The sequence below is a fragment of the Thalassophryne amazonica genome, chromosome 5, assembly GCF_902500255.1.
Source record: "Thalassophryne amazonica chromosome 5, fThaAma1.1, whole genome shotgun sequence".
Classification (NCBI taxonomy): domain Eukaryota; kingdom Metazoa; phylum Chordata; class Actinopteri; order Batrachoidiformes; family Batrachoididae; genus Thalassophryne; species Thalassophryne amazonica.
Window position 1 is genome coordinate 96,687,043 of NC_047107.1, and position 107,798 is coordinate 96,794,840.

General features: G+C 40.3%; 3 protein-coding genes across 3 annotated transcripts; 1 reads left to right on the forward strand and 2 right to left on the reverse strand.

The window, feature by feature from the left end:
* Positions 1-6,087: 6,087 nt before the first annotated feature.
* On the reverse strand, positions 6,088-11,961 carry LOC117509983 (gamma-crystallin M2-like). The gene is given in 3 exon segments (XM_034169591.1): positions 6,088-6,387; positions 6,479-6,762; positions 11,817-11,961. Coding segments are annotated over 3 exon segments (708 nt in total). The 3' UTR covers positions 6,088-6,108.
* Positions 11,962-24,562: 12,601 nt separating this feature from the next.
* Positions 24,563-50,624, forward strand: inpp5e (inositol polyphosphate-5-phosphatase E). Its single transcript, XM_034170920.1, is given in 16 exon segments — positions 24,563-24,862; positions 34,597-35,446; positions 38,600-38,613; positions 38,616-38,720; positions 38,825-38,924; positions 39,126-39,250; positions 42,826-42,899; positions 42,901-42,946; positions 48,026-48,107; positions 48,109-48,131; positions 48,764-48,814; positions 48,817-48,931; positions 49,040-49,103; positions 49,105-49,153; positions 49,301-49,433; positions 50,220-50,624. Coding segments are annotated over 15 exon segments (1,899 nt in total). The 5' UTR covers positions 24,563-24,862; positions 34,597-34,661; the 3' UTR covers positions 50,353-50,624.
* A 4,676-nt stretch (positions 50,625-55,300) lies between these two features.
* pmpca (peptidase, mitochondrial processing subunit alpha) lies at positions 55,301-88,086 on the reverse strand. The gene is given in 19 exon segments (XM_034170921.1): positions 55,301-55,517; positions 55,634-55,670; positions 55,672-55,779; positions 55,857-55,916; positions 55,987-56,077; positions 56,169-56,194; positions 56,196-56,288; positions 56,374-56,473; positions 56,681-56,685; positions 60,765-60,952; positions 60,955-61,027; positions 64,653-64,732; positions 64,735-64,752; positions 64,847-64,891; positions 64,894-64,940; positions 65,068-65,150; positions 69,041-69,120; positions 69,213-69,415; positions 88,003-88,086. Coding segments are annotated over 19 exon segments (1,581 nt in total). The 5' UTR covers positions 88,050-88,086; the 3' UTR covers positions 55,301-55,320.
* Between the last annotated feature and the right edge of the window lie 19,712 nt (positions 88,087-107,798).

Sequence of the window (107,798 nt, forward strand, 5' to 3'; positions counted from 1 at the left end):
AAAATACACTCAACAAAAATATAAACGCAACACTTTTGGTTTTGCTCCCATTTTGTATGAGATGAACTCAAAGATCTAAAACTTTTTCCACATACACAATATCACCATTTCCCTCAAATATTGTTCACAAACCAGTCTAAATCTGTGATAGTGAGCACTTCTCCTTTGCTGAGATAATCCATCCCACCTCACAGGTGTGCCATATCAAGATGCTGATTAGACACCATGATTAGTGCACAGGTGTGCCTTAGACTGCCCACAATAAAAGGCCACTCTGAAAGGTGCAGTTTTGTTTTATTGGGGGGGATACCAGTCAGTATCTGGTGTGACCACCATTTGCCTCATGCAGTGCAACACATCTCCTTCGCATAGAGTTGATCAGGTTGTCAATTGTGACCTGTGGAATGTTGGTCCACTCCTCTTCAATGGCTGTGCGAAGTTGCTGGATATTGGCAGGAACTGGTACACGCTGTCGTATACGCCGGTCCAGAGCATCCCAAACATGCTCAATGGGTGACATGTCCGGTGAGTATGCCGGCCATGCAAGAACTGGAACATTTTCAGCTTCCAAGAATTGTGTACAGATCCTTGCAACATGGGGCCGTGCATTATCCTGCTGCAACATGAGGTGATGTTCTTGGATGTATGGCACAACAATGGGCCTCAGGATCTCGTCACGGTATCTCTGTGCATTCAAAACGGCATCAATAAAATGCACCTGTGTTCTTTGTCCATAACAGACGCCTGCCCATACCATAACCCCACCGCCACGTGGTCTGCGGTTGTGAGGCTGGTTGGATGTACTGCCAAATTCTCTGAAACGCCTTTGGAGACGGCTTATGGTAGAGAAATGAACATTCAATACACGAGCAACAGCTCTGGTTGACATTCCTGCTGTCAGCATGCCAATTGCACTGCACGCTCCCTCAAATCTTGCGACATCTGTGGCATTGTGCTGTGTGATAAAACTGCACCTTTCAGAGTGGCCTTTTATTGTGGACAGTCTAAGGCACACCTGTGCACTAATCATGGTGTCTAATCAGCATCTTGATATGGCACACCTGTGAGGTGGGATGGATTATCTCAGCAAAGGAGAAGTGCTCACTATCACAGATTTCGACTGGTTTGTGAACAATATTTGAGGGAAATGGTGATATTGTGTATGTGGAAAAAGTTTTAGATCTTTGAGTTCATCTCATACAAAATGGGAGCAAAACCAAAAGTGTTGCGTTTATATTTTTGTTGAGTGGTACTTCTCATTTGAGTGACAAGAAGTAACCACTCACTTGACAGAAAGTCATTGCAATCATACCCAGGAACATTAGGTCACTCATAGTTAGCATTCAAGTCTCCCAACCATAGAATAAAACAAGCACCACCAGAACCCAATAGATTTGTAGCTTCATTCTCCTGCAAAGATATGAGCATCTCCAAACACTTCTGCCCAGTGGCCAAAGTTCAAAACTTTGCCAGTGTTTTCCGCTCAGTAAATCCTGATTTTCACTTTCTGTGTTGGTAATACTTCTCGAACTTCTGTGATAATTCTGTACTAACCTAAACCACAGACTCAGACGTGCACAGCATTAAACCTTAATCCATCTGTCCCACTTCAGAGCAACTTTCTAAAAGTCATAATGACTGATAGAGCCACTGGCTGAGAAGTGTGTCCTTTAACAGTATCAGTCACATCACTTTCTAAACACAATGCCCTTCATATGTCTGTGTCGGACAGCAAGTCCCAGTCCACCTCTTACTCATTACGCATATGTCTCATTTTCCATTTCAGACAGGAGATAGCATAGAACTGCACACAAAAGCACTATTTCCAGCCTCTTCTGCTCATCTCGTCTAAAAGTCTAATGAGAGCAGATCAAATATAACTGACACTGAGGGGAGACAAAGAGAGGTATAGCTCTGGGTGAGGGATGAAGTGAGGTAGAACAATACAATGGGCTTGAATGTGCGGTCACATGCGGCGTACGGAGCAACAGTGAATGCAGATGACTGTAATGAGGGATTAAGTGGTGGATTATAGGTCTTTATTAAGATGTTTCTGATCCTCATTAGGATGATTCTTACATCGATTTCTCCTCGTTCACCGGATTGGATGTTCTCTGGAGGAAGACGAGAGAGGAAAAAAGCACGAAAGAATCCAAAACAAAGATGGAATGATGAGCCTTTACAATCTTCCACTGAGGCACGTTTCAATATTTCTTTTACTTGTTATAATTTAGATATGCTAGAACTGTGGTTTGTAGGGGTTAGCTTATTGACTTTTTTATCAAGCTAATGATAGGTTACCAGGTGTTCTAAAACAGATGTTAAAATATGTAAATTGTCATAGATGATGCAAAAGGCAGTTTCAGGTGTAACTAGCCAATTTCTTTACCTGTGGCTTTAAATGCAAAGAAGCTGGTGCTCCCTTTGGAAAGAGGGTGTCAGTGGTGGTGGGTGAGAGACCTAATGGTCTGTGAGTCTCTTGGGAAAATATCACATTTTAAATGAATAGCATATTCTGAATTCAAAGTGTTTCTTATACTGTTTAAAAATTACTCCAAAGTCTAGTAGAACATCTGACCTTCAGAGACAGCAGAGGCTGAACAAACCATTCTGAAATGAGACAGTCCAACCTACAGAGTGTTTTGCCATTGCGTCATTAGGTTTTCCCACCTCTTCCCCAGTCACTTGGCCATCTTGTCCGCTGCACATGACAAACTAGTGTAGTGGATGCATCTTATACTTTAGTAATAATTTTCCTAAATTATACTTTGCTTTTACTTATTTATACTTTACTTATTTTTACAATTGTACATGCCAAAAGTGTCCTTTTTAAAAACTGTATCAACCATTTTGCCTTGGTCCAAGTTTCTGATGTCACACATGAGTCAAAACAGGTTGAATTCCATATACACTCAACAAAAATATAAACGCAACACTTTTGGTTTTGCTCCCATTTTGTATGAGATGAACTCAAAGATCTAAAACTTTTTCCACATACACAATATCACCATTTCCCTCAAATATTGTTCACAAACCAGTCTAAATCTGTGATAGTGAGCACTTCTCCTTTGCTGAGATAATCCATCCCACCTCACAGGTGTGCCATACCAAGATGCTGATTAGACACCATGATTAGTGCACAGGTGTGCCTTAGACTGCCCACAATAAAAGGCCACTCTGAAAGGTGCAGTTTTGTTTTATTGGGGGGGATACCAGTCAGTATCTGGTGTGACCACCATTTGCCTCATGCAGTGCAACACATCTCCTTCACATAGAGTTGATCAGGTTGTCAATTGTGCCCTGTGGAATGTTGGTCCACTCCTCTTCAATGGCTGTGCGAAGTTGCTGGATATTGGCAGGAACTGGTACACGCTGTCGTATACGCCGGTCCAGAGCATCCCAAACATGCTCAATGGGTGACATGTCCGGTGAGTATGCCGGCCATGCAAGAACTGGGACATTTTCAGCTTCCAAGAATTGTGTACAGATCCTTGCAACATGGGGCCGTGCATTATCCTGCTGCAACATGAGGTGACGTTCTTGGATGTATGGCAAACAATGGGCCTCAGGATCTCGTCACGGTATCTCTGTGCATTCAAAATGCCATCAATAAAATGCACCTGTGTTCTTCATCCATAACAGACGCCTGCCCATACCATAACCCCACCGCCACCATGGGCCACTCGATCCACAACATTGACATCAGAAAACCGCTCATCCACATGACACCCCTGAACAGTGTGAACCGGGATTCATCCATGAAGAGAACACCTCTCCAACGTGCCAGCGAATGTGAGCATTTGCCCACTCAAGTCGGTTACGACGACGAACTGGAGTCAGGTCGAGACCCCAATGAGGACGATGAGCATGCAGATGAGCTTCCCTGAGACGGTTTCTGACAGGTTTCTGTCTCAGACGATCTTGGAGGTGAACATGCTGGATGTGGAGGTCCTGGGCTGGTGTGGTTACACGTGGTCTGCGGCTGTGACGCTGGTTGGATGTACTGCCAAATTCTCTGAAACCCCTTTGGAGATGGCTTATGGTAGAGAAATGAACATTCAATACACGAGCAACAGCTCTGGTTGACATTCCTGCTGTCAGCATGCCAACTGCACGCTCCCTCAAATCTTGCAACATCTGTGGCATTGTGCTGTGTGATAAAACTGCACCTTTCAGAGTGGCCTTTTATTGTGGGCAGTCTAAGGCACACCTGTGCACTAATCATGGTGTCTAATCAGCATCTTGATATGGCACACCTGTGAGGTGGGATGGATTATCTCAGCAAAGGAGAAGTGCTCACTATCACAGATTTAGACTGGTTTGTGAACAATATTTGAGGGAAATGGTGATATTGTGTATGTGGAAAAAGTTTTAGATCTTTGATTTCATCTCATACAAAATGGGAGCAAAACCAAAAGTGTTGTGTTTATATTTTTGTTGAGTGTAGAATGAGTTCAAACCAGAGGAGGGGCTCTCTTTGAACTGAGACCAGCAGTGACTCCTGGGACCTTCCATTGTTCTGGTTATTTTTATTGTGGTTTATGCTTGTTGTCATTTTGTGACCTTGTTGAGACCTCTGTGGACCTCAAACAATGTGGATTTAGATTTAACAAAAATTGCCACGGTTACTGTACACAGTGTAAATAATTTAATAACATTTGTCTTGTGTTGTTGTTTGCTGTTTGTTTACATCAGGGGTGGCCAAGTTCAGTCCTCGAGAGCCACATTCCTGACACTCTTAGTTGTCTCCCTGCTCCAACACACCTGAATCCAATGAAAGACTCGTTAGAAGACTTTTAATGAGCCTTTCATTGGATTCAGGAACAGGGAGACAACTAGGAGTGTCAGGAATGTGGCTCTCGAGGACCGAACTTGGCCACCCCTGGTTTACATGATGCTGGTGTATAGGTCACAGGAGCTATTATTAACACTGTAGACTTTGTATTGTCAATATTGTAGCTAAAACTGCTACCTTGGTGTCAGAAGTGGGATTTGCGGACTCTTGAAAAATGGACAGAGGAACTGAGGAGGTGGAGATAATCTTTATTTGAGCAGCTAATGGGAGAAAGAGACCCACATACTGGACTGTCCTGTAGTTTTGCTAGAAAAAAAAAAAAAAATTCTCACGAGAAGTCAATATTGTCTATCTGAAATGTCCCTAAAAGTCACTAAATTATGTGATGATGTAATCACATCTAAACTGCATATGGCAGGAAGCTGAACAGCTGAGAGTATGTTGGAACTGCATTCTTTTCTCTTGAAAAGGTTGGATTGTTTTGTTTGCTTGTTGGTTGCAGTTTTTGTTTTGTTGTTTTTTCATAGGGTGGGGGTAAAGAAGATGGGTGGGGACTATATAGCAATAAGTTTGTTGTTCATTTACTTGTTTGCTGTTTTTTTGATATATTAGATTCAACTATGTATTTACCAAGTGACCAGGTTGTGTGAAATAAAAGTTGTCAGATTTGTCGCTCATTACTAGATGGTAATTTTTAGTCACTAGACAATGTTAACTGGCAATGCTGATGGTTTAAGTGTACTATGGATCCAGCGCCCCCCTTGAGGCTGGAAGAAAGGCTGCAGCTATAATGATGATCAGCTGGAAGCAAACCAGCTCAGACATAGCCCTAACCATAACCTATGACCTTAAGCATAACCTAAACAGACAAGCCCAGTCTGGGAGCACGTACAAGTGTTGTGTGTCACTGCATCCGTGGCAGCATGGAACCAGACTGGGTCCTGGATAACAACCATGTACATAAGTGGAAGTAACTGCGAATTCCGAGTTTTCTTAAAACTCAAAACTCCTTGTATACCTTGGCACCACCCTGTATTCTGCAGTGGTCCAATTATGATAAAATGATCTGTATTTCTACGTAGATGTCATGAGATAAAAAGGCAAAAATGATATCCTGTAGCACTTATACCTTTTTCCTTCTCCTCTTGTTCATTAGAAAGAAAGACACAATTTGCCTTACTTGCCTTAGTTGCCAACTGTATAAATATAAGATGTACTACTTTTTGGAACACTGCAGTTTAAGACAGGAAAGAAATAACAAAAAACATGACAGTATCTCAGTTGGGGACAAATTTATTTAGTGCAAATTGGGTCTAATACCAGGAATCCGAGATGCGCCTCATGCTCATGAACCTCATGCCGCTCCAGCCCATGTTCATGAAGCTCCTGTACTCGCCCGGCCTGAAGTACATCATCCTTCCTCTGTAGTGGGGCTGCTCGTACATCAGCCAGTGGCCGTCCATCACATGGCAGGACATGCAATTTGACATACGGTAACGGTCCATGATGTTGTCACAGTCATCCATCAGTTCATACATCTGACCTCCAAAGTTCTCCCTCTCATAGATCCTCATCCTGTAGGATCCCCTGTACTGTGGTGCAGAAAGGACAGCGTTTAACCCAAACATGCTGTGAGTCTCACCATCTGTTCCACAATTGATTTTGTAAAGCGTTCCATCTTACCATGGGGATCATACGGCAGGATCTGATGCAGTCATTCATGCCCATCATGCTCATGTAGTCGGAATACTCGCCCCGCCTCAGAAAATACTGGTTTCCCATGTAGTTGGTGCGGTCATAGACCATGAAGCAACCTCTCTCCACCCTGCAGGAGTGGCACCTGCTCAGGTAGGAGGACATGTCAGCACAGTCACCCATACACTCATAGGAACGACCCTGGAAGTTCCTGTCCTCGTAGAAGATGATCTAAAAGACAGGCAAAGCTTGGTTGGACGCCTGTGTATAAGCTACATAAGAAGCACTGCTAACAGGTGTCCAAATTCAATACTGCTTCTGGTGACAAAAATCTGATTTTACACTTTACTCTTCTTGTCCACAGATGGAAGGACCAAATGGTGGAGATTCAAACTTTTTCCTGGATACAGGATGAAGCCCAAATTACACACTTAAGTTTCAAATTTGCACCAAGCTGACAAACATCAGTAAAAGAAACTTTTGCAGGTTTTGTGATAGACACGTTCCCTAGGCTTTGAAAAAGCCAGGCATGAACCTGTTAAAACTGCAGTGAGCGAATGAACTGTCAACACAACAATGATGAAGTCGAGTGCAACTCCCCCGAGGCCATAACGAGTCCAAGTCATGGGTCTCTGAGGCCAAGGCCGAGTCACAACAACTCCAGGCCGAGGCCAAGTATTACACAAAGTCTATCACAGTTGCCACAGCCCGTTCCCATGCATAATTTCAAACCACAGACAAGTGAGTCGGATACCGCTGTACATAATCTTTAGCGTACTTTTGTGACACTGTGTTGGGATGACAGAAATTAATATGTTACCTGGGTGAAGGAATATAATAAGGCTGTTCTGGAAGACTTTTACACATTAGTAGTTGTAGATGTAGCATAACGTGTCTATCTGTGTGTGCAGTACTGTGGTGATGAGAACACAATGCATTCAAGCATTGTGGACATAGACCATCATATGCGCAAAGTTACCGTGACGGGCGCTTTTCTTTTATTTCTAAAACCGAGGTCTGGTGGGCTACAACAGCTGCTTTTATTCACACAGTTCATACAAGCACAAATACAGAACTGTGTGACTTCAGGGTATGATTAACACAAAGCTCCAACCAAATGCAACTGCAAAACTGCCATAAAAAATGATCGTTTCAGGTGTTCTATTTTTAAAGCCATGGTCATGCATGAATCACAATCCTCGGACCTTCTGCACTGGAAGCCCTGGAGATTTTGGTGGCATCACCGGACTAGTAATAGCAGAATGGAAGCCACTGCGGAGCTTACCCGACTCATGTTCATCCCGGTGGAAGTCATTTTGCTGCTGCTGCTGCTGGAGCTGCTGCTGTTCCTGCTCTTGCGCCAAACTGTGCCCTACCTGTTTTAACCCCTTCCTTTTATACCTACCCCACAGTGAAACCCTTTTGTCTAAAACCCCTGAGCCAGCAGCGACTCCATAGAAATGCAGAGAATATGGCTAGCGACACCAAACTTCCAGGGGCCGGTGGGCTCAGAAATCTTTTCACTGACTATTTGTCATACAACATGGGGTCACACAAAAGTAATGCTGAAAGGGTTAACATTTAGCTGTTAGCCTTTACATTGACAGTGTTTTTTTCAGAGTGGCATCCACTTTTGTCAGCAACAATGTTTTCCATTTGTTTATTTTTGGTTTCTTTTGTCACTTGTTGAATTGTGGAGTACTTTGTGAAATGTTTGTATCTCTGTAAGTTTCAGGAAAATGCTGCATTACACGCCTACAGTACATGTACAGTCCTGGTAACAATTATTGGTACAGGATTTAAAATATAACACAATACTAAAATACCCTCACAAGTATGAGCATTGTCTTCTTTATAATTTGCAGTTGTTTAATTGGCATCCCACTGTGAATCACTGTGTGATTCCAGAATGTTTTTAGAAGCTTAGACATTACACCTCAACAGTTTTTAGAAGAAGAACTCAACCCTTTTATTTACTCTTAATTACGTAATTTTTTTAATGTTAGCTTACTGTCTTAAAGGATTTATAAACTGTTTAGGTTATTGTTGTCATATACACACACTACTATTATCATTAATATTATCATTATTACTGTTATTATTCTATTTTTACTTCTATTTTGTCATTTGATTTTGAAATGGACCACAGTGGAAATAAGTGTTTTAATTTTCTTGCATTTTCCATGTATTTTTAACATATTTACAATTATGTTATGTACTTACCCTGAACTTACTAAATAAAATCACACACTTGCGCTTTTAATATATTGATGATTTACTACCCCCTGCTGGACTGGCGTGTGAGTCCAGAATGTAAATATCAGTGTCCATTTGTTCAGTGTTGTTAGCTAATATATGTAGCTTCTATAAAAATATTAGTCTTATCAACGTTCTGTTTTGGCGCTGTTCATCCTTGACCCAAATGGCAAATATCAGCTCTCCCCAGTTTGTGCGTGGTTAAAATTGCACACACGCATGCACAGCTGTTTGTTTTACTGCAATACGCAGATACTTTTAATCTGACAAAAAGAGATGGTGGTGGAAGACATTAAAAGCAGTACATATTTCATTCATGTGCCAACATAACACTTAACATCACTCGTATTGACAGCAACATATCAATCAATCAATCAAACAACTTTATTAATCCCACAAGGGGAAAATTTCATTTGAGCAGTCTGTAAAAAAAAAAAAAGCAACAAAAAAAACACAATAACATAACAACATATAACAACAGCAAAACTAATAAAAACAAATAAAAGCTGACTTGAGTTAAAATGGATAGCAAGAATAAATAAATAAATAAATAAATAAATAAAACATGGCAGGCCTATGGAGCATTTAAAAGTCGAATCACCGAAGGGATAAACGACTTTAAAAAATGGTTGGTTTTACACACCGGGGAAGCATAACGGCGTCCTGAAGGAAGCAGAGAAAACTCCCCTAAAAGAACATGACCTGACAATGATAAGATGCTGTCAGCCTTCTGGAGGATCTGTTGATTACAGAAAGAGTGTAAGTCTCTTTGTTTCACTCTTATAACACTTATCTAAACTGACTAAACCAACTGAACTACAAAAGCACAATAAATCAATGACACTAACAACACTATTAAATTAACATCAACCACAACAGCAACATTTAAAACCACCAAACCCCAAACTAGCTACTATTGCTCATTTCTCCCAAAATACTTGTCTTATCAACTTTCCGTTTTCACAGCATTCATTCTTGGCACAAAACACATAAGCATGCCAAATGGCAAATGTCAGCCTGATTGAAAAGGCTACGTGTGTCTGTCTGTCTGTCCGGGATAAACTCCCAAAGTATAATATGTAGCCCTAAAAACTATATATATTCTGAATCATGACATAGGGAACAAACTGGTACCATTTTTTTAAAAGTTGAACTGAAAATTACCCCCAAAATAGCCATTTATGTAAGACCATACAGTGTTGTACCATGTGCTTTTCATGCTGTCACTTCTGTCTGTCTTTCTGTCTGTCCGGGATAAACTCCGAAACTATAATATGTAGCCCTAAAAACTATATATATTCTGAATCCTCATGACATGGGGAACAAACTGGTACCATTTTTAAAAAGTTGAACTGAAAATTACCCCCAAAATAGCCGGTTGAGGGTATGACCAGGCAGATTCAAATTTCCAGCCCTGTATATGTGTTGGCCATCTCTATTTATTTAATCCCTTTCTACAGCACACTCAGCACACTCAGCAAAACAACAACATGCTTAGGCCGAGGCTGTGGGTATGACCAGGCAGATTCAAATTTCCAGCCAAACAACAACATGCTTAGGCTGAGGCTGTGGGTATGACCACATATTTCCAGCCCAGTATATGTGTTGGCCATCTCTGTTTATTTAATCCCTTTCTTCAGGTACTTTATGTTCTCAACTGTTAAGCACCTGACTGTCCTGTACAACCCAGTTTGCCTTCCTGTCTGAATACATTAATTTTATATTTGTAAAATTGCAATGTAAAAACAGTGAAATACACCACTACCTCAATTTTGATTCATTGATATTTACATTTACTGTTACCTACCTTTTGTGTGTAATTTTGTTATAAATTTGACTGCAAAACAAAGTCTGCATGAAGGACTTCAAATGTGTCTGTCTTTTAACCAAGTATTTCCACTTAGTTTGGGGAGTCCACTTCTTATAGTTCTGCTGGACAAACTTTAGCCCATTAACTATTATATTTATAATACATCATCAATACCCCAGCTAGTTTATATATATATATATATATATATATATATATATATATATATATATATATATATATATATATATATATATATATATATATATATTATACATTTATTGTTATTTACATTAGTTAAGATCCTTTTGTCTTACCTATAATTTGTACAATAAAACCCCTCTATCAGTCAATCAATCAATCCATCATAAACAATATTTACATTTTATGAGTTTTTGACAAAAGCGGCAGTTAGCTTTAAGCTAGCGGAAGTTAGTGTGCACGCTGACACCTGCAAAATGTCATTTAATTCATTCTAGAGGTGTTATCAGGTTACCAAAACACTGTTTTCAGTTTTAAAAGTATTTATTTCTCACTAGCATTTACATAATATATGACAAAGAGGTTATATTTACAAACAATATTGAGTTTGCAGCTACCTACCAGCCTATGATGTCATCACGCAAATGTCCGCTAAATGTCTTGTAAATGACTTCAGAGGCGTTATTAGGTTCCAAAAACAGCGTTTTCAGTTTTATAAGTGTTTATTTCTCACTAGCTTTTACAGAATATGTGAGAAACATGCCCTATAAACACATAAATTAAGTGTTTATACAGAGACCAGCTACTGACATCACGGTGCCACTCTACTCTAATGGGCTGTCACCTCTGCCACTCAAAAAACAAAAACAAACAAACAAAAAAAAGAACAGATTGAAACAGAATGTGACTTTTTACCTTACCTCTTATAGTGGAACAGATATGTGGATGAATAGTGACTTTGACAATAAAAGCATTAAATTTGGCACAGTATTTGAGCATACCTTAAAGATTATTTTTTTGGCTATAGGGGGCATCATAGAGGCAGCCATTTTCCAAGATGGCCGCCCAGTCGCGGTTTTTGATGCGGGTGAAGCGGGCAGCTTCCCGGGGCGCATTTTTTTCATGACACACAGTGGGCAGCACAGACACTTAAGAAAAAATAAATAATCATCACCTGCATTGCAAAGCGGTGATCATATGACTGTGTGGAGAATTAGCAAATTGGTGCCGCCTCCCTGCAGCTGTAGGTGCTCCCGTTTGCTGAGCTACACAGAACAGAACCAGTGTAAAAGGTTTGGTGGTTGTTTCCTGCATTGTCCTCCCCTGTGCTCTGCTCCCCTTTGACTCCGGACAGATCATCCTGCAGTGCTCCCGTTTCTCCGCTGTTCCACTCAGCAGGATCCTGCTGTCTGGTGGCAAAGTCCATGTAAGACGCAGCACAGAAACAGAACTCTGCGCCCAGAACAGGCGTTTGAAAGCGAACAGATAAGAATGCAATAACGGGTTCGAATTTCATCAGAGAGGACAAACTGCCCACTCATGGAAAAAAAGTTTGCAGAAGGAGAGCCTGCTTATTGATGGTTTAGAAATTGAGCTGAGTTCACATTCAGAGCTGAAGTCACTTGAATCTGACCTTGTTTTTTGTGTGCCTAATGTGATGCAGTGTACACTTTAACAAATTACAACATATATGTACTTAATCTAATTTTTTGTTAACCCTCATCACATAACCTGGTTGTTTAACAAAATATATAGCTAATTTAACAACATATACAATTAATTGTATTGCATTTTACAGTATATTCTGTTTAATATTTAAATAACTGAGGTATGTTGGACCGGTTTACAGAACTAAATTAAGTTAATATAGCAGTGTGAATATGCCAAATCAAATTATTTGATGTGAGATTTGAGTTCCTTACTATTGTATGAGCCGTCTGAACATCTCAAGTTTAATTTATGTGTTTTTCCTGTTACTTTCTTTTGTGTTGGTGCTCAGAGATCAGATTCAGTTCTGATTTCATTCTGCTTTCTATGTCATCACTGGTGATGTGACGGCTGTGAAATCAGATAACAGTCAGTTACGAACAGGAAAAAACAAAGCAAAAAAGATTCAGGAACAAATATTACAAGGACTCAGAAATGGACAGACTGTCATCATAAACTGTAACGATGAAACCAGGGTCAGAAGGAAAGTCAGTACTGCAGAATCACTGGCATCTACAACAGGCGTCTGTCTGCATATGTCAGAAATGTCCAACAGAGGATGTAAATCTAAGATTGATCCACACGGTCAAATAAGATGATCCTTCTGCTGCTACATTATAGTCGATATGATTGACGGTGGACAAAAGATATAAATAAGTAAGAAAATGGCGAGACCACTTTAAACCTTTAAAAATGCAGAAATGTTTTTGGTGGTTTTACAAACATCAAGCTAAATATTTAGCTAAATGTTGAGACAAATATGCACCTTAATAAAAGAGCTAATCATTCCTCCCTAAAAGACAGATTAATATAGCGTCTAATGACAGACATTTAGCATATGAGGGCATATTTATTCAAATTTGCAATTCATGGATGTTTTGTATAAGAGTTATATTGCAGGCTGCAATATTTTGATGTCAATTTTGATTACAAGTTCAGGGGCAGTTCTAAAATATTAAAATAATAATAAAATAAAAAAAAATGGCTGTTTGTGCAAAATTTAATCCGATTTGTTTTTTTTGGGGGGGGGGGGGGGGGTTGGGGGGGGAGGACGCTTGGAGGGGGTCTTGCCCCAGGAGTAATTCAGTGTAGAACCGCCACTGTGGCCGCCATGCATTGTTTTATTAGCAGCTCAGGCTCTAGACCACCAAGGGTCTTGATCCTACATTTTTAAGGATGAGGAATGCAGTGGTACTATTTATATCCTCAAACAATGAGTCAGGGAGGGATATTATGGGTTTTTGAGGACTGCCACTGCAAAGATTTCACATTAGCGTGTTAACTCCAAGAGCTTTCATCCGATTCTTTTCAAATTATCTGGAAAGCAAACTGCTTGGCCACCATGTTGCCAAATGAACCAATTCTGGTATAGTCAGGATATTAAATAAAATGTCCAAAGTAAAGAACAACAACAATAAAAACAGGAATAAAATGTACACATGGCAGCCTTTGACGAAATGACAGTAACTCACAGCCAACTTTCATGAGACACATCAGTGGACGATTACATGAACATTTCTTTAAGAAACACAAACAGTATGATTCTGTGTACTAAATCTGAATGGACTCAGTACTTCTCAAAAACTGAGTGACTGTGCAAGAAGACGACTCATGAGGGAAGCCACCAAGACACCCACAACAACACTGAAGGAGTTATTGTCTTCTGTGGCTTTGACTGGAGAAAAACTGCATAATGCAACTTATATCTGTTGCATATTGTTTGTCTGATATTCCTCAAACCACTGTGTCAAGATGTGAACAGACATAATTAACACAAGTGCAATATATATATATAAAATTAAAAATAGTACAAATTGAACCTTTTTTGATGATTAATATTTATTAAATATACTGTTAATGGTACAATATTGGTACATAAATTGACATTAGTTAATAAAGTCATAATCATGCGCTGACAGTTAATTAACGTGTTAATTATGTATTTAGGAATCATTTATTAGTCAAGATTAGGGAACAGAGGAATAAATGTTAGCTTACAGTGAATAAAGAGTTAACCATGAAACTTTAAAATGACCAGTATTCGTGTGTAAACAACTGTGAAAAACTAAGACCAAATGTTAATGCAAATATTGTTACTGTATTAATTTATTTGTGGAACAATTGCAAGCGGGTGCTTGCATCATTACATTTTATTTTTCATAAGAAATGTGTTCTACACAGTGTAAAATGTGTGGCCACTGCCACATTATAGATGTGTGTATTTTTGAGCAAGTATCAAGTTAATGTAGAAGTTCATTATACAGGCGTCCACAAGAGAGCAGCACGTCGATGCAGTTGTCTGGTCATGCATTCATTCCAGCTGTGCCCTCTAGGGGGAGGGAAAACCTAAAAAAGTATTTTTCTCTTTGAATCCACTGCTCAAATGCTCTCATCAAATCAGCATCGACATACATGAAGGAAAGACCTGAGCAAATGAGGGAAAAATCCCTCTCAGACAAAGATAAAGTGGAACCCACTTTATGATGTCATGTTGTGTCTGAGTTGACACTGTGAGGTGCAGTCTTTGTGACATCACATGAAATCCATTTGATTCAACTGTATCCCTGAAACAGATGAAGGGAGGGAAGCTGCTTTATGAGTCACAAAGCTCACAGTGTCTGTTTAAACATCATAGCAACCTTCTTTAACATCACAAAGTTCAAACAACAAACACCTTCATTGGAAGCGTGAGCACAGTTCATACATCTGTTTTACACGGCAGTGAGCAGAAAACCTTTAACTTTATTCTGACAACAAAAAGGTGCGTTTTCCTCATATGTTTCTCTTGTATGTTTATATTGATGTTTCCAAATGCTTATTGATTATTCAAGTCATGCTCATTTATCCAAAATAACAGAAACTTCAACTGCAGTTTAAGATGATGTGAGCTACTTTACGGGTGTAAATCAGTTTGGAGACACATAATTAAAAATGTTTGAGAAACAGTGACACATGCTGCATTGTTTTTCAAATGTTGATGCAGCATTAATTATTGGCTGATGACAACAACAACAACAACAACAACAACAACAACTTTCCCTTGAACATCAAACAATATATAATGTATTGAACATAATATAAAACTAAGTGATCAACGAATTGGATATATTTTAAAACAAAAACGCATTCTCATTTAAAGCATTAAGACATTCAGCTCAGTGACATCATAAAATGGGGTTCTTTGATGTTTTCAAACACATAAAGGGAAGGAAGCTGCTTTATGAGTCACAAAGCTCACAGTGTCTGCTTAAACATCATAGCAGCCCTCTTTGACATCACAAAGCTCAAACAACAAACGCTTTCATTTGAAGCATGAGCACAGTTCATACAGCAGTTTTTTTACACAGCAGTGAGCAGAAAACTTTTAACTTAATTCTGACATAGTGAACAATTCCTGCTGTAATTTAAAAATGACTCAGAAAAACAAAACGGCAAGTTTTTCTCAGATGATTCTCTTTTACAGTCTCTTTCACAGTCCAAAACAACCACAAACAAAACTTACAACAAAAAAGAAAATGGATTACAAAGGTGGGGGGGGGAACAAAAAAAAAAAAAAACAACTATTCTCACTCCCATTTTGAACAACTTCCATCTCTTCAATTTAAAGGACACAATCTGAATGATACCAAACAAATTTAAATTTACAATTTTGCAACACACAAAACTCATCCTTCTTCAGCAGACACATCTTGAAAACATCATGTCTTTATATTGCTTTTTAAACTGATTGATATTTGGACATCGTTTGAGTTCATCCGTCAGGTTATTCCATATTCTAGGGCCACACATGGAGACACAGAAACCTTTCCTGGTCGTCCGAGCACCAGCAATTTTAAAATAATACAAGCCCCGTAAATTATATTTTCCCTCTCTCTCAGCAAAAATATTCATGAATTCTAAAGGGCACTTGTTTATTTTTCACTTTGTACATTAATTGAACAGCCTTGAACAAAATCATATCATGAAGTTTTAATGTTTTCGATTTAATGAACAATGGGTTGGTGTGGTCATGATAACCTGCATTATGAATTGTCCTTAATGCTCTTTTTTGAAGAATGATTCTTTTATGTTTAAATTGGCCTGTATTGTCTGTCAAGAACAGTCATATGCTTGAAAAAGCACCCTCCCACCCCCCCCCCCCACCCCACCCCCCACTGCACTTGGTTTAAAAATCCACAATGGCCATAAGAGGCAAAGGCAGGAAGGTGCTTTATGAGTCATAAAGTTCACTGTTCAAAGTTAAGTTTGAATTTTTTTAGTTTTTCACAATGTATATTTATTATTTGGTAAAGTGATTCCATCAGATTTAAACTGGAAACCACAATTTTCCATTAGACCAATGTAAATAAGTACTTTGAATGAAGTGTACTGACATTTCACTTTTTTTCAGTGTGTGTTTGAAAAAGATACGTTTTCCTCATATGATTCTCTTGTATGTTTATATTGATCTGTGTCATCTGTCAAGTTTCCAAATGCTTATTGATTATTCAGGTAATGCTCATTTATCCGAAATAACAGAAACATCAACTGCAGTTTAAGATGATGAGGTACTTTACAGGTGTAAATCACTTTGGAGACACATAATTAAAAAATGTTTGACAAACAGTGGCACATGCTGATTTGTTTTACAAATGCTGATGTAGCATTAATTATTGGCTAATTGGATATGTTTTTAAAACAAAAACATATTCTGATTGAAAGCATTAAGACATTCAGCTCAATGACATCATCAAATGGGGTTCTTTGATGTTTTCAAACACATAAAGGGAGGGAAGCTGCTTTATGAGTCGCAAATCATAGCAGCTGTCTTTGACATCACAAAGCTCAAACAACAAACACTTTCATTCGAAGCGTGAGCACAGTTCATACAGCAGTTTTTTTTACACAGCAGTGAGCAGAAAACTTTTAGCTTTATTCTGACATAGTGAACAATTTCTGCTGTAATTTAAAAATGACTCAGAAAAACAAAACGGCAAGTTTTTCTCAGATGATTCTCTTTTACAGTCTCTTTCACAGTCCAAAACAACCACAAACAAAACTTACAACAAAAAAGAAAATGGATTACAAAGGGGGGGGGGGTCAATTTTTTCTAAAATGATTCTCTTTTATGTTTAAACTGGCCTGTATTATCTGTCAAGTAAAGGTTTTTCATGCTCGACTCGCGAGATGTTGATGTTTGTGTGTTAAATAGTTGTGTTCATGGATTTCAAAAAATAGCATTTTTTTATTATTATTATTTCTCATATTGAGATTTTAATGCGGCCAATAACTAAAATTGTTGTCAACATTATGAAAAAAACAAAACAAAACATTTTTCTTTCAGATGTATGAGTTCAAAGCACTTGACCAGACAGCTCCTCCATCTCTGTTTGGTTCCACATCTTCCTTGTCAGCATCAGACTGGACCAGTGATGGATATGACATCCGTAAGTATCTGCATCCTGCAAACACACACAGCTGTGCCAGTGTTTGTTACTCGCTACTAAATTCAGCATAAATCTCATGTTTCTCCTCTTGTGGTTCAGATGTGAGTTCTGGGTTAAAAACAAAGCTGGACAGAGTGATGAAGCCCACCCCGAACACAGAGAGTGCTGCCACCAGTGTGAGCCACAGCACAAATCTGCTCTCACCCGCAATTCAGGTGGGCTCCAAACGCATATTTGGAAGAAACATCATTTGACAACATCTCTTTAAATGTTTTTTAAATTTATCTTGTCACTTTTTCTGCAGGCTGAGCTGGCCCGTATTTTAAAGCAGCATTGTTTCTCAGATCTCAGTGCCCAGTTCTTGGGTCAGAACCAGCATCATTCTGGTGATGGCTCCAACCGTGTGGACCACCTTGAACAATCCCCTTCCCATTCCCCCGTGACCTTTGAGCAGGAGGAGACGGCACAGGTCATGGCTCTGCAGGGTCAGCTGGAGCAGGAGAGAGTGACCTGCAGGAAGCTCAGGCTTGAACTTCAGACTGAACAGTCTCATAGGAAGCTTCTTGAGAAACACCTCGCTGACACCCAGAGGGAGTTGGAAGATGAACGTCAGCGTTCAGGCCAACAAAAAGCTCGGAGCTTCCAAGAGAGGAGTCGACTCGAGCACCTCCTGAATGAGGCTGAATCTCACATTGCAGACCTTTACTCCAAGCGTATTGATGCTCACAGGAAAGTGCAAGAACAGAAGAAATGTTTCTCCAGGCAGCTGGATGAGCTGAGGAGCAGCTATGAAGCTGATGCTATCAGGGGCAGCGAGTCCATCTCTGACACCGAGGTCCAGTCAGACCAGGAGCGAAGACACCGGGAGGAGCTGGCATCTGCGGTGGACAAAGTGAAGGCTGGTCTGTTGCAGAAACAAAGGAGATGGGAAGAGGAGAGTAGAATGAGGACAGAAGAGTTGTGCAGGGAGCAGGAGGCCGTCATCCGACTTCGTGCTGCAATGGATAAGTTGATGGAGCAGAAAGAGGAAGCCAGCCGTGCTTTAGAGATGGAGAGAGAGCTTTCCAAAAACAGAGACAGGGAACTATTGCAGCTCAAGGAGGCACTCTGTCGGCTGAAGGATAAAGTCATGGAGAGGGAGGAGCAATACGAGAGATCCAAGAGCAAGCTGGTAAGCAGTCGAGCTTTAAGCATGATTAATACTTTTCCAACTTTACTCTTCTTACACTGGAAAAGAGGTCCGTGCAGGGAATATTAGAAATATTCACGTGTGTCTTTCTGTTTGTGAAAAGCTGGATGTCAGCTAAGACGACCCATTTTCATTTAATAACCATATTTTCCTGAGTTAAATTTGTATCTTTTTCTGTAATATCAGCTGATTAATATGGGATTTTTGTGCATTGATGGAGTGGACTTTTTAATATTGCTGTTAGTTCTTTAATTATTGGAGTTTCTTTGTGCAGATTACTTGAAAAAAAATAGGCATTATAATAATTATTATTCTTAATAATGAACAAGTAATTTTTTGTATATAAGCTGCAAAACGAGACTCATACTCTGGAAAATAAGGTAACATTGCAAGGATGAGACTGACCTCATTTGATGGATGCTGAGACATTGATTTACGGTTTTGTGTCCTCCATAATTAAAATACCTATTTATTAGGTATCCAGGGGATCAGGGGATCCAAATCACAGTGTAGGGGCCCCTTACGCTCAACTGCACTGGCAAGAACCCTGCATGTGATTTCTTAATTGTTTTTTTTTTAATAAATTTGCAAAAAAAATGTTATTATTATGGGGTTCTGTGAGTAGAGTTGTGTGGCTTTTGGAAAAAGGCTGTAACATAACCAAATGTGGAAGAAGTGAAGCGCTGTGAATACTTTCTGGATGTACGGTATCTGGTGGTACAGACATTCAATATCCTTATCAATATCTATTTCTGCTCATGGATCTGTTGACCTGTTGTGTGTCCAAAGGGTTTAAAGAAAAACAGCAGGTCATTGAGCATTTTCAGTTTGTGTGGAATCCAAAATTTTGTTTGCTGGCTCTTTAAAACTACAGTTTATCATGTTTATTGATCAGAGGAACAAAACAATGACAAGTTTTGTTTTTGCTTTGCAGATGCGGCGTTTGTATGAGCGCTACCTGCGGGCAGAGAGCCGCAGGAAAGCTCTGGTTTTCCAGAAGCGCTATCTGCTCAGTCTGCTTCAAGATGAGAGGGGATCACTATCATCACCCCGCTGGACCTCCGGGCTCAGTCCCCTCGGACAGTTTCGGGCTGCTGCGGGAGTTGTCATTGCAATGTCACGGTAAGTAACACAGGCACATTAAAGAACGAGTTCAACCTTGTTGATGAAGAAAACTGAAGATAAATTTGATTGCTTTTTTCCCCCTAGAATGAAACTCCTGAAGCGCAAATGTCAAACAGCACTCAACAGATATTCTTGTCCTGAGAACTGAACAAGCTCCAGGTCAGTTCATGCAACATTTTTTCACACTGGAACAACTTGGGGATGAAGGACTTTGCTCAGACTGACTGATTTTTTTATTCACTCAGGATTCAAACGCAGGTTTACATATTGGCAGGTCAGCTCCTTACCCACTCAGCTACCTGCTGCATGTGTAGCTCTGTGGGTCAGGGGTCATAACATTTAATGAACGGTGCATGTAAAATGTTTTGCAATGTTTAAAAAAAACAAAACAACAAAAAGCTTCATAAGACTTCACTTTCTGTGATTCCTAACATTTTGTTTCACTCTGTTTTTTTTTTTACCCCATCAGGTTCACCTGACCCAAAGACATCCAGCCTCTGGTCAAACACCAAATATTTTGTTTTTGTGCAGCCAAAATAATGCACATGATTGTATGATTGTCTTTAATGTTTAGTAGAAATAAAATGAATGAATCCTGAGTCTGAACAATCAACCGTCATACATTGACAGTGTGTATTCAGTGTGATGTCCACATTTGTCAGCAACAATCTGTTTTCTACATGGGGTGTGCAGCCAGTACACTCTGAGTGGTGGTTCAAAACCTGGATAAATGACGAGGGAAATGGACTGCATTTACATAACGCTTTTCCATCTGCTTCAAAAGCTCAAAGTGCTTTACATTGATGTCTCACATTCACCCATTCACACAGAGACACTCACACATTGATGTCAGGGTGCTGCCATGCAAGGCGCTCACTACACACCCGGAGCATCCAGGGGATTAAGGACCTTGCCCAAGGGCTCTTACTGATTTTCCGCTCTGGCTGGGTTTTGAACCAAGGATCCTCTAGTCTGAAGCCCAACCCTTAACCACTAGACCATCACCTCCCCAAACCCAGCCCTGAGGTGGCATCCGGAAGGGCATCTGGCTTAAAACAAGCTAACATAACCATGCAGAGTACAAATCGAATTTCCAACAGGGTGCTGGTGAAAATTGGGTTCCTGCTGAGTGAAGAAGAAGAAGAAGAATATAGTAATATACTGAATGGCTACCTTGGTTCTTCTAGGCAACATACAGATGGACTTAATGTCCAGACTTGCTTAGAATACACCAGTCTGAAGAAGAAGAAGAAGAAGAAGACATGTCCAGAGTCATTGGGAGAAGAGAAAAACTATGTAGAAGGGTGGAAGTGAGAGTTGGAACATTGAATGTTGGCAGTATGACTGGTAAAGGGAGAGAGCTGGCTGACATGATGGAGAGGAGAAAAGTACATATTTACAGCCAGCTTTCATGAGACATGTCAGTGGATGGCTACGTGAACATTTCTTTAAGAAACACAAACAGTATGATTTTGTGTACTAAATCTGAATGGACTCGGTGCTTCTCAAAAATTGAGTGACTGTGCAAGAAGACGACTCGTGAGGGAAGCCACCAAGACAGCCACAACAATGCTGAAGGAGTTATCGTCTTCTGTGACTTTGACGGGAGAAAAACTGCATAATGCAACTTATATCTGTTGCACATTGTTTGTCTGATTTTCTTCAATCCATGGTGTCAAGATGTGAACAGACAATTAATTAACACAAATTGCAAAAAAATACTACAAATTGAGACATTTTTTAAGATTATTAATATTTCTTAAATATACTGTTAACTGTACAATATTGGTATGTAAACTGACATTAGTGAATACAGTAATAAGCATGCGCTGACACTTCGTTAACGTGTTAATATATTTATCAATCATTTATTCGTCAAAGTTAGGGAATGGAGGAATAAATATTAGCTTATATTGAATGAAGCGTTAACTGTGAAACTTTAAAATAATATTTATTTATTAATGCATTCAATGTCTTCTTACATTTTTATACAATATATACCTTAGTTTACATGAACACCCTGAATACATTACTGACAGACTCTCTGAAGATCTCCTATAACATTGATAGAGAGGTAGTTATTTTTCAAAACGGCCACCACATTGTTTTGAACTAAATGACTGTCATGAACAAGCAGTTATGAATCCAAGCCCTCTGGTTTTGAATTAACAACTCCTCTTTGTAAGTCTAACATCTAGACAATGACTAATCCCATATAACTGTAATACTGAATGGCTACATTGGTTCTTCTAGGCAACATTCAGGAGGACTTAATATCCAGACTTGCTTAGAATACACCAGTCTGTCTGAACATCTGCCAAATTTGGTGCTCTGAAAAAACAGAAGATTTGGTCTGATATTTTTAACGACGAGTTGACTTTTGAAAAGTGTAGTTCATGAAGAGATTTTTTCCACTTCCACCTGAATTACTACAGTTTTTCTTCATTGTTTACACAAATTTTCTGAAAACATGCCTCATACACTCAGAAGTCCACACACACACACACACACACACACACACACACACACACACACACACACACACACACACACACACACACACACACACACACACACACACACACACACACACACACACACACACACACACACACACACAAAATGGGCAAAACTCCTCAATTCTTCTGCAAAATGACACTTTACATTCAAAACAATGTTATTTCTTCTCAAAATTGCATTTTCTTTTCAAATGACACACAAACCATCATATAAACAGACATTTACGTATAAGAACCAGTTGAACACTGATGAGCTCAAAGTGTATCTGCTTTTAAACTCAGATAAAACTGAAGTTATTGTACTTGGCCCCACAAATCTTAGAAACATGGTGTCTAACCAGACACCACCCCAATAGAGCGCTTCGCTCTCAGACTGCAGGCTTACTTGTAGTTCCTAGGGTTTTTAAGAGTAGAATGGGAGGCAGAGCCTTCACCTTTCAGGCTCCTCTCGTGTGGAACCAGCTCCCAATTCAGATCAGGGAGACAGACACCCTCTCTACTTTTAAGATTAGGCTTAAAACTTTCCTTTTTGCTAAAGCCTATAGTTAGGGCTGGATCAGGTGACCCTGAACCATCCCTTAGTTATGCTGCTATAGACTTAAACTGCTGGGGGGTTCCCATGATGCACTGAGTGTTTCTTTCTCTTTTTGCTCTGTATGCACCACTCTGCATTTAATCATTAGTGATTGATCTCTGCTCCCCTCCACAGCATGTCTTTTTCCTGGTTCTCTCCCTCAGCCCCAACCAGTCCCAGCAGAAGACTGCCCCTCCCTGAGCCTGGTTCTGCTGGAGGTTTCTTCCTGTTAAAAGGGAGTTTTTCCTTCCCACTGTAGCCAAGTGCTTGCTCACAGGGGGTCGTTTTGACCGTTGGGGTTTTACATAATTATTGTATGGCCTTGCCTTACAATATAAAGCGCCTTGGGGCAACTGTTTGTTGTGATTTGGCGTTATATAAATAAAATTGATTGATTGATTGATTGATAAAACACTATGATGAAGAGAAAACACTTCTTCATTCATCATAAAGCCTTTCTGTTCAGTGTTACACTTACTACAGACAGTACAGTGTGTTGTTAAATATTTTAGAATATTGTTTTTATACTCCAAACACAGATTTACACGGTTACAAATATATTTTATTTTTCCCACAAAAACAATGTATGCAGTGTACATCCCAACCAACACTTCAACGATGGCACGCTGGTCGATGATATTCTCTCCCCTCCTTTGTCTTTGTGTGTAGCAGAATGATATAAATTAATTAAAAATATAACAGCCAAGATGAAGGGTTGCACAAGTAATCAGTCCCTTTGGTATAACACCTGTAAATAATCAATCTAATTGCCAGTTTTCTTCAGACAAGACGGGGGATAGATACATGAACATTTCCAAGTCACTGAATATGTCTTGAACTTTATTTACATCAGTTATGAAGAAATAAAAATAGTATGGCACTGTGGTAAATCTGTGTGGAGAAGACAGTTCTCAAAAACTGAGTGACTGTGCAAGAAGGAGAAGAGTGAGGAAAGACACCAAGACATCCAGAAGAAGATACAGGCTTCTGTAGCTGTAGCTGTGATTGGAGAAATTGTGCATAGCGCATGTTTTGCATTTTGCATCCCCAGTTACACAGCTTCATGATGAAGTGGTACAGAGAAGGGTTTCTTTGACCAAAACATTAAATCTAGGCTTGCATCTCAGATGTACCTTCTGGCAAAATGTCACTGAACTTTCAGGTCTTCTTTTTTAATAAAATCCTGCTGTATTACAGGGTTTTATTAAAAAGGTATATAAACAGGCGTATCGACAGAGCCGTCCGTCCAGCTTTGTGGTCCAGCCATCCCCTCCACAAATGTTTATTGTGAGTCCATGGTTACGACTGTCTTCGTAACAAAATCCATTTTGTCAAACGTTGCTATGTCGACGGTCTTAAAAAAAGAAAGAAAATGAGGCAGCGATAAGAAAACGAAGCCTTCTGAAGCATAGGTATCGATCCATGTTTCAAAAACCGATTCGGTCTTTGAAGTTTCATAACACAAAGTTCGATAAATTAAGAAGCGCAGGATGAACACTGGTTCAGTGGTTCAGTTCAGAACTCGGAAATCGTTTCTGTAATCATATGAACGCTTCATCAAGAAGACATTTTTGCGAAAAGTTTCGCAGCCTGCTGTAAATATTATTGTGCTTTGTGGTGAATGGAGCGTCAAACGTAGACGCGGACGGAAGAACGACTGGAGCTGCAAGACTTTTTTTTTGGATCATATGCATCAGCGCTTCAGTGTCAGGGGTAACGTTAATCATTTGTTGAGCTAGCCATCATTTGCTAATAACTGTAGCCTCGAGCTGTTGGATTAGCGCGCAGTAAGTATGTGACGTACTGGCCGCTAGTTTACAGGTTATCATAAATATTATTGTTTCATGAACCAGGCAGCTAGCGGCTGTTAGCTCGCAGTGTTTTGTTATGGTTTTCTATCGTGGTTTGCTATAAAAAAATGAAGCATACTATTTTTAACTGGCTACATTCAAGTGTTCTTTTTACACGTTGACTCGAGAAAATAATTAACCGTTACTTCAGCTAAGTGTTAACTCGGTTAACAATGATAAGTAGTAAATTATTAACTAAATTAAAAATAAATAAATAAAAATCCTTGCTAAATTATTTATCTGCTGTAAATCGCTTAGTGATAACTTCACGTGGACGGTCACCTTCAGGGTTTAACCTCAGTGGCAGCAGTGAATGAATAAGATAAACTAGTTAATGAAGTTGTATTTTGCTCTGATTGACAAAAACGAACGAGTTTTTTTTCTAAAATTCAGATAGTTATAATAGTAGTAATGGTAATAATAATAATAATAATAATAGGAATAAGAATCATATTTACACAGCAAATGTGGGACCACATTGGAAATAAGGTTATTTTATTCGCTTTCAAGTGTTATCTTGTTTTTTTTATTTTAATGTTGTCTCATATATATATATATATATACGAGGGCTGTCAATAAAGTAACGGTCCTTTTTATCTTTTTCAAAAACTATATGGATTTCATTCATATGTTTTTACGTCAGACATGCTTGAACCCTCCTGCGCATGCGTGAGTTTTTCCACGCCTGTCGGTGACGTCATTTGCCTGTGAGCACTCCTTGTGGGAGGAGTCGTCCAGCCCCTCATCGGAATTCCTTTGTCTGAGAAGTTGCTGAGAGACTGGCGCGTTGTTTGATCAAAATTTTTTCTAAACCTGTGAGACACATCGAAGTGGACACAGTTCGAAAAATTAAGCTGGTTTTCAGTGAAAATTTTAACGGCTGATGAGAGATTTTGAGGTGATTCTGTCGCTTTAAGGACTTCCCACGGTGCGAGACGTTGCTCAGCGCTCTCAGCCGCCGTCGTCAGCCTGTTCAAGCTGAAAACCTCCACATTTCAGGCTCTATTGATCCAGGACGTCGTGAGAGAACAGAGAAGTTTCAGAAGAAGTCGGTTTCAGCATTTTATCCGGATATTCCACTGTTAAAGGAGATTTTTTTAATGAAAGACGTGCGGACGGGTCCGCACGTCAGGACGCAGGCAACGCGGTGCGGCGGCACAGGAAAAACACCTCCGTGTTGATAACCATTTGTAAAATCCAGGCGGCTTTTGATGGCTTTCAGTGGAGTGAGTATATGAGAAATTGTTTAACAGCAGGACATGTTCCAACTTGTCCTTAAGGCTTCCAACAGAGGTGTTTTTCCTGTGGCGGAGCGTCGCGGCGGCTGTGTCGCGGCGGCTGCGTCCTGACGCGCGGACCCGTCCGCACGTCTTTCATTAAAAAAATCTTTAACAGTGGAATATCCGGATAAAATGCTGAAACCGACTTCTTCTGAAACTTCTCTGTTCTCTCACGACGTCCTGGATCAATAGAACCTGAAATGTGGAGGTTTTCAGCTTGAACAGGCTGACGACGGCGGCTGAGAGCGCTGAGCGACGTCTCGCACCGTGGGAAGTCCTTAAAGCGACAGAATCACCTCAAAATCTCTCATCAGCCATTAAAATTTTCACTGAAAACCAGCTTAATTTTTCGAACCGTGTCCACTTCGATGTGTCTCACAGGTTTAGAAAAAATTTTGATCAAACAAAGTGCCAGTCTCTCAGCAACTTCTCAGACAAAGGAATTCCGACGAGGGGCTGGACGACTCCTCCCACAAGGAGTGCTCACAGGCGAATGACGTCACCGACAGGCGTGGAAAAACTCAGGCATGTGCATGAGGGTTCAAGCATGTCTGACGTAAAAACATATGAATGAAATCCATATAGTTTTTGAAAAAATAAAAAGGACCGTTACTTTATTGACAGCCCTCGTATATATATATGTATATATGTATGTATGTATATATGTATATATGTATGTATGTATATATGTATATATGTATGTATGTATGTATATATGTATGTATATATGTATATATATGTATGTATATATGTATATATATGTATGTATATATATATGTATGTATATATATATGTATGTATATATATGTATGTATATATATGTATGTATATATGTATGTATATGTATGTATATATGTATGTATATGTATGTATATATATATGTATGTATTGGGTGTCCCAGAAAATATACAACATTTAAAACACTCGGTTTGTCCCTTAAATGTATATTAAATGTAATAGTGGAAATACCCTGGATCTGGTTCTCGCACGTGGTATTGCTGTCACGAATATTGACATCATGCATCTTACATCAGTGGTGTCTGATCACTCACTTATTAAGTTTACAGTTTCGCTGCCGTGTTTAGTGGAACAACAACCTTATATACGAGGTCTATTAGGTAATACACCGACCCTTTTATTTATTTTTTTTAACTATATGGATTTGAATGACGTGCGATTAGATTAGGCAGGCCTTGAATGAGATGTGGTCCAGCCCTCTCGGCTGAATTTCTTTGTTTCACACGCTGCTCGAGACGGCGCGAGTTGCTTTATCAAAATTTTTTCTGGACCTGTGAGGAATATCCGAGTGGACACTATTCGAGAAATTAAGCTGGTTTTCGGTGAAAAGTTTAACGGCTGATGAGAGATTATGGGGTGTTTCTGTCGGTGTAAGGACTTCCCACGGAGCAAGACGTCCTGCAGCGCTTCCAGGCGCCGTCGTCGGCCTGTTTCGACCTGAAAACATCCTAATTTAAGGCTTAATTCACCCAGGACGTCGTGAGAGAACAGAGAAGATTCAGAAGAGGCTGGCATGAGGACTTTATGCGGACATTCCACTGTTTAAGGACATTTTTTAATGAAAGACGTGCGCGCAAATTCGCCGAGTCGTTTCCGTGACGACTCCGCGAATCTGTGTGCGCCGCGACAGGAAAAACACCTCCGTGTTGAAAACCATTTGTAAAATTCAGGCGGCTTTTGATGGCTTTCAACAAATGAGTAACTGAGAAATTGTTTAACAGCTTGGGCATGTTCCAACTTGCCTGTTAAGGTTTCCAACGGAGGTGTTTTTCCTGTCGCGACCCCCCGCGGTCGAGTCCGGCCCGACATGCGACTCTGCCCGCACGTTCTTTCATTACAAAATGTCCGTTAACAATGGAATGTCCGAATAAACTCCTCATGCCGACTTCTTCTGAAAGTTCTCTGTTCTCTGACGACTTCCTGGGTCAACAGAGCCTGAAATGTGGAAGTTTTCAACTTGAAACGGCGAGACGCTGCCGCCTCGAAGCGCAGATCGCCGTCAGGCGTCGTGGGCCGTCCTTACAGCGACACTACAGACCAAAATCTCTCATCAGCCGTTAAAATTTTTACCGAAAACCAGCTGAATTTATCGAATGGTGTCCACTCAGTTGTGCCTTACAGTTTTGAAAAAATTTTGATCAAATAAAGCAGCAGTCTCTGAGCCATTCCTAAACAATGAAAAAATCGACGAGATGGTGGACGACTCCTCACTCAAAGACTGCCCACAGGCGAATGACGTAACCGACAGGCGTGAAAAAACTCTCGCATGCCCACGAGGGTTCAAGCATGTCTGATGTAATCACACGTGATTCAAATCCATATGGTTTTTGGAAAAAATAATAAGGTCAGATACTTTTCTGATAGACCTCGTATCTTTACGGCGATGCATCAACTCCTCAACTAAGACTGAACTCGAAGCGAGACTGCCTGATGTCTTAGCTTCACATTTGACAAATACCCAGTCAGTAGACAGACTTGTGGATAGTTTAAACTCAGTGCTCAAAACTACACTCGACATGATTGGACCACCTGTGTTAAAACCGCGCTCTCCCAAATCACAGTCACCTTGGTTCAGTGATTATCTGCGTGACCTCAAGCATAAAGCAAGAGGTCTAGAACGGAAATGGCGTCGTTCAAAATTAGAAGTATTTCACCTTGCGTGGCGTGATGCTATCTTAGACTATAAGCATGCATTATTGGCTACAAAGCGGACTTACTGCTCTGATTTGATCAACAAAAACAAGCATAACTCAAAGTTCTTGTTCGACACGGTGGCAACACTTTTGCATGGACAACCACCTGTAGTTCGCTCTCCTTTTACAGCACAAGATTTCCTGGATTACTTTGGTAAGAAAATAGAAGACATCAGGTTAAACATATCCCGGCATGCCTTAATCCAGCCACTTCACCCTGCTGTTGATGTGGGCGCCACTACTGAGGTATTACCTAGATTTACAGAATTTGACAGTATCTCACTAGGCATGCTGACAAAACTCGTAGTGTCAACAAAAAGCACAACCTGTTTATTTGATCCTATACCAACAAAACTGTTTAAGGACCTGTGGCCCACTCTTGGGCCGACTGTGCTGGAAATTACGAGGTCTGTGAGAAAAGTATCGGACCTTTTTATTTTTTTCAAAAAACATATGGATTTGAATCATGTGTGATTGCATCAGCCAAGCTTGAACCTTCGTGTGCATGCGTGAGGTTTTGCGTTGCTTTGCGCCATGCGGCTCCACCGCGACGCGCGGTGGATCCGCTCCTCTTTTCATGACAAAAACTCCTGTAACAGTGGAATGTGCCGTTCATTTCTAAACTGGACGCTGTCTTGATCCGGTATGTCGTCTGACTAGCACAGGAATTGTGAAAAGACGTGGACATAAGAACTTTTTTGGCACATTAAGACAGATGTGCGGAGGAGTTCCACGCGACGCGGTGGAGCCGCATGGTGCAAAGCAGCGCCGTGATGAAGCCTTCCAGGACATGTTGGGGCATGTCCAGCTCATGCACAATCACAGTCGGATAATGACACGACTGAAAAGCAACCGGAATCCATCTGAAATCCACCTGAAAACCGTCCTGTGAGACCAACACCGAGGTGGTTTTGTCCCACGTAATGAACGGCTCTGTGGCGCGTCCCTCCGCTTTTCTTTACATGAAAAAAACTCCTGTAACACTGGAATGTGCCGAAAAAGTGCTGATGTCCACGTCTCCTGCCTTTTTGTGAAAGTCAGACGAGGTCCCGGATCAACAAAGCCTTCACGTTGGAAATGATCTGGTTGTTTCAGCGGGGTCTGAGCATGTCAATTGGCGCTGGGAGCGTGCCAGTTGTGGGCCGTCCTTAAAGTGGCAGTAACACTCCTTAATCTGTATAATCCCCATAAAATCGTCCCTGAAAGCCATATTAATTTTCCGAACGGTGTCCACCTGGAGGTCTCTCACAGTTTCTGGAAAAAAATTGATGCAGCAAAGCTCCAAATCGCTCAGACATTTATTCGCAATAAAAATCCGACGAGAGGGGTGGACCAGTGCTCACACAAAGCCTGCTCACAGGCGAATGACGCAACCGACAGGCGTGAAAAAACTCACGCATGCGCATGAAGGTTCAAGCTTGGCTGATGCAATCACACGTGATTCAAATCCATATGGTTTTTGAAAAAAAAAAAAAGGTCCGATACTTTTCTCACAGATCTCGTATTAATCTTTCTTTAACTTTTGGATCTGTTCCTAAATGTTTCAAATCTGCAGTGATTAAACCATTACTTAAGAAACCTAATCTTGACCCTAGTGTATTGACAGACTATCGGCCGATATCAAATCTATCATTTTTCTCTAAAATTTTGGAAAAAGTGGTGTCACGGCAGCTCGTAGACTATCTTACTGAGAATAATCTCTTTGAGCCACTGCAGTCTGCTTTTAGAAAATATCATTCCACAGAGATGGCTCTCACTAAAGTGGTGAATGATCTTCTGCTTACAATGGATTCAGACACCACTACGGTTCTGTTGCTGTGTTTTGTACAGTAACACTACCTCTAACCTTAGTGACATGAAATTTGGGGTTCCACAGGGGTCTGTCTTAGGCCCCCTGCTTTTCTCCCTTTATATAGCACCCCTTGGGCACATATTGCAGCGTTTTGGGATTACCTTTCACTGCTATGCAGATGATACTCAGTTATACATGCTGATAACTGCTGGTAATCTCATTCACATAAAATCCTTAGAAGATTGCCTTGCAGCAGTGCGAAGTTGGATGTCTAGAAACTTCCTACTTTTAAACTCTGATAAGACTGAAATGATGATTGTTGGTCCAGTGAGACATCGGCATCAATTTGACCAGTTAACGCTCAGCCTCAGCTCGTGTGTCATACATCACACTGACAAAGTGAGGAACCTTGGGGTAATTTTTGATCCTTCGTTGTCCTTTGGCCTCCACATTAGAAATATTACTAGGACTGCTTTCTTCCACCTGCGAAATATAGCGAAGATTCGTCCCATCCTGTCTATGGCTGATGCTGAGACCCTGATCCATGCATTTATCTCTTAGATTGGACTACTGCAATGTTCTATTTTCTGGTTTACCGCAGTTTAGCATTAGGGGTCTCCAATTGGTTCGAAATGCTGCAGCCAGACTTTTGACATGAAGCAGAAAGTTCGACCACATTACACCCATTTTGGCATCCCTTCACTGGCTTCCTGTCCCAGTGAGATCAGATTTTAAGGTTCTGCTACTAACCTATAAAATTATTCATGGACTGGCACCCTCCTACCTAGCTGACCTAATTAAACCTTACGTACCGGCCCGGGCTTTACATTCTCAGGGTGCAGGACTACTTTGTGTCCCTAAGGTGAATAAGGAGTCTCCGGGTCACAGAGCTTTCTCTTATCGTGCCCCTGTTCTGTGGAATGATCTCCCTGCGTCAATAAAACAGTCAGATTCTGTGGAGACTTTCAAGTCCAGACTTAAGACGCACTTATTTTCCCTTTCATATGGCTAGCATACTGGTACAGTTTTGTTTTATGCTTTTTACTCTTTTAATTCATTTTATTAGTAATTGGAGCGGGCTGCGGCCTCAACTTTACCTAAATTCTGGGTTTTTTAGTGAAGTTTAGGGCTAGTGGCCGGCACTCACCTTAGTAATTCTCTGTTTTTTCTTGTTGTTTAATGCTGACAAATTGTACAGTATTTCTTGTCTTTCTGATGCCTGATTCTGTTTTTTATCTCTGTTTAAGGTGCAGCTCCATCCAGAGATGGGAGTTGTGTTCGTGTTGGCGATCCTCCTGTCCTGTGCGCCAATAGCATTTCTTGTATATTCGTCCGTGAATTGTTCTGTGAATTGTTCTGTAATTTATGTTTTGTAGCATGGCCCAAGCAGAGGGTCACCCCTTTGAGTCTGGTCTGATTGAGGTTTTTCCTCAGAGGGAGTTTTTCCTTACCACTGTTGCTCTGGGGGTTGGTAAGGTTAGACCTTACCTGTGTGAAGCGCTTGAAAATTGAATTGAAATTGAAAAATGCTACAAACTTAATCACTTATGTTTCTTTTTTACTTGCAGAGACCCTGAAGTTTATGTTGATGCCAAGCATCGATGCATTGAAGGAAAACACCTGCAGAGAAATCTGAAACATTCCTTGGGGCACTTTCTCCAAAGCGTTTGCAGGCCGTAATTGGCCAACGCGGGGCCTAAATTGAACATGTTGTCTAAGAGACTGACAAAATGCAGGGCCAATATTGACAATGGTATGAAAAACTTCAACCTTTCCGCTTTCTATCCAGCCATAAATTTATTTCCTAGACATTTGCTTTGACCATTTTCTTTGCTGATAAAATTTTGCATATTTTTTTTGGGACACCCGATATACGAGGTCTGTTAGAAAACTATCCGACCTTTTTATTTTTTGCAAAAACCATATGGATTTGAATCACGAGTGATTGCATCAGCCAAGCTTGAACCTTTGTGCGCATGCGTGAGTTTTTTCACGCCTGTCGATTGCGTCATTCGCCTGTGAGCAGGCTTTGAGTGAGCACTGGTCCAGCCCCCTCGTTGGATTTTTATTGCGAGTAAAATGTCTGAACGATTTGGAGCTTTGCTGCATCAAATTTTTCCAGAAACTGAGAAACAGCCAGGTGGACACCATTCGGAAAATTCAGATGGCTTTCAGTGACAATTTTATGGGGATCACACAGATTAAGGAGTGTTACAGCCGGTTTAAAGACCGCCCACAGCGGCTGAGAGCGCGCTGCACTCCGAGCGCGATTGATAGGCTGAAACGACCAGAGCATTTCCAAAGTGAAGGCTGTGTTGATCCGGGACATCGTGTGACTACCACAGAAATGGCAGAAGACGTGGACATCAGCACTTTTTCGACACATTCCACTGTTACAGGAGTTTTTGTCATGGAAAAAGGAGCGGAGGAATGCGCCACAGAGCCGCGAATGGCGCGGGACAAAAGCACCTCCGTGTTGGTCTCACAGCACGGCTTTCAGATGGCTTTCAGACAGCTCTCGGTGGCTTTTCGGTCGTGTGACTATCCGAGAAATTGTGGATGAGCTGGCAAATGTATAATAAAACCAATTTAAAACAGATGCAAATTAAGGTTAAATCAAAGCTATGATCATGATACTTTTTATATGGTGATATATTGTAGGGCAAAAAACGTTTTTAAAAAAATTCAAAGAACCCTTTGATGAACAACTGGATGCCTTCCTAGGCCTCTGGAGGATCCTTGGATACTGCTGGAATGACTGTGTCAAACACAGTCATTTATTGGTTACATTTGATGGAACATTAGTTCTTCAGAAATACCTGAAAACAGTTTTTTTGTGTGGCAGCATGGTGCCCTAGTGGTTGGTGCTGTTGCCTCACAGCAAGAAGGTCATGGGTTCGATTCCCACCTGTGGCCTTTCTGTGTTAGTTTGCATGTTCTCCCCGTGTTTGTGTGGGTTCTCTCCAGGTGCTCTGGCTTCCTCCCACATCCAAAGTCACGCAGGTTAGGTGGATTGCAAACTTTAAATTGTCCATAGGTGTGCATGTGCGTGTGGGTGCGAATGTGTCTGTTTGTCTATATGTGGCCCTTCAGTATTTTTCCCCCACTAATAAAACCCTTGATTATGTCTATGTTTTCATAATGGGTTCCGTGAATAATCAGTGTGATTTCTTCCCATTTTAGCTCTATGTTGCAAAACAAAAATTTGGTTGGATTTCCTTCATGTCAATGTATAACACATACTGTCGGAGTCTAATACCCTCGTCACACTCGAGGCCGAATGAGGCCAAATGCCAGCCGAATGAAAATTCGACCCACATTCAGGAGGTGTTGAGGTGCATTCGCGGCCGTCGGACAGCGTTCTCAGCGCAGACCAAACAGTCGGGCACAATTGTGCAGCTGCCCTGAATGTTTTTCTCATGTTCAAAACGAGGCACAGTCGAAAAAATTGAATGCCGGTCGATGGCATTCGTGATGCTCATGGGCGGGGGGGTTTGGCATGTTTCCGCCACTGCTGTTGGAATATATTCTGCTGAACCCCAATCATACGGTTTGCAAGTGTATTCTTATTGTTCTTACTGCATTCTGGCAGCTGTTCGGGTACTCTTACAGTGTTCCACCTACATTTGTACTGAGTTTGGAGGCTCATGCACATGGCATGTGCACGTATCAGTTGTGGTGGGTTAGATTGCAGCCTGGGTATCGGGACAGCTGTCCTCTGCAATTCTTATTCTCTCCCAGATGTGGCACGAATTTTGTTTTTTTTTGTTTTTTACATTCTGCCTGATTCAGCTTAGCTCGTGCTCATTCGTACTAAGTGTGATGGGGCCCTTAGAAAAACTGGCTAAGACTAACACTTCAACTAGGTGTTCTACCCTTTGTCTCCAGGTTCATGTCTGAGATGAGAAAAGTTAGTACACCTGACCGGAGCTGGTTTTAGACTTGGTGTGAGGATGACTGATTATGGAGTGCTCAGCAGTGTCAGTCAGTCCCATGAAGTTGTGGGTGAAGGAGATTCAGTTGCAAACAAAAAGAAGACCCAAAAGTCCCATTTACTTGATGAAGCCGAGGTCTGCGAAGGACAATATGATGCTGTCATTGTTCCCCAGGCTGTTAGAGCCACAGCGCATCAGCTTAGTATGTACCAATGTAGCTCACCCACAGAACCAAGACAGACTGAGAGAACAAGGAGGCTGAGAAACAGTCAAGAGAGTCTGAGTGACCTAGCTGAGACTAGTTCCTCCTCAGACTCCCTTAAAGATGACCAAACTCTAAAAGCTACAAGTGATTTTGTTCTCAGGGGTGCTGCCACCTTTAGGAATGGCTATGACTCTACTGTGGGACTGCTGCCTGCTGCTATGACAGGGTCCTCTAACTTCCGGCAAAGTGGGAACAGTCTTTCTGAGTATGAAAGGAGGCCACGCAGCCAGCAGACTGACCACACAGACCATGGGATGAGGTCCTCCAAGGTGCGACTTTCTCCGATGCATCCTGCAGGGTCAAGGCCTGGACTGGAGAAGAACTTTGCATCAGGCATTTTACAGACAGCTAATCAGATTGACAGCGATTGTTTGGATTATGATGTGCCGGCCAGGGAGAGGTTTGGGGAGAGCATGCACAAGAACCTGAGTGACAGCCGGCTTCTGGAGAACATGCGGTCAGACAGTGCCTCTGTGGAATCCATCAAGTCCACCTACAGCCTTCTTAGTCCACTCCGACCCCAGGATGTGAGGAACAGGTACAGTAGACAGAGCAGAGATTGGTTAAAAGACGGCATACCCGGAGTCATAGTCTGTGTCAATTTTAAAATGGACACTTTTAAATGTATTATTTGTAGTACTTGTATAGTAGTTGTACATATGGTTTAAAATATTCAGTATTTTGTCAGACCAATGATTATCATCTAAAATATGCAATAAATAAAAATACAATGGAGACACTGCATATAAATGAGTTACAATGTCTTATACCACAGATTAGTAGTACCATATCACCCCAATAGAGCGCTTCGCTCTCAGACTGCAGGCTTACTTGTAGTTCCTAGGGTTTGTAAGAGTAGAATGGGAGGCAGAGCCTTCAGCTTTCAGGCTCCTCTCCTGTGGAACCAGCTCCCAATTCAGATCGGGGAGACAGACACCCTCTCTACTTTTAAGATTAGGCTTAAAACTTTCCTTTTTGCTAAAGCTTATAGTTAGGGCTGGATCAGGTGACCCTGAACCATCCCTTAGTTATGCTGCTATAGACGTAGACTGCTGGGGGTTCCCATGATGCACTGTTTCTTTCTCTTTTTGCTCTGTATGCACCACTCTGCATTTAATCATTAGTGATCGATCTCTGCTCCCCTCCACAGCATGTCTTTTTCCTGGTTCTCTCCCTCAGCCCCAACCAGTCCCAGCAGAAGACTGCCCCTCCCTGAGCCTGGTTCTGCTGGAGGTTTCTTCCTGTTAAAAGGGAGTTTTTCCTTCCCACTGTAGCCAAGTGCTTGCTCACAGGGGGTCGTTTTGACCGTTGGGGTTTTACATAATTATTGTATGGCCTTGCCTTACAATATAAAGCGCCTTGGGGCAACTGTTTGTGATTTGGCGCTATATAAAAAAATTGATTGATTGATTGATTGATTAGACAAATTAGAACACTGATATTTTAACCTTCTACTTGTAAAACATGGAGTGAGATTAACAAAAGATCAGAGAATTTTTTTTGATAGTTTTTAATAGGAAGAAAGTTGAGGTTGTAGCACCTCTGCTCATTCTTCATGTACACCTGGAGACTTGAGTTGCACCAGGAAGAGCATCCAGCGTAAATCTACATGTATCCAAATCAACATGTGGGTCCATACCAGATTTGCTATGGAGACCCTGAGAAAAAAGCGAAGGAAGCCAAAAGAAATTAGTGCAACATCTTTTATTTCCTTTATTGTGAAATTAGGAGAGATGTGGACCCTCCTTCAACACATCACACATATCTCCATAACTACTAGAGATGAATGTTTGCAAAAACTATAAAACATTTTCTTCAAAGTTTGAGAAAGGGTGGGGCATGTGCCAAGGAAGAAACTATTAACTGTTGGAGTGATTAAGGGGGTTGAAGGCACATTTTTTCCCCCACTTTATGTAACATTGCAAGATGGGACATTTTTGTGAATTTCTCCTGCAATAATGTAGATATTAGCACTCTACATATGCCTGATTGATTTTTTTCATAAGATCTGTGTATTATCTCCAATCCAAATAAGGGGACAGAGCCAGGATCCCCCCCCCCCCCCCCCCCACACACACACGCATTCTTTAACATTGCAAAATAGGACCAACACTTTGCTGAATTTCTTTTGAGAAATTTCTTCCTCTGCCCTTTTCACCAAGTTTCAAGAAAATCAGTATCATTGTTTTTGTATAATCCTGCTACACAGGAACAGCAATGAAAACATTACCTCCTTGGCAGAGGTCAAAATACCCTAATTTTGACTTCTTGCTGCTCTAATGTGAAGATTTCTGCCTTAACAGTTATGAGACTAATGTTTTGGTTTATTTTTAAACTATTGTATATCATGGTCACACAGGGTTAAACTGTTTTAAAAATGCTATAAAATATGTTTGAAACATGTCTTAGGGCCCTGTCCCACTGGCGTTTAGGAGGATTTGCGTATGGATTGCGCACAGAATTGGCCCATATTCACCAAACATCCGCAATATCCATGTAACATGCCTGTATGAGTCGGCCGTCATCCGAACACGCCCGTGATCAACAGCAGAGGCACGCATGTCCGCAGCCAGGATTTTTGAGTAGCTCAAAAATCTGGATGCGGATAACATCCGCCTTACATACTCCATACATACTCAATTCATACACAATACATACTCACTCTTTGCGCTGTATATCTGCCGTTAACCGCTGATATCCGCAACTGACGGGGATTTGCGGCTTGGCAGCGGACTGGGACAGTGTGAAAAACAGATATATTGCGTGTCCATCATGTCCACATCACAAACTAAAACAAGTTGTAGCAAATGCATACAGATTGGCCACGAATAAAGCGTTTTTATTACATCTGCTTTGCAGCTGATTTGAGGACATTCTGAATGCATAACAAACACGTCACGTAAACCCAAAGTATTATATGTGGCAGAAAGCAACATACCTGACAGTCAGTGCCGGTCCGGCTGTGTAAATCCACAAAGACGTAATAGCTGCTGCAATCCAGGACTTTTATTTGACACCAACAAAAGGAAGAGTTGCGGTTTAGCCACAACTCACGCTGCGGCTTCCCCCCTCCCGCTCCTCAAACTCATGAACAGTTAACCCTCGCATGACAACACTCTGTGATCGACTTGTCCAAGTCCAGCAAATGCTCCAAAGCTTGTATTGTTGGTGTGAATAGTGATGCCGAAAGGAGCGAGTGTGCTTCTTTATGACCGCAATGCAGATGCCGTGCACGCGCAACACGTGCGTGATGCATTCATAATAAACCTGTAATACTGCCGTGATAATCACAATGCGTCGGATCCGTTTCCTCACTACATGCGTTATATAACCATGATTGTTCATCATATATTCGCTATATATTATTAATATATCCGTAATTAATACTGGGACATTTGTCATTTTTGGCCATTTTTGTTGCGGACGACAACGAATGCCCGCAATTTGTATACTCAATTCATGCGCAATTAATCCTCTCCCCAGTGCGACAGCGCCCTTAGATTGAAATACTGTTGGATTGTGATAACAAAATTTGTGTACTATTTCTGGATATTTTTATAGAGTAAAAAAAAAACTGATTATTTGATAGTAAAATAATCAGTAGTTACAAGTTATCTGAGAGCAGCTACAGGCCCAGATAGCAGACTAAAGGAGCAGATAACTTGTGTTTTTCACTCACTGTATTTTGCAGGAGCTTTCTGGAAGGCGTGTGCTTGGCAGCCGCGCTTTGCTGGGTGTTGAGGAACTGGAACGTTACTTCCCCAACAGGAGAGTGGGAATATATGTAGCCACTTGGAACATGCATGGGAGAAGGTATCAGGAAAAAAAAAAAGACCTTGAAACATGTTGCAGTCTTTTTAAGTCACCTCATGCATCATACCAGGCACTGAGAAACAACCCTGGTTGTATCTCTCGTAGGGAGTTCCACTCAATTTAGATGATCTCCTGCTTCCAACAGACTCTGAATTTGCACAAGATTTTTATATTATCGGGGTCCAGGAAGGTTGTCCTGACAGGTATGCAGTGCTTTGTTTATTCTGTTTAATTTAACAATAATTCAACGCTTACAACATGGAAGTAGAGTGTATTAATACTCTGTGTGGTGTGTGTGTGTGTGGTGTGTGTGTGTGTGTGTGTGTGTGTGTGTGTGTGTGTGTGTGTGTGTGTGTGTGTGTGTGTGTGTGTGTGTGTGTGTGTGTGTGTGTGTACGCGCACAGAAGGGAGTGGGAGATCCGTCTTCAGGAGACTCTGGGCCCATATTATGTCATGCTGTATGCTGCAGCACATGGTGTTTTGTATCTCACTGTATTTGTCAGAAGAGACCTCATCTGGTTTTGTTCAGGTGAGTCAGATAATACAAGAAACATACGTATTGCAAATATCCACTTAATAGCAGTGATTTCAGTGATTAATTTATTCCTTCTGCTCAAAGCGATGTTAATCAGTGAAATCACCTGGTGGAGTGTGTGGTTGCAAAGAAAACCTGCACCCTCTCGGCCCTTTGTGGAACGAGTGTTATGTGTCGGACGCAGCTCGGAGAACCGACCAGCGTTTGAAGGACCCAGTATGAAATAAGCAGAGCACGGTACAAAGGATAACAGAGTTTAATACATAACAGTGATACAAAACAACAAAAGAGTGTGCGGTCTGGCATGGTGGTGATACGGTGCGCTCCCAGCAGCGCTAACGGTCCGGAGCCAGAAGCTGTTCGGACCCAAGGACCCCGCCGACACCCCCCAGGTGGCCGCAACAAACCGAGTCTGTGAAAGAAGGAACCATTATGTGAGTCCACACTCTACACACAGAGAGAACACTCAAAGGTGTACAAACAGCAAACACTTCCTGGCTTAATTACTAATCAGCTTCCCAACCTGCAGGCATGGAACATCCAGTTCACAAAACTCCACTGCAGTGGAAGCCGATTACACGACTAACGTACAGCTCAATATAATAAGGTGTGAGGGACACCACATTTACTGACTGTATAAATGTTAGTCACAAAATCTAACGTACCTCAGGAAGTGTGCTGACGAGCGTGAGACCTCACCCCCTCCTCTTTCACAGACCGTGCATTAAACCCTGGACGTTCTCTGCATCCACTGATGATGAGATGGCTCCCGAGACGACGATCTCACCCGTCTGGTCACAAGGTCGAGTCTCTGGCAAATACACACTGTATACTCCAGTCTTAAATGCCACCATGTTCCAATCCATATAGATGCACCACAGCTGTGAGTCCTGACGAGCCGCAGGTGATCAGGGTGAGGTCCTGATAACCTCAGCAACACAGCCACTCAGTCCCAAATGCAAGCCACCTGGAAGGAAACCCAAAAGACAGAAACAAAAAGGCAGCCAGGCCCCCCAGCCATACAACAACGAGTTGAAGAGCCCTGACTTAGTGTATCATAAAAAAGCAATGCATACATAAAAATCCTATAGCAACAAACTTTTTATTTGTACCAAACCATGTTCATTTGCCTTGTCAGCCCCTGGCAATACAGCCTCCACTTTGGAAACCACTGGATTAATTAATTCACTCTCCTTATAGTGGTAATAATTGTTTGAATTACCTGGTGACAGCTGCATTTACAGTGAAAACCCCTTATTGGGCCTACATGGAATGTGTTTGAGACCAGTGGCTTTAAGGCTATAAATAAATAATCTGGCTCTTCCATGATAAGGTGACTAGATACCTGTTTTTTGGAGACAATAGCAGTTTTTGATAGCTTGTTGCTGGCTGGAGGTGTCCCTGGAAATGTCCGAATTTTTAACCGTGAATTAAAAACAGAGGAGAAAGAAAAACCAGGCACTACCACATGCTTTCATAGTTTGAGAGAAAACTGTGGTGATGAGGTGGCTTTAGCTAATACTTTCCAGTTTCTGGGCACGTTTTACACAGCAAACTGATTTTTCAAACCAGGAAGTAGCCAAAGATTAACATCGGGGTGGGATTACTATCCATCCACCTTCTATACCCATCTATTCCAATGAAGGGTCACAAGTGGCTGGAGCCCATCCCAGCAGTCAGGGCATGAGGTAGGGTGCACCCAGGACAGGATGCCAGTTTATCACAGGGGCCACATATAGACAGACAGACTTACTGACACCTGCACGCACACCTACGGTCAGTTTAAAGTTACCAGTTCACCTAACCTACATGTCTTTGAGCATGCGTCATTTGGGACCACAGCAGCACATCTGAGACTGACTCTCTTCACCTAAAGCGATCAAAGGGAATAATGTGATTATTAACCATCAGATGACAAGGTAAAACCTCTTAAGTCATTCTAAACTCAATTTTAAGCAGAAACCAGGCTGTTTTAACCAGAAACGAGGCGATAATCACCTCATTTCAATACTGACACACCGAAATGACGTAGGCTCAGCTGCACATCAGATGTCTGCTGTGCTCTGATCACTTCTGCCATTGTTTATTACAAAATAATGCTGAATTTATGTGGAAATGATTGTTGTACAAAAGCTTCAGATATCTGTTGCTGAGATAGATGATGACTGGAGCGCAGTTTTAAGCAGAGACAGGGTGATAATCGGCTGACGCTTAGAAGTGACGATGCTGACTCTCTAAAATTATGCCTGAGCAGTGAAGGTTGGGGCGGACCAATTTTTAGGGGGGACCGTTTAGTTGGCGACACCGGAACTGTCTTTTTATTTCATAAAGGCAGATAATTCAATATGTTGAGTGCTAAACTGTAATTGTCCCTGGTTTTCATTTCAGGAATCTGGTCATCTTGTCCAGTGATAAACTGTGTAATTAAAAAGATAGAACGGTCTTTCTTGTCATTGTGGATACTTACTGTACATACAACACAATTTGTCTTCTGCATTTCACATGTCCAAATTGTAGTTAGGACAATCCAACCACAAGGAACAGTTGAACACTGTCACCCAGAGACCAACTTCAGGTCTGGAGATGCTGCCTTAGACAAGGGCAGAAAAAGGAACGGACCCTCTTGAGAAGAAAGATGTGAGCATACAGCAACTTTGTTAACATTAACCAGTGCCAGCATTATTAAGCAGTACCACACCCATCCACTGTATCCAGGGCACTGGGGTGATGATGTGAGATGATGATGTGACCATGTACTCGAAGCCAATTTACATAATGATCTTATATTGTTTTTTGGGGTTAATGGTACCACGATTAAGAATTACAGCAGCCGATTACTGCGGCACCAAATTTGATCAGAACAGAGTGAAAGCGGAAAGCTTTTTTAAAGCAAAATTAAAATAGTTGTCCAACCATCAGTGTAGTTTGATGTCAGCAGGACTGTGCAGGCTGCTCACCCTTCATTCAACTGGATGGACATCTGGTCATACCATCCCAGGTTTTTGAAAGGCACATTGAAATTTGCTTTATCTTCTAAGGATTTTACAAATGTAATGGACAAAATGTCACAGCTGTTTCATCAACGACACTGCAGTATGATGGTATTCAGACTGTTAGACAAGACATTGCTGTGAATACAGTCGGTTTTATGATGAAATTGACATGAACATTTGACGCTTACTCCTTAAAGCTTCCAGAATGGGCCACACAACACGACACCTGAAGCAGCACGTGCTGTTTAAGACATAACCGTGAGACCTTGCTAAAGTCAGTTTGTTTTTAATTTAAAAAAACTACCGTAAATGAATGATATCCTAAACATCATCCATGCTCAGTGCTGTCAATCCTGTTTTATGTAACCAGTCCACCACATATACACACACACACACACATGATCTGGAATATCTAAAGCTCAGATTTAAACTGTGTCCTGTTAGGGACCCCCCCCCGAAACTTAGTTCTGATGACGCGCCCTGGGTCACAGTTGCAGTACGACTCAGCTATCGCCACCCTCGGAGAAATAGCACGTCATTACTCCACCTAACCTTTTGTTCCGTTATCCTACACAGAGGTGGAGCATGCCACAGTCACAACTAGGATCATCTCTCAGATCAAGACTAAAGGTGCTGTGGGAATCAGTTTCATCTTTTTTTGGCACTTCCTTCCTCTTCATCACATCCCATTTTACCTGTAAGTAGTCGTCATGGAGACAGCGGTTTATCAAAATACAATGTTTTGCATGATTGATTTGTTGGTTAAGTGATTTGGAGAAGTGTCAGCATTTTATACTGCGTTATTGGAGTAATGTTTCTACTCCGTCACAGAACCAAGTTAGACATAGTAGACATTCATCAGTGATGACAGTCACCGTTACACTTCTGATCAGAATATTGTCTTCCTGAAGTGGAATGTTTTAATTGCTGTATTCAAGCTGCATCAGCCTGCTTGAGGCATGGTCTCAAGATGGTCTCAAGATGGCGCAGAGACAAGGCGCCTCTGCGGGAGCTCTGCTGTGTGCACTGTGTCTTGTGTTGTTTGTGTGCATTTTTGAAACATTTGCCACATTTAAATATGATCGTGAAGCACTCCTGGGGATTCGGGACGACTTTCGTGTACTCTCAGGCGTTTGTTGTGAACTGAGGTGTGTGGATTTCAACATCTGCCCCACACGAAGCCAGGAATCGTGCGGCCATGAATGGAGCTATGGCCGAAAACCAAGGCGAAAGATCCGGGAGGAGACACCGCGGCGCTCCGCCTACACCTGGACTACACATCGGGGAGATTTTGGTACGACGGAGGCGTAGACATCGGGGGAAGCGAGGAGGGCTGCTTGTTAAGCTCCGTCGCCATTCTTCAAGAATCCCTCTGCTATCACTGTATTTGGCTAACATGCAGTCTCTGTCAAACAAGGCCGACGACTTGCTAAGCCGCATCCACACCCAGCGCGAGGCCAGCGATTGCGCTGTGTTTTGTTTGACGGAGACTTGGCTCCACAGCAACATACCAGATTCCGCCTTCCAACCACCGGGATTCTCTGTTCACTGCTTAGACCGAGTAAGGGAACAAACGGGGAAGTCCAAAGGAGGAGGTGTGTGTTTTCTCATTAATAAGCGGTGGTGTACGGATAATACTGTTGTTAACAGAACTTGTAACGCTAACTTGGAGTGTGCTGTGGTGAAGTGCCGTCCTTTCTATCTCCCCCGGGAGTTTACGGTGATGGTTCTTTGCGCCGTTTACATCCATCCGAGGGCGGACTCTATGGCGGCCCTTGGAGACTTATGTAATATTTTGTACACGTGTGAGAACTCTCATTCTGATGCTGTGATAATAGTAGCAGGAGACTTTTTAACAGATGTAACTTGAAGTGTGTGCGTCCCAACTACTACCAGCATGTAAAGCAACCGACAGAGGCGCACGTATTTTAGACCACTGCTATAGTAATGTGAAATCCGCTTCAGGTCTAGTTTAAGACCGGCTTTTGGTAAATCCGATCACTCCTCTATTTTTCTTCTTCCTACATACATGCAGAGGAGCAAACAAATTAAGCCACAAACACATATCGTGCAGTGCTGGAATGAGGACAGTGAAATGAAACTCCAGGCTGTTTTGATGCCACGGATTGAACTGTTTTAAGTCAGAGAATCTAGATCAATCAATCAATCAATTTTTTTTATATAGCGCCAAATCACAACAAACAGTTGCCACAAGGCGCTTTATATTGTAAGGCAAGGCCATACAATAATTATGTAAAACCCCAACGGTCAAAACGACCCCCTGTGAGCAAGCACTTGGCTACAGTGGGAAGGAAAAACTCCCTTTTAACAGGAAGAAACCTCCAGCAGAACCAGGCTCAGGGAGGGGCAGTCTTCTGCTGGGACTGGTTGGGGCTGAGGGAGAGAACCAGGAAAAAGACATGCTGTGGAGGGGAGCAGAGATCGATCACTAATGATTAAATGCAGAGTGGTGCATACAGAGCAAAAAGAGAAAGAAACAGTGCATCATGGGAACCCCCAGCAGTCTACGTCTATAGCAGCATAACTAAGGGATGGTTCAGGGTCACCTGATCCAGCCCTAACCTAAGCTTTAGCAAAAAGGAAAGTTTTAAGCCTAATCTTAAAAGTAGAGAGGGTGTCTGTCTCCCTGATCTGAATTGGGAGCTGGTTCCACAGGAAGAGGAGCCTGAAAGCTGAAGCTCTGCCTCCCATTCTACTCTTACAAACCCTAGGCAACTACAAGTAAGCCTGCAGTCTGAGAGCGAAGCGCTCTATTGGGGTGATATGGTACTACGAGGTCCCTAAGATAAGATGGGACCTGATTATTCAAAACCTTATAAGTAAGAAGAAGAATTTTAAATTCTATTCTAGAATTAACAGGAAGCCAATGAAGAGAGGCCAATATGGGTGAGATATGCTCTCTCCTTCTAGTCCCCGTCAGTACTCTAGCTGCAGCATTTGAATTAACTGAAGGCTGTTAGGGAACTTTTAGGACAACCTGATAATAATGAATTACAATAGTCCAGCCTAGAGGAAATAAATGCATGAATTAGTTTTTCAGCATCACTCTGAGACAAGACCTTTCTGATTTTAGAGATATTGCGTAAATGCAAAAAAGCAGTCCTACATATTTGTTTAATATGCGCTTTGAATGACATATCCTGATCAAAAATGACTCCAAGATTTCTCACAGTATTACTAGAGGTCAGGGTAATGCCATCCAGAGTAAGGATCTGGTTAGACACCATGTTTCTAAGATTGTGTGGGGCCAAGTACAATAACTTCAGTTTTATCTGAGTTTAAAAGCAGGAAATTAGAGGTCATCCATGTCTTTATGTCTGTAAGACAATCCTGCAGTTTAGCTAATTGGTGTGTGTCCTCTGGCTTCATGGATAGATAAAGCTGGGTATCATCTTCTTAACATGAAAAGTTAAGCAATACCGTCTAATAATACTGCCTAAGGGAAGCATGTTATAAAGTGAATAAAATGGGTCCTAGCACAGAACCCTTGTGGAAACTCCATAATTAACTTTAGTCTGTGAAGAAGATTCCCCATTTACATGAACAAATTGTAATCTATTAGACAAATATGATTCAAACCACTGCAGCGCAGTGTCTTTAATACCTATGGCATGCTCTAATCTCTGTAATAAAATTTTATGGTCAAACAGTATCAAAAGCAGCACTGAGGTCTAACAGAACAAGCACAGAGATGAGTCCACTGTCCGAGGCCATAAGAAGATCATTTGTAACCTTCACTAATGATCACCTTCACTAACTAGATGAATATTGTGTTACTCTAACTGGATACATTCAATTTTGCATTGACTGCTGTGTGCCAAAGAAAGTAGTTAAGCATCACCCTAGTCAAAATCCATGGTTTTAATTTGGATGTTAAAAATGAAATTGAAAGAGTGCTCAGCAGGTGTTTAATTCAGGTGATGCTGCTGCATATAAGCGGGCCGATATGCAGTGGAGCGCTCTATAAAGGTAGCTAAACGCTCTTATGGACCATATAATTGAAATTTATTTTAAAGAGAAACGACCCAAATGTATGTGGGAGGGTCTAAACAAGGTCACCTCATCTAAACCCAGGAGAGAGACCATTACTGATTTTGAACTCTCTCTATCTAATGTGTTGACGAGTTTTATTGCCACTTTGAAACTGGGAACGGAGACATTTTCGTTTCAAGAATTCAGATGAGAACTATCTTTTCTTCATCAGGAGGGCGTTCCAAAGGTCCTTCAAAAGGACAAATGCGAGGAAGGCCAGTGGGCCGGATGGAATCCCCCCTCGCATCCTTAAACTCTGCTCAGAACAACTTGCCCCAGCTCTAACGGATTTATTCACTTGTCACTGAGGCGCCTGCTCTGTTCCACTTGCCTTCAAAAGGTCAACCATTATCCCAGTGCCAAAGAAAGTCACCAGTGTCTTGTCTTAATGACTACCGAGCAGTGGCCCTAACTTCAGTTTTAATGAAGTGTTTTGAGCGCTTGGTGTTGAACTATATTAAAGACCAGATTCCGGTGGCCGTTGACCCACTTCAGTTTGCTTATAGACAAAACAGGAGTGTGGAGGGACGCCATTGCCTTTGCCCTGAACTCTGTATACAAGCATTTGGGCAAAAGGCAGTCCCATGCAAGAATGCTCTTTCTGGACTATAGCTCAGAGTTCAATTCCTTGGTTCCAGCAAGACTCATTGTAAAACTGAAAATCTTGGCCTTTGTGATGCCATGTGCAATGGATTTTGAACTTTTTGGCTGGCAGGCCTCAAAGGGTTAAGGTTAATGACTGTCCTCTCTGATGAACTTATTGTAAACACTGGCTCTCACAAGGATGTATACTAAGCCCATTGCTGTATACCTTGTACACCTATGATTGTGTTGCTTCTCATCCCAACAATCTGATTATTAAGTATGCAGATGACACAACTATAATCGGTCTCATTCATGCCAGTGATGACCGCTGTAGATCAGAGGTGGAAAAAATAGTTCTGTGGAGCAAACAACTTGAATTGAATACCTCAAAAACGTGTGAGCTTGTCATTGATTTTGGTCACAGCTCTCATAAGCCTGTCCGTATCAATAATGTTGAGGTGCAAAGGGTAGAAAACTGCAAATTTTTAGGTGTGACTCTTTCAAATAATTAAGCTGGACTCAAACACTACCGCTATTGTTAAAAAAATCCCATCAGCATTTGTTTCTTTTTACGCAAGTTGAAGGCTTTCACCACAAACAAATTCTGACAAACTTTAGCGCTGTGCTATTGAGAGTGTCCTCACAGGAGCCATCACAGTGTGGTTTGGTAACGCCACAAACAAAGAAAATGAGCACTGCACAAGTTGTCCGCTTGGCCAGCAGGATTGCAGGTGTGGAGCTGCCCGATCTGGAGGACATTTATATAAAAAAGACTTCTTTCTCTGGCATTATTGATCATTAATGACCCATCTCATCATCCGGCCAGTGACTTTTTTGACCTGCTTCCCTCTGGCAGAAGGTATTGTGCCATTAAAAGCACAACATCCCGCCATAGCAGGATTTTTTTTCCCACAGGCTGTGAAAATTTTAAACAATGCAGCTATAGTAAAGCACTTTAGATCTGCATGGGCACTTAAGTGTTTGATATTTTAACTACTCTTTATTGACTTTGAATACTTCTTTTGATGAATGGTTTGTGTTGATGTGCACTGAGATCTGCTCGCAATTTTAATTCCAATGTGGTTTTTCTACTGCAAATGGCAATAAACTGAAACTGAAACTGCTTGTTTTGTTCCAGCTGGAGACAACAAAGTCTATGAGAGAATTCTGGATTACAACAAGACTATTGAAGCTCTTGTTCTGCCTAAAGACCTTCCAGACCAAACCTTACCGCTCCACACCATTGTAGACTTTCTACACTCTGTAATTCTACACTGTGGGTATTTAGGTGCAAGCTGAGTAAACAAATTAAAGCTGGAAGTCCACACTTTAGCTATTAATTTTCAACTCACTGTTGGACGGTTAAAAAAACTGTATGTCTTATAAAAACATTACGTCTGAACCTGTCAAGTTCTGTCTCCTGGATAGGAAACATCTGTATGGTTACTGGCAAAGCAAGTGGACTTCTTTAACCTAAAACCAAACCGACATAAGCCAAACAAACTGGGATGAGTGGCATCATGTCTTGCAGACTAAAGTTAGTTGCTTTGGAGAACCCATGGTAATATTCTTCCTAAATAAATCACTCAGCCTCTGTGTAAAATTGCTGATAGTTGTTTTTCACTATTGTGTTCCAATTCTAAACATTTCTGCCATTTGCATTGACATGACTCATTTCTCCATGATTTATGACTTAACTTGTTTAAAATGGAATAGTTTTTTGGAAAAGATTTTATCACTTAACAAAGTCGGTCACTCGAGTTAGTGCCAGATTAAGCAGCTTTTTAACATTTGTCATGTGTTTGAAACCATTTCCACCTTTGGAGTGGACACTTCTTGCAGACTTCTTTTAGGACAGTTTTATTTCCATTTAAAGCTGATGTCACAACAAGATTCGACCAGGTGTTCTGGCTTGGAGACTTTAATTTCGTCTGAGTAAGGACAGGACTGACGTGGAGACCCTCCTGAAATGCACAGTAGGAGACAACATGGCCCCTCTGTTGGAGCACGACCAGCTCGCCAATGAAATGAAGGATGGTATGTTTGGACTCAGAAACCTATAACTCAGTCTAAAATTGAGGCAGAGTCTTACAGAAATAAGTTTAGTTTTAGCTTTTATGTTTGTTTTGTTTTTTTTGTACCAGGTTCAATCGTTCAAAGGCTTCCAGGAGGCACAAATTCACTTCCTCCCTACGTACAAGTTTGACATCGGCTGTGGATGTCTATGACACCACCTCTAAACAGAGAACGCCTTCATACACAGTAAGACAACCAGAATGAGGCCCAAAATTGAATCGAGATCTCCATATAAGACTTTTTGCTATTACACATTATCCCAATTGCTACTTTAAAACGGACGGGAACTTCACTGTGCTCATTGGTTCTCAACAAAACATTTGTGTTCACAGGACAGGGATCCTGTTCAGGAGCAGGCAAGTTAATGACATCAAGGCGATCAAATACACAAGCTGTTCCACCATCAAGACCTCAGACCATCGCCCAATCATTGGCATCTTCCACGTCAAATTGATGCCAGGCAGAGACAGGTGAGTCCATTAGCCTTTAAGAGCGCTACTGTCATTATCCTGGATGCATCAACATCATTCAGGATGCTGTAGACTTGCACATATGCTTATAGTAAGCAAAAATGTTTCTTGTGCTCCATAAATAATTTTCCAGAGTAAAAGTTGCTTTCTTTTAACTAGTTTGGGAGGTCCTGTAACTTATACTCCAGTGCAAGTTGTCTACAGAAAAATCATGCATTAGTTAATAAAAATAACTATTTACTATTTATTTATGACTATAACTGGCTTTCCCAGAATCAGAGCATAAAACAAAATAAACTCCAACAATAAAAGAATAAACAACAATAAAAAGTACACAACAACAATGTACAAAAGTCACAAATTAAAGGGCTGAGATATACTGATGCTGAATATATATACTTTATAAAATACGGGTATGTCAACAAAATACAAATTAGTACCGGAATTGGGTTCTCTGTAATATGTGAAAGCATGTGATGACTGTTGATAAAATGTAACTGCTGTGATGATATGTATGAGTGATATCAAATCAAATACGAAAGTGCTTAATTTGTTGTTGTGGCTAAATATTTTTGTGCTTGTTATTATGGAGTCATCCCCCAACTGAACTATTTTTTGTTGCATTACATGAGGTGAACCGCTAAACTAATTAAGCCAAGCTTTGAACTAACTTTTCTAATTGTAGAACAGAAGTGAGCTATTTTATGACCCTTATCGGTGGATTTTTACAATGTGAACTCAAATGTCAAGCATATTATTCATCGTGGTTCTACATTTTTCTTCCAGTATTCCACTGGGTGCTGGACAGTTTGATCGGAGCCTGTACTTGGAGGGTATCAGGAGGAGGATCACGCGAGAGCTGAAGAGGAGGGAGGCCATGAAGAACCAAAGCACCAGCACCATCTGCTCCATATCTTAAACCCAGGAGGAACTGCTGTACGTCCAACTGTCAAAAAATGGAACTAATGATCATTAAACCAGCGAACATCCCCAAGCCGATCATGGTAACTGAGCAGTGTGTAAACTCTAATGGGCATTTCCTGGAACTGTCCATCCTGGTGAAAGTCTGGCTGGCTGTACTTGAGGGCAGGGACCTGGAGTTCAGGTGAACAGAGGTTCGTCCACGTCTGTTTTTATTTATTTACACTCAAATGGGACAGACTGAGACTGTATTCAGTCTTAGAGTAATTTTTTTAAAAGCAATTTAAAACTAATCAGTTGGCTACAGCGTTACATTTTTCACACACATTACATTTTCACATCACATTACATTTCTCATCATGACAACAAACTGACTGCAGTCACGTTCTGGTACACATCGGAATGTTTGGATTTGATTGAATTACTACAAGTATGACTGAAGATTAGCCATCGTGTCCATCTTGTATTTCTTTCAAGAAATTACATCTGTAGACTGAGCATTTGGCAAATTCTAGTCACCTGATGTACAAAGCGTGCATACACAAAAACGTGGCATACATCCGTCTCCACTCCACCAGATGTATCAAAAGTGAAATGACCGTGGAAATGTGCAGTGCGTCACGCAAAAATCCTGGCTGACGTACGCACATTCTACAGCTCTTGTTCCACTGTGGACATGTAAAGGTGATGCTGGGAACCGTTAATAGTGTGAAAACAAAAGGTCAGAGTGATGTTCACATCAGAGACACACTGATGAGCAGTTAACACACTGACGTGTTTGCAGTGAAATGGGGTGGAATGTAAAAGCATGTGCAAAGTAATGCATAAATTGACACTAGCAGTGGCTACATTAGCGTCAGAGGACCTTGCAAATGGTTGCAATCTGATCTGAGTCTGTAATCAGGGAATGCAAGGATTTACTTGCAAATGATGATAATTGGCTCATAAACGATTCGATTACCAAGGCCACAGTTACTGGAGTTGCGTCCTGCTGGCACAGAGCGTAGTACAAGGAGGAGCCAGGGGTTGTCTGGGCCTACACAGGTGCCTGCCCTGCTGGGCTCCTGGCAACGGGCATTCCAGCGGGAGCTGGCTGATCGGTGAGGAGTGTGCCTGTCAACCTTGCACCGAGCCATGCCAGCTGTGTGGGACAGAGTCGTCTGAATGTCATCCAGGTACATTCCACCATGATGGGGCATTTAGCAGTGAGAGCCGGTTTCCCTAATGTAATCTGAGCTGTTAACTGCACACGTATTCCTATGACGACACCACCACATGATGAAATTATTAATAGGAAACATTTTCATTCCATCATTGTTCAATCAAATGTGATGCACAAATGTGCATCAGGCTGGAGGCTGCACGGTGCACGATGGATGGCTGCTTGAAAGTCAAATAATTTGTGTAAATTGTTCCTAACAATAATCAGCATGGGCACATTTAGGCATGTGCGCATTCAAATAATGTTTTTTGTTATTATTAATGTGATTTTTTTCTTGATGGTGGAACTAGAGATTTTCTTAACAAGCCCCCAACGGTGTCAGTATGTGTCAGTGAACGTGTGTGCAATGTTAATGTCACACACTGTCAGCCGCCATGTACCTAATATTGCTTTACTTCAGTGTGCGTGCACTGCTCTGGCCTCAGCATTTACACACACACTCATTTCATTTTCAATTTACATTATGGCGAGCTGCATGAGAGAAGGCCGGCCGAGCCAAAGCTTTCGATGTTTTTGCACACTTCCTTAAAAAGTTCTTTAATTTATACACACAACACACAGACAGTGGCGGACGTCATCAAACACACAACACTCCATACTTATGGTGCCGTCAACATGACACAACCAAGCTATTTGAATAAATTTGCATATTCAGATAGAGGCATATATAGCCAGGGAGGAGTTTGGTGCGTGTGCTCAATTCCACGTTCAATGGGATGTACAAACCGCATGTGCATGGATCATGCCTATGCACACTTTGACACATCTGAATTTTTTTCGTGCTTATGCTAGTTTCTGGGTTTTAACGTACGTCATGTTTCAGTAGGAAATCCATGCTTTGTACATGAGGTCCCAGGATGTTAATTAATGTAATGGTTACAGTGCATCCAGAAAGTGTACACAGTGCTTTTTCCATTTTTCTCACGTTACAGCCTTATTCCAAAATGGAATTTTTTTTTCTTCAAAACCCCTACACACAATACCCCATAATGCCGATGTGAAAATTTTTATAGATCTATATATAAACTAAACTAAAACTAAGAAATCACATATACATAAGTATTCACGGCCTTTGCCATGAAGCTCAAAATTGAGCTCAGCTGCATTGGGCCTGTATTGTAGAGTGGCCAGATGGAAGCCACTCCTTAGTAAAAGGCACATGGCAGCCCACCTGAGTTGCCAAATGGCACCTGAAGAACTCTCAGACCATGAGAAACAAAATTCTCTTTCTGATGAGATAAAAACTGAACCCTTTGGTGTGAATACCAGCAACATTTGGAGGAAACCAGGCACCAGCCGTACAGTGAAGCATGGTGGTGACAGCATCATGCTGTGGGGATGTTTTTGAAGGAAGAATGAATGCAGCAGTGTACAGAGACATCCTGGATGAAGACCTGCTCCAGAGCGCCCTGGACCTCAGACTGGGGTGACGTTTCATCTTTTCACCAGGACCATTGACCCTAAGCACACAACCAAGATATCAAAGGAGTGGCTTCAGGACAACTCTGTGAATGTCCTCGTCAGAACACAAACTAAGCATGAAGTCAAAGTAATTGTCTCGTGGCACAAATGAAGAGTACAATAACATTTTTGCCTAAAGGCGCTTCACACAAAACAAAAAAAAAATAAGATAAAATGAATTAAAAGATAAAAAAAAAAAAAAAGTATTTCTGCTGCTTGGAAGGTCCCAATGAGCACAGTGGCCTTCATCATCTGTAAATGGAAGAAGTTGGATCTACCAGGACTCTCCCAAGAGCTGGCCGCTCACCTAAACTGAGCGATCAGGGAGAAATGTCCTTAAGTGGCCCCAGTCAGCGCTCAGACCTGAATCAGATTGAACATCGCTGAGAGATCTGAAAATGTCTGTCTGATGGAGCTTGAGAGGTACTGCAAAAAAAGGAATGGACAAAACTACCCAAAGATAGGTGCACCAAGCTTGAGGCTATAATTGCTGCCCAAAGGTGCATCAACAAGTATTGAGCAATGGGTGTATACTTATGTACTTAATACTTATGTACATGGCTTCTTAGGTGTTTTTTTTTTTTTTTTTTTGATTAAATTTACAAAAATAAAAAAAGTCTCATTATGGGGTGTTGAGTATAATTTTTTCAAAGGAAACATAAAGATGTTATGTCACAAAATGTGGAAAAAGTGAAGCCCTGTGCATACTTTTGGATGTACCCTATATACCACTGTGAGAACTCAGAGGTGGACTGCTCGTTGGTGAATGTGTCCTTCCCATAGAAACAGACTGTACATACTGATGGTCATTGTACTGTTAATGCTCATTTTAATGGGTCAGTTGGGCATTTAATGCCTTTGACACTCGTTTACTGATTTCTAATCTCGCCTGTACACGAACGGTACTTGAGGTCACATTCCCAGCTTTAACTGCAGTGGATCTGGTTCATTTATGAACCTTTGAGCTGTCATTTCTTCTGCTACTACACAAAGTGCCTACAGTCAGCTCATGTTTCTCGGGACCGCGTTCCTTTTTTAATATGCTAATGTAAATGATTGAACATGCTGTAATAAAATCTTTTTTTTCCTTTTCATTTTTTAAAAAAACATTTCCAAGAATGAGGCCCCCTGCATGTTGTACACAATGTATAAACTACAGAGAAAGTTTAAATATTTTTGATATTATTTTTCATATTTGATATGAGCAAGATACTGAATATCCACAGCAAGACAAAACTGCTATAACATTTTAAAGTTTATTACGGAAGAAACTGCATTTATTTCCCAACAGCCACTGTCGTCATGCGCCACTGTGATAGCAGCAAAATAGAGCTGCCACATTTCAGTGCCGTCCAAGGAAATGTCAGATAGGAGACTCGGATCAGACCTCAGCACAACCATACAAACATGATTACACTGTCACGTCCCGCTGAGACAATTTACATTATACTAGAGGACAAATCGGTAACAGTCAGTGGTTAGTTATGATGCAAAATACTGCAGCTGTTTTGGGGGTTAAGTGTTCTTTGGACATTCATAATTTTAAACAAAGTTTAGATCCACCTGTAGTGTTTTGTCACATTCATAAACTTCAACAAAACTGTGAAATCTTAAACAGGAAATTTCTAAAAATTTAGGTTTAAAATGGGGGGGGGGCAACAGCAAGACCAGAAAATGGTGACGTATGATTTTGTTGCACATGCAAACTAAATACAGACCTTCCTATATTATAAATACAAGCCAGATAATACTGAGCCACAAACTAGTTCCAGAAAGGTCTAAGAACAAGTGAGCAGGTGAATCACCAACAATTCCTTATGGCTGTTCAAAGTGCTGTTAATCACCTGCTGCATTCTGAGTGCAATAAAAACCTGCACCCACTCAACTTTTTTTTCAGCAATCTCTTTTTTGCTTATATATATATATTAATATTTTTTTTTTTTTTTTTTGAGCTGTGGTCATGCTGCTTTCATTCAGTTTAAATTTTAAGTTTTTCTTGTCCTGACCTTTCAAAAATGTGGCGTGGTTACGGCAGGTTTATATTTGCACTGAAAAGGCTGCACCTTACCATTCTCATTGTACTGGTTACAATGATGATAAAGAATCTGTGTATCTTTCTGGAGCCAGTTTGAGGTCACTGTTGTTGCATGAACAAACTATCTTAAAATTCCCAATCCTCAGGAGTCCATTCAGATCCTGCGGCGAATCCAGCTCCATTTCCAGAGTAAACTGAGGAAATGCTGTGGTGGACTGAACACCGGTACAAGCCTAAAGTCCAGTTTATTAACAAAGTTCCAATGCAGAGTGACAGTTATCGGAAGAGGCGATAGACACGGGCAGACGCCCATCTTTGCTGGACAGGGCGACCTGGATGTGCTCATATGAGGGGAGCTCCGTCAGGTCTCCCAGAGCTGCTACTGCAGGCCTGCTGCGAAGCATCTTGGTGCTCACCCTGCTGATGTCACTGGCTGTCACGTTACCTGGACACATTTTGTTGTAAAAGAAAAAAAAAAAAAAAAAAAAAATTCAGAGAAATGAAATAACTGCCCGTTTATAATCACATACTTTGTGATTCGGATGGGGTTTTCCCACTCACTTATTAGTGCACACAGTTCATGTGGCAGCTTTCTCTTTGCGGGTAGCGAGAACCTGACGGCCTACGTCTTCAAAAACAACAGGGCGTGACTCCAGGTTCATCATCAACATGGACTTGAGCTGAGTCTTGGCTCTCTCCAGTTCCCTCTACATACAAAATAAAGCCACGTCAGCAAAAACAGAGTTAAGTGCTGTGAAGCGAAACGTCTTGTCCGATTCTTTACCTCGCTGCATTGCCAGACATCTGAATGAACTCTCTGGTTATATCTCCACCATTCCCGCACCTGAAGATGAAGCAATGCATCATTAACACCTTGCAGGTGATTCACAAAGTGGCTCTGCAGATCGACTCGCCTGTCGGGGGTCTGCACTGACATGGATACACAGCAGACCGGTGTCCTCATAGCTGTGATGGTAGGAGGTGGCGTTGTACATCCAGTGATGCCTACCACAGGCAAGGACAACATTGTGAACATCAAATGTGTCGTTTTGCCATTAGGTTAGTGACATATTCATGCTGAACAGAGGTTTGTCACCTGTTGAGGACATTTAGGTAGAGGCGGTGTGAACATGCCTTTCCCAGGTCCTCCTGCAGAAAAAGAGCCGCCTCCACCCATCATCATGTTGAGCACCGCAAATGGGATGAAGTCGTCGTCCTGTTACGAGAAAATAAAGCTTTGGTTTGGAAGATTTTGACTTGAGTCGGTCAAAGTGACAGTGCTAAAGACAGGCAGTAGCTACCAAACACCCACCAGGAAGGAGGCAGCTCTCCAAGCCGATCATAATATGGGTGAGCTCGGGGATGGGGGTGGGGCCAAGGCTCACATCTGACATTGTCCTTCTCCATCTAATGTCAAAAAGAACAATTATTAACCTTTTCAAAACCCAGAATGGAAGCGATTTTTACATGAAAACAGCTGAGTTCAAATGAAACATTACACCAATAACGTCTGACACTTTGGTGACAATGGAAGCGACAAACAAAAGGACGTCAGCACTATACTATATTTTACATGATGAAGCTTAATCTTATGAATGCATCCACAACCTGAGCTTTACACTATGAGTGTGTGTGTTGTGTGTGTATGTATACAACCCCTGGCAAAAATTATGGAATCACCAGCCTCGGAGGATGTTCATTCAGTTGTTTAATTTTGTAGAAAAAAGCAGATCACAGACATGACACAAAACTAGTCATTTCAAATGGCAACTTTCTGGCTTTAAGAAACACTATAAGAATCAGGAAAAATAATTGTGGCAGTTAGTAACGGTTACTTTTTTAGACCAAGCAGAGGGAAAAAAATATGGACTCACTTCTGAGGAAAAAATTATGGAATCATGAAAAACAAAAGAACGCTCCAACACATCACTAGTATTTTGTTGCACCACCTCTGGCTTTTATAACAGCTTGCAGTCTCTGAGGCATGAACTTAATGAAACAGTACTCTTCATCAATCTGGCTCCAACTTTCTCTGATTGCTGATGCCAGATCAGCTTTGCAGGTTGGAGCCTTGTCATGGACCATTTTCTTCAACTTCCAAAGATTTTCAATTGGATTAAGATCCGGACTATTTGCAGGCCATGACATTGACCCTATGTGTCTTTTTGCAAGGAATGTTTCATAGTTTTTGCTCAATGGCAAGATGCATTATCATCTTGAAAAATGATTTCATCATCCCCAAACATCCTTTCAATTGATTGGATAAGAAAAGTGTCCAAAATATCAACATAAACTTGTGCATTTATTGTTGATGTAATGACAGCCATCTCCCCAGTGCCTTTACCTGACATGCAGCCCCATATCTTCAATGACTGTGGAAATTTACATGTTCTCTTCAGGTAGTTATCTTTATAAATCTCATTGGAACGGCACCAAACAAAAGTTCCAGCATCATCACCTTGCCCAATGCAGATTCGAGATTCATCACTGAACATGACTTTCATCCAGTCATCCACAGTCCATGATTACTTTTCCTTAGCCCATTGTAACCTTGTTTTTTCTGTTTAGGTGTTAATGATGGCTTTCGTTTAGCTTTTCTGTATGTAAATCCCATTTCCTTTAGGCGGTTTCTTACAGTTTGGTCACAGATGTTGACTCCAGTTTCCTCCCATTCGTTCCTCATTTGTTTTGTTGTGCATTTTCGATTTTGAGACATATTGCTTTAAGTTTTCTGTCTTGACGCTTTGATGTCTTCCTTGGTCTACCAGTATGTTTGCCTTTAACAACCTTCCCATGTTTGTATTTGGTCCAGAGTTTAGACACAGCTGACTGTGAACAACCAACATCTTTTGCAACATTGCGTGATGATTTACCCTGTTAAGAGTTTGATAATCCTCTTCTTTGTTTCAATTGACATCTCTCGTGTTGGAGCCATGATTCATGTCAGTCCACTTGGTGCAACAGCTCTCCAAGGTGTGATCACTCCTTTTTAGATGCAGACTAACGAGCAGATCTGATTTGATGCAGGTGTTAGTTTTGGGGATGAAAATTTACAGGGTGATTCCATAATTTATTCCTCAGAATTGGGTGAGTCCATATTTTTTTCCCTCTGCTTGGTCTAAAAAAGTAACCATTAGTGACTGCCACAATTTTTTTCCTGATTTCTTAGTGTTTCTTAAAGCCAGAAAGTTGCCATTTGAAATGACTTTAGTTTTGTGTCATGTCTGTGATCTGCTTTTTTTCAACAAAATTAAACAACTGAATGAACATCCTCCGAGGCCGGTGATTCCATAATTTTTGCCAGGGGTTGTAATATATATATTCCTCGTTAACCATGCAAGTTATGTGAGGTTGACCAAAAAAAAAAACCCCAAACAAACCTTAAACTCACATTACTTTGCCATATACAATAGTTTTTAACCATTTGAAGCGTGATTCCTTCCAGGATGGTTGATGATTTCTTCATCTGGAGTGGCTTCGGAATCTTTTTCTTCCTCCTCCGGCTGCTGAAAGTCAGCAATGAGGGCTTTGTCAGTGCAGATGATTCTGGAAGATTTTAAGTTTTTGGGTGTGACTCTTTAGATCCTTACTGGTGGTTCAGACTGGGTCAGGATTTACACACGCGTGTGGCAGGCGCGTGAAACAGAATCATCCACCCTCATCGCTGACCTGCAGCAGCCAGAGGAGGAAGAAGAAATCATCGTCCAGAATTATCTGCACTGGACGACCCCTCTCAAAAATTATCAAATCAAAAATGAAATTGAGCGTGAGTAAAGCAGAAACGCGACTTACGCCAAGAGATAGAGGTTTACAACACACTGTGCAGCATTGTAGTAAATACAGATGTCAGTTATAGTTGTGTACAAAATACCAGTGTGTCTGAAAAGTGAGTAAAGCAGTGGGAACACTTCACATTCTATTCCAAATGAAACAAAGAAAAACGTTTCAAATTTGTTGTTACTTCACACAAAGAAAAAGGAATATTAGGCTACTTAAAAATTGCATCTGCATTTTTCTTTACAAACACAAAGGTTTACTATATAAACTGAAGAATTCTTTCTGCCAACTGCTTCACATCGGTATTGCACTGAGTCGATCAGTTTCTGGCGCCTGTGAACAGGTATTTCAGCCCAGGATGTTCGGACTACGTTCCACAATTTCCACTTTACTCAGATTTTCAGTGAGAACTGCACAAGAACCATCATATACATTTGCTGCCTTTGTCCTCAAATAAGAGCCACCTGTAAGAGTTTAAAAAGTGTCATAGAAAGAAAGAAAATGCAGACGTCGCTATTTTTTTGCACAGGCTAATACTCCTTTTTCTTCACTTTCTGTTAAAGTAATAATTTTGATAAATTGTTCTGCATATCAGGGCAGAATGGTGGATCAGTGGTTAGAACTGTTGCCTCACAGCAAGGAGGTCATGGGATCAATTCCCAACTGTGGCCTTTCTGTGTGGAGTTTGCATGTTCTCCCCGTGTTTGTATGGGTTTCCTCGGGTGCTCCGGCTTCTTCCCACATCCAAAGACACGCAGGATGGGTGGATTGAAAACTTTCAATCGTCCGTAGGTGCAGGTGTGAACGTGTCTGTAAGTTATATGCGGCCCTGCGACAGACTGGCGTCCTGTCCAGGGTTGTACCCCACCACACGCCCTATGACTGCTGGGATAGGCTCCAGCCCCCGTGACTTTACTTGGAATAAGCGGTTTAAAGATGAGTGTGATGGGTGAGTGTTCTTCTTATTTTCATTTGCATATGTGGAAATAAAAGCTATTTTAAGGATTTTGAGTTTTACTCACTTTTTAAACACATGCTATTATTTAGAACATAACTGTATATTGACTGAATGACACTGATGAAGACTGGTGGCTGTTTCAGATGTTAAAAATACATTCATCCTTATTAATCAGGTTTTCTGTCAAGTTTCTGCTGAGTAGAAGAATCGATCTAAAACTCATCTGTGGTATGGAGCAATGCCCTCAAGTTTACATTATTTTGCAGTACTAAAACTGCAGCGAACAAATGCAAATTTTCAATCTTGTATCCATTTTACAACTGGATAATTTTACATTCACTCACCAGTTTGAGAACTAAAAAGAGTGGTACCTTGATTACAGGCACAACATTGATTATTACTAGACTGTTAGATTAATCAACAGCTAATTTAACAACCGTTTAATGAAAACTGAATGAATGAAAACTGTTTATTTCGAACATTGATACAACAATTACAAGATAGATCAGTAAAGACAACAACAAAAAGTTCCTACTGTGTACCCAACATGTCCGATGTAATCATTCTGAGTCATTAAAAAAAAAAACACCCAAATTCTCTAAATTCCAACTTCCTAAGCTGAATAATTTTTTGGGTTATTTTAGTAGCCTTTTTACTCATCTTTGACACTAAGTGGAGTATCTTTGGGCTGTGGACACAACAAGACACGTGAAGGCATCATCTTGAGCTCTGGAAAACAGTGACCAAAATTTTTCACCATTTTCTGACACCTTATGGGCCTAACAACTAGTCGCCTAACCGATTACAAAAATAACTTATTTGCAGCCCTAGTTTATACATATAGTCACTCAAATGTGTGTGCAGAACATAAAGATCGATATTGATCTGCTACGGTGACTCCAAATGAAAACGGGAGAAGCAGAAAGAGCTAGTAACAAAGACAAACATGCCAGTCACCTTTATAATTCCACCCGTGTACTGGGCGACAGAGAGGTCCACCTTGGCTGATGTGCTCGTTCCCCACACAGGCTGCACACCCCAGCAGGTACTTCTTCGCACACTCGACAGCTGCTCGTGATCAATGCCCACTCCTGCCAGCACCATGCGCTCAGGACGGTAGTAGTTGCGAAGGTAGCTGTGAAGTGTTGCTTGTCAATCTTGTCCACATTTTCTGCTGGACAAAAACGAGGCAATCCCACAGTGTTGCCTCGATACGCAGCCTGGAAACAAAAACATAGTAATAAAAAAAAGTACAGGAATCCAGTGGATCCAATTTGCACTGTGATTGTGGGGGTTTAAATCCAGTGTTGCCCATGAAACAGCAACAATTTAGACATAGTGAAGACTTTTTTAACTGATACAGTTTAAACTAATACTTTTATCATTGGCTTTGCTATTCTGAATCAAAATTGGACAAAGAAAAAAAAAACTGCATTTCATCACATTTTGTACAGGACACTTTGAATCTGTATATACGAGGTGAAACTAGGTCAGATAAATGAATAATAAGTAATTTAAATTCACTGGCTTTATGATATGACTAATACATTTTTTTTAAATAATCAAACTTTAATTTTAAACTTTATTACAAATTTGAAAATCTGCAGTGACCAAGCAGTTAGCAAATGGACTGCATTTATATAGTGCTTTTCTGTCTGATGCAGACGGAAAAAGCGCTTTACAATAATGCTTCACATTCATCCTGATGTGAGGGTGCTGCCCTACAAGGTACTCACTACACACCGGGAACAACTAGGGGATTAAGGACCTTGCCCAAGGGCCCTTAGTGATTTTCCAGTCAGGCTGGGATTTGAACCAAGGATACTCTGATCTCAAGCCCAACGCTTAACCACTAGACCATCACCTCCCGTAGTGTGCTTGTTTCCAGAGCAGGAGGTTCCCTGTTCAAGACCAGCTGTGTCGACTCTCCATGGAATTTGGAGGTGCATCAGGAAGGGGAAAAAACTTGTGTCAAATCAACATGCAGATCCATGTCGGGTTCACTGCAGTGACCCCAAGTGGAAGAGGGAGAAGCCAAAAAACTTTTACAAATTTTAAATGATCAAAGACAGCCCATCTGCAGTACCTTGTGGCCCACCAGAGTGCTGTAGACCACACCATGCAAATCATCAAGTGTATTTTAAATAGCGAGGCAAACAGAAATCCCATCTCATCAGTGCAAAAATAAAAAAATTATAGAAATTGCCTACGACCAAAATAATGGCATCATCTTTGTGTGTCTGGGAATTTTTCCGTAAAACAGCAGAAATGTGATGTGACGTTTGAACCATGTAATAAGTAGTATTGTAATCTGTGTGTGTGTGTGTAAGAGAGAGAGAAAAAGGCAACTAAAAACAAAAACTAGCTGGAGGGATTTTCACCAAACTTGGTGGGAATATACTTAAGTAGGTACTGTATCTGAAGATGATTAACTGACAAAGGTCAGGGTTAACAAAACACATTTTCTGCTACATCTCCACAACCAACATGGCTATATCCCAGTATGCAGAGCACACAGGGATTGCATGACTTTTCATATTTTTTTGAAAACCTAAAGTATTATTGCAAAAATAAATTGTAACACTGATCTACATCAACCCTGGTCCATAACATTTGAAGGCTGCATAACAAACTTCTGTCAGTCCTTCACTGAAAGGAATTTGTAACCATGCAGTAAAAAAAAAGAATGGACTGCACATACAATAGTGTTCAGAATAATAGTGCTATGTGACTAAAAGATTAATCAAGGTTTTGAGTATATTTCTTATTGTTACATGGGAAACAAGGTATCAGTAGATTCTCACAAATCCAACAAGACCAAGCACTCATGATATGCACACCAGGGCTGTGAAATGAAGATTGTGAAATCCGAGGAAAATTTGCAGCATTTATTTTCCTCGAAACTGCGGATCCGAGGAAACTGATTTGTATCTATAACACACAGATCAGTGTCCGTGGACCTATAAAACTTGCATGATGTCATAAAAAAAAAGAGAACACTTTGCGATAAGCATTTTAAAACTCAGTAACGATCACGATTAAAGAGTCCAACACTAACACCCCTGCCCCCTCCCCATGATGAAATCCGCGGAATCCCACAGATCCGCTGAATTTTCACAGCCCTGGCACACTCTTAAGGCTATGAAATTTGGGCTATTAGTAAAAAAAAAAAAGTAGAAAAGGGGGTGTTCACAATAACAGTAGTGTGGCATTCAGTCAGTGAGTTTGTCAATTCTGTGGAACAAACAGGTGTGAATCAGGTGTCCCTTATTTAAGGATGAAGCCAGCACCTGTTGAACATGCTTTTCTATTTGAAAGCCTGAGGAAAATGGGACGTTCAAGACATTGTTCAGAAGAATAGCGTAGTTTGATTAAAAAGTTGATTGCAGAGGGGAAAACTAATATGCAGGTGCAAAAATTATAGGCTGTTCATCTACAATGATCTGCAATGCTTTTAAAATGAACAAAAAACCAGAGACGCGTGGAAGAAAACGGAAAACAACCATCAAATGGATAGAAGAATAACCAGAATGGCAAAGGCTCACCCATTGATCAGCTCCAGGATGATCAAAGACAGTCTGGAGGTACCTGTAAGTGCTGTGACAGAAGACGCTTGTGTGAAGCTAATTTATTTGCAAGAATCCCCCGCAAAGTCCCTCTGTTAAATAAACGACGTGCAGAAGAGGTTACAATTGCCAAAAAACACCTCAACTGGCCTAAAGAGAAATGGAGGAATATTTTGTGGACTGATGAGAGTAAATTGTTCTTTTTGGGTCCAAGGGCCACAGACAGTTTGTGAGACAACCCCCAAACTCTGAATTCAAGCCACAGTGAAGACAGTGAAGCATGGTGGTGCAAGCATCATGATATGGGCATGTTTCTCCTACTATGGTGTTGGGCCTATATATCGCATACCAGGTATCATGGATCAGTTGGATATGTCAAATACTTGAAGAGGTCATGTTGCCTTATGCTGAAGAGGACATGCCCTTGAAATGGGTGTTTCAACAAGACAATGACCCCAAGCACACTAGTAAACAAGCAAAATCTTTTTTGTCTCCGACAAAATTAATGCCTCGCAGATGTGAAGAAATCATGACAAACTGTGGTTATACAACTATATACTAGTTTAGTGATTCACAGGATTGCATAATAGAACATAATAGTTTTGAGTTTGTAGCGTCAACAGCAGATGCTACTATTATTGTGAACACCCCCTTTTCTACTTTTTTATTTTTTTACTAATAGCCCAATTTCATAGCCTTAAGCATGTGCATATCATGAATGCTGGTCTTGTTGGATTTGTGAGAATCTACTGAATCTACTGGTACCTTGTTTCCATGTAACAATAAGAAATATACTCAAAACCTGGATTAATCTTTTTAGTCACATAGCACTACTCTTATTCTGAACACTACTGTATATTGCACTTCTATGGTCAAAGTGTTTTAAAGTGATGCATCACAATCACACACTGATGTCAGTGTGCTGCCATGCAAAGCGCTCACTGCACAATGGGAGCAGCGTGGGGATGAAGGTCCTTGCCTGTGGCCACCAAGTGATTTTCCAGTCTAACAGGGATTTGAACAGCGGATCCTTTCATTTGGGTTGCTGCAACACCTACAACAGTGGTTCTCAAACCTGGTCCTTCAAGCATCACCTAACCTAATCAGGCGTCTCGGCACTTGACTGGCTGCACCCCTGACTGAGCTATTCAGCTTGTGGCAGAGCAGGGAGAGATGGAAAATGTGTAGGTTAGGTGGTACTTTAGGACCAGGTTGAGAACCACTGACCCAAATTAATAATATCACAGATGATGTGATGTTATACTTTGGTGTGACTCACAGAGTGGATCATCTCTGTCAGTAAGGGTTCAGGGTCCGGCCTCATATTTAGGTCCTCTAACTCAAAGCGTACTGCCATTTTGTCATCTCAATCTCTTCATCTACAGGTAAACAAACATGCAACATCTCAGAGAGCTACTGAACACTTATTGTGAAATACGGTCAATTTATCACGACAAATAAAAGTGGACTTACCCAGCAGACGAGGCTGCAGAACAGCATCAGAGAGCAACTCCACACCGTCTCCAGACCCTTTACTTCAGCAGACACTGCATACATGGTAGTATCTCTGCACAATATGTATGATACACAACCCCCCCAAAACAAAACCAGTTAGACTGTCTCACAGAAGAAAGGTTGATTTGTAAGAAGAGGAGCACACAAAGTTTAAATTACAGAGCTGAATGATTGTGTACCTTGATGTTTGGCAGTCGCATATTCCACCGTGTTTTTCCAAAGTGAGAAGAATTTCATCTTTACTGCCGTACTGAGCTGTGGACTGAAAATAAACATTTATCAGTTTGTTTACAATGCATGACAACTGTCAACCAACAGTTAATGAGAAACAGTTTTTATCCAAATAATAATAAATCTCTAAATGTTTCACTGTCACAGCTGTGTTAATTGACACATTTCTGCTTCCCTTGGGTTGGTTGTCACCAACTGCCTACAACTCATTCATCGAACCAACCAACCGGTAGTCAAGTAGAAACCTAATGACCTCATCTGTGGAAATGTACAGTCTGTTACACTGCGTAGAAGCAGTTCGAGGTGGTGCTACTGTGTAATTCTGTTTTTGTTTACATATATGGTGCATCCAGAAAGTACTCACGGCACTTCACTTCTTTCACATTATGTTAGTCTTATTCCAAAATAATTTTTTCCCCCTCAAAATTCTACACACAATACCCCGTAATGACTTTTTTTTTTTTTTTAGATTTTTGCAAATTTATAAAAAAAAAAAAAAAAAGAAATCACATGTACATAAGAATTCACAGCCTTTGCCATGAAGCTCAAAATTGAGCTCAGGTGCATCTTGTTTCCACTAATCATGAATTCAGTAAATTCAGTTGATTGGATGTGATTTGGAAAGGCACACACCTGTCTACATATAAGGTCCCACAGTTGACAGTGCATGTCAGAGCACAAACCAAGCATGAAGTCAAAGGAATGGTCTGTTGACCTCAGAGGACAGGATTGTCTCGAGGCACCAAGCTGGGGAAGGGTACAGAAATATTTCTGCTGCTTTGAAAGTCCCAATGAGCACAGTGGGCTCCATCATCTGTAAATGGAAGAAGTTCAGATCCACCATTACTCTTCCTAGAGCTGACCACCCATCTGAACTGCGTAATCACAGGAAATGGCTTTAGTCAGGGAGGTGACCAAAAACCTGATGGTCACTCTGTCAGAGCTCCAGCATTCCTCTGTGGAAAGAGGAGAACTTTCCTGAAGGACAACAATCTCTGCAGCAATCCACTGATCAGGCCTGTATGGTAGTGGACAGAAGCCACTCCTTAGTAAAAGGCACTTGGCAGCCCACCTGGAGTTTGCCAAAAGGCACCTGAAGGACTCTAAAATCATGAGAAACAACATTCTCTGGTCTGATGAGACTAAGATCGAACTCTTTGGTGTGAATGCCAGACGTCATGTTTGGAAGAAACCAGGCACCATCCCTCCAGTGAAGCATGGTGGTGGCAGCATCATGCTGTGGGGATGTTTCTCAGCAGCAGGAACTGGGAGACTAGTCAGGCATGAGGGAAAGATGAATGCAGCAATATACAGAGACATCCTGAATGGAAACCTGTTCCAGAGCGCTCTTGACCTCAAACTGGGGCAACGGTTCATCTTTCAGCAGGACAATGACCCTAAACCACATAGCCAAGATATCAAAGGGGAGGCTTCAGGACAACTCTGTGAATGTCCCTGAGTGGTCCAGCCAGAACCCAGACCTGAATCTGATCGAACATCTCTGGAGAGATCTGAAAATGTCTGTGCACCGACGCTCCCCATCCAACCTGATGATGCTTGAGAGGTGCTGCAAAGAGGAATGGGCAAAACTGCCCAAAGATAGGTGCACCGAGCTTGTGGCATCATATTCAAGACTTGAGGTTGTAATTGCTGCCAAAGGTGCATCAACAAGCGCAAAGGGTGTGAATACTTATGTACATTTGATTTCTTAGCTTTTTATTTTTAATAAATTAGTAAAAATTTCAAAAGTTTTTTTTCATGTTGTCATCATGGGGTGTTGTGAGTAGAATTTTGGGGAAAAATATGAATTTCACCCATTATGGAATAAGGCTGTAACATAAAATGTAGAAAAACTGAAGCGCTGTGAATACTTTCGGGCTGCACAGTATCAGTTATGCATGGTTGGGGGTTTGGGTTAAACATCTTCGTGGTCCAACAGCTTTATGTCTATGGCTACAAACCCCTCCAAACTGAGTGAATCTGGATGCACACTCCATTTGGAGGGGTAGGAGGAGCTTACTGCTGTCTCCAAAGAAACAAACATGCCGCCCAGAACCGCACAAATGTAAGCGGCCTTCATTACAAATTATGCTGTTTAGAAAGTTATAACTTGCCAAAAACCTTTACAGGCAGTTTTCTATGACAGCAACATGTATGCTGCTGGATGTATGTTGTGTACATTGTCGTTCTCAAGAATATCATAACTTCACTCATCCCCTGAGGCGTTATAATGCATATACACACACGAACTCTACGACAACTTTTATAAAGGATAAGCATGTTAATTTGTATGTTCATAAATCTTTGGATAATAGCGATCCCTGCTGTTGGATTTCAAGGTTTGTAACGTGTAATTTGTAAACAAACAGGGAGCCCTGAGCACACTCGTCTCCTAATTAGCTTTCAGGCAGAAAATGAGAAGTTTCACCAATGGGAGTAAGTTGGAAAATATATACACACGTATGTATATGTGTAACACACAACCTGATGTCCTAATAGACTGCTATTATTTGTCAAGGAAATTTCTAAAGGAAATAGGGCTGGATACAAAAAAATGGGAGAATTTGAAAAAGAAATATAAGGTTAACAGAACTGGATGCAGCCCATAACATACATACAGGTGCTGGTCATATAATTAGAATATCATGAAAAGTTGATTTATTTCAGTAATTCCATTCAAAAGCAAACATATAATGTATACATTCCACACAGACTGATATATTTCAAGTTTATTTTAATTACTAATTAATTCATGAATTACTAATCAGTCAATGATTAATCAATTAACAATATTAATTACTATTATGAATGCCTAATTATCATCAGTATTATTAACACTGATTAATTACTAATTAATTAATTATTAATACTATTAATTACTATTATAAATTACGAATTAATTAATACCACAAAATTCTCCGACATGATTGCGATGTGTCAAAGAAATCTGCGACTTCTTCTATTTCTTTTCATTTATGCAGAAAGGCGAGAAAATAAAAAGAGCAAACAGGCTACTGCAACAAGTTTTGCTTCGGTTGCCATGTTGACAAACAGTGAAGACGGCAGTTTGAGAGGGGCAGTTCCCCCCGCCCCTCCTAAGGTGGAGGAGTGTGTCTCAATTCATAGGACTATAGGCATACCCCTTCGCCTTACCCCTTGTTTTAAAGGAGTAGGCGTAGGGCCAAGGGGAAGGGGTACAAAAGAGAAGTGAAATTGGGCCTAAGTGTACATTCAAACTAAACACTGAAATAAATAATGACAAATCAATAGCTGTGTAAAATTATGCTCGTGCTTCTTGTTAAAGAGACAATCATGGATAAAAATGTAAAACTGCGTCACCCTACTCATCAATTATAAAGCAAGGCTAGAAATATGAAATGTGTAACATCAGCCAACCATTAAACCAGTCAGATCTGTAAAAGTAGTTGACATATTTGATTTTGTCTCTGTACACCACCACCACAATGGAATCCAAATAAAACAGGATGTTCTTCTCAGTGCATACATTTAGCTTAAATTCAAGGGTTTAAAAAAAAAAATATGGCAACTGTATAAAATAGTCCCTAATTTTTTCAGAGCCACAAAGTAAATGGACAAGCAAAACATAATGGAACACATAAGGATTTTCTTAAAAAGATGCAAAATTTCAGCACAACTTTGTCAGAAGGCACATGGGAGAACAGAAGACAGACTTGATCTGTTTATTTTTGAAAATACTTCTCTGTTTCATTCCACCATGAAGCTGTGACACGTGACGCAACGGACACAAAGGTTGCACCATACGGCTTCTCCAGTGAGAGCCAGGGAAGTCTGTAGTTCCTGCAGAGCCATCAGTGATATCTTGCTGACTTTCCTCACTAATCTCCATCTTGCATATTCACTTCATTTTGCTTCCTTAAATCTTCAAATTAAAATACTTACAGAAAAGGCAAGTTTCTCTAAGAAGTGTGCTATTCCACTTGGGTACTTTGCTTCATGTCTGGATCCAGAGTTTAATAAAACTTAAAAAAAGAAAGAAAGAAGAAAAAACACCATCAACCATCTGCTTCATTGGAGATAAAAGATTTTTGTGTGCATCACTGCTGCAACTTACTGCCAACTGTGCAAAATTGACCAAATTTGTTTTGAGAAGCAATTCTGAGCCCATTTTCTAGTGTTGTTATCCTAGTCTCATATTTCTCCTGGCCATCCACAGACGCAAACACTGGCTTGGGGATGTTCGGTAGTGGTGTAGAGAGGGAGATATTTGGGTATCCACTGCCACTGCTGTACCTTCTGTAGGCTGCAATCCCAAACCTGTAGGAACAGCAAACAGTTAAAGGACATGTCGCACTGAAATCACAACAACTTAGATTTAGGATGTTAGTGGCCATCCGATGATCCACCGGGATTACTTTGTGCACTTCCATGACCGGTTTCAAAGTATACGGCATTCACATTAAACAGCTACGGAGACTTCCGACAACAAAGTACCCGTGAGTACTCGAGTGTTTCCGACAGGTGAAGAAGCGTCCCAGCGTGCACTTCAATGAGCTGAGGCACAGATTAATTCCAAAGTTTATACAAGTGTGATGTTGTCTTATGGCAACTTGTTTTTAAGTGATAACTGTTCATTTTGATGCAGTCATGGTAAAAGCTACAGCTGTGAGAAGGTTTTATGCACCTGCAGCAATCCAGCCATAAACGGCAGCCTGCTAAAAGCCTAATATGTGTTGTATATAACTATGAGAAATCTAATATATATAATATATATATATATATATAATATATATATATATAAATAAATCATGGAACATTCCACATTGCATTAAGTGGCAAAAAACAGCTGCCATGCAGGTTAAAACAGCTGTTAGCTGTTTTAACCACATGTCAGCTGTTTTTTTTATTAAGGATTATTCAACATTAATTCTCTTTTAAAAAGTTCCTTGTAGAGACTGACAGTTTTATGACATTTGAGAGAGTCTACAAGCTTAATACTGATTATATATGTTCAAATTCAGCCAAGGGTCTGTCTGAATTGGGGGTTAAAACATCTGCTGACTGCACACATGCACACACACATTTTCAAAGTAAAAATACCTTCATTGAACGCTTCACTGAAGATGGAAAAAAAAAAACAAAAAACATTCCCCTCACCCCAGTGTAAAGATTTCCAAATTAGTCCCACAACAAAAACAAGCCACTATGCACGTCATGTGCACCGCGATTGCAATTGGGATCACCAGCCACGGGAATGGTCCACTCGTCCTCACAGATCCACAGCCAGAGATCATTTTCAAGTTCCACATGGCCAGAGAATAATGTCCAGGTCCACTCGCTCTCAGGTTCTGATTACACGTGTGGGCGCACACATAATGTTCGATCGCAGTTCTGCCTTCAACTCAACTTCTGTCAGGATCGTGGCACATTTGAGAGTCCATTAGCTCCTGAAAATAGCGGCTTCTGAATTTTTCCAATACGAGACATACATCTGCATGTCCAGGCAGTAAACCAGCAGCTGTGAAACAAACAGCAACGTCACGACACTTTAAGCTCTAAAATCCAACAGACTCTGGAAAAGTTAAGAGTTTCGGGGTGAACTGTGTCGTCTCCTCTGTAAATCCGAGCCACTGCTTTCAAAGAAAAGTTTGAAGCTTCGTTATCGGACATAATCTCATTCATTTTGCTCTGTCTGTCTCTGTCTGGGATGTTTCTATTTTGCTTTTAATTACATCACACACAGAGAAATGCAGATAATTGCCCGAATGAGACGTTTTTCCGGAAACGCACCTGTCACTTCGGGAGAGGAATAAAAACATCAGAAACAACTAATTATGAGTGCATGCTGTGTTGCTAACTGGGACGTTAAAACACATGCGACATATCCTTTAAACTATTGAACAAAAAATATGAAGCAATAGTGTGAAACTATTAAAATCTTTAATGGGAGATAAGCTCCGATAACATGAAGAGTGATTCGAGTGAGGTTAGGAAGGATGCACTGGTGCTGTACATCACCACATCTACCACAGTATGGAACAGTCCTGGCTGGAAACCATCCAGGCAGAGAGCTAGTCCATACACACCTCACGAAAGTCACCACTTCTAACATGACTTCAACCTTAAAAAATCTTTTCCAAGGTAAACATTTATGGAATTGGAAACTAGTGTTGGCAGAGGTTTACACCCTAGTTCTCCATGTAATGTGGATATGCTTCAGGAAGGGTATCCAGCATAAAATTGTGCCAATTCAATATGCAAATCCACCTTGGATTTGCTGTGGTGACTGTGTGAAAAACAAAGAAGATGAAGGGAATTACTCATTTACGATGTAGGTTTACCAAAGGATTAGTCACATACTCAGAAAATAATCAGTCAACTCATCAAAAAAGTAATTGTAATTTTAACAATTTCAAGAGCTGAATTGATTACAAAAATTATTGTGAGTTGCAACCCTAAAACAGAGCACCACACCATGCATCAACAGACAGAAGGTGAGCCAGATGTTGATCATGTGTGCCTTTTGGACATGCTGAGGGTCACAGGTAGTTACCCAGTCTGCAGTTACAGATCTGTAGCGGTGCGATGTGTGTCCAATGTAAATATGTAACTGCTGTATGATTGTAACGTAGCATGTTGGAAAAGATGTTGTCTTTTGTGCAAGTCTGAATTTGCTAGTGGATTTTTTTTTTTTTTTTTTTAAACAGGTGCTTTTAAAATGTAGAGTTGAAAAGAAGCACATTTCACAAGCAGTGTTGAGTAATTATTTTTGTAGATTGCTCCTAGTTTTGCTGGATTAGTCCATGGGTTTGAAAGTAAACGTTAAAAAATAACCACAAATATGGTATTCAGATGTCCATATGTTTTGTCCATGAAACATCAACAGGTCTGAGTGTTAATAATCATATTGGTGTTTGTGGGGGAAGCAGATGTTAATAAACATTCATTCACGCTCACCACTTACTCCTGCGGTAATACGGTGTTATACCGACCAACGCGCGAGGATGACAGACAAGCACGAGTGAGTTCATAGTCCATCCAGCTCAGTTTTCTTGACCACAAACCGGAAGTACACTTTCTTCACCGCAATAGGAAGCCTAAAACAGGAAGTACACAAGAAGCATGATGGGAGGATACCGAGGTGCATGATGGGAGAACTTTTTTCCCTGCAAACGCGGAGGAACAGCGTTATGTAGGAATACTAGGTAGGGATGGGTATTGATAAGATTTTTTTATCGATATCGATGCCATTATCGATTCTGCTTATCGATCCAATTCCTTATCGATTCCCTTATCGATACCTCTTGTGAATTTTGTACTAAAAGTAGGCTTTACAGGTTTTCTATGTATTTTATTGAGTCTTAAAGTAAATAAATATGAAATTGGTCACTGTATCCTTGATCTCTGGACATAAATAAAAATAAACAAAACAGTGTTTCGGTTTGAAGTTATAATTCCAACTGGACTCTATCGTTCTAACTTGACTCGGCAGAGAGCCGCGCAGTGTTTGGAGTTGTGTGAACAGATCGGAGGACGATTATCGTTTCTTTCTCACAACAGACAGGAGTCCCAGCTGCTAACTTTAATCCGCACAAAAGTGACTCACGATTTCACATTTTCTGGGATGAAAAGTGGTGAAAAACAAAAAAAGCTGAAACCCAAAATTACCCCCAAACACCATGTGCACAAAAATGTTTGAATTCTAGAAGCTCTGAAATGCAATCTGGGACTATTCCAGACAATAAACTGCAGTGAGTGCAGGATCCATTTAATGAGGGAGAAAAAAAACAAAAACAAAAAGAAACTTTCCTTATTCAAATTCATTCCAGTAGTATTCTGCTTTACTAGGATGCAGCAGTTTTCTAGTTTGGCAGATAGTTCTGGAGGAAATCACTGAAGAAATTAACACGTTGAAAATATGGTTTGACTGAAACAAACTGTCATTAAACTTAAATAAGACAGGGATGAAATGGATGTGTAAGAGTCACTAGGTGTTCACAGGAAACATTTATTTCTGTATGTATGTATGTATGTATTTATTTATTTATGTATGTTCATTGTTAGTTGGTTTTATCTTCTGTTGTGTTTTTATTCAGGTTCTTTTTGTCTCTCTAAAATTGTATATACTCATTAGATTAGTTATACTATTATTGTTGTGCTTGCTATTATTAATATATAAACAAAAATAAATTAAAAAATGTTACAATTTGTAATACATTTGACTCTTTTACAACAAATGCTTGACAGCTACAACTGCTTAATGCTAACTTAACATTGAAAATGCCAGACATGCTAATGTGTTAGCATCGGTCCCGTTTTTTAAGTTATTAAATACATCTATCAACTGTTTCAGAAGACCATAACAGGTCGGTTTAACATAAAAAAGGTAAATAATACTCACAGCCATATGCTCTTTAGGGTTTTAGTGGGGGAAAGCTAAAGAAAAAAATTAATCACGATGTAATGATCGAAGCACTGCTTTGATCTGCGAATCACTGCGTCGATTGGTTCAAGGTTCAAAGCAAAGCCCGCGCTGCAGAAAAGTTGATTACAGACCCGCTGCAGGGTCTGTAATCAATGTAAAGAAATCATAATTTTCCTGACAAACACCCCCAAAACAACGGCCACTCTGAAGGACCGATAAGGGAATCATTAAGTAAAAAGGTTATTGATGTCGGTGGATCGAACCATTTCTTAACGATACCCGAAAGGAACCGGTTCTCGATACCCATCCCTAATACTAGGGCTGCAGCTATCGATTATTTTAGTAATTGAGTATTCTATTGATTAATCGAGTAATCGGATAAAAGTACTTTTGTGTTTTAAAACATAACAGTCCAGGGCCCTCCCTAAGTAATGGCACAATGTCACTGTGTCATCACAGAGATTGTCAAATTTAGTGTATCCCTTTCTGTGTTCCTGGGTAATTATTTTTTCACATCTTTGTTGTTTTCACATCAAGTTTTTGATCTTTCCTGGTGTCAGGAGCTCAACCAAAGTCGGGCCCAAAGTCTTGACATTTTGCTGAAATGGCGATGGGTTGTGGCTTTGTTTTTTGTTTTTCCCCAACTTGTAAAATTTAACCATTTTTATTTATTTATTAAGGTGGTGGACTGGGTCCCTGTATGAATTTCTTTTTTAACTCTCTCTGCGATTCAGCCAATGCATTTTCATTTCAGCTGGAGGTTGAACATGCAGCCTCGCAGTCACTGGTTTTTTGTTATTATTTTATTTGAGTTCCCGTGTTTGTGAAGCATTGTGTGTTGCCCAAAAAAGCGAAAATTAAAAAGCGAAACACTCATTGAGACTAAGCAAAACACAGAAGAAAGAGTGGACTTCTTCCAGAGACTGTGCCGGGACAGAGCTGTGTGAGGTCAGAGCTGAGCCGCCCACACCGGGCAGAGAGAGGCAGCGGCCGGCCGTCGTGCGTACAGTGGCCAAGCGGACGAAACTGTTTTTTTTTAAAAAAAAAAACACACTGCTTTGGTTTAAATGCACAGTAAGCTATTTCAGATGATCAGCGTGGACCATCTTTTTCCTAAAAGGCTTTATTTCGCTCTGTTTGTCGCACTGGAAAGCTGTAGCTTTTGTGCTTAATTTGATTAGTGCTTGCTTGAGTCTTCTTCTGTTTGTTTTCTGGGGACATTACAGCGCCCACACACGGCCTGGGATATGTACTACAATGTTAAACGAAGCTTCGAGGCACAGAATTTGCCTCGAGCATTTTTTGTAATTGAATTATTCCAAATTACTTGACTAATCGTTTCAGCCCTAAGGAATAAGTAACGTAATTACGCGTTCCTACATAATGCGTATTCCTACATTACATATTCCGCTCAGTGTACGCCATAACTGTATAGCTTCGATCAAGTATTTCGGAAAAGAATCTGTGCCGAAATCGGACTTTCTTCTTCTTCTTCACATTTAATGGTGGTGACAACCAACTTATACAAAGCGTTACTGCCACCAGCGGACTGGAGCATAAGTCAGGAGGCTAATATCCACAAATAAAATGAGAAAATAGAAGCACTCGGCGAGGCAATCCTCCACCAAGGCCATAGGGTCACTGTCACATGGAATACCTTTGGCAAAGAGACTTATTCCACGTCGTTTCACGCATCTACCATCATTTTTCAGATTCAGTGGTTAACCCTCTGGGGTCCGAGGGCATTTTTGGACAGTTCACTCGCCTGGCATAAATGTTTTATTATTGCTGTTAACAGCTCTCCCTGCATCCCACAATCAAGTTTTACACCACAAAAATATAAACGCAACACTTTTGGTTTTGCTCCCCTTTTGTATGAGATAAACTCAAAGATCTAAAACTTTTTCCACATACACAATATCACCATTTCCCTCAAATATTGTCACCAAACAGTCTAAATCTGTGATAGTGAGCACTTCTCCTTTGCTGAGATAATCCATCCCACCTCACAGGTGTGCCATATCAAGATGCTGATTACACACCATGAATAGTGCACAGGTGTGCCTTAGACTGCCCACAATAAAAGGCCACTCTGAAAGGTGCAGTTTTATCACACAGCACAATGCCACAGATGTCGCAAGATTTGAGGGAGCATGCAACTGGCATGCTGACAGCAGGAATGTTAACCAGAGCTGTTGCTCGTGTATCGAATGTTCATTTCTCCACCATAAGCCGTCTCCAAAGGCGTTTCAGAGAATTTGGCAGTACATCCAACCAGCCTCACAACCGCAGACCACGTGTAACCACACCAGTCCAGGACCTCCACATCCAGCATGTTCACCTCCAAGATCGTCTGAGACCAGCCACTCGGACAGCTGCTGAAACAATCGGTTTGCATAACCAAAGAATTTCTGCACAAACTGTCAGAAACCGTCTCAGGGAAGCTCATCTGCATGCTCGTCGTCCTCATCGGGGTCACGACCTGACTCCAGTTCGTCCAGTTCGTAACCGACTTGAGTGGGCAAATGCTCACATTCGCTGGCGTTTTGGCATGTTGGAGAGGTGTTCTCTTCACGGATGAATCCCGGTTCACACTGTTCAGGGCAGATGGCAGACAGCGTGTGTGGCGTCGTTGTGGGTGAGCGGTTTTCTGATGTCAATGTTGTGGATCGAGTGGCCCATGGTGGCGGTGGGGTTATGGTATGGGCAGGCGTCTGTTATCGACGAAGAACACAGGTGCATTTTATTGATGGCATTTTGAATGCATAGAGATACCGTGACGAGATCCTGAGGCCCATTGTTGTGCCATACATCCAAGAACATCACCTCATGTTACAGCAGGATAATGCACGGCCCCATGTTGCAAGGATCTGTACACATTCTTGGAAGCTGAAATGTCCCAGTTCTTGCATGGCCGGCATACTCACCGGACATGTCACCCATTGAGCATGTTTGGAATGCTCTGGACCGGCGTATACGACAGCGTGTACCAGTTCCTGCCAATATCCAGCAACTTCGCACAGCCATTGAAGAGGAGTGGACCAACATTCCACAGGCCACAATTGACAACCTGATCAACTCTAATCAAATCAAATCAATTTTATTTATATAGCGCCAAATCACAACAAACAGTTGCCCCAAGGCGCTTTATATTGTAAGGCAAAAGCCATACAATAATTATGGAAAAACCCCAACGGTCAAAACGACCCCCTGTGACCAAGCACTTGGCGAAAGTGGGAAGGAAAAACTCCCTTTTAACAGGAAGAAACCTCCAGCAGAACCAGGCTCAGGGAGGGGCAGTCTTCTGCTGGGACTGGTTGGGGCTGAGGGAGAGAACCAGGAAAAAGACATGCTGTGGAGGGGAGCAGAGATCAATTACTAATGATTAAATGCAGAGTGGTGCATACAGAGCAAAAAGAGAAAGAAACACTCAGTGCATCATGGGAACCCCCCAGCAGTCTAAGTCTATAGCAGCATAACTAAGGGATGGTTCAGGGTCACCTGATCCAGCCCCAACTATAAGCTATAGCAAAAAGGAAAGTTTTTAAGCCTAATCTTAAAAGTAGAGAGGGTGTCTGTCTCCCTGATCCGAATTGGGAGCTGGTTCCACAGGAGAGGAGCATGAAAGCTGAAGGCTCTGCCTCCCATTCTACTCTTAAAAACCCTAGGAACTACAAGTAAGCCTGCAGTCTGAGAGGGAAGCGCTCTATTGGGGTGATATGGTACTATGAGGTCCCTAAGATAAGATGGGACCTGATTATTCAGAACAATCGGAGAGAAAGAGTCTAACCAAATACTGGCATCACTGAAAGCAGCCAAAGATAACGATATGTCTTTGGGATGGTTATGAGTAATTTTTCTCTAATAGTTAAAATTTTATTAGCAAAGAAAGTCATGAAGTCATTACTAGTTAAAGGAATACTCGGCTCAATAGAGCTCTGACTCTTTGTCAGCCTGGCTACAGTGCTGAAAAGAACCTGGGGTTGTTCTTATTTTTCTTCAATAAGTGATGAGTAGTAAGATGTCCTAGCTTTATGGAGGCTTTTTTATAGAGCAACAGACTCTTCTTCCAGGCTAAGTGAAGATCTTCTAAATTAGTGAGACGCCATTTCCTCTCCAACTTACGGGTTATCTGCTTTAAGCTGCGAGTTTGTGAGTTATACCACAGAGTCAGGCACTTCTGATTTAAGGCTCTCTTTTTCAGAGGAGCTACAGCATCCAAAGTTGTCCTCAATGAGGATGTAAAACTATTGACGAGATAATCTATCTCACTCAGAGTTTAAGTAGCTACTCTGCCCTGTGTTGGTATATGGCATTGGAGAACATAAAGAAGGAATCATATCCTTAAACCTAGTTACAGCACTTTCTGAAAGACTTCTACTGTAATGAAAGTTATTCCCCACTGCTGGGTAGTCCATCAGAGTAAATGTAAATGTTATTAAGAAATGATCAGACAGAAGGGGTTTTCAGGGAATACTGTTAAGTCTTCAATTTCCATACCATAAGTCAGAACAAGATCTAAGGTATGATTAAAGTGGTGGGTGGACTCATTTACATTTTGAGCAAAGCCAATCGAGTCTAATAATAGATTAAATGCAGTGTTGAGACTCTCATTCTCAGCATCTGTGTGGATGTTAAAATCGCCCACTATAATTATCTATCTGAGCTAAGCACTAAGTCAGACAAAAGGTCCGAAAATTTACAGAGAAACTCACAGTAACGACCAGGTGGACGATAGATAATAACAAATAAAACTGGTTTTGGGACTTCCAATTTGGATGGACAAGACTAAGAGTCAAGCTTTCAATGAATTAAAGCTCTGTCTGGGTTTTTGATTAATTAATAAGCTGGAGTGGAAGATTGCTGCTAATCCTCCCCCTCAGCCCGTGCTACGAGCGTTTGGCAGTTAGTGTGACTCGGGGGTGTTGACTCATCTAAACTAACATATTCATCCTGCTGTAACCAGGTTCTGTAAGGCAGAATAAATCAATATGTTGATCAATTATTATATCATTTACTAACAGGGACTTAGAAGAGAGAGACCTAATGTTTAATAGACCACATTTAACTGTTTTAGTCTGTGGTGCAGTTGAAGGTGCTATATTATTTTTTCTTTTTGAATTTTTATGCTTAAATAGATTTTTGCTGGTTATTGGTGGTCTGGGAGCAGGCACCGTCTCTACAGGGATGGGGCAATGAGGGGATGGCAGGGAGAGAGAAGCTGCAGAGAGGTGTGTAAGACTACAACTCTGCTTCCTGGTCCCAACCCTGAGTAGTCACGGTTTGGAGGGTTTAATAAAATTGGCCAGATTTCTAGAAATGAGAGCTTCTCCATCCAAAGTGGGATGGATGCCGTCTCTCCTAACAAGACCAGGTTTTCCCCAGAAGCTTTGCCAATTATCTATGAAGCCCACCTCATTTTTTTGGACACCACTCAGACAGCCAGCAATTCAAGAACATGCGGCTCTGCGAAGGAGATGTGTTGCACTGCATGAGGTAAATGGTAGTCACACCAGATACTGACTGGTATCCCCCCCAATAAAACAAAACTGCACCTTTCAGAGTGGCCTTTTATTGTGGACAGTCTAAGGCACACCTGTGCACTAATCATGGTGTCTAATCAGCATCTTGATATGGCACACCTGTGAGGTGGGATGGATTATCTCAGCAAAGGAGAAGTGCTCACTATCACAGATTTAGACTGGTTTGTGAACAATATTTGAGGGAAATGGTGATATTGTGTATGCATGGCTGCAAGCAACTGAAAAGTTTTTGACTGAACATTTTCCGTGTCATCTGGGGGTCTGGGGGCATGCCCCCCCGGAAGTTTTGAAAAAAAAAAGGTGCAATTTGGTGCATTCTGAGTGCAATTTGGACAGTTTTCCTTTGCCTAAAACAGTGCTTTTTGACTCTTATCATACTGCAAAAAAATGACTAAAGTGTATTAATTTCATCAAAATTTATTTACTATTTTGTATGACAGTATGTGTCCGTAATAAGTTACCATCCACAAATGGAATGACTGTCTGCAATAATTTAACTGACTATAATTTCTGCTTTCATTCTACACAATTAATCAAATCCTAAGTGTGTCTTACAAAATAAATAAATTATTCGAACCTTTATGCTATTACCTGGTAAAATAAATAATACATTTAAAGACACTAAAAGACATGATAAGTATTGCCAATGAAAAGTCTTTTTCCCCGTTGTTGAAGCTTATCTCTTCTTCTGCCATGTAGGGCAAATGAAGTTCCTTCAAGTGGCATCCCACTTCCTTGGTCATAAACTCCCACACTTCTGGCAAGTACTGGTCATCAACCCTGTACATCTTCACCTCTCTCCAAAGACTTGGTGTGCAGATGGATGGTATGTGGCCATAGGCCTTCTCCACATTGAGTAGGTCCACGATACCTACATACTTCAGCACCTCAACCTGCAGTTCTACTGGCAGCAAGTCCATGGCTGTTATTAGATAAAAAAAATGGAAGTCTATGGTGGAATTCTGCATTCATGTTATCTGTGTGGCACTGCTGAGTTTTCTTTTTTAATGTTTTATTTAATTTGGAGATCACATTTGGGGGGAAATTGTAAATATATTTAGGTATTGTAAATGAACTGCAGTTGTATTTACTGTCAATTAAGCAACCAATCAATCAATCAATCAATCAATCAATTTTTTTTATATAGCGCCAAATCACAACAAACAGTTGCCCCAAGGCACCTTATATTGTAAGGCCATACAATAATTATGTAAAACCCCAACGGTCAAAACGACCCCCTGTGAGCAAGCACTTGGCTACAGTGGGAAGGAAAAACTCCCTTTTAACAGGAAGAAACCTCCAGCAGAACCAGGCTCAGGGAGGGGCAGTCTTCTGCTGGGACTGGTTGGGGCTGAGGGAGAGAACCAGGAAAAAGACATGCTGTGGAGGGGAGCAGAGATCGATCACTAATGATTAAATGCAGAGTGGTGCATACAGAGCAAAAAGAGAAAGAAACAGTGCATCATGGGAACCCCCCAGCAGTCTACGTCTATAGCAGCATAACTAAGGGATGGTTCAGGGTCACCTGATCCAGCCCTAACTATAAGCTTTAGCAAAAAGGAAAGTTTTAAGCCTAATCTTAAAAGTAGAGAGGGTGTCTGTCTCCCTGATCTGAATTGGGAGCTGGTTCCACAGAAGAGGAGCCTGAAAGCTGAAGGCTCTGCCTCCCATTCTACTCTTACAAACCCTAGGAACTACAAGTAAGCCTGCAGTCTGAGAGCGAAGCGCTCTATTGGGGTGATATGGTACTACGAGGTCCCTAAGATAAGATGGGACCTGATTATTCAAAACCTTATAAGTAAGAAGAAGAATTTAAATTCTATTCTAGAATTAACAGGAAGCCAATGAAGAGAGGCCAATATGGGTGAGATATGCTCTCTCCTTCCAGTCCCCGTCAGTACTCTAGCTGCAGCATTTTGAATTAACTGAAGGCTTTTTAGGGAACTTTTAGGACAACCTGATAATAATGAATTACAATAGTCCAGCCTAGAGGAAATAAATGCATGAATTAGTTTTTCAGCATCACTCTGAGACAAGACCTTTCTAATTTTAGAGATATTGCATAAATGCAAAAAAGCAGTCCTACATATTTGTTTAATATGCGCTTTGAATGACATATCCTGATCAAAAATGACTCCAAGATTTCTCACAGTATTACTAGAGGTCAGGGTAATGCCATCCAGAGTAAGGATCTGGTTAGACACCATGTTTCTAAGATTTGTGGGGCCAAGTACAATAACTTCAGTTTTACCTGAGTTTAAAAGCAGGAAATTAGAGGTCATCCATGTCTTTATGTCTGTAAGACAATCCTGCAGTTTAGCTAATTGGTGTGTGTCCTCTGGCTTCATGGATAGATAAAGCTGGGTATCATCTGCGTAACAATGAAAATTTAAGCAATACCGTCTAATAATACTGCCTAAGGGAAGCATGTATAAAGTGAATAAAATTGGTCCTAGCACAGAACCTTGTGGAACTCCATAATTAACTTTAGTCTGTGAAGAAGATTCCCCATTTACATGAACAAATTGTAATCTATTAGACAAATATGATTCAAACCACCGCAGCGCAGTGCCTTTAATACCTATGGCATGCTCTAATCTCTGTAATAAAATTTTATGGTCAACAGTATCAAAAGCAGCACTGAGGTCTAACAGAACAAGCACAGAGATGAGTCCACTGTCCGAGGCCATAAGAAGATCATTTGTAACCTTCACTAATGCTGTTTCTGTACTATGATGAATTCTAAAACCTGACTGAAACTCTTCAAATAGACCATTCCTCTGCAGATGATCAGTTAGCTGTTTTACAACTACCCTTTCAAGAATTTTTGAGAGAAAAGGAAGGTTGGAGATTGGCCTATAATTAGCTAAGATAGCTGGGTCAAGTGATGGCTTTTTAAGTAATGGTTTAATTACTGCCACCTTAAAAGCCTGTGGTACATAGCCAACTAACAAGATAGATTGATCATATTTAAGATCGAAGCATTAAATAATGGTAGGGCTTCCTTGAGCAGCCTGGTAGGAATGGGGTCTAATAAACATGTTGATGGTTTGGATGAAGTAACTAATGAAAATAACTCAGACAGAACAATCGGAGAGAAAGAGTCTAACCAAATACCGGCATCACTGAAAGCAGCCAAAGATAACGATACGTCTTTGGGATGGTTATGAGTAATTTTTTCTCTAATAGTTAAAATTTTGTTAGCAAAGAAAGTCATGAAGTCATTACTAGTTAAGGTTAATGGAATACTCAGCTCAATAGAGCTCTGACTCTTTGTCAGCCTGGCTACAGTGCTGAAAAGAAACCTGGGGTTGTTCTTATTTTCTTCAATTAGTGATGAGTAGAAAGATGTCCTAGCTTTACGGAGGGCTTTTTTATAGAGCAACAGACTCTTTTTCCAGGCTAAGTGAAGATCTTCTAAATTAGTGAGACGCCATTTCCTCTCCAACTTACGGGTTATCTGCTTTAAGCTACGAGTTTGTGAGTTATACCACGGAGTCAGACACTTCTGATTTAAAGCTCTCTTTTTTAGAGGAGCTACAGCATCCAAAGTTGTCTTCAATGAGGATGTAAAACTATTGACGAGATACTCTATCTCACTTACAGAGTTTAGGTAGTTACTCTGCACTGTGTTGGTATATGGCATTAGAGAACATAAAGAAGGAATCATATCCTTAAACCTAGTTACAGCGCTTTCTGAAAGACTTCTAGTGTAATGAAACTTATTCCCCACTGCTGGGTAGTCCATCAGAGTAAATGTAAATGTTATTAAGAAATGATCAGACAGAAGGGAGTTTTCAGGGAATACTGTTAAGTCTTCTATTTCCATACCATAAGTCAGAACAAGATCTAAGATATGATTAAAGTGGTGGGTGGACTCATTTACTTTTTGAGCAAAGCCAATAGAGTCTAATAATAGATTAAATGCAGTGTTGAGGCTGTCATTCTCAGCATCTGTGTGGATGTTAAAATCGCCCACTATAATTATCTTATCTGAGCTAAGCACTAAGTCAGACAAAAGGTCTGAAAATTCACAGAGAAACTCACAGTAACGACCAGGTGGACGATAGATAATAACAAATAAAACTGGTTTTTGGGACTTCCAATTTGGATGGACAAGACTAAGAGTCAAGCTTTCAAATGAATTAAAGCTCTGTCTGGGTTTTTGATTAATTAATAATTTGATTAATGGAAGATTGCTGCTAATCCTCCGCCCCGGCCCGTGCTACGAGCATTCTGACAGTTAGTGTGACTCGGGGGTGTTGACTCATTTAAACTAACATATTCCACTGAAGATATGTGCACTGGGGCGGGATTTTTACTTCTTCCCACTCCCTTTCGAACTTTGTCATTTTTTGATTTGCTTCTTTTTTTATCTTGTTTATTTTTTCATATGAGTGTAGAGGTACAGAGAGTACAAAGAAGCTTTGTTCACTTGATTTGCTTATATTGTGAACTGCCATGATACTGGAATTGACAACCAAGTTCGAAAAAAAAAAAAAAAATTGATTGATTTAACCACCAGACCAACTGAATTTTAAATAAAGTCTTGTAAAATACTGTCACCACAATCCAGCACTTTCAAATGCCACAAGTTTTAATATAAATGATAAAAATCATAACCAATGAACACTTTTACAGTATTAGCATTTTACTTTACTTCGAAATATTTTATTTTACAAAATACACTCAACAAAAATATAAACGCAACACTTTTGGTTTTGCTCCCATTTTGTATGAGATGAACTCAAAGATCTAAAACTTTTTCCACATACACAATATCACCATTTCCCTCAAATATTGTTCACAAACCAGTCTAAATCTGTGATAGTGAGCACTTCTCCTTTGCTGAGATAATCCACCCCACCTCACAGGTGTACCATATCAAGATGCTGATTAGACACCATGATTAGTGCACAGGTGTGCCTTAGACTACCCACAATAAAAGGCCACTCTGAAAGGTGCAGTTTTATCACACAGCACAATGCCACAGATGTCGCAAGATTTGAGGGAGCGTGCAATTGGCATGCTGACAGCAGGAATGTCAACCAGAGCAGTTGCTCGTGTATTGAATGTTCATTTCTCTACCATAAGCCGTCTCCAAAGGCGTTTCAGAGAATTTGGCAGTACATCCAACCAGCCTCACAACCGCAGACCACGTGTAACCACACCAGCCCAGGACCTCCACATCCAGCATGTTCACCTCCAAAATCGTCTGAGACCAGCCACTCGGGCAGCTGCTGAAACAATCGGTTTGCATAACCAAAGAATTTCTGCACAAACTGTCAGAAACCGTCTCAGGGAAGCTCATCTGCATGCTCGTCGTCCTCATCGGGGTCTCGACCTGACTCCAGTTCGTCGTCGCAACTTCACACAGCCATTGAAGAGGAGTGGACCAACATTCCACAGGCCACAGTTGACAACCTGATCAACTCTATGTGAAGGAGATGTGTTGCACTGCATGACGCAAATGGTGGTCACACCAGATACTGACTGGTATCCCCCCCAATAAAACAAAATTGAACCTTTCAGAGTGGCCTTTTATTGTGGGCAGTCTAAGGCACACCTGTGCACTAATCATGGTGTCTAATCAGCATCTTGATATGGCACACCTGTGAGGTGGGATGGATTATCTCAGCAAAGGAGAAGTGCTCACTATCACAGATTTAGACTGGTTTGTGAACAATATTTGAGGGAAATGGTGATATTGTGTATGTGGAAAAAGTTTTAGATCTTTGAGTTCATCTCATACAAAATGGGAGCAAAACCAAAAGTGTTGCGTTTATATTTTTGTTGAGTATATATCTTGTCATTTTTGAATCGATTAAAGAGTAAAAACTTAATAAATCAGTTGTAATTACTAAAAGAAGTGTATGTAGAAAGCAATTTAGCCAGAAGGTCGAGAGGGGGAAGTGTTGACTTTTTAAGTACTTGAAAGACACTGGACTCATCGAGAGGATTTAGTACTGCTACAATGGACTGATGCAGCAGGTGGCAGCAGTGCGATGCCATTAAGTGCCGTAGAAGAAGAGAGGGGTAAGTTAGATTTCATCACCGGGACACACGTTTGGAGAGGAGTGCATTTCATGTCAAAATAAAGCTATAAAGTGTATAAACGGAAGGAAATCAATTGTAAGGCCTGAAATAAGTTTCTGTAGGAAGTATTTTAGCAGTAAAGTCCAGTGAGAGGAGGAAGTGTTGCCTTTTTAAATACTTGAAAGACACGGGACTCAATGAGAGGATTTAGGGTTGCTTTAACGGCCTGATACAGTAGGCGGCAGCAGTCCAACAATAAGGATGCCGGCTGCCATTAAACGCCGTAGAAGAAGAGAGGGGTGAGTTTGATTTTCTCATAGGGACACCCGGTTTGATAGGAGAGCGTTTTGTGTCAAAATAAAGCCATAAAATGTATATTTTTTTTAAGTTAGCGGTTTTATACGACGATATAAACGGAACATGGAAAAAAAAATTGGACGGAAATCCATAAACGGAGGTTTTACTCACATGTTTACCTTCAGAAAGCAATGAGCGCGGTGACAGAGTCGCTGCCCAGAACACCACTGCGCACACACGACTGCTTCCTGTAATGGCGGCCTCCGTATGGAATACATTTTAAAGCAAATTCCGTCCTCCTCTCCCGTTTTGTGTCGAAATGAAGCAATAAAATATTTTTTTCAGTTAGCGATTATAATTTGGGCTCTTGTGTGAAAGACTGTACAACAAAAAGGTTCAAACAAACAAATTTTGAACAACATATACAAAATCGTTGAATCGCTTTGTTTGTCTTCATCTCAAAGCAATTTCTGTCTGCTATTACACAAAGGGCACATCACAAACTTCTACTATGAAGTTGACTGTGTGTGTTCTCTCCTGCTCTGAAAGCAACATTCACACTTCGAGGCTCATTCAGTCTGAGGAGCGCCCCCCCCCCCCCACTCCATTGATATGATAAACCATGCTTTACGCCGGAGCGAGAGAGCTTGCCACAGGCTTATCCAGTAACATTCACAGGAAAACAAGACCAGCAATCCTGATACTCACACACTTGTTTGAGCACGTGAGATTGTATGAGAGGCTCACGTCTGCTCACTTTCACTTTCGCTGTCTGTAATGGCGTAGGGCGCATTGGAGCAGCCAGGGGGCTACTCAAACATGCCAACTAGTAACACATCACTCCTAAAAACATTCTTTGGTGTGTCATGTGAGGTGAATCTGCCCTACGATTGGATTTCGGAAAACCATGTGATGGTGAACCAATTCCTATTGGTCACACATTGCTCACATCATCACACAGCTTCTATGAGGAGTACAAAGATGGTGAACGGTGGCTCGAAAGTCCTCGGAGTTAACTTTTCAGAAAAAAAAGTAAGTTTCTATCTCATTTTATTAAAAAGTTATTTAGAATTTAGTAAAGCTTTGTCTCTGCTGTCGTATACGACGTCGGCCCCAGAGGTTTAAAACCCTTAGATCTTCAGCAAACATATTTATAAAGAGAAACTGCATGAAATACACAAGTTTTTTTAATTTTCTAATAAGTTTATTCAATGAGGAGAAACAAATGCTAAATTATTGTTGTGTCATAACTTAATTTTTGTTCAGCCTTTGTGACCCGTCTTCATGAAGTTAGATGCAAAAATGTTGAAATTGGCCCTACCTTGCAATGATAAAGAATCCTTGAAAAAATTACTGGATCCGGATCGTGTTCCGGATCATTACCAAAATTTAATGACTTCTAAGATACACCCCTGGTAAAAATTTCATTGAAATCCGTTGAGGATTTTTTGAGTAATCCTGCTAACAAACCAACCAACCAACCAACCAACCAATCAACGGACGGACGCAACCGAAAACATAACCACCTTGGCGGAGGTAAAACTAGGTAGTAGACTTATACCCTGTGCAGTAATCCTGTATTCTTCAGATAGTCATAACAGTAACTGAAGCAGATGAAATCTGAGTATCTAATGGATGAGCTTCTTAGAAAGAGCTCAGTGGTAATTAGTCATTTATAATCAAATTTGGGAATTAGGCATAAACAACATATTGTTGTGACATTGATTACAAATCTTGAAGAAAGAATAAAATTTCTATGATATCTCTCTCTCATATATATATATATATATGAGAGAGAGAGAGAGAGAGAGAGAGAGAGAGAGAGAGAGAGAGAAACAGTATGAAGTGTTTGTGATATGTCGCTTATTCATAACGGAAGGTACTATAAAGAACTTTTTTTTTCTATATTTAAAATGTTCTTTATACTACCTTCTAAATACAGAAATATTGTGAACTGTTACTAATTTGTTCCTTATTTATAATTAGAGGTCCTGTAATGAATATTTCTTCATTTTACACAGCATAGGTATCTACTTTCACTGAATTAAAAATGTTTTATGATAATCATTAAATATCTCTCAGTATATTTATAACTGCAATTTAATCCATGTTATACATGTTGTCAGCACCACATAAGTAAGGAGAATAAATATCTTTTGTTGTGTAAACATCACTTTTTTAATGAAATTTTCAACCCCTGAAGAAAATGATTAAAATAATATTGAATCTTCAATTTTTACAGTAATTCAATCAAACAAATTCAATATTTTTTTCATAGAGAAAAACGCTGCTCGGTCAAAGGCTTTGCCTTCATTATATTACCTTTATGGGAACTATAGAAATGGAAACTCATTAGGTAGCATTTGTCCACAGGTTGTATCTTTCTAATAGTTTAAAATTTAGCTTTTTAACGCTACAAGCTAATAGCACCATCGTATCTGTGAGCACCACGCTAACGGAGTGAGTTAATCTGACGCAAGGAAGAAAAAGTTATCAGGGGCGGCATGTTACGAGTGACACTGAATATTGGCGGTTCATAATTTTGTTGTTTACACCGTGGGTGTTCATAATTTCGTTGTCTTTATGTAACTGCTGTGTTTTACCTTTCAAAGCGGCTCCAAGTTCTACACCGGGACAGATGAGTAGCCATCTTCGATTCATGTGCGAGCGCAAACCAACCCGGATATAGATGTTTAGACTCCGCCCCGGTCATTGAAAAACTTTATTTACACCATAAAATAATTACAACCATAGAAATCGATTACAACAAGTGAAATTTTGTAAACAGAAGAGATAAAAAAAAAAAGGAGGAGGTATTGCTCTGTACACAAAAACTGATCTGACATGTACAATTGTAGAAGAAATGACAATTATAGATGATGTCATAGAAATTGTAACAGTGGAAATTGTACATGAAACATCTAAGAATATTCTAATCAGTTGTGTATTCAGAGCACCAGACTCTTGTGTTGTGAAATTTACAGATAAAATAATAGAATTATTCCATCAAATCAAAAACAAAACGCTTTTTATGTGTGGAGACTTTAACATTAATATAGAAAGCTCCAGTTGCCAAAGAACAAGTGATTTTGTGAATTCAATGTATAGTTTGGGGTTATTCCCCTTGATAACAAAACCAACCAGAATTACATCGCAAAGTGCAACGGTAATTGATAATATATTCACAAATAGAACAGATGAAATTATTAAGAATGGGATCTTGATGACAGATCTTAGCGATTATTTACCAGTTTTTTCAATATACAAAAATAGGTACAAGAAAAAACTGTTATAAACTTTAAAAGAGATAAGTCAGTAAAAGCCTTATAGGCATTAAATTATGACCTTAAAAATCAAAATTAGGAAGAAGTTTATGTAGGTGATGTTAATGTAGCATATAATTCATTTATGAAAATACTCATGAAATCATATAATAAAAACTGTAAATTAGTAAAAACTAGTAAGAAAAGAGTAAATATGCTTGTGTAAAGAAAAACTATTTATATAGGTGCTTTTTAAAAAAGCAAACAAAGGAAACAGAACACAGATACAAACAATATAAAAATAAACTATTGACAATAATTAGGAAACAAAAAAAAAGATTATTATAGTGAACAATTAAATAAGAGTAAAGATAATATGAGGGCAACATGGGGAATTATAAATAGTGTGATTGAAAGTGATGGAGCGAAATCAACTTTTCCAAATTACTTTGTCAAGGAAAATAAAGAGATATATGACACAAAGGAAGTTGTAAATGAGTTTAATGATTATTTTTTAAATGTGGGATCAAGTCTGATGGAAAATAAACTAATAGTAGAAGATAAATTAAATACACTTGTAAATACAGTCAGTGGTATTTTCCTTGACAATGTGGAAAAAGATGAAATAAGAAATATTGTAAAAAACTGTGTAAGCAAAAGATCAACTGATTATGAAGATTTAGACATGATGACTGTAAAAAGTATAATAGAAACTGTTATTGAACCATTCACTTACATTTGTAATCTGTCTCTGTCAACAGGAATTTTCCCAGACAAAATGAAAATTGCCAAGGTAGTCCCATTATATAAAAATGGAGACAAACATAATTTTTCAAATTACAGGCCTGTGTCATTGCTTCCACAGTTTTCTAAAATTATGGAAAACTTTTTTGTGACAATGTTGGACAAATTCATTGAGAAACATCATATTTTAAATAATGCTCAGTATGGATTCAGAACAAAACATTCGACAGCTATGGCAATTATGGAATTAACAGAGAAAATCTTAACAACAATAGATAATAAGGATTATTTTGTAAGTATCTTTATCGACCTGAAAAAAGCTTTTGATGTTATCGACCACTCAAGATTGCTTCACAAGTTACAACAATATGGAAGTAGAGGTATTACACATCAGTGGGTAAAAAGCTACTTAGAAAATAGAAAACAGTTTGTTCAGATAAATAATACTAAATCATAATTGTGTAACATTATTTATGGTGTACCACAAGGGTCGGTACTTGGACCCAAACTGTTTATTTTGTATATCAATGATTTTGTGAATGTATCTAAAGTACTTGGCAGCATATTATTTGCCGATGATACATTATTTTACTCTGGATCAGATATACAAGAAGTAGTACAAGTGATAAATACAGAGTTGGAAAAAGTTACATTGGTTTGAAATAAACAGATTGTCACTAAATCTTAATAAGACAAATTTCATATTATTTAATGACAGAGTGGGAAATAATAAAAAATAGATGGAATGGACATACAAAGGGTAAAAGAAACGAAATTTCTAGGAGTCATGATTGATGAAGATCTTACATGGAAGTCACATATAAATTACATAAAAGGAAAAATAGTGAAAGCCATTGCTGTTTTGCATAAAGTAAAATTTTCATTAAATAGTTATGGTTTATTAACATTATACAATTCATTGATTGTCCCATATTTAACTTATTGTGTAGAAATCTGGGGATCAACATGTACAACTTATACACAACCATTATTTATTCTGCAGAAAAGAGCTTTAAAAATGATTAGTAATAGTCGTTTTAGAGATCCATCTAATCCATTATTCATTACGGTACTTAAATTTCATGATTTAGTTGATTTGAAAATATTACAAACAATGTATCAAGCTAACAAAAATACCTTACCAATAAACATTCAAAATATGTTTGAAAAAAGAGTAAGTAGTTATAATTTGAAAGGAATAGAAGTCTTTAAAAAAACCAAGATTCAGAACCAAAGTAAAGGAATGGAGTATTGCAGTGAATGGTGTAAAATTATGGAACAACCTCAACAAAGTAAACAAAGAATCAAGGTTGCTCAAATTATTTAAAAAAAAAACGTATTAAATTAGATGTATTAAGTAAGTATGAAACTATGAAATAAGTCAGTGGGCTATGACAAAACCTAGGGTGTGATCTGTTAGTGATGTCTAGAATGTTTTAAGTTTAAAATGTAACCTGTTAGGGATGTAATCTTTTAAACAATGGTTAAAATTATGAAATAAGTCAGTGGTATGTGACAAGTCAAAAATGTAATCTGTTTAATAATGTTGAATAATGATACTTAAAATTGAAAGATTGTACGTATTGTAAAAAGGGGCAGAAAATATAAGACTTGTTCTTCTCTCTGCTCCTTTTCATTCAACGTCTTGTAAATTTCATTTCTGCTTTTCTGTCTTTTTCTTTTAAATTAATGAAATAAATCAATTTAAAAAAAATAAAAATTTGGCACCCATTTCCAAAAGTTTTTTTTTTTTTTAACTTTACAACAACAAAAGCAACAACAAAAAGTTGTAGAACTAATGTAATGTAAACTAGATGTCTGTCTTTCAAGATTTTGCAGAGCTGGGATAGGCTCCAGCCCCCCGCGACCCTTAACTGGACTAACCGGTAGAAGATGAATGAATGAATGAATGTATACAAGTGTGTGAATGTGTTTGTTTGTCTGTATGTGACCCTGCGACAGACTGGCATCCTGTCCAGGGTGCACCCTGCCTCACTGCTGGGATAGGCTCCAGCCCCCCACAACCTGATCTTGGATAAGCGGGTGAAGATGTGTGTGTGTGTGTGTGTGTGTGTGTGTGTGTGTGTGTGTGTGTGTGTGTGTGTGTGTGTGTGTGTGTGTGTGTGTGTGTGTGTTTACAGTGCATCCAGAAAGTATTCACAACTCTTCACTTTTTTGTTATGTTACAGTCTTATTCCAAAATGGTGTAAATTCATTTTCCCCTCAAAATTCTACTTACAACACCCCATAATAACAACAGGAAAAATTTTTTTTTTCAATTTTTGCAAATTTATTCAAAGTAAAAAAAAAAAAAAAAGGAAATCACATGTACATAAGTATTCGCACCCTTTTCTCAATACTTTGTTGATGCACATCTGGCTGCAATTACAGCCTCAAGTCTTCATGAATATTATGGCACAAGCTTGGTGCACCTATCTTTGGGCAATTTTACCCATTCCTCTTTGCAGCACCTCTCAAGGGCATGGGTGCACTGCCATTTTCAGATCTCTCCAGAGTTGTTCAATCGGATTCAGGTTTGGGCTCTGGACAGGCCACTCAAGGACATTCACCGAGTTGTCCTGAAGCCACTCCTTTGATATCTTGCCTGTGTGCTTAGGGTCATTGTCCTGCTGAAAGATGAGCTGTTGCCCCAGTCTGAGGTCAAGAGCACTCTGGAGCAGGTTTTCAACCAGGATGACTCTGTACATTGCTGCATTCATCTTTCCCTCAATCCTGTCTAGTCTCCCAGTTCCTGCCACTGAAAAACATCCCCACAGCATGATGCTGCCATCACCATGCTTCACTGTAGGGATGCTACCTGGTTTCCTCCAAACATGATGCCTGGCATTCACTCTAAAGAGTTCAGTCTTTGTCTCATCAGACCAGAGAATTTTTGGTCTGAGTGTGCTTTAGGTGTCTTTTGGCAAACTCCAAGCAGGCTGCCATGTGCCTTTTACAAAGGAGCAGCCTCTGTCTGGCCACTCTACTATACAGACCTGATTGGTGGACTGCTGCAGAGATGGTTGTCCTTCTGGAAGGTTCTCCTCTCTCCACAGAGGAATGCTGGAGCTCTGACAGAGTGACCATCAGGTTCTTGGTCACCTCCTTGACTAAAGTCCTTCTCCCCTGATTGCTCAGTTTACAAAGGTGGCCAGCTGTAGGAAGAGTCCTTGTGGATCTGAACATCTTCCATTTATGGATGATGGAGGCCACTGTGCTCATTGGGACCTTCAAAGTAGCAGAAATGTTTCTGTACTCTTCCCCAGATTTGTGCCTTGAGACAATCCTGTCTGGAATGTCTACAGACAATTCCTTTGACTTCATGCTTGGTTTGTGCACTGACATGCACTGTCAACTGTGGGACCTTATATGTAGACAGGTGTGTGTTTTTCCATATCATGTCCAATCAACTGAATTTTCCCCAGGTGGACTCCGATTAGAAACATCTCACGGATGATCAGTGTAAACGGGATGCACCTGAGCTCAATTTTATGATTCATGGCAAAGAGTGTGAATACTTATGTACACGTTATTTCTTAGCTTTTTATTTTTAATAAATTTGCAAAAATCAAACATTGTCATTATGGGGTATTGTTTGTAGACATTTGAGGGAAAAAAATTTTCATTCATTTTGGAATAAGGCTGTAACATCACAAAATGTGGAAAAAGTGAAGTGCTGTGAATACTTTCCGTGCTCCTCAAGGAGCCATCGTACAAAGTCTGCTCCATATGAAAGAAATTATTGTGATGGGCTGGATCTGATTTTGGGCAAAAAAAAAGGAAAGAGCCATGAAAGGATGGTGGACCAGACTCTTTCACAACGCAAGTGCACTCACTAAGTAAGTTATGGGTCTGGTTTACCAGCCTATATATGGAAACCAATTTAATGATGATGTTTATGAGTCAGTAAGTCTTTGCGGCTTCACCTTTGCTTTCACTTAGGGTCGCCACAGCAAATCCAAGGTGGATTTGCATTTTGAATTGGCACAGGTTTTATACCAGATACCCTTCCTGATGCAACTCCACATTACATGAAGAATGAGCAGGGGTGGAGTTTTGAACCGGGAACCTTCCACACTGGAAACAAGCGCCCTAACCGCTTGATCACCACCTCTGTGTAATAATGGCATTCCTGAGTAAGAGCTAGAAAACATAGCAATTGATGTTTTAGAGTGCTAGGCTAGATAACTAAGTGCACTTAGCTACGTACCACAATTGATTTGGACCCAAAATAGCTTAGATTGTGTTTGACTAAACAATTCTGCCTCATTGTGAATTATTTTGGAGTTATTGAAGGATTTACTGGGATTGTCCACATGCACAAAGACTTCCAGCAGCACTAACTAGCTGAGCGATGGCATGTGCCAGTGCTTCCATAATGCTGAGGAAGACGACCCTGCTCTTCATCATGCACATTACAGCAGTGCTTTGGTTAATATCGCTGGTTCCAAACTACACCTCAGCCTACGAACTCCAGGATACCATCCAGGCTCTGAAAGAAGAAAATTTCCACCTGCAACAACGGCTGGAGAATCTCACACAGGCTGTCAGAGGTTTGAAGCACCTGCTCAAAGGACGCATCAAAGGTAATTCTAAGGTTTTTCCTGCTCAGATTACAGCGTTACATCAGAGTTATTGTTTTCTAAATAAGCAGGTGCCATAATGGTTTCTGTGAAATGCTGCTTTTGTTTGTTTTTGACACAGTTGCTGGTGGGCATCTTGACAGTGATTATATACATGCTTGGAGGGAATGGTCCCAGCATGGTGAGGAACCCCACTGAGTCACAATAATGAGGTTTGGTGTTATGATATGTCTTTGTGCCAACAACTATCATGTTTTCCAGGTATTAGCAGTGAGACTCAACAAATATTGGCACAGGCCCTCTGCTTTACTGAAGTCCACAATACCGCTCGGACCATCAACATCACCTCTGGTTTATTTTTCCTGCTCATCTCTTTGATTTACACTCTATTATTATGACTGCTTTGTGTTGCGACAATCTACTTAAATACAGGCCATCGCTGGATTAGAAAAGAGTATTTATTATTTTCTAATGTGTTTTGGTTGTGAATACATTTTCTGCATAGAACTCACACACACTCACGCTCATCTTCAACTGCTTAGTCCAAATAAGGATCGCAGTGGGCTGGAGCCTATCCCAGCATTCATAGAGCGATAGGCGGGGTTCACATGCACACCTATGGACAATTTAAAGATTCCAGTCCAACTAACCTGCATGTCTTTGGATGTGGAAGGAAACCGGAGCACCCAGAGGAAACCCACGCAAACACGGGGAGAACATGCAAACTCCACACAGAAAGGTCACAGGCGGGAATTGAACCCATGACCTTCTCGCTGTGAGGCAACAGTGCCAACCACTAATCCACCGTGCTGCCCTCTTCTGCATAGAAGTAATAATAATAACAATAATAATAATAATAATAATAATAATAATAGTGTGTTTTTAATACTGTTGTTGTCAAATACTTGTATTTCAATGAGAGGGACAGTCAGTGGAATGCATACCTCAATCAAAGTGCAACAAGTCCTTCATCCATAGGTACCATGCATCCGGAAGTATTTAATGCGCTTCATTTTTTCCACATTTTGTTATGTTACAGCCTTATTCCAAAATGGAGTAAAGTTATTTTATTTCCCCCCAGATTTCTGCTCACAACACCCCATAATGACAACATGAAGAAAGTTTTTTTATTTTTGCAAATTTATTGAAAAAAAAAACCTAAAAAAAAAATCACAGTTCACACCCTTTGCTCAATACTTTGTAGATGCACCATTGCAGCAATTACAGCCTCAGTTCTTCTTAAATATGATGTCACAAGCTTTGCACACCTATCTTTGGGCAGTTTTGCCCATTCCTTTTTGCAGCACCTCTCAAGTTCCATCAGGTCAGATGGGGAGTGTTGGTGCACAGCCATTTTCAGATCTCTCCAGACATGTTCAATCAGATTCAGGTCTGGGCTCTGGCTGGGCCATTCAAGGACATTCACAGAGTTGTCCTGAAGCCACTCCTTTGATATCTTGGTTATGTGCTTAGGGTCATTGTCCTGGTGAAAGATGAAACGTCACCCCAGTCTGAGGTCCAGGGCGCTCTGGAGCAGGTCTTCATCCAGGATGTCTGTACATTGCTGCATTCATTCTTCCTTCAAAAACATCCCCACAGCATGATGCTGTCACCACCATGCTTCACTGTACTGATGGTGTCTGGTTTCCTCCAAACGTTGCCTGGTATTCACACCAAAGGGTTCAGTTTTTATCTCATCAGAAAGAGAATTTTGTTTCTCATGGTCTGAGAGTCCTTCAGGTGCCATTTGGCAAACTCCAGGTGGGCTGCCATGTGCCTTTTACTAAGGAGTGGCTTCCATCTGGCCACTCTACTATACAGGCCTGATTGGTTTGTGCTGTGGCATCCACTGTCAACTCTGGGACCTTATATGTAGACAGATGTGTGCCTTTCCAAATCATGTCCAATCAACTGAATTTACCCTAGGTGGAATCCAATTAAGCTGTAGAAACATCTCAAGGGTGATCAGTGGAAACAGGATGCGCCTGAGCTCAATTTTGAGCTTCATTGGCAAAGACTGTATCTGTAACTAAGAAATCACATGTACAAGTGTACATGTGATTTCTTAGTTTTTAAAATTTTTAATAAATTAGCAAAATCTCAAAAAACCTTTTTCACATTGTCATTATGGGGTATGGTGTGTAGAATTTTGAGGACAAAAATGAATTTTATCCATTTTGGAATATGGCTGTGACATAAAATGTGGAACAAGTGAAGCACTGTGAATACTTTCTGGATGCACTGTAACCCATATTCCAGCCAGATGATGTCCCTACCTGTAACGTCACTACATTCAACTCAGTAATTTAAGAATCAGAAAGGATTTTAATAAAGTAAATAAAATGAGTCAATAATGCTGAATCTACTTAAATATACAAGTATAAAGTGAATAGTAATTGAATGGAGTATAGTAGAAACAAGTAAATAGTAGATTGCACTTATTCATAATATTGAAATGTGATTAGACTCAGGGATCACTCACTTACACTCTTAAATACAATAAATTAATACATGATCGTGGCTCTGGTGGTGGAACAGGTCAAAAAGGTCCATGACAGAGTCATGAGCGAATCACTAAACCTCAAATTATTCTATGAAACCCTAGCCAACTCTATTAAGAAAAGTCCCATATAAGTGAGTAAAAAAATGTGTGTGTGTAAAATAGTCTTACTTAATTTATCTATTCAGTATTAAATATTCCAAAGTACTTCAGGCCATTAATGAATGATTGCAAAATACTTTTACTTATTCAAAATTGATCCTTGAATTATATGAGTTAACAAAATACGTATGTTTATGTTATTTTATTGCCTTAAACTACGTATGTTGAACTGAACAGGTTCTGTAGTGTATCCAAAGACCCGACTTTAACACATTTTCACTGGCTTCACACCATTATTCAAATTTCCTGAAAAACAGATACTTGTAGACATTAAAATTTGACATTTGACTTAAAAGCATGTTATGTTCCCCTTATCAATGTCACTGTCCCTAACTAATAGTAATGCAAAATTTACTTTAATAATGATGATGATGATAATAATAATAGTAATAATAATAATAATAATTGTTATTATTATTATGATTATTATTATTATTAGTAGTAGTAGTATAATAAATCAAACATGAATGCATGCTGCACCTTCTCTCATTGAAGTCAGTGAATCACTACCTATGCCATATATTAAATTCTGTTATAATATAAATTGTTGAACTGTAACACCTCCCTTGTCTGATGTGTTTGATGTTGTTCTGAATGCAACAATGTTACAGTTTGCCTGTTAAATCCTTCTTGGTCTGCTTCATTAAAACAACCCGTCATGCATACATTATAAATTGGGTCCTTTTGTGCTTTAATTTCCATTTGATTATGCTGATTGCACTGGGAAAACAAGTCAATTTACATTTGCTTCATCTGGCCCCAGCAGACATGCTGCGAGTCTACAGAAAGCCTTGAATGTCCTTGAATGGTAAAGTGCTGTCTAAAAAAATTATCAGTGGGTGGAAATGTTCACATTTATTTCCTGTGGAATTCTGCTGCACCTTGGTTTGTAGTTTTGGAACCAAGCTTTTGATACAAGAAAATGACCTCATCCCAATGCCAGATTTCCTCGCTTGTTTTGAGGAAATAATGACTGAACTGATGTGTTCAGAGTAACAAACATACTTGTCCTCTCAAAGCTCTAAACAGACTGACACAGTTTTTGTACAACAGTCATTAAAATGTCCATTACCCTACATTTAAGAAACAGTTCAACCAGCAGTTTTTTGTTGTTGTCTTTACTGATCTATCTTGTAATTGTTGTTGTATCAAATGTTCGAAATAAACAGTTTTCATTCATTCATTCATTCATTCATTCATTCATTCATTCATTCATTCAGTTAATGTGCTTCACTGCCAAACCTGTGATGGTATAGATTACTGTTTCATTCAGCAATATCGTTCATGTGACACAGTGGTGTAGTCAAGACCACCTGAACAAAGACCAAAGTGTGATCAAGACCAGAGTGTACGAAATGGTAAAAGAACTACATTCATATAGCACTTTTCCATCTAAACCAGAAACTCAATATGCCTCACCTTCACACATACGCCAGAGTACTGCCATGCAAGGTGCTCACTGCACACCAGGAGCAACTTGGGGATTAAGGACCTTGTCCAGTGATGCTTAGTGAACTGAGGATCCTCTGGTCTCCACTCCAATGCTTAACCACTAGACCACTATCTCTCATAAGACTGAGTCATTGTAAGAGTGAGTCAAGACCTGGCCTGGATCAGTGGAAGTCCAACACTGCATGACGTATGTGGAAAGTGCAGACCATAAGTACAACTGATCTGAAAGATCCACATTTCCACAAAAACACTCACAGACAAACAGTAAGAGTTCAAACTTTATTCAATCGTCATGTTTCATGCTTTACCATCCACAGTTACAACAATTTTTGTGCAAGCATCGGGTTTTGTGGGTGGCTCATCATCATTCACTTGCATTGACATTCATGTCTCTGGGTCCTTTGTCTTTGAGACTGAGGGGCATCTGGGAAGAGGTGATGGAGTCATGAAGTTCCTGGAGAGAAGAATTTCGTGATGCCAGGAGGACCTTTGTTCTCCTGCAACAAAGAAGGACCTTATCAGGAGGATCCACCAGGAAGATCCATCAAAGAGACCTGTCATGCCTTGATGGATGCTTGGGAACTGCTAGAATGACTATGTCAAATGGGCAGTTACTTTGGAGACAAAGAAGAGGAGTATCACTTGCACTGTGAGGAAGCTTCAGCTTAGACCTTATGGCTATGTGATGCGTTTCTCTATGCATGATCCAACATATAGGAGTGTTGAGGACCCCAGGGGTTGGAGAAAGCCAAGAAGACACTCACGCTTCACCTGGATATCAAATCAAATCAATTCAAATCAATTTTATTTATATAGCGCCAAATCACAACAAACAGTTGCCCCAAGGCGCTTTATATTGTAAGGCAAGGCCATACAATAATTACGTAAAAACCCCAACGGTCAAAACGACCCCCTGTGAGCAAGCACTTGGCGAAAGTGGGAAGGAAAAACTCCCTTTTAACAGGAAGAAACCTCCAGCAGAACCAGGCTCAGGGAGGGGCAGTCCTCTGCTGGGACTGGCTGGGGCTGAGGGAGAGAACCAGGAAAAAGAAATGCTGTGGAGGGGAGCAGAGATCAATCACTAATGGTTAAATGCAGAGTGGTGCATACAGAGCAAAAAGAGAAAAAAACACTCAGTGCATCATGGGAACCCCCCAGCAGTCTAAGTCTATAGCAGCATAACTAAGGGATGGTTCAGGGTCACCTGATCCAGCCCTAACTATAAGCTTTAGCAAAAAGGAAAGTTTTAAACCTAATCTTAAAAGTAGAGAGGGTGTCTGTCTCCCTGATCTGAATTGGGAGCTGGTTCCACAGGAGAGGAGCCTGAAAGCTGAAGGCTCTGCCTCCCATTCTACTCTTACAAACCCTAGGAACTACAAGTAAGCCTGCAGCCTGAGAGCGAAGCGCTCTATTGGGGTGATATGGTACTATGAGGTCCCTAAGATAAAATGGGACCTGATTATTCAAAACCTTATAAGTAAGAAGAAGAATTTTAAATTCTATTCTAGAATTAACAGGAAGCCAATGAAGAGAGGCCAATATGGGTGAAATATGCTCTCTCCTTCTAGTCCCTGTTAGTACTCTAGCTGCAGCATTTTGAATTAACTGAAGGCTTTTCAGGGAACTTTTAGGACAACCTGATAATAATGAATTACAATAGTCCAGCCTAGAGGAAATAAATGCATGAATTAGTTTTTCAGCATCACTCTGAGACAAGACCTTTCTAATTTTAGAGATATTGCGTAAATGCAAAAAAGCAGTCCTACATATTTGTTTAATATGCGCATTGAATGACATATCCTGATCAAAAATGACTCCAAGATTTCTCACAGTATTACTAGAGGTCAGGGTAATGCCATCCAGAGTAAGGAATTGGTTAGACACGATGTTTCTAAGATTTGTGGGGCCAAGTACAATAACTTCAGTTTTATCTGAGTTTAAAAGCAGGAAATTAGAGGTCATCCATGTCTTTATGTCTGTAAGACAATCCTGCAGTTTAGCTAATTGGTGTGTGTCCTCTGGCTTCATGGATAGATAAAGCTGGGTATCATTCCTCTGCAGATGATCAGTTAGCTGTTTTACAACTACCCTTTCAAGAATTTTTGAGAGAAAAGGAAGGTTGGAGATTGGCCTATAATTAGCTAAGATAGCTGGGTCAAGTGATGGCTTTTTAAGTAATGGTTTAATTACTGCCACCTTAAAAGCCTGTGGTACATAGCCAACTACAATAAAGACAGATTGATCATATTTAAGATCGAAGCATTAAATAATGGTAGGGCTTCCTTGAGCAGCCTGGTAGGAATGGGGTCTAATAGACATGTTGATGGTTTGGAGGAAGTAACTAATGAAAATAACTCAGACAGAACAATTGGAGAGAAAGAGTCTAACCAAATACCGGCATCACTGAAAGCAGCCAAAGATAACGATACGTCTTTGGGATGGTTATGAGTAATTTTTTCTCTAATAGTTAAAATTTTATTAGCAAAGAAAGTCATGAAGTCATTACTAGTTAAAGTTAAAGGAATACCTTGCTCAATAGAGCTCTGACTCTTTGTCAGCCCCTCTACAGTGCCGAAAAGAAACCTGGGGTTGTTCTTATTTTCTTCAATTAGTGATAAGTAGTAAGATGTCCTAGCTTTACGGAGGGCTTTTTTATAGAGCAACAGACTCTTTTTCCAGGCTAAGTGAAGATCTTCTAAATTAGTGAGACGCCATTTCCTTTCCAACTTACGGGTTATCTGCTTTAAGCTGCGAGTTTGAGAGTTATACCACGGAGTCAGGCACTTCTGATTTAAAGCTCTCTTTTTCAGAGGAGCTACAGCATCCAAAGTTGTCTTCAATGAGGATGTAAAACTATTGACGAGATACTCTATCTCACTTACAGAGTTTAGGTAGCTACTCTGCACTGTGTTGGTATATGGCATTAGAGAACATAAAGAAGGAATCATATCCTTAAACCTAGTTACAGCGCTTTCTGAAAGACTTCTAGTGTAATGAAACTTATTCCCCACTGCTGGGTAGTCCATCAGAGTAAATGTAAATGTTATTAAGAAATGATCAGACAGAAGGGAGTTTTCAGGGAATACTGTTAAGTCTTCTATTTCCATACCATAAGTCAGAACAAGATCTAAGATATGATTAAAGTGGTGGGTGGACTCATTTACATTTTGAGCAAAGCCAATTGAGTCTAATAATAGATTAAATGCAGTGTTGAGGCTGTCATTCTCAGCATCTGTGTGGATGTTAAAATCGCCCACTATAATTATCTTATCTGAGCTAAGCACTAAGTCAGACAAAAGGTCTGAAAATTCACAGAGAAACTCACAGTAACGACCAGGTGGACGATAGATAATAACAAATAAAACTGGTTTTTGGGACTTCCAATTTGGATGGACAAGACTAAGAGTCAAGCTTTCAAATGAATTAAAGCTCTGTCTGGGTTTTTGATTAATTAATAAGCTGGAATGGAAGATTGCTGCTAATCCTCCGCCCCGGCCCGTGCTACGAGCATTCTGACAATTAGTGTGACTCGGGGGTGTTGACTCATTTAAACTAACATATTCATCCTGCTGTAACCAGGTTTCTGTAAGGCAGAATAAATCAATATGTTGATCCATTATTATATCATTTACTAACAGGGACTTAGAAGAGAGAGACCTAATGTTTAATAGACCACATTTAACTGTTTTAGTCTGTGGTGCAGTTGAAGGTGCTATATTATTTTTTCTTTTTGAATTTTTATGCTTAAATAGATTTTTACTGGTTGTGGTGGTCTGGGAGCAGACACTGTCTCTACGGGGATGGGGTAATGAGGGGATGGCAGGGGGAGAGAAGCTGCAGAGAGGTGTGTAAGACTACAACTCTGCTTCCTGGTCCCAACCCTGGATAGTCACGGTTTGGAGGATTTAAGAAAATTGGCCAGATTTCTAGAAATGAGAGCTGCTCCATCCAAAGTGGGATGGATGCCGTCTGTCCTAACAAGACCAGGTTTTCCCCAGAAGCTTTGCCAATTATCTATGAAGCCCACCTCATTTTTTGGACACCACTCAGACAGCCAGCAATTCAAGAAGAACATGCGGCTAAACATGTCACTCCCGGTCCGATTGGGGAGGGGCCCAGAGAAAACTACAGAGTCCGACATTGTTTTTGCAAAGTTACACACCGATTCAATGTTAATTTTAGTGACCTCCGATTGGCGTAACCGGGTGTCATTACTGCCGACGTGAATTACAATCTTACCAAATTTACGCTTAGCCTTAGCCAGCAGTTTCAAATTTCCTTCAATGTCACCTGCTCTGGCCCCCGGAAGACAATTGACTATGGTTGCTGGTGTCGCTAACTTCACATTTCTCAAAACAGAGTCGCCAATAACCAGAGTTTGATCCTCGGCGGGTGTGTTGTCGAGTGGGGAAAAACGGTTAGAAACGTGAACGGGTTGGTGGTGTACACGGGGATTCTGTTTAGGGCTACGCTTCCTCCTCACAGTCACCCAGTCGGCCTGCTTTCCCGGCTGCTCGGGATCTGCCAGAGGGAAACTAACGGCGGCTATGCTACCTTGGTCCGCACCAACTACAGGGGCCTGGCTAGCTGTAGAATTTTCCAAGGTGCGGAGCAGAGTCTCCAATTTGCCCAGCCTGGCCTCCAAAGCTACGAATAAGCTACACTTATTACAAGTACCATTACTGCTAAAGGAGGCCGAGGAATAACTAAACATTTCACACCCAGAGCAGAAAAGTGCGGGAGAGACAGGAGAAGCCGCCATGCTAAACCGGCTAAGTGCTAGTAGCTGCGCTAAGCTAGCGGATTCCTAAAAACACACGAAGTGAATAATGTGTAAATAATTTAGAGATGATTCAGCAGAGGGAGTGTTTTAGTTAAGGCACGTGAAGATTACACTGTGAAACAAATCGTTATCTAGTTAACTAGATCAATCTAACTGCGCAGATTAAACAGCTAACAGATACAGCAAAACACCGCTGTGCTCCGGAACAGGAAGTGATACAATACCGCAGTGAGAGCCAACCACCAGTAGAGGCGATGGCAGATAGATGATTATATTAGAGGTGTGGAGGTGGACCTGTTGTTGTTAAGCTGTACCTCGATTTGAAATGGAAATCCAATTCCAAAAGCAACTTGGGAATGAATGAACAGTAGCACATTCATTGTACTTTCATTGAATGTGTTAACCGTCAGCATGTTAAAATTACGTGTTTGACTTTTTGTTGAATAGAAAACCATCAAATTAAATTTAGATTTTTTTTCCCATACAAATCATACACTAACATGTCAAAGCAAAGTGTTGTCTAAAAAGTGCAATGCTATTGTTTAAGTCATCACATCTCCAGTAAAAGTGTGGTAATGTAGAAGGTATCATTACAGAATTTAAATTGAAAGCTCTACCTGCATGTGGAGAAATCACAGACATATCATGAGAGGTGGAAATGTGTGTTGTATGCGTTCGTGTGTGTGTGTGTGTGTGTGTGTGTGTGTTTGAGTGGGTGGGAGGGCATCCATCATTGTTCTCAACAAGCTGAAATCTCATTAAATGCATCGGGAGTGAAGAGACTGTGCACAGACTGCACGCATATACGGGTGCTTGCTGGCCAACACAGAAACAATCCCCGGACTCGTGTAAAGTAAGGATTACTGCTCTTAACTTTATCTTATCGTGAATCGTTGCTTAATAGTGCTGAAACTGATTTAAACATATAATAGCTTCATAACCATCCTGTAGGAACAGAATCTATAACTTCTTGTCACTTACTTTTCTGAATGCTCAGTGCTTTATATATTTTTTGCATCACTCTTTCTCTTGTCATTTTGTTGAGTTGCATAATATCCTCTTATTTTATTTGTATGATTACTGCATGTGAGAGTTTACTGTTATATTTGTTTTTCTGAATCATTGTTTGGATCCAGTTTTTGTTTTTCTGGTACTACTGTATAATCATCATGATAGTGAGGAGGGTGTTGAGAGATGCTTTGTAATTTCAAAATGTGTATAGTAATTAGCTTCTGACACTGAAAGCTATCTTAAAAAACCTCTCAAGGAAAGGTTCTATATAGCCTCCAAGGCCTCTTGGTGCTTATATCTCCAGATTCCATAGCGTGAAGTGGATTAGATTTTGCAGTTCCCCCTGAATGAGATGCCAGTCCAACTCAAGTTAGTTCTCCAGCAAAGGCTGGTACCACTTTACAGTTTGGTGGACTGAGACAATGAAGATTATGTGTCTTGTCCAAGGACACAGACAAGGAGCTTCAATCGGATTCAAACCTGTGAGCTAGCAAACAAACTATGACCACGATGGCATTTCAGTGCAAGCAAAAGTACACATTCGAACAAATTCATACATTTGATAAATGCCCATTTTTTAAAAGTAGCATCTATCATATTGTCAGAGTTTCACTACAGTAGCCATAATTGTAATATGCACACATAATGGTCAGGGATGTTGGGTCAGTGAGCCAAAAGGAAACATAAACCATTCAGTATATTGTTGGCTCATGTGATTATTGATTTTGAGGATTTAAAACTTAAATATGCGTCAGTCTGTGCAGTACAAAGTGCTATTTCATTTGAATTGTGTGACATCACTCTTTTACGTTCTACTGATTAAACAATAATTCTTCAATATGGCAAAATGAAATATAATCAGCGCTCACTAGCAATAGTGACTCAGCGTTTAATGTTAGCATGATCACTGCATTGGTTTGATATAATGTGATGAAGGCCAACAGGATTTGGAGAAAAATTAACACCAGTATTATTTATTTGTTTGTCTATTTGGCCACATCTAATGCTAATCTTATGGATTACATGTCTGTTTCTGCTGTGTACTCTATGATATGATGTGCATTTAGTGATAATGTCAAATTTATGTAAAGACAAACCAGTAAAATTTATTCAAAGTCTGTATTTAAAGAAGAGAGTCAGCTGAAATGGCATGCAAAACAGTGTAAACGAGCTTTTGTGAAGTTTGTGAGTCAAACAAATTCACAACCACGGGCTCTTAGCATTATGCTAGTGTGCACTCTCACTAGCGTTGCTGTGCCAGTCAGCAATGTGTGGTTTTCATTGCTTCAAGTAATAATAAACCAGGTTAATCACAACAGACTTGGTGAGTTCACTACTTTTGTTAGCAATCATAATTATATTGATAACAGGAAAATGGTATTGTGATCATATCCTCTGAGCATTTGTTTATGTAACTCAAGAATTAACTTGACAATTTCCCAAGGCTCAAGATCAGATGGATTCCCATTCCAGTTTTTGTTACTGGCTATTGTGTTTTTTTTTTTTGCTACACTTGCTGTGTTTCCCAGGCTTAGAGGATGTTTTATTTCATCATCAGATCCAGACAGTTATGGAAGTAGAAGGAATCATTCTCAGGAAGATTCAATGCCAGCTGCTTGCTTTTCAACAGCCAATGCCGTCTGGTTTCATGCCTAAGAAGTTAACTAATGATCTCATCCCAGTTCTATAGGTAATCATTGAACAGACAAGGGTGGTATTTTAACAGTCCTTTTAGTCCATATTGATTTTTCACTTGGTTGTTCATGGTGTTTTGTAGGACATCCAGAGAATTCGTGGGTTGTTCAAAAAGTTGCTGAACATCATAGCTGCCCACAACCCCTGGCAAAAATTATGGAATCACCGGCCTCGGAGGATGTTCATTCAGTTGTTTAATTTTGTAGAAAAAAAGCAGATCACAGACATGACACAAAACTAAAGTCATTTCAAATGGCAACTTTCTGACTTTAAGAAACACTATAAGAAATCAGGAAAAAAAATTGTGGCAGTCAGTAACGGTTACTTTTTTAGACCAAGCAGAGGGAAAAAAATATGGAATCACTCAATTCTGAGGAAACAATTATGGAATCATGAAAAAAAAGAACGCTCCAACACATCACTAGTATTTTGTTGCACCACCTCTGGCTTTTATAACAGCTTGCAGTCTCTGAGGCATGGACTTAATGAGTGACAAACAGTACTCTTCATCAATCTGGCTCCAACTTTCTCTGATTGCTGTTGCCAGATCAGCTTTGCAGGTTGGAGCCTTGTCATGGACCATTTTCTTCAACTTCCACCAAACATTTTCAATTGGATTAAGATCCGGATTATTTGCAGGCCATGACATTGACCCTATGTGTCTTTTTGCAAGGAATGTTTTCACAGTTTTTGCTCTATGGCAAGATGCATTATCATCTTGAAAAATGATTTCATCATCCCCAAACATCCTTTCAATTGATGGGATAAGAAAAGTGTCCAAAATATCAACGTAAACTTGTGCAATTATTGATGATGTAATGACAGTCATCTCCCCAGTGCCTTTACCTGACATGCAGCCCCATATCATCAATGACTGTGGAAATTTACATGTTCTCTTCAGGCAGTCATCTTTATAAATCTCATTGGAACGGCACCAAACAAAAGTTCCAGCATCATCACCTTGCCCAATGCAGATTCGAGATTCATCACTGAATATGACTTTCATCCAGTCATCCGCAGTCCACGATTGCTTTTCCTTAGCCCATTGTAACCTTGTTTTTTCTGTTTAGGTGTTAATGATGGCTTTCGTTTAGCTTTTCTGTATGTAAATCCCATTTCCTTTAGGCGGTTTCTTACAGTTCAGTCACAGACGTTGACTCCAGTTTCCTCCCATTCGTTCCTCATTTGTTGGTGCATTTTTGATTTTTGAGACATATTGCTTTAAGTTTTCTGTCTTGACGCTTTGATGTCTTCCTTGGTCTACCAGTATGTTTGCCTTTAACAACCTGTGAGATCAGTGGTGAGAAGTATTGTTGCTATCTTTACAGGAGGATAAAAGGCCAATACTTGGAGTGTGCTGGTTCGTCTGCTTTTAATGTAGGGCTACGAGTCTTGCACACTAACCAATGATTGAAGGAGATGACAGTGTATTTGGTACTAGGTCTCTCAGCAGCATCCCTTGGGCGTGCAGAACACAGCCTCAGTGCTGACAACACCAGCAACTGGGCTAGGTCAAGGCGGGGGATGCTTGTGTATTGTCTGGCTGTGGTAGATAAATGGTTACAGATGGGAGATAGGGATCGATCACAGGTTCGATTGGGTGGCTGCCATTATTTGCAAAATTCCCTTTCTTACACTACACACTGTGCACTTTAATCTACATGACTGCTCTTAAACATTTAACCATAAAATAGCCTCCTGAGATCAAAAGTATTCTTTCAGCATTTTCCCTTCAAAGCATCCTCATATTTGCTGTTGTAAATTCAGCATTGCATCAAGCAAAATTGTAATGTTCAAACAATCAAAAAACTCTCCTTACACGGCCATATTGGGAACCATGAAAGCCTATAGGATCAGACGGTTAGCTTTCATTCGGGCGACCAATCACTTATCTCCACAGTACAAAGCTCAGCAGCCTCTTTTCATGTCACTTTCATTGAGTGGAGGGCCACAGTGTGAACTCTGTAAAGTGGCTGGCCCCATTAAAGGTACTAAAAAGGATGAAGCTGAGCTTGCCGCAGTGCCACAGCCTGACAACCAAAACAGGAAAGGCAAAAGAGAGGGGGCATGTTTGGGGGTGGTACAGAGAAGGAGGAGAAATGTTAAACTAAATTAATACATTATTGGACAGGATCAAAAGTAGCAGCATTTGCAGTACTATGTTGTGTAGACATTAATTACATCCATATTAATTAAATGGCAATTA